Raw genomic sequence first — 114,482 nt, 5'->3', positions numbered from 1 at the left:
TTGTATTAGGTTATTAATTACAGTGAGTAAAATACAGTTAACTTTGCCTGATAGAAGTTAATTTATGAACAGGCATAATTCAAGATAAGTAAAGAATCACAGTTAACAAATGGACATTCTCTTGAACATCCTCTTTAATTGGCTCTTCTCTATGACCTTTATTTAATTATGTTTTTGAATTATTTATTCAGTCTCTCCCTGTAGATGTTTTGTGTAATATATGAAGTATTCATATATCCTTGAAATGTAGATACATCTGTGCAGGAACATATATGCATTTAACTCAGGTGTCCTAGGTTTTTACTGTATTTAATGAAAATAGCCTTAATTTGCTTTAGATGTCATTGACAGCCATATTGTGTTTTTTTGTTATGTGCAAAAGAGGCCAGTGAGTATACTATGGTTTACTTCCAAATTTCATCTCAAAAGTATGGTTTGTTAATTTACCAATTATGACTTGGTTTAGTATTATATTGGAAGTGGCACGCATGTTTCCCAAGTCTTTATGAATTGTAATAAGCTTTGTAATAAGTTCTAGCCAAATTGCAAGGTATAAGAAAATAGTAACTGAAAACTTGACACAAGATTAGTCAAACAATACATTTACTTTACTTGTTTAAATGGGTCTTGTTTCTGGCTTGTTCAACCAATTGTGATTAAAGCAGTTTATTTGGTGCTGCAAATTAAGTCTGCTTTAAGGAGTTAACGAATTATTCTTTATCTTACAAGATAAAAGGAGTGACCAACTTTGTGTGATCCTATTTAATTAATTTTCTGAAAAAGATGATTTCAATACTGTATGGATTAGTTAGCTTGATTTTAAGATAAATTTAGTTAGATATATTGCCAATAACATTGCAATTTAATTAAATTGTCCTTACTATATTGCTGGAATTATTTTTTGCTTAGTAGAATTTAACTCTCTATAAAAATGAAATTTACTCAGATTTCTTTTCTTTAACAGAATTGTTGTTATGGCAATGCGAGTGTTGGGGCAATCTGGTGGCAGCAGCCTATTTTCTAGCAATACTAATCTTAGCATGGCACTGTCAAACGACATGTATGACTTTTCTGAACTTTCCAAAGCTGAACTGGCAGCACCCCAACTTATTATGCTGGCAAATGTGGCTCTGACAGGAGAAGTTAATGGTAACTGTTGTGATTATATGGTTGGTGAAGAGAGGCAAATGGCTGAACTGACAACGGTGGGTAACACCAATTTTTCAGACAGTGATGGAGAAGGAATAGACGATTCACAAAGAACAGAGAATGACTCTGAAGGAATAGAAGATATGGATATAGACCTTATTACTCCTGAGGTTCATAATGCAGAAACAACTGGACTATCAGACTCTACTGTTCCTCACTTTTGTAATCAAGAAAAAGTCTTTTCATTGGAAGCACCAGATGCTCAGGAGAGCATAGATGACAAATGTAAGGGTTTGAAGAACAAACCATTTCGTTGCAAGCCATGCCAGTATGAGGCGGAGTCTGAGAAAGAGTTTGTCCATCATATTCGGGTACACAGTGCCAAGAGATTCATTGTAGAAGAAAAAGCTGAGAAGCATGGCCAAGTTAAAGAAACTGACTCTAGCACTACAGAGGAGGTTGATTTTTCTAAGGGGCCTATAAGATGTGATCGCTGTGGCTATAACACTAACAGATATGATCATTATCTGGCTCACTTGAAGCACCACAACAAAGCAGGAGAAAATGAAAGAGTCTACAAATGCACTATCTGTACATATACAACAGTCAGTGAATATCATTGGAAAAAGCACCTGAGAAACCATTTTCCACGAAAAGTATATACATGCTCACAGTGCTCCTACTTTTCAGATCGGAAGAATAACTATGTGCAGCATATTAGAACTCATACAGGTATGTGTTGCACCTTACTTTTTGAAGTCTATTAATGAATTGTAATGAGCTTGTGACAAATTTGCTTATTTGTGCTTGTGCATTATAAGATAAATTTTAATGTAAAGGTTCAACATTTCATTATTTGAAATATGTGGTCAGTTATGAATATCATATGCTGATTCTTGCTGATATGCTGTGGTTAATGAATAAAAAATAAGCAATTGAATAGATTATATTTGCAATATTCATTCCATCAAACTAACAGCACTCCAGATCTGCTTTATAGATAGAACCCTCTGGAGCAGATTTGAAGGTGATGTATGGAAAAAGGGATATCTTCCATTGTGAGTGGAAGCAATTTCAATACCTAATGTAGGGAAAATAAAATTGTGCACCTACCAGGCATATTGTGTTCCTGCTGAAATCTCTATAATACATTTCAGGACTGGAACAGCTTTTCAATTTAATGCAGCATAACTATTCCAGAGCAGTCAATTTATATAATATTTATTGTTCGTACTCTGCAGTACATTCTTAATATAAAATGTTGTTATGGTTTCTAAATTAGAAGATATTTAGGATTCGACCAACTTAAGTAAAACATTTGCAATAGCTGTCAACTAAATGGGATGTTCTGAAAAATCAAAGTGATAGTCATGGCAGTGTGATTGAAACCTTGCTCCCTTTTGTATATGTGTTTTCACATTCTTGTACAAATAGGTGAAGCTTTGGTTGGATTGCTGCTATTGTCATCTTGACATTTTGGCCTACCCTAATGGATGCCAATGTTATAAATTTCCAGAAGTATTAAGATGGAAAAAGAATGATGGACATATTGAATTAAGCTTTAAGTTGATCCAGCAAATTATAATTGGTTTAGTTTTAGTTTTGTTAAGGTAAATTGCTTTGAAATAGGTCATTCTTTATTCCACTAATACTAGTAGCTTAGATACTAACATTTAAAATATTTCAAAAGGGAAAAACGTTTGGCATGTAGTTAAAAATCAGTATTTGTTGACCTTGCATATTTTCAGGTACTTTTATTTATACATATTAGGATGATTTTTAAAAATTAAAATTTATCTTTAAAAACTTAAAATTTAGTCAGTTTCCTTGCTCTCAATTGAGAACTCAAGATCACCAATGAACTTGAGTAATGGAGAATTCAGAACAAACGAAAGGAAACATTTCTACATGGCACATAGTGAAATAGTGCAATTTGCTGCTACAAGATATGATGATAAGTATTACTTTGGGCAGTTTTCATACTAGTTAATCCATGTAGGTGTGTTAATAACCCTATCACAAGATATAGAGAGCTTATGAGGATAGTACAAAGTGAAGAGCCCAATATTACATAACAGACAACATTCAAAGAGCTGTTGACACCATCTAGATATCTCATTGTCTTTTTTCGTTCTGCCTCTTTTTTCCTATTGCAACAAATAAATAGATCATTGTGGTTTTACAACTGTGATACAATACAAGTAGTCCTTGACTTACAACAGTTCATTTAGTGACTGTTCGAAGTTACAACGGCCCTGAAAAAAGTGACTTAATGATACTTTTTCACATTTATGACCGTTGCAGCATCCCCAGGGTCATGTGATCAAAATTCAGACACTTGACAACTGACTCGTATTTATGACGATAGTGTCCTCAGGTCATGTGATCACCTTTTGCGACCTTCTGACAAGCAAAGTCAATGGAGAAGCCAGATTCACTTAACAGTCATGTGACTAATTTAACAGCTGGAGTGATTCAATTAACAACTGTGGCAAGAAAATTCATAAAATGGGCAAAATTTACTTAGCAACGGTGTCAGGAACAGAAATTTTGGGCTCAATTGTGGTTGTAAATCGAGGACTACCTGTAATTATTACCCAGCAACTTAATTAAATATATAATCAGGCATGAAAAATTTGTAAATATAATCAACAACTGCCATTAGTCATGTTCAGAATCTTAAAAGGTAGCAAGCAAATTTATAAATTGGAGAAATCCTATAGTTAGTAGTAGTGATTTTAAAAATACATTCAGAAATCATTTCACCTTGGTATTGGTACCAGAAAAGTAAAAAATAGGGTTTTTTTCTCTATAAATTTTGAATTTTGTTTACTAGGTTAACTTAGTAAACAATAGCTTTTATTTGCTAATTTTGAAGCTCATTTAAAGGAAATATTGAATAATAGTGTTATTATGAAAACTCTTGTTGATTATAAGTATAAACTCAGATGAGATTATAAGGCAAAGTATGCTTGAAATAGACAAGGATAGTGCTTCATATTTATATATTGGAAATTCCAAGAAAAAATGTTGGTATTCAAGAGCAAGCTATATAATTAGTGTTATGATGCAGTTTCAGAATGAATTTTTAAGTACAGGTAGTCCTTGACTTACAACAGTTCATTTAGTGACTATTTGAAGTTACAACAGCAATGAAAAAAGTGATTTATGACCATTTTTCACACTTATGACAGTTGCAGCATCCCCATGGTCAGGTGATTAAAATTCAGGTGCTTGGTAACTGGCTCTTATTTATGAGGGTTGCAGTGTCCTGGAGTCATGTGATCCTTTTGGGACCTTCTGACAAGCAAAGTCAAAGGGGAAGCTAGATTCCCTTAACAACCGTGTTATTAGTAAGTGCAGTGATTCACTTAAGTGTGGCAAGAAAGGTCGTAAAATGGGACAAAACTGACTTAACTAATTTCTCACTCAGCAACAGGGCTTATCTTGGGCTCAGTTGTGGTCATAAATCAAGGACTACCTGTATCTGTTGGGCATTTTGTAGGGCTATTTTATTTAATGCTACAGAGTAAACCAGTAGGTAAAGTACATCTGAAGTATATTAGAAGAAGTATGGGGAAATAATGAAATTATAATCTTCTTCAGAAATGAACTTTGAAGGTAATGTGTGATTTAAATTATTGATAACTTAAATTATTTAAACATTTTAAATAATGCAAGTTTTCGAGAGATCTTCCCTCAATTTGCTTATTCTTTTATTTCATATCAAAACTAGTCACATTTAGTCCCAAGCATATTCTTTACCTCCTTTGATATAATTTCTCTCTGTCTCCCTCTTTCCTCTGTGTGTGTTATGTATACACATATATACACAATGATATATAGATAATAATATAACACATATATACATAATGATATAAATTAGATTTATACATTTAGCTTGATTATACATTTAATTGTAGCTGAAATATAACCTATCATCTTTAACTCAATTACTTTTCATTCTTCACTGGTTTTATGATTGTATTTGTTCATTGAAGAAAAATATGGTTGCTTTATCATTTGAGGTAAATAGGATATGTTCAGTATACAAAGTCATGAAAATATTATTTCTTATGAGTCACTCTATAACTCAAATCTTATGAGCCATCCACTCCCAGTTTCTATCAAGTCCTCTGGTATTCCTCTCACTTGAAATAGAGTTTAGAAGAAATAAGAAACTGGGAAAGTGTCCTGTTCTTTTTTATTGGGAAGTAAGAGTTTTGTTTGATATAGGAACTTATGATCCTAGAACAATCCCTGTTTTCCCCAGTTTTAAAGCAGCAGGATAGGGCAATCTACCAATTGTACAGTGATTCTCACGTCTCTGTCATTCTAAAGTTAGGAAAGGAGGGGTGATGATTGCTAGTTAGTCATGTGATGGCTGTGAAAACTAATGTGTAGGTGGGAGGAAGGGCAGTTGGAAGCTTCTGGAGGAGAGCATTTTCTAACAGCGCTGAAGCACGCATGCTTAGCTGAGTTTTCCTGTTGCAAAAAATATTTATTTTGTATTCCTGGGTAGCAGCTGCATTTCCAAAGCAAGAGAGTTACTTTTTAGGTGAAATATGGCAGCTTGTGATAGGATCATTTATGTTTGCAGTATTTGTCAGCTATGCTGGACTCTGGGAAAATAATTATGACCAAGTACAGTAGTTTAATTTTCTATGACAGCAGATTTTATACTTGATTTAATGCTCTGTTTTCACAGGCGAGCGTCCCTATCGATGTTCTATGTGTCCTTATTCAAGTTCTCAGAAGACTCATTTAACGAGACATATGCGTACTCATTCAGGTTGGTAAAAAGGCAGTTCAAAAGAATTAAGATGGTATTTTAGTTACATGCAAGGTTGCAGGCAGCATTTCAGAGTTTTCCATATTAAACTGTTAAGTGCTGAAAGCTAGCAATGCAGGGCTCCATGAGCCAAGAAAAAAGCAAAAACAAAAAGTAGTCTGTTATTTTGCGGTGCTAATTTCTGTTAAGTATTACATATGTTTGTTGATGTTCAGACTTTAAGCCTTCTTAGGAAGATAAATGTTAATTCTTGGTTAGATGTAAAATTCAGTCTGCTTTATTCTTATTTTCTGAACTCCTATAGAAAGTTATATTCACTATTTTGGGATCTATTCATTTTTTTATATTTTATGCATCAGAACACATAAAGTGTTTTCTAAAATGGGGGAGTGATAGACATATTTTGTGCCTGCATCTGTTTCTGAGTCTTCCTCTTCTTGAAGATGCTTTCCTATATTTTCAAACTCTTTTTGGGGGGAATTTTTATGCTGTTTTATTTTTAAAAATGTGCTTGTTAAAAATGCTTATTTTGTTTTACTTTAATCGGTTAAAGTAAGGGCTAGCAACTTGTCAGGTCTGGTCCTTCCAAAACTTAAAGTCTTAAAGGCTTGCCAAAGCTTGTGAATTTTTAGTGATTTTTGAAAATAATTCTGTTTTAATTCAGTTCGGGTTTTGGGAAGCTGTGGTTATCATGTGGATTGTGGGAAGGTCTGACATTTGAAGGTATACCATGTTGCTGACCTGATCTAAAATTACACATTGCAGTATTATATAACATATTATATATGAATTGATTACACTGTAAAAATAATGCCTTATTGAAAAGGTCTTCTGAAAAAAAAAACTATTATAGACACAGTATAAAAGTAACAGTTGCTGATGCAGCAGCAGCAGCTTCTGTAGCCTGGCCCTTAGATTCTTTGCTGATCCACATAGCCTTTGTTTTTGGTGTTACTGGCTCTTTAGCAGCTGCAATTTGCTTTTTAGAGTAGGAGCACAATCCATTATGGGGAAATAGAGATGTTGTAATCATCATCTCTTAGCTGTGCTGTTCCAGAACTGAGTGAATGGTATATATATCATGCTATCAGTGATATGTGTAGTAGTAGTGCAGTAAGGCTTTAAGCCCCTTTTTCCGATTTGGCACTGTAGAAGAGAGTTGGTGATTTCTGCTACCTCTCACTATCAGGTTCCCTAAATTCAGTGTAATCTACAACTCACTAGGTAATATTGCAACCCTGTTTTATCATTGCTTTCGTGCATATCTTCTGAAGCTCAAGATTAAATGCAAAGAATGCTCATGAGTCTGTATCAGTGAAGCCCTGAGTAGAGCTTGCTTAGTCAAGCACTAGTTTTAGGGATCAGGAAGGAAACCAATTTGAAGACTGTGAGAAATATTTTTAAACTCTTATTGCCTAATCTACCAGATTTGAACTTTGATGTTGTGTTTGTACTTGTATGTGTTTTCCTTTGGGCTGTGTCACTGAGCTAAACATACAGCAGTATTGATAGTTGAAATCTATGCCCAAAGTTAGGGCCATTGTAACACTTCTACAGCCATGTGATGAAAATTCAGGCACTTGGCAGCCTGTCCATACTTATGACTGCAGAAGTGCTTCAACTCCCCCCCCCCCAATACTCTTTTAGCCCCCTACATTCTGTGGCTCCCACTGCCCAGCTAACTTTTGCCATTTTCTTGCTTCTGCTGCTGAGCAAACACGGCCAGGCTGGCTGAACATGGCCAGGCTGGCCTTTGTGAGGCAGCTGCTGACTGCACCAGGCCTTCTAGAGGCCATGTGTGGCCTTCTCCAAATCATGTGTAGCCTTGTGAGGTTTTGAACCCTTCCAAAGCCTTGCGGGAAGGCCATACGTGAGCTGGGAAGGCTGCATGCTATTTGGAGAATAGTGCAAGTGGCCTTGGAAGAAGGCCTACCACGGCCAGCAGCAAACAACCAGGCTGGACATGCCTTGTCAGCAACAGGACAAAGAAGACAGTGAAGATCAGTTGACATGGTGGAATACAGGGCAGCAAAGGTCTTCTTGGGGGTGGGGGGACGACAGCTGCTTTGCTCTGCCCTGTTGGAGTTTCCTGGGCATTGGATGTTTCCTGGGTGTTTAGTGAGTCCTGAATACTGGCTGTTTTGCACTCCACTGTGGACACGTCCTGGGCATTTGGCACTTCCCAGGATGTAGTGCCTTTACACACTACTGGGCCAGGCTGGGGTGACTGAGGCTTCCAGGGGTGGCTGTGGCTTCTTTCCCTGGCTTCCTTGTACTCGCACTAAACACCCTCCCAGAGTTGCATATGGTCTGTCTTGGGCCTCCCAGGGCTTCCTCTAATCCCTGGAGCCTCCCCCCCATCTACCTGGGGCTCCCACTAAACAACCAGTGATTCTCATTTAATGATGGCATGTGACATCTCATTTTATGACCTCTTCACTTCCAGTCCAGTTGTGGTCGTAGGTTGAAGACTATCTGTATGGACTTCTACTTGTAGCAGTTTATTGTAAACATTCCTTATTGTTCCTCCAATTTGCTTTGTTCAAATGTGTTATTGTTTATTTGGGAGAATAGCACCAGAAGAGTGATATAAGCATGCTTGAAGGAAACTGCATTTGCATAAATACAAAACAAAAACAAACCCACAAACCATTTACCCTATTCAGTTTGCTCAGCTACATAATTTTGCAAACATTTTGAAACAATATGAAAGTTAAATTGCAGTTTATTCATCATTTTTGCTCAGAATATTAAAGTAATATACACTGATTTCCTAATGGTTGGATTTATAGTCTAAATATTACAATATTATGCTGCCAGGGGTGGGTTGGGGGAACTGTTATTCCTTCATGAGAGTATATTTTCTTTTGGGGTATGTACAATAATTGTGTAAGATAATTATTCATCTATAATTTCCATTTTTCTACATTGCTTTCAATGGACCAGTTTGGTTTGGATTCCAAATGCTAATAATACTGTAGAGTGATCTTCTGGTATGTATATAACATAGATGGAATGTCTAATGATTTCTTGCATGGTTGTTTTCTTTCTTGTATTTTGTTGCTTTTTGTGAACACGTTAAGTGGAAAATCAAATTATTCTTAAATGCAAGAAGTTCAATAGCATGATGAACTGTATAAATCTGTAGCTGTACATAATTTGTGTTTTGTAATGTAATGGTTAGTAATTGCTTCTTCCTTGCTTTAGGTGAGAAGCCATTCAAATGTGAACAGTGCAGCTATGTGGCATCAAACCAGCATGAAGTGACTCGACATGCAAGGCAGGTTCATGATGGGCCGAAACCATTGGCTTGTCCTCACTGTGATTACAAAACAGCTGACAGAAGCAATTTCAAGAAGCATGTTGAACTCCATGTCAGCCCTCGTCAGTTCCTTTGCCCAGTTTGTGAATATGCTGCATCCAAGAAATGTAACTTGCAGTATCACATCAAATCCAGGCACCCGGACTGCTGTGATATCACAATGGATGTCTCAAAAGTAAGATTAAGAACTAAAAAGAATGAGGTTAACACTTCAGAGAATATTAACACTGAGAATAAACTAGAACAGGAACAAACAAAGAAAGAGTTGACTGAAAAGAAAAATGAGAGAGCTGTAAAGGAAGAGAAGAAAGAGAGTTTGTCAAAAGATAAGAAACCAAGTAGTAATGTGAGTGTTGGCCAGATTACAACAAGAAGCCGCAAAATAGTTGGTGAAAGAAAGGAAGAAAATGTGAAATTTGAAAAAACTAATAAAACTAAGAAGGCAAAAAGAAAAGCAGAGAATAGCTCTATTTCATTGACAAAAGATTTATCAACAGATATTGATGTAATAGTCAGAAAGAAAAAGAAAACTGAAAAACTATCACCTAAGAGTCAGGATGAAAGCAAATTGGAGGTGACCAAGAAGTCAAATTCTTGTCTTAAGAAAAACAAAAAAAAGAAATATTTGAAGAATAAAACTGCTAAGAACAATAACAATTCTGATAGCAAAAAGATTGCAGATGAAGCTTCTGTTCATAAAGAATGTTTTCTTATTCATGAAAGACAAAGGAAGACATCTGATATTTCCTCCAGTGAACAGGAACCTGTGCTTCCCATTGATGGAGGGAATCAACGTGCATCTGAAAATAACATACATCAAGAGCTACATGAACAGCAGGTAGACACAAATATTCCAGCAGAGATGAAAAACCAAGAAATATTTACAGGGCAAGAGGAGATTGCAAAAGATGTTTCAGAGAATAACACTGAAACAGGACTGGCAGTTATGCCTGGGACCAGCTCTCTGGATTCAAATCCCACCATGGCAAAAGAAGCAAAGGACATTTTACCAGACTTATGCCAAGATACTCAGATGACAGAAACCTGTGAGATGGAAAGTGTGACTGATCCAGATTTAGTACAAGAAATACGGTCAGTGCAAACATGTGACAAAGAGATAATGAATAAAGAACGTCAAGAAGATGTTTGTTCTACAAAACAATTACAAGCTGAAGACCCAGCAGGAGCTCAACCTTGCCAAAATCCAGAAAAACCTGAACACAATACGGGAGCAAATTTGGCTTCATCATCACCAAGTGGCACAATGGTGAATGAAAATCAGGATGTCGAAGAGGATGAAGGTATCCATAGTCATGATGGCAGCGATATAAGTGACAACATATCAGAAGGCAGTGATGATTCTGGATTAAATGGTGCTCGGACGGCCCAAGAAAAAACAGGTCAGAAATCATCCCAAGAAGTAGCAGAGGCTAAGCCTACAAAGGAGAACTATGTGTGTATATTTTGTGACCGGTCATTTAAAAAAAAGGGTGAATACAGTAAGCATCTGAATCGACATTTGGTAAATGTATACTATCTTGAGAAGGCAACAAAAGAGCAAGATTAACCAAACACAGTTTAATGACAATTTATTCTTTTTTTGTAAAATCTTCTAGAGCTTAGGTACGGTTCTTGTAGAATCTTTGCTTAAGCTCAGTTTGCTTTTACTTTTAAGTTGTTGTTATTTCCCTCAACCTTTGAAAAAAAGTTGAACTAATTAACTATTTGTTTCTCTTTGATTAGAGAAGCCAAATGGGATATGAAATGTTGTGGCTTACAAAGCTGACAAAAGTCCTTGAGATACAGTCTTTGAATCACTTGCATGTTTCTGTTGACTTGTAACAGATATATATGTACAACTTCATAGGTTTAGGAATGGACAGCCCAGGGCAACATTCATGAGAATTGCTCCTGTACAAGCTCTTTAGGAATGAGCTGAGAATGCTTAGAAGTATGCAAAACCACTGTCATGTTCTTGCAGAGGTCTGTTTATTTCCATAGAACTTGAATTGTAGGTGGTACCAGTTGATTAAGTCCCAAGTCTGTGCCTGTCCATTTAACAAATTGCAAGGAGAAAGTTTAACCTGAAAAAGTCTCGGATATATTCTGTTCCTCTCTTTCTCTTAATAATTAGAGAAAGTAAAATATCATTCAGAGTTTACTCTGTGTTATATTTCTGATCACCTAGTCTAGAACTCCTTTTTGAGTCCCCATTTATGCACGCTTGCCAGAGTATGGAATTATTTTACTACATGGATAAGAACAATTGTTTGAATACATCAGATATGTTCAAGTGTGCTCATGTTTCTGATTATCAGAGTACTTGCTAGTCCCCAAGTGGGGATGTTCTAGATATAGATTGTGTGGTCAGGGAAGCACCAATTTTAATATATTAACAGCTTATTCCATGCAGAACCTCTTCCTTGAAAAGGTAAGCATGAATTTTGGATATAAAATCCTGAGGCTGCTTATCCATGGTTAATAACTCCTTGAAAATTTGCCAAGTACACAGGCCATCTTTGCTAACAAAGTTGTTATATAAATGGAATCTTAGAAATAAAAAAATATATAACTTTGATGCTCCTAGTAGAATCTGTTTTGGTTCTTGTTTATCTTAATGTGTTAGTGGGTGAGTGCTTAAAAAACTCAGCTGTACAAAAAACACAATAGCTTATTTTGTAAAAAGAGCACTTTTGGGAAAAAAATGAGGTTCACTAGCGGTAAAAAAAATTCATGAACGTATTTTTAATTTGCATATACATTTCAGGTCCCCCAATCATGATCAGCAAGCCAAAATCTTGAAGTTCTTTCCATCTATTGATTGGTGAATCCATAATTTGGTAAATACTTCTTTAAAACAAGGTCATTTCCTTTTGTGCTTTAAGATGAGAAAAATGTTGCACATAATTGTTTTATCTTTACCTATGCAGTTTAAGTCTTTAGGAGTTTAGTATTTTTGTTGTATATGTACATTTTATATATGCATGTTTAGTTTTGTTAAATCAGTTTCTTCCCTTAATGTTGACACTTTCAGATTTGTTGCTTATCATGGCCAGTATTGTCTGCTTCTTTTGGCTATAACTTTCTGATTCTATGTTAGTTGATAATCTATAAAATTGCTTTAATACTTTTAATTATGTCATTTTGGACAAATATTTCTGTACATTTCTGAATTAACTGTTAAGAGTTGCACAAATAAGTCACATGTTCCTACCATATTAGCTTCAATAGAATTGTGCATGATGTCTTTAATAGGGGATGCTCTCTAATAAAATTTCGGAACTTATCCTTCTCTTAAGAAAGCTATTTAAACTTAAATCCATATATAAGTTTCCATTTAGAAGAGCTTTCTTCATTAGAAAAATTATGGATCCAGCCCATTGTTATTTGTATATATTCTGTTTTAATAATATTTATGCTTTTTGCATTATAAATATTTTTGCCATGCCCCTGCTGGGGAAAAATTAAAATAAATATAAAATACATTGGGATTTGTCTGTCACCCATTTCTTTTAGAGGGGCTTATGTGAGAACTTTCTTGATGAACTTAAAAGTATTAATAGAGGTACTTATTTGGTTTTAAGACATTGCTAGCATTATAAGTAAAATATCCACTGCATTACATAATTAATTAAAACAAAAATGAATAGCTTGGACCATAGCTCATATTACATTATGTTTTTTCCCAATGTGCATTTATTTCAGTGAGTGTTAATTACATTTTGTTAGGTGAAATTGCCTTGATAGAATGAAATTGCTCATTTCAAAGTTCATAAAATCCTGATAAGCAACAAACCTTGAAAATGTCAGTTGTAAAAATTTCCATTTTCATTAAATCAAGTTCTAAGCATCCTGATCCTTTTTATAATTCACATAAAGAGAAATTGAAATGATCAGACATCTGAAGAATAAATGCTCAGGCACAGGGAGAGAAGCACAACTTTATTTTTAAAGACTTTATTAATTGGTAACATTTGCTTGAACTTTCTGAAAACACAATGAAAAGCTACAGATAACAAAACAGCATGTAATCTTTCATTTTTTGTTCATTTTCAAATAATTTTTGTCTTTGTAAATTTATAGGTGTAAGTGTATTTTCCAATGCAGCAAATTAGCAGATATGAAAACTGCTGAAAAGCCCCATTGTTGTACTTTTGAATTGTGTTGACTCATGTCTTATTGTGTGTGCATGAGAATCTCTTGATTATATCTCCAGATGGCTCTCAAGAGACTTTTATTTGCTGCTTCAGAAATATTGAAACAAACTGTAATATTTAATTTTTCCCCTTGAAGAAAGCTGATCTTGCATTATAGTTTGGATTATATTTAATTTTTCTGTATTGCCTTCTCTTTTCTCTTGGAAATGTTTATAGCTGTTTCAACATAATTAGACTGAATTGAGAAACCTAACACTTTTGTGGAGGTGTGGATGGCAGATTTGCAATAGAGGCCAAAGATCTGAGGGAGAAAAACCCTTTAGGACAAAACAAATTGTGTAGTATTAGTTATTTGTGTATGGAAAACTATGTCAAAACTTACTTCGCTGTGACAATCATTGTCAACTGAGAATCAAGTTGCAATTATATTTATGTTGATCCATTAAACATTGCGGAAATGTCTTCCTAACCAGTTAGCTAAAGTAGCATTATTCACAATTCTGTTGACGGATGTAAAATATTGTTTTATATGAGGGTTGGACAGAGACTGGAAACTCCATTACTCTGTGGGCTTATTTTTAATGTCTTCCTATTTTAAGAGAGATGCTTCCATTTTGTAAGAGCCTTTGCGGCCTTGGTCTACATTTCTTGCAATTTTTTAAAAACCAAGTTGGTTGGAGAAAAAAAAGGCAGATATGTAGTAATAGTGTTAATCACATCAGATAACTTGATGTATTAAAATGATATATGACTTGAAATAGGTACTATAAAATTATTAGAGTTAAAGGTTTCACAGTAGAAGGGATTAGAAAATAGTGCCTGTATTCCTGAACTTGAGAATGCAAAGGAATGAAGTGTTAAAAGAACAAATATGCCAGTGATATTATGATGTGTCCTGAGATTTATTGGCTTTATAACTATCATAAATCCCAATATTACCAGTTGTCTGTTTAGAAGAAGACAGAACTACATGTTTTAAAGTATGCTAGTAAACCATGGAATGTCACTCCTATCTTCATGTTAGATGTAGCTAATGGATGAATAAATTAGGGTTAAAAGTATACATAACATAATCTATGTTTGATTAAGGTAGTTGTTTCTTAAATTGAACGTTAAAATTATAAGAATTTGGATATTTTTCCAGCTTCTTACTAAAAAGCTTCTTTTAGCAGCAGTACTTATTTCAACATCTCAACTTGACAAATACTTTACTAGTATGTCATGTTGAGCACTATAGTTAGTAGCACTGTTAATATTTGTGGAAACAAATACTTGAACTAAATTCTACAAATAAATTAAAGGACAATTAGGAGCTTGCAATACAACTGAAGATTGCTGCTATCTGGAGCTTGATTTATACATAAGGCAGGAGTGTCAACCCTGTTTAGTCTGAGGACTGCAGTTCATATCCACAGCCAGCTGGAGGAAGAAGGATGCTTTCCAATGATTCATAGGTGTCACTGGAATCAACATTATTTTTCAACCCATTTAAAGCCTTTTGGAGGAGATCTAAGAGAGAATGGGAGCAGGAGGCATCACAGTGGTAAATTGCTCCAGTTTTCACTCTTATTTCCCCTAGTGGTTTAAAAACTTTCTGCCATATTATGGCTGTGTGATTTGAGGCTGTTTTGGCCTGTTTTATTTTTTAAAAAATGAATAATTTGCTTTGCTGAGGCCTATTGTTATTCTAACTTTGGGGGGGATACAAATTTTAAAAATTGCACAACTGAAAATTTGGCCATTCTCAACTGAATTTCAGTGGTGTAATCTCAGGGTGCTGAAGGGCCCCGTGACCTAGAACTTTCAAATCTTGTTATAGACAAACTGACAGGTCAGTTTATGCACAGCATTAATAATTTCAGTATATAATACGTTTTGCTGATGAGTTGTAAACAGAAGTTCATTTAAATTTATTGAATCTTCACTATGTAGCTAACATGCTGAGGTACAGTATTGATATCCAAATAGGTTCAGGAATTGTTTCAATCAATATATAATTTTCCACCTCTAAATTTCAAATCACACTAGCTAAATAATTCTTTTGTAACTGGCACTGAAATGTTTTATGTTTGGTTGCACCGTGTTTGATGCTTTTAACAGTGCAATACTTGTATTATTCTCTCAATTTAAACCAAAGGTAATTTGTTTGTGCTTGCTATCTACTGTAGTGCATGAAGTGCTTTTATACATTTGTAATAGATGTAAAATCAGAACAGATCACATGTCCTGGGTTTTTTATTTACCTAAACTATGTACGAGTCTTTGTTCAAATTATAAAGTGTTAAACTAAATTGCATATTAACCCTTGAGTGTATTTTCCCAAGCATAGTTATAAGGCAATAAACTTTATTAAGGAATATGCATAGTGATCATTTGTCATTTATTCATTCATGTGTTACAAATGCCTATTATGTATGAATTCATGGTATGAAGACCTTCATTGGCTAGTGAATGATAAGGATATATTATACCAAAGATCGTATATACAAAGAGGTACCATATATACCAAAATGGAAGAAAATCAGAGTAGTTGCAGATTGGCCAAGTCAATCACAATTGTTCATTAAGAATACACATTTAAATGGGTAATGGATCCTTGACCTGCAATACACCAGATTGCAATACACTTGATGTAGAACAGGATGGCTGTTAAATAACCTTTTGGCACTTAGGGTTACACTTAATTTATTGGGGAGGAACAGAGGTTGTATGGCAAAACCTATGCTGGGTGGATGATAATTAACAAGAGGCCACTGCAGTATTTTGCACTTAGGTGAGTCAGAATTTCTTCGTTATTTTTCTGGTTTGGAGGGAGCAAAGTTTTACTTTTATTAAAATAATGGAGACAGGTAAGCCTTATCTTTACATTGTCATGTTTATCCTTTTTCAAAGATTTTACGATTTTATATGACCTATTCTGTTATAAATTATATAATTAACACACATGCTTAGATTGGTAGCTTGTTGAGTTTTTCGTAATCATAATAGCCATTCAATATTATGAAGGTAACAAACAAAGGAACTTAGAACCTGTACCCCAGGTTATGGCTATTGCACTTCCTTTCAATCATAGGATTGTGATTTGGGTGCTTATGAGGCATATGTGTTTGTCTCTGTGCAGGGGCTGAAACTCCTGCTTGGATTTCAGCAAGGAGGATTTTCAGCTCCTGAGTGGAGAGACACTCATGCATAGCCTGTGCTGGGCCTCCCAGAGTCTTTCCCACCCCACACTTCTTATCTGGGACTCCATCTGCTTAACCACCTGAGTGAACTGGGAGTTCAGAAATTGTGGTTGTTGAACAAAGCGGTCACTTTGCTCAGTGACAGATTCCAGTCCCAATTGTGGTAGTTAAGCAAGGTCTACTTGTTCTAATAAATGCTATTGCTTGTTTACATCTTAGTTCTCTAAAATAATATCAGAAGAGAAAACATTAATAGTATCAGAGGCGTTTCAGAAACAAAATTATAGAATGAAATCCAGTAATCTTTGTTCCATAGAACCTAAGAGAGAGAGAATTTTCCTCTCCATAGCTCTTGCTATTCACTTAGTATATTCTCCAAAAGGCTAAAGAACTCCCAAGAATAGCCTGATGGGAGAGGAGCTCAGGAAAAGAATGGCAGCAAGATAGATTTCTCTGTGTGAAAAATAATAAATAAATAAAAATTGTAGCTTTTAAAAGGGGAAATTAAAAATTAAGGGATATTGAAGTAACAAAATACCAATAGATGAAAATAACATTTTAAAGTAACCTATGTACAATACTAAGTTTATTCTGGAGACATATTCAGTTGGATCTTCCTTATTCATGTCCAATATATATCTATAGGATTGCAGCCTTACTGATCAGATTCTTAGGCAAAGGTAGCATGTAATAAACTTCTAGTGCTTTGAACTCAACTCCTGTTGCTGCTTGCACCTGACGAGAGATGACTGGCCCAAAGTCACCTAACTGGCTTTCATGCCTACGGCAGAATTTGAACTCATGGCCTCCTATCTAGTCTGGTACCTTAATCATTAGACCAAACTGCTCTCTACTATTCAAATTTAAGTGGAAGGATGCAACAATTTTGAAGCAGGAGATAATTCTGCAACTGAAATGCTGTATCATGAAGGCAATAAATAGCACTGCTGGGGAAATGCCTAGTTTGCAGCAAGCAGAATAGAATATATTCTTAAGAGTCCGCTCAAGATTGCAACATTAGGGAGAATACAATTAGTGATTGCTAAACAGTAATAATTGCTAATACAAGTAGTCCTGGGTGGGTTGCCCCAGGTTCACACTGGTTCTATAGAACCGGTAAAACCCGTCGGGAGGTTCCGCCTGCCGAACCAGACGTCATCGCGAGCACGCGTGTGCAGCCCCATTGCGAACCGGTAGTAAAGGTAAGTAGAACCCACCCCTGAAATAGTCTTCAATTTACAGTAGTTCATTTAGTGACCAAAGTTACAATGGCTCTGAAAAGTGACATGACTTTTTCATAGTTATGGTTGTTGTGAAATCTTGGAACTGCTGCAAAGGCTGTTATAGGCTGGAGATAAGTGGTTTTTTATATCTCCATTGAGGGAGGACTAAATTAAATTGGCAGATTACCAGAACAACCAGTTTAATGCTTCTTGTTATATATCTTTGAAATCTTGTGTGTTGTAATCCTTCTCTTTCACACTAGCTCTTCAGCAGCCATTGTATGGGTACATTCTCTTTACTCCTGCTCTAAGAATTTCTTGCTAGTAATGGAATCCGGTATATTTTCATATCCAGTGCTATCGTTCAAAGCGACTTTCTCCTGAGACACCTTGATTTCTATGAATTGATACATTATGTAAATGTATTGCATTTGCTCATCTTGTATAATTTCATTTTAAATTTTTAAATTTTTAGTCTTATCCTTCTATTCAAAATTATGTATAGTGAAAAAATCATTATTTGGTTCTGAAGGACTGTTTCTTTGTAGTGTTCTTCAGCAATTGTTATGTTTTCTAAGATTGCCTTTGGGATTTGATTATGTGCCATTAAGTTTTTGTCAGCACTTAGCAATTACATTCTTTCGATCTGGTCTTCTAAGCATATACTCATCACTGCGTACATTCATCTTGCTGCTAGTTGTCCTCTTCTGTATCCTTCCAGCTTTCCCAGCATATATATATGATGTATATGTATATATTTATTGGTTCGATTTATATGCCACCCTTCTCCGGAGACTCAGGGTGGCTTACAATGCGTTAAGCAATGGCCTTCATACTTTTGTATATACCTGCTTAGTAGGGCTTTCGCCCCCCCCAGCAGTGTTCTTTTTTATACAAAGTCAGCTTATTGCCCCCATAATCCGGGTCCTCATTTTACCTACCTCAAAAGGATGGAAGGCTGAGTCAACCTTGTGCCTGGTGAGATTTGAACTTGCAGTAATTGCAGGCAGCTGGTGCTATTTAACAGCACTTTAGTCTGCTGTGCCACCAAGGCTCTTGTATATTCTCAGGAATCTTCTCCACACCAAAGTTCAAAAGTGTCAAGGGTCTTCCTATCCTGTTTCACCAAAATTAATCTTTTGCCTCCGTAGAGTGTCACAAAGAATACCACTGCTTGCATTATTCTGATCTTTGTGGGCATCCCAGTACCTGAATAAGGATTTCTTATAGATTTTCAAACATGTTTTCCAAGCCTTAAGGAATCGATGATCCCGTTAGAAATAGGTCTTGTCATTAAGCAAATCTGAACTAGGTTCTTGTGCAGTCACATTATGAATGTTAAAGTTCAGCTGGTGGTTTTAGAACTCTCCTTAAATTAAAGGTATGCAGCACAATTTCTGTCTTATCAGGCAGCACACATCTCTGTAATCGGCAGTAAAGCTGTTGTGTTTAGTTTGATTAAATTCACATATTGTATGAACAATAACAGTGTAGCCTGTTTTCTGATGATCCTACGTACTTAAATGTTATAGTTTGATCATAGGCACAGGCTAGAAAGCGGGAGACTCTGTGTTCAAGTCCTGCCTCAGCCATAAAAACCAGCTGGGTGACTTTGGGCCAGTAACCCTGTCTCAGCCCAACCCACCTTACAGGATTATTTATTGTGTAGGCCTGTAGGGAGAATAGAAGGAGGAAAGTGTTGGATATGTTCTCTGCCTTTAGTTATTTATTTATTTGTATAAATAATACAGGCGGAATTAAAAAATTAAAAATGGTTACAATTATGAATAGTTGAACACTGCTCATATTTCCATTTCATAAACATCCCTTATCTTCTCCCTGCATAATTTTCATTGGCATGTTAAAGACTGTCTCAGCAATAAGATCAATGTCTGGGCTCAGGTTTGCCACATCGTTCCCAACAGCCCAAGATAATTTTTTTTATCATTATTATAGGAGAAATTATTATATTCTCCACATTTTCTAGCAGTAATTTATTAGCACAGGAAAAGAGGAACTATAATTTGAGCCTACCTTGTCATTTTGTCACAGTCACAATCACTAGTGAAAGTAAAACTTTGCTTCTTATCCTCCCCATTCATATATTCCCGATCGATGAAGTATTGATATTTAAATAGCTCCTACGTGTTCCTGTACTGGTGAATCCAATAGCAGTAGTCTTGTTCTCTTTTCATAGATTGTGTTACACCTCAGTTATTTGGCCAGTCTGAACCAAAACTGTTTATTTACACAGCCTGTTTTCTGAATCACTGCCCTGACATAGAAGAGAACTTTGGGTCTGACTTAAATATACATTCAGGATTCACTGGTCTCATAAAACAGGCTGTAAGAGATCTGTATTAATCTAGTCTATGTACTCCCTGGTGTAAGGCATGTTTCCCTTTTCTACTATAATATCTAACAGTGTGTGAAGAGAATCACATTTGGGAAAAATAAGGTTTGGGATTATGTTTAGAATTATTTAGTTGTCCTACTAGTTAACATGTTTTACTAACTCCTAGCCAACTTCAGGTGGTGGTGGTGGTGGTGGTGGTGGTGGTGGGTGGCTAAGACATCAAGCCAGAAACTAGAAAACTCACTTCTTTAGTACTCTCACCTTAGGCACAACTGCAACTAAGGGATTTTGGGCCAACCTCTCTCTCGGTTCTGGGAAGGACACAAATGGCCAACCACTTCTGAAAATTTTGTCAGAACTGCAGGGACTTGTTCAGGCAGTCCCCAGGATTCAACACTGACTTAAGGAACAAATGAAAAACAGTATAGCATGTTAAGAATGGGTTGCAATTTATTCATTTAAGATAAATGTAAATTTAGTATAATTTTGTCACTATCAGAAGCTGGTTGGATAGACTAGTGTGGTTACATCACATCTCCAAATACTATGGATGGGCATTTGGAAACCATAAATGGTTAAAAGAATTGAAAGTGTTAGGTAAGTATCTTGCTTATACCAAATGTTTAGTGAGAAAGCTGTATAACAGCTATGTGTAATAATTTCCCTATCTTTCAAGTATCATATTGAAGACTTCAATGACAAAATGTTTTTAACATCTAGGCAATAGTGAAAAAAAAGATGGAAAAGAAATTGGGTTTGGTTTTTCTCCCAATTCTCTTTTGTATTGGGGATTGGATTTTTTTTTTTTTTTTGGTTAACCTATCAGAGACTTCTTTTTTTCCTGCTATAAGTAAGAGTATTATTACCTTCTTTTTTTCTCTTTGGTGGCATATTAATTTTGAGAGCTCTAGTAGGATGAAGAGACCACTGATTATCATATTGGGTATGAATGTCATATTCTTGTTTTTCCATGAGTAATAAAGACAGTTAAAATTGGACAAAATTGCATTAATTGTAGAAAATCCTTCCTGTGGTATTGACAGTAACATTCTACACAGTATTTGCTACCATGGTGAAGAATTAATGTAAGTATCTCTAAGAAAGTCCCATACCTGTAAAATAACTTAAATAATTCAAATATGAAATAACAAATTTTGGCATATTCTTTTGGATCTCACCTCCAATAAATTTTCCCCTGCTTCATTCCTTAACCAATTTATCAGATTTCATGCCAACGTTGCCTGAATATATATATATATACACTTACCTTGGCAGCCACATTCATTTATTTTGCAGTTGGTAGCAAGGCAAGATGTCTTGCATATTAGGAAACTTGAGTTTCTCAATTGTTCTGTGAAATAACGGATAGTTACTAGTCTCTGTAAAGTTTCACAGATCAGTCCCATGGTCTCTGTTTTCAAGGAAACTCAGATATAAGAGGGAGGAAAGCAAGTGACAATCATCACATAAGCCTGCACAGACAAGTAATGGGAGCTCACCCCGTTATGAGGCACTCGGGATTCGAACTGCTGAACTGCCGACATTGATCAACAAGCTCAGTCTTAGCCACTGAGCCACCGGTCTTTAAAGAAAAGGAAGTATAAAAAGAAATACTATATTTTTTGGACTATAAGACACACCAGTGTATAAGACGCACCATGATTTCAAAAAGATAAGCAAGAAAAAAAAAAGTTTTTGCCCTCTCCAGCCCCCAGGAGCACTCTGCAGCTTCCCAAATCCTCTGTGCACCCCATTTTTGTGAAAAACGGGCCTGTTTTTCGCAAAAACAGGACACATGTGGCGGTCCTTCAGGAGGCCCAGAATAGCTGTATTTGGTGTAAAAGACGCACCAACATTTCCACCCTCTTTTAGGGGGAAAAAAGTATGTTTTATCCTCTAAAAGGTACGGTACTATAGACTGCAGTGTAAAACAGTACAATACCACAAAGTTGCAAGTAAATCTGACCTTTAATGTGCAGTGACAATTTACCAAAACAAAATAACAATAAGAAAACTAATGTCTTTATTTTTAAACAAATAACCATTTGCTGTTTTGGGATTTAAAAAATTACACTAGGGATTCCATTGTTTATAAAACCTTATATTTTATATTTTTCTCATTTATATTAGATTTTAAATTTTGCACAAAGGAAGGTGGTCTTTTAGTTCTATAAGTTGAACTTCCTTTCACACGTTCCCCTTTCAAATGAACAATGTATGGCAGCAGAGGTGGTTTACGTATAGTTACCAGTGTTCCTTCAGGAGTATAGCATCTTAATTGCATTTTGTTATTTGAAGGAGCCGTAACTGCAACCCAACCTAAAGAGAGGAAATACATCACTTTATTACTAAACAAATAAAAACTCTTAATTTGATTTACTGTGAATTTCAGTTTGAGAGATGCAACAGAGTCATACTAATTTCCACATTAGGACCAAAGCAAGAGCTATTTTCAAAAATCTTCAGTGTTTATCCCAAAAGCCTTCATAACAATACTTGACAATGTCAACAGAATCAAAAGACCAAACATTAGTCTTAAGTACTAAAGTTCTTTTTCTGTAGTAAATGGAAACAGTATTCTGAGAACTGGTTGCTCCCTTCATGTGGTGCACTAGGCAGATCTAAGATTGCAGTATTTCCTTGTCTGACAAGAGAACACTCTCTTTTTCAGACGTAGGATTGAAAACCAATGGGAACCACAAAGGCAATTTATAGGAAAATGTTTCTAAGAAAATAATCCTAAATTTCCTGTTGATGTGAATATGCCAAATTCATAGAGAAGTGTTAGCACCTGCTACATAAAATAAAATCTACCGATAGAGAGAAAAAAAAACCCTGCTCAGTGACATAAAATTCTTTCCCACTGAACAACTAGCAACTTTGGCATTCTGCTTGGACTTCTTTCAGAATTATTTGCTGAAGAGAAGATACTTCTCATGTAAGAGAATAAAAGATTGGATCGCTTTTGACTGCAATCCTATCTGGATTCCACATTGTGAATATAGTGACTAGGAAAGATATCCTTTCATTCAAAAATCTGGAATACAGGTATCCTTGCTAAATGATGGTAATTGGGACTAGCCACTATGTCACTAAGTGACATGGTCATAAAGCATGATGTCACTGTGGCTTATTGTGATGTCATAATTGCAAGCCAGGCAGCTAAGCACCCAGATTGTGATCACATGACCTTGGAACACTGCTAGGACCACAATTTCACAGACTGTAAAACCCCCTCATTCAGCACCATTTTGAATGATGGCTGAATGAGTGGTTGTAACTCAATCACTACTTGTAATAGGTCTTCTATTCAAAAGAAAATTTGAAGATCTTTACCAGCAGATGAGAGCTTTATGTCAGCTATTGCTTCATCTGTCCCAATGCCTTCCAGGATCACTTCCTGAGGAACAAGTGGTGGAAATTCATTCATTCGTTCTTCACCTCCCATTGGAACCTTGTGTTACAAATTAGAAAGTCTTTTCAATAATAAAAATTAAGATTCAACTGACAAAGCTAATCAACAAGTTATACACTAAGTAATAACACTTTAGTAATGTTTATAAGTATATATATCAGGTAGATAGTATTTATAATCAATTTTTGCCTTCAGTTTTGTAATTTAGTAAAAGCAAAACAATAAAAGTAGGAAGCAACGTAGAAACAGAAAGCAAAAGTAGAAACAGAAAAAGTTGGAAGCCCAGTGATTTAAAAAAGCATCAAAATTGTAAGGGTGTCTCTAAAAAAAGGTTTAGGTGAAGCAGTAGGTAATGAGTGGTGGGTTTTCATGTGAGAAAAACTACAGCTAAATACGCATGGATAAAAGCAGAAGACAAGATTAAAGAATTTCAGAAGCAGTTAAAATGAGAGAGAAAAGGATAATGAAAAAGAAGATGGACAGACATCAGAGATATGGCTGATCAGAGAAAAATGAAGATCAGTTAACAGATTGAAAAGAATGAGACAAATAGATAAAGCGAATGAAATAAACATTGCAATATGCCAGACACAAAATAAAGCAGATATCTCAAACAGCAAATGTGATGAATACTGAAAGATAAAGAGGACTGATAAATTAAATTCTCTACTTAAAGTATAGCAAAATAATATATCATGTTGATACAGATGTTGATTCTTACAAGAGTATATCTCAAGACTGTCCTTTTATCACTGGTAGTCCCAAGTTTGGGAAATTGGGCCAACTGTAGGAGATGATCATAGGGTTGGATCAAATGCATCATCAGTTTGGAGTCTCTACATTCCTGTAAGAAACCCAAATCCAATCTCCCTGGAAATTCATTGACTTATCTGGCACCAATTTGCCTTCACTGTTAGTAGTTCAGATTCCTGTGTATAGGTAGCATGAAATAAAACTTATAGTGCTTTTGAATTCTATCCTAGTTTCTTATTTCTACTATCTGACACCTATCCTGCTATCTTGTGAAGTCAAATGCAGAACCCCAAAAGAAGAATCAAGGCTAAACTGCAGTGTTTGTTACACAGCATGTGCTGGTGGGACTCACTGATGAGAATCTTGAGAGAAACCCTATCTAACAAAGGGATGCATTCATGTTTATACCTCCCAGAAAGATGGGATGACACTAAAACATAAACAACAGATGATGTCAGCATACATATTCATAAGTAAAGGATCTCAAGTTACTATAGGTAATGGACCTCAGGTTACTATCTGAAAGAAGGGGGCAGTTTGAGAATGCCAAGTGCCAAAAATAGATAAATAAATAAAATTCTCATTGCAAATGTATGGGATTGTCCTAAAAAGATAACAAGCTGGCCTATTTCTATGTATCAACTTGCTTTAATCAATTTCACTAATCTAAGAATCCCACCCCCAGTCCAACATACAATTAAGTAGAAGAAATGAACTAAAATTGTTTAAACTTGAAACTTGTCTTTGAATTAAGTTGTTTAGTGGGTAAAAGCTGCCAATTTCAACAGAACATGCAATCCCATTAAGTGTTTCATAAGCAGAGAACAATATGGGGAACATTTCAATATTTACCAAAGGACTGCATCTTGGCAGTGGTGAGAGTTAAGTTTCTACATAAAAGATGAGTGTCAATGAACCTATTTAGTGACTGTTTCTTTGTATTATATTTTACCTGGAACTTACATAAAAGCTGCTTTTTTACTATCTTTCTTTCCAGAGATTGGAAAGACACAATGTCTAAAATTATTATCATTTTGCATAAAGCGGAAGACCACCAAGATAGGGAAAACTTGTTTGAGACAACACAGTCATGGTATTGTCTAACAGCAGAACAAAGCTTCTCTTGTCCAAGTCCCAAGAGGCATAATAATGAATGCCTGTGAACGGAGAGAATCACAAAGCTCAACAGATTCTCCAGTCAGTGTACATAAGTGCAGGCTTACCTTTAGTAGTGTTTGACCTGCATGCTTTTGATAGACAGCATCTGCTTTTTCTGTGGAGGTAATATGCACCGGCAACAAATTAGAGGCCACAACAGAAAACCAGGAGGACTGATTCCCCTAAGGAATAAAAAGTTTGAAAATTAAACTGCCTGAAAAATTCTACAGTATTTATTACTGTATTTTCCGGCATATAAGACGACTGGGTGTATAAGACGACCCCCGACTTTTCCTGTTAAAATATAGGGTTTGGGCTATACTTGCCATATAAGACTACCCCTCTTCCAACGCACACCAAATAAAAATTAAAAAACATCAACTGGCTCACCCACAATGTAAAAGCAGCTGTGCTAGACCCAAAATGGCCCCTGCAACAAGCAGGAACCTCACACAGCCACAAAAAGCCCAAAAAAACAACTTTCACACTTTACACACACACAACACAACACAACTGGCTCACTCACAATGTAAAAGCAGCTGTGCTAGACCCAAAATGGCCCCTGCAACAAGCAGGAACCTCACACAGCCACAAAAAGCCCAAAAACCCAACTTTCACACTTTACACATACAAAATTCCACATGCAGCTTTGTGAGATTTTGTGTGTTTGTGTAGTTAGAGTGAAACACTACAAAAATACACTAAATCTCAGAAAGCTGCACAAATATTATTTTATTTTTATTTTTATATGAAAGCTAAATTTAAAACTTCCTAAACTTTAAATGGCTAGGTCTAAAAAAGAACTAAAAAAAACCCCAATTAACTATTTTTTTTAAAGATCCCAAAGGGAAAAAAACTTACCCAATAGAACAGGGGTCTCCAACCTTGGCAACTTTAAGACTTGTAGACTTCAACTCCCAGAATTCCTCAGCCAGCTTTGTTTTGCTGGCTGAGGAATTCTGGGAGTTGAAGTCCACAACTCCCTGCCTGCTTGTTTGCAGGCAGGGAGTTGTTTGCTGATGGAATGGATTCAGGCAAGTGAAGAAAGGCAAGCGTTGCGACTAGCAGCTAAGGTAAGCAAGCTGGAGGGGGAAAACTTTTTTCCTTCTCCATGGCTCTGGCGATCCCTGCTGAGTTGCCTGATTAGCAGATCATCAGAGCTTGGATCGCCAGAGCCATTTAAGGCTCGTCAGAGCCTTTCGGGCTGGTCTGCCTGGTTACAGGAGAACGACACCCGGCGTATAAGAGGACCCCCGACTTTTGAGAAGATTTTAATGTGTTAAAAAGTCATCTTATACGCCGGAAAATACGGTAATTCAATTAAGTTTTAAAAACCACTAGTTAATAACTAGTGTAATTGATAACTTAGCTTCTGAAGACTGCTAATCTACTGTAATAGTGAATAAACTTCATGGTAAAACAATGGCATTTTAGTCCCCACAGTTGAATTATTCAACTTTTATTGGAATAATGTATCTTAGTTTATTATTCCATTTTACCCTATTTAAAAATGAAGTAATTAGCTTAGTTTTTTTTTAAGGAAAAACATTCCATCTAATTCATATGGATGAAGACCAAACAATTTTAAAGCAATGTAAGATATTGCAGTACTGAATAAAATGATAGTTCCTGAGTCATAACAAGTCATAGTCTGGTATTCCATCCTTGTTCTTTCCTTTACATTTAATTCATTTTCTCATTCACAGTAAAAAACTGTTGATCTTACCAAGGTAATAATTTGATAGAACAAAAGGGAAGGCTTAATTCCTTTTCTAGTGAGAAAGCAAGGCCCCCAAAAATATTTTTCATGTCATTTGGGACAAATCTTTCAGTTATGGGAACTCACTTCAGCCATATGGCAGTGCCAACTGTATTGCTTAGAAGCACATAAAACCAAAAAAAGTACAACGGAATACTGAGGATCGTTTTCCATCCCTATTCTCTTAATGTTCTCTGTGTGGAATGCCTCTTTATAGTCTTTTAATTCTATATTAGTTTGGGAGGGGTGTGTGTGGTTATCAGTGACCAGAGCTGCTACATAGTACATTCATTATAGGTTTTTGGTCCCCAGGTAAGAATGTATTAAACATTCTTAGAGAGATCTTGCATATCTATCACAATAATAATAATCTGTGCAGGTTTATGCTACATCTGGAAAATACTTTGTCTATTTTGTAATGTCTAATGAATGTTGAAGGAGAAACCCAGGTTACTATCTTGCAGAGGTAGGTTAGGGACACTCTCTAGAACTGCCACAGTACTTTTCTCCTCACAAAAGGGTGTATCTGACTGTTTCTATGACTTCCTTCTTCTGGATGATATGGTTGGTATGTTTGCGATTGCTTCTATTGTCTGTATTCTGCACTTCCCCCACCCTCTTCTGGCAGGTGCATACTTTTCTTGTCTTCACTTGAAATTATTTCTGCTTGTGGAATTCCTGATGTTGCTACTCTGTGGTAGCTGAGGAGATGTACACAAAAGTATTGTCTAGCTGCTGCTTCAAAACAACTTTTTCCCACTTTTCTACTTGCCACTCACTGCATGTTCCCTTTTGACTTGACACTCTCTGGAGAAGCTTCCCAGAGAATTCAATAGTCAGTGTCTTCATATGCCACAGGTCCTTCCATATACACAGAGATGAGACAAGGCTGGTCATGAAGTCAGGAGTGAGGTGGCTAATTTTGGTTTCCCTGTCTATGTGATTTTTAAAAAAATATTAGTTCTGTTCTGTGGCTTGATTCTCTCCTTTCTCCCACTATTTTTTAATTGACTCCAGTGGTTGGAGTGAATGGGATGCACTCCAAGTAGAACCCATTGAGAGCCCCCCCCCCATCAATTCTGGTAAAGTGGAAATTATTCAGCAGCAAGAGAACAAAAGAGTTGATTACTGGTACCCTCAAACAGTCCAAATATCTTGTTCTATACATCATCTACACTAAGTTCAGAATTCCCATTGGAACTCTTACCTGTAAATAATCTATACGTCCCAATGCACCCAAAAATAGAGTCATTCCAGGTTTAAGTATAAATGTCCTCGGAACAATGGCAAAGGTTGGCAAAACACATTTTATTTCTTTTTCTGTTAGGAGATTTAAAACCTAAAAGAAAATCAGAAAACATAAAATTAGAGGCTGAAATGTTAAAATATTATGAGAGTTCACAAATAGATGGCATGTTGGATGGGGCTAAAATATAGGAGCATTGATGAACAGCACTCATACAGATTCATGCAATAGCTAGGATCCACTTCCCTGTTGCAAAAGGACAATTCAAGACAAATATACTCAGTTGCAATTATTCTACTTTTTATAACAAAGGAAGCAGCCTGACATGTGGCATTTAAAAGGGATTTCATGTAGAGCTGAAAGAAAAAGCAATGAAGCATGTAAACCCTCTTAATACTACTGATGGCAAGATAATACTTGTATAGTTGCTTTTCAGGTGCTGTTATGCCTACTTTACTTAGTTACGATTGAATTAATGAGAATTGTAATCCAAGTGGCCATAATCCAAAAATGAATATGCACACTAGAGATGCACTGTAATTTTCTGCAGCCTTAAGTGCCAAAAAAAATAATAATACAGTATTCTGTTTCCAAATAATACACAACCAAATTCGGCATGCTAAAAGACAATAGTTAATCAGCAGTTTTACAATAATGCAGGGCAAACAATTTTAAAATCATGGGCAGTTTCTGAAAGCCTAGTGTTTACCTTTCAATGCAATGAGATGAGGAGAATTAAACATTTCACTGAACAGCTGCCACCCAATAAAGGTGAGCAAAGTAATTGTTTGGAAATCTTCTTGGCTCAGAATAGTGTTATATCTGTCCACCTACCAACCATTCATTGACATTGTTTGGCACTAAGAACTGCTATGGAGAGAAGGGAAAGAAAAATACACTGGTATGTCTGGTTGGCTTCCATGTGAATACATCTTTGTATTGTGCCCAGTTTCTTCTAAACTCTATTGCATTTTATATTAAGCTAAGAATCAAGTTAAATGTTGGACGGTTAAACATTTTTCAAAAAGCTATGATTTAAAGTTTGAAAAATAGTAACAGGAGTCTAGAAATAACAGTCAGGATTAAAGACAAGAAAAGCTATAACATGGATATTATTTCTAACACCACCTTCTGTTAAAGGTGGCAAACATATCTGAGGCAGTATCTTCCTCCTCTTTTCCCCATAACAGATCTGTAAAATAGGTTGGGCTGAAAGTGATTGACTAGCTGAAATTCAGTCAGTCAGTCAGTCAGTCAGTCAGTCAGTCAGTCCTGTATATAAATATGTGTGTGTTCGTGTACTACTGTTGTGGCATTTTAGAAGTTCTTTTCTCAAAAACTAGATTATTTTTAAGCAAATAAAAAAGTACCTTTCAACAATTAAGTCCCCTTTTTTATAATTTATGCTCCTGTTCTGTCTACATGTGGCAATACTATAAAAAAAGTTTATTTCTTCACTTTAAAGAATCTCTCCTGTGATCCAGAAGAACTGACTATATAACAATCTCAAATAATTTATTCTTGGCGAAGGTGACTGAAAGGTGGTAGGTTCATAATAAAGGCTGGGTGAAAAGGCTATATAGAGATGAGGTATGCCAACAAATCGATAAGGAATGTGGCCCCTTGAACTATAAAACAGCTTTTGAGGCCAATTATTCTGGTATTCTTTTGGACCACCTGGCAGCAATGGGATTTGAATGCATTGTATTCTTTTGGATCACCTGGCAGGAATGGGATTTGGATGCATTGTATTGCATTGGTCCTAGTCTTTCTTCCATTAATTTTTCTTGAGCATTATCTTATGGTTCTATACAATTTTTAACTACAGTTCTTTTTTATCCTTTGCTTTATTTAACATTTACATAAAGCCAGCTGGACAAATAATGCCATCAATATGTCTGCTACTTAGCGTCAATGAATGGGTTGAATAAAAGTGAAATACACCTAAAATTATATCCAGATAAAACAGAAATACTATTTGTCAGAAGAAAGTCAGGTTCAAGATTTTAATTCAATATGTTTTAGTTGGCTGCAGTATACTCGAAAACTCAGGTTTATAACTTTGAGGTACTTTGATCTTTGGTTATCTCTGCTTTGAGAGGTGGAGCTAATGGTAAAAAACCCATGAACAGTACAAAGCTTTATTTTCCATCTTTAGTCATTCTTGAGTATTTTGAACTTGGCAATATTTAGCAAATTATTAAATGATGACTAGCTTACAGCAAGGATGTTGATAAAGGATAATTGGTGAAAATCTGAATTCTTGAAAAGTATTTTACTGTATTGAAATGCCTTATGGCAGGGGACCTCAACCCATTCGGAACCAGGCCACACAAGTGGCTTATGCGAGAAGGTCCATTTGTGTGACCTTCGGTGTGCGGGTGCACCTGCTATTTGCGCAAATGAAGCTATGTGTGCTTGCATGGAATCATCCCTTCTCCCCTCGCTGCCAGTCTATCAAGCCGAAAATGTTGGAGTCTGCTGCCTTATGGGATTGGAAATTGCAGACATTGTTTGCAAGGGTTCTGTTTCTTCCTCAATGGGCAGGTACAGTTAGTTTATGTAGGGAAAAAAAGATCAGCACACAGATCTCTAGTAGAAAACTAGATACTCCATACTAAATAGCATAAAATCCATGCTTCCATCATTATCTTTGGAATAATGTACAGAGAAAAGGGGAAAAATCTTTCTCATAAACTTTTACAAAGCACAGCAACTGTACAACCATAACTTTGTAAGGCTTTGATAAGAGCATGTACGTAACAGAAATTTCACGTTTAATACTCAGGGTAAGATATTTAAACCTAAATGCTAAATTAATTCAGATGTTTCCTTTAAAATAATTGGCAAGATTTAAAAATAAATTGAAAAATAAAAGTAGTTGCTGTCACTATTTTGAAAATGTTTTGTGAAGGATTTACAAAATGCTAAAAAGGTTTTTACAATGATTGTATTTCTATACGTAGTTGTATTATCTATAGTTGGATTATTTTTCACAAATGCTCCAAGTAGCCCAGACAGTCCATATATGAAATACATTTTCAGATCCTCAATACTTCAAACAGAGAAGAATTAAGATCATAGGAAGCCGCTGAAATAGTTGTTTCATTTCTGTTTTAGATATCAAACAAATTTAATAGTATACTCACACATTCATCTTTTATAATCCCTGGTGTATCGTAAAACCAACGACAATCTTTCACTTCATTGTATGTCAATTCAATTTTTGTGGTCTCAGCTTTGAGTGGACAGGAAGGTTCTTCCTCCATGCTAGTAGACAATGCCTCAACATTAAAATCAATTTCAATATTTTTCTCATTTTTTCCTGGTTGTTTAAAGGTTCTTCCAATTCTTCCTATATCAAAAATAGAAAGATACACAGAGAGATGTAGATTATTTCTTTTGTGTTATGTTGTTCTGAGGCTAGCAAATGCAACAATTCAACCATAAATTAACACCTACCGTTGTTTCCCCGAAAATAAGACCCAGTCTTATATTTTTTGAACCCTGAAATAAGCGCTTGGTCTTATTGCTATGCACTCAAAAGCTGGATTGGTTTTATTATCAGGGGATGTCTTATTTTGAGGAAAACAGGGTAGACTTTGTACATCCATTGCATTAGGCTATAATACGTTTTTTTATTTTAGTGTAGTGTATTATGAAAAATCAACCAATTGTTCGTTCAATAGATTAAGGTTAAACAATCCACTGCTTTAAAGAAATGTGGATGCTAATTACAACAGTCTTTCACTCTGTAAATTCTGACTCCTCTCCACATTCTAAACATTATTTTTTAACCTTCTGATGAGTGAATTAAAAAATACAGGCAGGTGTCTTTATTGTATTTTTTCTTTAAATTCATATCTACCTGACTCAAAAGACTGTGGAAATAGTAATAATAGAAATTATATATTAATGGAATCTACTCCAATAAATCTTATCTTATATTCTTGTAAATATTTTCTTGGTATAAATGTGGTATCTTCTAGATTCAAGTTTCTTTTCATATGTACTTATGAAAATATTTGCTTTGGAGAATTATTTTGGATAACTTATTCAGATAAGTTTCCAAGTTGGTAATTTTTAATTTCTGAATCAATTTAGAAAAATCTGGTTCTCCAAGTGCACAGTAGTATCTAAACTATCATAAACAATTTGGAGCAATCTAATTTCATTATTTAAGTGGATTTTCTAGTCAGATAATTAAAAAGATCCATTTTAGATATGCAACAGTATCTGTGTTTAATTGATCTCTGCATTAAATATCTGGACCTACCTATTAAGTATCCTTGTTTTTTGAGAATATTCAGCTGCTTTTGTTCATTTATACTGAGGTCTTCTTCACTTTTCTCTGAATCTTCCTTTAGCCTTTCTTGCCTCCTGAGTACTCTGTAAGGTGTAGGATTAATAATTGGAAATTTCAGGAGGTTCAATGTAGTGCCTAGGAGGAAAAAAATAAAACCCCCCATAAATTTCCATGGTTGGTCTATACAGAATTGGCAAAGAATTAAGATACTAGAATAGGTTTAAACAATATAGGCCACAAAATTGTTATGTGAGGTATACAGCTTTTGCCACATTTCAGAAAACGAATTTGTGAAAGAAACTGTAGCTATAGAAGGGCCCTATTAAGAAAATGAGATAATGGGATAGCAATTGTTAAAAGGAGAAATATTGAGTCAATAAATTCCCACTTCAGATCCTGCTCAACCATGACTAACTTTAAGCAAATATGAAATATCAATATAATATTGGCTTATCTTACACCGGTCAAATGTATTACAAAGCATACATTATCATTATATCCACAAATTGAAGCAACAGTTGATAAACCTTATTTGGTCTAGGGCTGCACTATAATTTCCTGCCCCGTTTGATGATTCCAGGGTCTGTGGCTAGTGATATCAATAGAATAGACATGGGAATATTTTTGCTTCCTATTTTGTCCATTAATCCCCCACCCCTCTAAACAACTTGATTCAGTAAAGCCTATTTTGATTTTTGATCACGTGACTGTGGGGATGCTGCAACTTATGTGAAAAGTGGTCATAAGTCACTTTTTTCAGATGTAACTTTGAATGATCACTAAATGAATGGTTGCAAATTGAGGATTACCTGTAATGTTTTTGAGATCAATACAGTAGGCTAGGTGGTGCCACCTAATGAGGCAAAACCATGAACAGTTGAGACAGATTCACCTTACTGTATTGTTATTTTACTTGAAAGGCAGAAACAGTTTTGAGGAAAAAAGCAATTGTTAAGATTTTTAGAAAAAAAATTATAGGGCTTCTATTACATTATTACATAAATGTTTAGGGATCCTGTATAAAAACTAACACAGGTCTCAGAATAATGTTTATTTAAGAAATGTTATATCCAAATTATGGCACTTACCAGTTATGCTTAAAAGTTACATTCTTCCTTAAAGAAAGATTGAATTCTTCACAGCCATAAAATGAATACAACAGTAACATCTTTTACTGGTTAACTCACTGTGAAACTTATGACTGTTACCAAAGTGTTCTCAACATACTTGTTTTAAAATGATTAGCATTAGGTTTCAAACATCATTAGTTGTCTAGGAAGAATTATTTAGTCTTTCTATAACTTTATTGTCTGCTTTATATTAAACTATCATTTTCAGTAATTATGCTGCTTCTGCTTGCTGGGAAATCTTTGTGAGGTCCAGCAGCAGGAATGTATAGACTATTTAGCCACGACATTGCCCAGGGTGCACCACGAGGAGGCTAGTTGCACTTTCGAAGACAATTAGATTTTAAAAAGGAGTGACAAAAACATGAGGCACATGTATATATTATCTATACACGTGGATTGTCATGATCAAATATTCAGATTCAAATCTTGAAACTGCCATGGAAATTTGGACAGCAATTGGTCAAAAAACACTTTGACATTGAGATAACATGGCACCAGGACTGCGCAACCTCTAACCCTGATCTGTTTAATTTAGTATCTGACACAGTACAGCACCCCTTCAGCTTTGATCTCCAAGGAAAATCTGGACAGACCCAACTGAATTCGAACCAATCATGGCAGGTGTCAATATTGGAAATATAAATAGGGCTGGTTGATAATCCTAATTGTGATTGTGGAAACTTTACATCATATTGTAATAGTACGCTTCCTCAGAAGGTTCCCTGGATCCCTGCATGAAATACATCACCTCAAGGGTATTGCTGTCCAATGGCTAAATGATTTAGATATCCAGTCATAAGTTTTGTCACTCCAGTAAATACTCATGCATAATTTAAATCTATTCATAATTGCATTTATCACTTGTACTGCATGTTTTTAAAATAATTCACTGATCTGGTGTTTTACATTTTGATACATATTTTATATGTTTTGTGAATTTTTATGCACTAATGCTGTATTCTGTTACACCATATGAAATATAGATAGATAGATAGATAGAAAGATAGATAGATAGATATATAGATAAATAGCGTGCATGTGCATGTCATATTGCAGTTCAATTATTTAACTATATAAACTTCTATACAGTGAAATTGTCAGGGGTGACTTAATGTTCAAGACTAGCAACACCATATAGTATGGTATTTCAATACCAAACATTTTAGATATGGCTGTTGCATAAATCACTCCAACTTTATATTCATACATTACAGTTTTAAAAAATAAAATAAAACAAAGCAGCTCTATAATCATCTTCAAAAATGACATAGCTATGTTACTTAAAATTCTTATGAATTATAAATACAAACTGGGTATATGACCTCCCACTTTTCTGATCTATAGCTCTTTGTAACATCTGTTGCTGACACACAATTCTAATGCGCATAGAACAGGAACATAGGTACTGGTATATTTAAATTAGACTTTTGACATACCCACATGGCATTTAAGAACTATTATAGAAGAGATTAACTCATATAAAGATGACATTAATTTATATAATCTAAAGAAGAGATTAACTCATATAACCTAAAAAGTTTATAGTTTGGAATAAATTCACAAAAGCTGTGCTAGCACAATATATGCTACTGTCTTTAATTTAGGCAGTTTACTGACCCATAAACTGGACTGGGTTTGTAGAATATAATAGCTAAACTGTAGTTGGCTAGTTTGTGATTCTGAGCCAGCAGTTTCTTTTAAATTGGAAACAATATAAAGAAATCTGTAAATCTTACAGATCATTCCAAGAATACTGTGAAGAATAAGAGTGCTTAAAAGGTTAACACATTCTGATACATTGGGTATATGTGAAAAATCAAATTTCATCTCAGGAAAAGGATTTCTATACAAAAACAACTCTGATAAAGTAGTTAAAAGTGCTGGCCTAGAAACCAGTAGACTGTGAGGTCTAGTCCTGCCTTAGGCATGAAAGCTGGCTGTGTGACTTTGGGCTAGTTACTTACTCTCAGCCCAACCTACCTTACATGATGTTGTGGGGGGAAAAAGAGTACTATGCATGTTTTCCACCTATAAAAATAAAGGCAGGACAAAAATCAAATCAATAAATAAGAGCCATGGAACAACCTTTAAGTAATGTGTTTTAAACAAAGTGCTCAGAAGTTCCATGTGGGTTTTCCTGAATGGTCTAAAGGATAAGTTGTCAAAGCATGCCTTAATTCCCTCTTACCAGGGAAAGGGGAGATGGTTGCTCTGTGGATCACCTCAGAAGCTTTGGATTTGCAATAGTCAGAATGCAAGAGAGTATTAAAGAGAGTAGACTTTCCACTGTTGGCTGCTCCTACAAGGTAAACATCCCCATTTAGTTTCCAAGACTTCTGCAACTTGGAGATCAGGGTTTCTATTCCATAGCCTGTCTTGGCACTGATGAGGTGCACATCAATGATACGCTGGTTTGGGGTTCCCAAAGGCTGGCTCAAATCCACAAGGCCAGCATCCGCACAATTCTTCAACAGCAGTTCCTGGAGGTGCTTCAGGTATTTTGGCGAGTCAGCAGGCAGAAGATCCACCTTGTTGCCTAGGACAAATACGTGAGCATCGGTCCCCACCAACTCGGACAGGTCAGGAAGAATCGAGTCAGGCAGATCTAGCATATCCACCATGCAGAGCACAAGGTGTGAGCGTCCATGACGAGGAGGCCGTTTTAAGGCTGCGCTCACCAGTTTGTAATATGCCTCCCGGGACATTTCCACCTTGAGGGCTTGGTGGTGGTGCACCAGAAGCCAGCAGCGCTGACACACCGTTCTCTCCAGCGCCTTCCTGACGGGATCCTTCCAGGCCTTCGGCCCGTCCTTCGTTTCTCTCGGTCCTCCTTCACCTTCCTTCTGCTTCTGGAGCGCTCCAGGCCCCAGCAGGCTCAGGTATTTCTCGCTGGGCAGATATCCCGGCACGGCCGGATCCCGGCAGTGTAACTCCGCGCCGCATCCCGAGCAGTTCACTCCGCTCGACCTCACCGAAGCGTCCGGCCGCCCCGCCGCTTCGTGAGTCCGTGCTGCCTTCTGGGGTTCTTCTCGGCGCTGCTCCGGCTGCTTGTCCCTCTCAGCCCGCCGCCGCTGTTGCTGTTGCTGCTCCAGCTCCAGCTCCTGCATCACCGCTGCCTCCACCAACCGCTTCTCCTCAGAGGAGGGCAGCTCCTCAGGGACGTATTTGGGGAAGACGAACTCCTCCTCCTCCATCAACTCGGGCGACACCGCTACCGCCGCCCGTCCCCAGCGTCCACGGGGTTCCTTCCCGAGTGGGAAGTGAAGGGGGCCGCCCGCCGAGGTGCGGCAAAGCAGCGCGCCGATTCTTTTACCGCAAGCAGGCGCGGAAAGTGGGGGCAGCTGCCAAAACCGAGGAAGGCCCCCAGCAAAAACCCGCCGGAAGACGTTCATCGCCACCCACGAACGAACGGACGGACTGGGAGCCCCGGAGTCCCACCAACCATGCGGCCCTACAGCCGCTTTCGACCTCCGCGGGAAGAGCGCAGGCGCAGGCGAAAGGCTGGTGCTCCTCCCCTTCCTGATGAACTTCAGGACTTCGAGCGCCCTGGAGGGAGGGAGGGAGGGCTCGAGGCCAAACATTCAAGCCCAGATTCATCTCTAAATATTTCAGAGTTCAGGATTCAGTTTGAAGGGTTAGAAATGAGCAGAATTCACGAGAGCTCCGGATTTGTCTTGAAAGGTTTGAATAATTTCAGCAGTGCCACGCTGGGGATCTCAGAGGAAGCGAAAGTGGGACTTTAGAGCGGCAGTATTGGAAGAGTATCGAACCTGTGAAGTTTGGTGTTGGAGAAAACTCCTGGCAATACCACCGACAGCTATGAAAACAAACATATAATCAAAGAAATCGATCCAGAGTTGTCACTCAAAGCACAAGTAACCAAGCACAAATTATCCCTAACTCCATAGAAGAAGGCTGTGATCAGAGGTGGGTTTCAGCAGGTTCTGACTAGTTCTGGAGAACCGGTAGTGTAGTTCAGAGAACCGGTAAATATCACCTCTGACTGGCCCCACCCCCATCTATTCTCTGCCTCCTGAGTCCCAGCTGATCGGGAGGAAATGGGGATTTTGCAGTAACCTTCCCCTGGATAGGGGAGGGAATGGAGATTTTACAGTATCCTTCCCTTGCCACGCCCACCAAGCCATGCCACGCCCACAGAACCGATAGTAAAAATAATTGAAATCCACCACTAGTTGTGATGCTGGGAAAGGTGGAAGACAAGAGGAGAGTGACCAGCAGCAAGATGGATGGATTCAGTTACAGTGGCAATGAGTGTATTGTTAGGAGACTTGGAAGAACAGGTTAGGGGCAGGTGTCATGGGGAAAATCTATCTTTGTGTTTTCTAGGATTGAAAATGACTTAATGGCACATAATCAACCAATACTGGAACATGTAGAAAACCCTTTTTTGCAGCTACTGACCCACAACTGAATCAGAAATCTATGACCAGCAGATTCAGATTTAAACATTTCTTGAAAACAAATTTATTTTGAATATTCAAACTAAATTTGTTCACTTATTTAAGAATAACATTAACTTTCCTACTCTACTGCATTCCACAGGAATTGCTTCTCTTAAGCAAATAAGCACATTGGATGTCTTAAAGAGCATTAAAATGGTAACTCTTCTTGAAGGAATATATAATTCCATCTATATTCAAATTATTCCTAAATCAGTAGCAGACTGTGAATCAATAAGAGTGTGCCCCGTTAGGTATTTTTGGCTGTACTTTAATTTTTTTCCAAAAAAATTAATGAATGACTATTATCTTTTTAGAATTCTATAAATGCAGTGAATTACTGTTAAAGAGTTTATTTATTTATTTATTTATTTATTTATTTAATTTATATACCGCCCTATTCCTGAAGGACTCAGGGCGATGAACAGTGAACGATAAAAATACATGTAATACAAACGTTAAAAAAAAACACAATTGTGGAAGGCAGGGAGAAAAATAAACACCCCAAATAGTTGCCGTCTTTTTGAAAATCTATCTGATCTGTCACCCTCCAAACCAGGGCAGCATTCATTTACATATGAAATACTTTGCTTTTTACCGCCGCTTAACAGAGAAATCCTAAATAGCAGTAGTAGTTAGTCTTATATACCGTTCATAGTGCTTTACACCCCTCTCTAAGCGGTTTACAAAGTCAGCATATTGCCCCCAACCATTTCGGTCCTCATCAAACCATAACCCAGAAAATCTGTCTACCGCGATTCTTGCTATCTCTGCACACAACAGTGCTTATTAGAAAAGGGGGGGGAAGGGGGATGTTCGGACGTCTATGCAGCCCATCCTCAAATAACAATTCACGGGAAGACCTTCCGCGCAGTAAAACTAGCAGGAGAGGGGATAATGCATAAAGTCCCGCTATACGGCTGGGCATGCGCAATGTTTTGCCAAAGGACCATAAGCCTTTGCACGGCCCTAATGGGAAAGGAAATGAGGTTTTGAAGCGATAGGAAGTAGCTGAGAAACGCGAGCTCTGCGCAAGCGCGATAATAATCCTGTGGCTCTGTTTCAGAAGTGAGCCGCCTCGGTGGCGATTAGTATCTTGCGTGTATTCGTGACCGGCCGAGAGGCACCTTTGCCAAGATGTACGATGCGGACGAAGGTGAGTCTCTTATTAAGGCAGTTGCTTGGGGAAGGGAGCCTTCACCTCCGGGGAGCTTTGTTCCATATCATTTCTGGCTCCTAAAACTGTTCTGTTGGTTTTCCTGGTGGCATCCGAAGTTACCTACTAATTAGTAACCTGGCTGCTTTTTAATCATTCCATACTGTTAAAGATGGTGGGGAATCCAAAGGGTTTCGATTATATTATTGCAACTATTATGGTAAGTTCTAATCAAATCAGGGCGATATTGATTGCTTCTCCGTGCTTTAAGGTTGGAGGAGGACAGTGTAGAATTGGTCCAAGGGGTGTGCAATGGATCCCATTGCTAGAATTGTAATGTAATATAAGTGAGGACGTTTGAATAAGAGCCACTGTTCAGCATAAGTTTAAACTGGATATTTTAATTGTATTTCAGGAAAGCAAGTCAACTTTAAACTCCAGTATACGAAGTGTCTTTGTTTCAATGCATAGTAATACCAAATATATCTAATTTTTTTCAGTTCAGACATTCTGCAGTTAAATGACAGTGTGGTATTTTCTGTGCAGCTGTGCCTTCTGGGTTGTAGGGTTTCATTTTTAAAACTTTTTAAATTCTCTCACCAATATGTAATACATACAGTTTACAAAATATAAGAAAAATATCTAGAAAAAAGATATTTGATACAGATGTCAAAGATTGTTGGCATGGGATTTATCAGTTAATATATGCATTATTTTTTTTCCAGTCACTACAGATCTGACCAGAAACACAATCCAGCATTTATTTTCAGTATTTGGTCTTTCTGGGATTTTAAATCTGTGTTAGACATGATTGATTTTGCAAATAAATGCAGAGACAATGGTCTGAACGTGTCCCATTGTTACATGAAATTTATTCCCAGATAATTGTAGCAGACATTTTTTACTCCTGTAAAAAAGATTTTTTAAATTAGAAATTAAATTATGTAATACAAAAGCAAATTTATAACTCAGTGGTCAAATATAAGGTAAATAATTTATAAGGAGATCTCAGATTCAGTTTCCGTACCTCTGCTCAAGATATTGAAAAGCTGTTACTACTTTATTATTTGGAGATTTTAGAAGTAAACATAAAAAATAATAAACTACTAACATTAAAAATAATACTTTCTATGCAAAGGATTAGAAAGATGCTGTAGTTCTTTACCTCCCCACCTCCTTTTTTAAATAGATATGCAATATGATGAGGATGATGATGAAATCACTCCAGATCTGTGGCAAGAAGCATGCTGGATTGTCATCAGGTAATATTTCATATAAAAAGATACAATATGCCATATTCCCAGAATAAAACATTCTTTATAATCCATGTACATTTTGGGAGAAGAGAAAATCACATGGACATGTTTTTTTCAACCAAAATCCGTAGAACAATGCATTTTTACTCAAAGTTATTGCACTAAATTTAGGAGAAACTACTTTTAAATTTAAAAGAGTTATTGATTGTAAGTTATAACTTAAAACAGCTACTAATGAAAATTGTAGATTGCAAGATGCATTTTTCTTTTATTTCATATAGGTGGGAACACTTCTTTTTTTATTGTCTATGCTATGATAAAGGTTGAATCTAAATACTGACTGGCTCTAAAATATTTTCCAAAGCTCCTATTTTGATGAAAAAGGTCTGGTTCGACAGCAGCTGGATTCTTTTGATGAGTTCATTCAGATGTCTGTGCAAAGAATTGTAGAAGATGCCCCACCAATCGATCTACAAGCAGAAGCTCAACATGCTACCGGTGAAGTAGAAGAACCAGTAAGAGACTGTTCTGTTTTTAAAGATAGTGTAAAGCACAAGTTGTGATTGTCAACAGCCAATTGTTGTGTTTCCTAAAAGAGCTAGTTGAGAGTTTTATCATAGAAGAATGGATCTGTGGTCTGAATAAGGAAGTATATGTCTGCATTTTGTTTTTGTTTTTTAATCTCAGTGCGCAGTATGCTACGCAGGGTATTAACATTTATTTAAAATATTCTGCCTTGTTATTTGACTTCAGAAAAAAAACCTCTGAAGGGGATTGTAGCATATTAGTTGCAAACTAGCAAAGAAATCTTGCACCACAAATCCACGCATATCCACACACACACATACATACTGCCTCTCATACAAAAAAATCTGGGTGGTAAATTATAAGTAAACAAGAATAGCTTCTATACATAGTCCTCTACTTATGGCCATTCATTCAGCAGTCATTTGAAATTATGACTGCTAAACACAGGGATTTATGACCTGTACCCAAAGTTATGGGCGCTGCAGCGTCCACACAATCATGACAAAAATTCAGGTGCTTGGCAATCCGCTTGCCCTTACAACCAACTGCAGGGACACTATAGCTGCCCCTACCTACCTATCCCTCCCTCATCCTGCCTTCCTGGGTCCCTTCGGCCTGGTTCTCACCCAGCTGGGTCTCCCACAGGCCTTGGGCCTGCTTTTTGCACCACTGGGTCCCACACCCTTGGGTTTCTCCCACTCCATCATGCCTCATTCCACTTCTTCTGAAGATCACCTTTCCCAAGGAGTAGCAGCTGATGTGTAGTGCAGACTTCCTATATAGAAGCTGTGTGGTGCCATCCCAGAAGCAGGCACCATTTTGGAAACAACTACAGTTCTCACAATCCAAGAATTGTGATTGTTCCCAAAATGGCCCCTGCTTCTAGAATGGCATGAGGCAGCCCCTGTATAGGAAGATAGCATGGTGGATCAGCTGCTTCTTTTTCTAAAAGGCAATTTCTGATTTCACTTTTAGTTTTCTCTTTGGTTTCTTTTGTTTATGTTAATTATTTTCCTTTTAAACTTTAATGAAATGTGTATATTAGAAAACCAGATGTAATATGTTATTGTTAGACTGTCCAACTTGACAATATAGCTGTAACATATTATACTATATAATGCAAGGCCAACTTCATAGGTAACCCATGAGCAGGAGCATTATGGTGGTCCAGTTTAAGATTGTCAGTGCATGTATTATTGCAACCAGATTATTGCTACAGAAAACAGACCAACCGAGGCTATGAAAAGGTACTTCTTGCTACAGAGGTTGCTTGTTACTCTATCAGTAGTAAGGGTTTAAGGAGTAACTTCCAGTTATATATCCATTCCTACATCCAAAGCATATGATATAATCTTCCAAATTCGCAGACAATGTAATTGGCTCTCTGTCATGTTCCTTTTTGGTCAAGATTCACCTTCAGTTTCTTGATCCTCATCAAAATGTTTGCATAGCTGCTTCTCACTTCATATATTTGATAAAGGTGCCACTGGATGCCTAATTGATGCCATGCTTATATTATTTTCAGCCACGTTATCTTTTGAAATTTGAACAAATTTATCTGTCCAAGCCTACTCATTGGGAAAGAGATGGTGCCCCTTCACCTATGATGCCAAATGAAGCCAGACTCAGAAATCTTACGTAAGAGCTATCTACTTTTATTATTTATTGTACAAACAAGGGTTGTATAATTATTTGAAGTGGTTCAAAATAATCTTGATTATATTGGTATTTAAATGATTTGAGAAGATAAAACATACTGTAAACTTTCTTCCAAAGGTATTCTGCACCACTGTATGTGGACATAACCAAGACAGTTATTAAGGAAGGAGAAGACCAATTACAGACACAACATCAAAAAACATTCATAGGAAAAATTCCAATCATGCTGCGATCCACGTACTGCCTATTAAACGGTTTGACTGATCGTGATCTTTGTGAACTGAATGAATGCCCTCTTGATCCTGGGGGCTATTTTATTATTAATGGATCAGAAAAGGTAAGGTTTAGGTATATTGAGGAAAGAACCATGAATAAGAATCTTTTATCTGCTTGCTGCATCATAGCTTCAGTCCCTTTTGAACATTCATCTTTACATTTAAATTTAGAGGGTTTTTTCCTTCAAAGAGATTGTTTAAAAAGAGTCCTATAGTGTTTTTTGATTAACCATCTGGTTTTCTGTATTAAATTATATCCTGGGTATTTAAAGATTACAAAATATGTGAAGAAGGTGTGAGTTTTTTAGTTATTTAACAAATACAATCAACACAAGGGTTTGGTTGAAACAAAATAGATTGCTTGTTGTTGTTTTTTTAGTGGAGGTTGGAACATAGAATTCTTTGTACCATGCCTGTTCTGTTTTTTTTAAAGAAGTGAAAATAATATAAATATTATAAATAATTATAATTATGTATATCATGACTTCCAGCAACTCTGTATGATTATAGTTTGTAGCATTTCAAAAGACTGTTTTAACAGTAAAATGTTTAGCTATTAAACAGGGTTTTTAAATGCTTGTTTATATTCTGCAAACAGGTTCTGATTGCTCAAGAGAAAATGGCTACAAACACAGTATATGTGTTTGCAAAGAAAGATTCTAAATATGCATACACAGGAGAGTGCCGTTCTTGCCTGGAGAACTCCTCTCGACCAACAAGTACTATATGGGTTAGCATGTTGGCCAGAGGTGGGCAGGTGAGAATTTGCAATTCATAATTTTCAATTCATAACTTTAAAAAACTAGGGATTGATAAATGAATAGAGTGATCTTCCTTCTGACCCCTTCCCCCCCCCCCGGTCTATATTGTGCTTGCCTTGATTTGACAGGACATAAGATTCATTTCATTCTTTTATCTTGCCAGTCTAAATTGCAGGAATGAAAAATGCAGGCCATGGTTGAAATCCAGTCAGTTAGAAATCCTGTTGGATTTCCCAGTCTGTCCCCACCTTCCAGGGACTATTTTGTCTGGGTTTTTTGGGGAGGAGCGGGGAGTTAAGAAAATTGGGTGCCTTAAGCCCATTTGATTCTTAGAGCTCTCAAATGGGGAAAGTTACAACAATTTCTGAATTGTGTATGAGAGTCATCTACAGTATATCTTTGACTTGGGAATGGACAAAAACTGCACTGGTCACTCTTGTGGATACTTGTGGTGACCTGGATGGCAGGAACCTGACTATTCTTGTCTTGCTGGACCTGATAATGATCTCTGAAACTGTCAGCTATGGAGATGCTTTTTTTCTGCTCAACTTGAGTTCATAGGTCCAAGGGATTTGGCTGTGTGTGTAAGGGAGAAAGTCGAGAAGAGATCCAAATGATTTTTTAAAAATTGCAGTGTATCTGAAAATCATCAAAAAGTGCCTAAATACAGTTTGATGGCATAGATGTTGCATTTGTTCTAACTTTAGGGTGCAAAGAAGAGTGCGATAGGTCAACGTATTGTGGCAACTTTGCCATATATCAAGCAGGAAGTGCCCATCATTATTGTGTTCCGTGCATTAGGGTTTGTATCTGACAGAGACATCTTGGAGCATATAATTTATGACTTTGAAGATCCTGAGATGATGGAAATGGTAAAGTACATTTATATATATTAATTGCTAAATTAGATTAATGTATATTGTTAGATATGCTTTTCTCACATTATTAAACTCCAAAGCAAGAGTTGTACTAGCAAGAGCCTTGGTAGTACAAGGGTTTGAGGCACCCTGTTATTAAGCTGCTTAAGACCAGCTGCCTGCAATTACTGCAGGGTTCGAATCTCGCCAAGGCTCAAGGTTGACTCAGCCTTCCATCCTTTCTAAGGTAGGTGAAATGAGGACCCAGTTTGTGGGGGCAATAAGCTGACTTTGTATAAATATACAAAAGGATGAAGGCTATTGCTGAGCACATTGTAAGCCGCCCTGAGTCTTCGGAGAAGGGCGGCATATAAATCAAATTAAAAAAAAAAAAAATTGAACTGCATGTAATTTCTAGAGGAAGGAATCAACTGTGACTTGGAGAATAAAAGGATGGTAGTAAAGAAGAGAGAAGCAGACCATCAGTGCTTTCACTGCCATGTTGTCAAGGCATGTATAGAATCATGCACCAAGAGGATGCCATGGCCAAATAACAGAGTGGCTTAAGAGTTGGAAGTTGGGCAGTTAGTGGAAGTGTCTTGTCAGACCTCCAGAGGTGTGGGAACTTAAAGGAGGCAAGCAGTGTTGTAATTATTCAGAGATGCTCCCCCTGCACCTTTGGCAGACAAGATACAGGGCATCAGCAGTCCAGAAGTCTGAAATAACATCATATTGGTGAGAAGGAGGACTAATAAAGCATGATTGGCCAGTTTGTAGAATAAGGTCCATTGATGCCAGAATGTGCATGCAGGATGGCAGAAAATCAGATAGAACTATGATTTAACTTAACACAGCCTATTCCATCATAGGGATTGTATGGCTGAAGCTTGGTGTGCAAAATGTTAGGAGTTCATTCATTAGACAATCTTGACTTCCTCATAGAAACAGGAAATCAGAGGAGATGAGTTTCATGTTCTAATATAAAAAATAGAGCGAAAGAACGCATTGCCTGGCATTCACAGCCAGCATGATATTGCCTCTTTCTTGCTTGAGTAGCGTCATGTGACTGGCCTCAATAGATACTTGCATGGCAGCTCTGGGATAAAGCCACCTATGTTTATAAAGATGATAAACTACAGTATATACTGTAGATCCTCTTCAGACACCAACTTTGTTCACACATGGTCACAAAGAGGCTATATAGCTCTTACCTGTTAGCTTCACCTCCAAGAATAGTAGTTGAACTTACTCCAAAGTATCTTTTTGGTAATAGGAAGATGGACCCTACACTCTTACTCTAGGACAGAAAGAGAGTTTCTTCACTGTCCTATACATCCTTTACCAGTTACAGTGTTTTAGGATGAAATTTAAGGGATGAGCCAAATCACATTGAGCTGAAGTCAGCACAAGCTATTAAAGAAAGGAGGTTTGCTTTATGGAACAGGAAGAAATCAAAATCCCTACTTTCTAGTAGAAGAGGTAGAATTAGCTCTTACTTGTTCAGTTCTTGTGATCAGAAAGGTACTTCAGTTTACTATAAAGTACCTTGAATTCTAATTTCCTAATTTTGCTTTAAAAACCTAGAGATTACATAATACTATCCTTATTTGTGACCATCAATAAACTTTTGTTTCACAAGAATGAACACTAAATAAATTCTGCAGGAAACATGCTAGAAGTTGTTGACTCTTGATTATTTTTGTGCATTTTCATTTAATGTATTTCTAAGTGCCAAGAAGTTCCTTATAGAAGGTAAATCTCATTCTCCATTGAGAGTGGAGACAGCAGCCAGCCTGGGTAATGGTCATCCAATCAGCATGAAGGACTGAGTCAGCCAATCATTCTTAGTCCCGCCCTTGTTGCCGGGCAGGCCAGCTTTTGGCTCAGTCCTTCAGCTCTGGCTGGCGTGTGGGACCTTGCCTCCGGCTTATTCCTGCTTTTTCTGCCTTATTACTGTTTTTTCTGGTTTTGGACTTGGACTGTTTTTGTGACTTCGGATTGCTTATTCCCTCATCTTGTTGATTTCTCGATTGGACTGACTCTGGACTGTTTTCTGGCTTCGGATTTGTGAGTGTTTTGGGCGCCATTGCTCAGCTATTCCCTCGTTGCAAGGGGAGTTCCCCTCCCTTCTCCTGCCTTCCCCTCCTACTAGTCCTCTAGGTTTGCTGTAAAACTCTGGTTTTCGTTGAAATTAGATTCCCTGTGCCCTTCCCTCGTGCCCTTTTTTCACTTTCTCGGCTGTTTGGGAGGCTTCGGAAAGCGCGGGGAGTGGCGTCGGCCATTTTAAACGGACCTTTTCCCACCGCTGAAAACCACGCCGTTTCCTTCTACCTTTTTACTGGCAAGCGGCCTGAGGAGGACTCAAATTACGGCGGATCGCCTCCTATGCTCCCTTCTCGTTGGTGCTGTGCTGCGGAGTGAGCGCTTGGCCTGGATCGTCGTCGCCGTGATATTGTGGAGCTTTGCGCCCCCCCCCCTCTCTCAGCGCTAACACCGGGCCTGTGACTAATCAAATTCGGCTTGTGGAGCTTCGCGCCCCCTCCATTTTAACACGAAATCCAGGCCTGTGACTGAGCTTTTCAGCTAGTGGAGCTTCGCGCCCCCTCTTCTTGGCCCTAGCGCCCCGGATCTGCTCCATCAGTTCCGCTGCTGGAGGGGCTTCGCGCCCCCTTTTGTTGCGCTTCAGTGACTCGAACTTATGACCGGTCTCATTTAACGACCACCCTGCCATCAGTCTCCTCACACTCCGGGAGTCTTGTTCTCACAGTTTCCAATTGCTGAGTCTTCACCTGCAACTCGTTTTAGGACTGGTGGTCACTGTGCAGGTTTCTAGTCATTTGGCGGCCCTTTCTTTCTGTGGAGTTTGCCACACTCCCTCCTGCCCATTCAGGCCCATTGCCCTGGACCTACTTCCTTTGTGGAGCCAAGCGCCCCCCCCTCTCCTGTGTCACTTAATTGCCTTGAAATTTCCACGATGCCTAAGGCTCTATCCAAGTCTAAACATGGCCGGAAAGCTGGTTCCTCTGCGGCTGGCCAATCAGAATCCTTGTCTGCTTCCCAAGACTCGGCCCAGGAGGTCCCTGGGGCCCCTGCCCCGGCTTCTCGCTCCTCCCGCTCTCACCATCACTCCAAGCGTAGCCTGTCGGCTTCCTCCAAGGTGGAGAAACGGAGGGACAAGGTCTTGTCTCAACTCTGTGAAAGGGCAAGTGCCAAATTGACTCCTATTCCTTCGCAAGCACCTCCGGCTTCGACGACATCGGATCCTTCACCGGTGTCCAGACCTCCTACACCGGATCAGATGTCTCTTCAGGACTGTCCGGTTTCCGTCTCTGAGGACAACTTGTGGGGCTCTGATTCAATGACTCATCCACCGGTTCCGGTTCCTGCTACCACTCAGGATCCTCCTCTTCCGGATCCGGGCGCGGCTTCCTCTTCAGACACGGTATCGTACCAACTCAACCCGTCTCAACTTCAGCAGATGATTGAAGCGGCTGTTCAAAAGTCTTTGGCTGCCCGGTCTTCTTCGTCGAGTCGACAAGGATCAGTAAGGTCTGCTTCTCCTGTCTCTCTGGAGCACTCTTCACGTGATCCCGCTAGTTCCATGCGGCCCGAATCTCCGTCTTGTTCCTATTCAAGCCATCATTCGGCCCTGGCTGATGGGGACTACGCTGACTCTGACCTATCGGAGGATGAGAACCTCCCGCCGGACCAACCGGCATTCACTGGCCTTTTTCCGCAGGCTCTGTTCAAATCCTTACTGTTCAAGGCCATCAACACGGCCCGTTTATCTTCTCCTGCGGCTGATTCTGCTCCGGCTCAACCCTCCTCGGGACCTTTGGATCCCATGTTTGCGGAGCCTGCTCGAACTATTACTTCAATTCCTACGCCTCCTCTCTTCTTGGACGTAGTTAAACGCCAGTGGGAGTCTCCTGCCTCAGCTACTCCTCCCTCATCTAACGACAAGAAGAATTTTCCTGTCTCCCCGGACCTCGATGCTCTTCTCCAGCTGCCCTCCATAGACGCTCCTGTTGCAGCTCTGCTCCCTAATGTCAATGGTCCTGGCGAGCCTGTCGAGGGTCTTCGTCCTGAAGAACGGCGTTCCGAATTTGTTCTTCAAAGAACTTTCCAGAGTTCTGCCTGGGCGATTAGGGCGGCCACCACGGCTTCCTTCTTCAACCGGACCACGCTGCTCTGGTTGCGTCAATTACAGGAAAAGTTACCTTCCGTTGATTCTCGAATTCGACAGGATTTAAACAAGATAGTCGCGGCTGTTCAATTTTCTGCCGACTCTACACTGAACGCCGCCAGATTTGCTTCAAAAGCATTGGCTTCCTCTGTCATGGCTCGTCGCTTGGTCTGGCTTCGACACTGGCAGGCGGATGCCAGGCACAAATGGCGGTTGGCGTCTGTCCCATTTCATGGAGCTAAGCTTTTCGGGGATGCCTTAGATCCCTTCCTTACGGAGACTAGAGACAAAAAGAAAGTTTTAGCCGCAGCCTACCGTAGAGGGGAGTCCCGTTTTTCTCCCTATCCGTCTCGTCCTTCGGCTCGAGGTACTGATGGGGGGGGTTCCTCCTCCGCTTCCTTCTCTGTCTTTCGACGTGAGGGTCCCTTCGCTAGATCCAGGAGCCCACAGGATAGGTCAGTTAGGGGACGGCAGTTTGCCTCTAAACGGCCCTTTCGTGGGGGAGGAGGTCGTTTCGCCCGTCGCCGTCGCTGATTGCATTCCGGATCCTCCCATTGGCGGCAGATTAGGCCTTTTCGCTACCATCTGGGAGAATTCCACCTCGGACAAATGGGTCCTCGCCACCTTGAGATCTGGGTTGGCTATCGAATTTGTTGCTCCACCCCCCAACGCCTTCGTCTGCTGTCCGATTTCTCGTAACCTCGAGAAGCGGTCCCTTATGGACTCATCGGTTCAGCACCTCCTGGCTATCAGGGCAATCCAACCTGTGTCCTCGGGTCAGGAAGGCTCTGGGTTCTATTCCAGGGTATTTTTAGTCCCTAAAGCATCGGGGGGGTGGCGTCCCATTCTGGACCTAAAACGCCTAAACAGGTACGTCGCGTACCGGAAATTTAAAATGCAATCCTTAAAGACCATCCTTGACGGTGTGCGGAGGGGCGATCTCCTTTCCTCCATTGACCTCACCGAGGCCTACCTCCACATTCCTATCCTCCCTTCCCATAGAAGGTTTTTGAGGTTTTGTTATGGCGGGGTGCATTTTCAGTATAGGGCTCTACCATTTGGCCTCTCGTCAGCTCCGCGCACTTTTACAAAGGTGCTCGCTGCCTTGGCGGCTAGTCTCCGCCTTCGTTCAGTTCGCCTTTTATGTTATCTAGATGATATTCTGCTTATGTCCCCCTCACCTCAGCAGGCTGCCTTAGATGTACGTCTGACGGTAGAAACGTTAGCGGCCCATGGTTTTTCCATTAATCTGGAGAAGAGCCATCTCACTCCCTCCACTCGCCTGGTTCATTTGGGTGCCCTGATTGACACTCTTGAGGGTAAGGTTTTCCTCTCCCCCGATAGGCAGGATAGCCTGAGGCGATTAGTCGCTCAGGTCGAAGGGCGTCGGGCTGTTTCCCCCTATGTACTGTCCCAGCTGTTAGGTAAGATGATATCGGCGATAGCTATAGTTCCCTGGGCTCAACTTCATGCTAGGGAACTCCAATGGTTTCTCTTGCCTTTGCAGAAGGCGGGAAAGGGTACTTCATCGAAACCGATCACGCTTCCTCCTGCGGTGCGCCGATCTCTCCGGTGGTGGCGTTCTCCTGCTCTCGCTGCGGGTTGCTACTTCCTCGAACCTCCACGGGTGGTGGTGACGACAGACGCCAGCCTCCTGGGCTGGGGAGCTCATTGCCAAGGCCAGCTGGCTCAAGGGACTTGGTCTCCATCAGAGGCTCGTCGCCCCATCAATTGGCTGGAGCTGCAGGCTGTCTTCCTCGCCCTGAAGTCGTTCCGTCATCTCATCTCCGGGACCCACGTCCTCGTCCTCACGGACAACGTCGCCGCCAAGGCGCATCTGAACAGGCTGGGGGGCACCAGGTCGAGGTCCCTTCTGAGGTTGACAATGGCGTTGGGTCTCTGGTCGGAACGCCACCTGTGTTCGCTGCGTGCGGAGCACATCTCGGGGGTTCAGAACATCCAGGCGGATTGGCTGAGTCGCCGGCTGATCGACAATGCGGAGTGGCACCTCCACCCGAGCGTCTTCCGGGACCTGTGTCTTCGCTTCGGCCTTCCAGTAATCGACCTCTTCGCGACTCACGAGAACACCCAGCTTCCACTGTTCTTCTCTCGATACCCGCACCCTCAGGCAGCCGGCGTCGACGCTCTTCGGTCTGCATGGCCCTCGGGCCTTCTGTACGCTTTTCCTCCGACATCCCTCATTCCCAGGGTCATTCGCAAGATTCTATCCGAGCAGGCGGAAGTGATCCTTGTGGCACCTCATTGGCCTCGGAGGCCCTGGTTTGCGGATCTCGTGTCCCTGTCGGTGATCCCATCGTGGCGCTTACCTCTCGTGGACAATCTTCTCTCACAGGGTGCTCTCTCTCACCCGGACCCTGCCTGGCTCACTCTGACCGCTTGGAGGTTGAGCGGTGCTCCTTGAGGGAGATACACATTCCAGCGGACGTTATTCACACTTTACAATCTTCCCGGCGTCCATCTACGGATCGAGTTTATTCAGCCACCTGGCGGGCCTTCTGCTCCTGGTGCTCCCAAATCGGCGTATCTCCGCTTCAACCTTCAATTGTCCATGTTCTAATGTTTTTGCACAGAGGCCTTGCCCAGAGCCTTTCTCCTAACACTCTCCGTCGGCAAGTTGCAGCGTTATCTTCTGTTCTTACCTGCGGTTCCTTGTCATCCCTGGCCCATCACCCCTTGATCCGACGCTTTCTCCGGGGTGCCAAGAACTTACGCCCTCCTGTGCTACATCGATATCCGACCTGGGACCTTCCATTGGTCTTGCAGTCTCTCACGGGTCCCCCATACGAACCTATCAGGACTACCAGCCTCAGACTTGTTACTTGCAAGGTGGCCTTCTTGGTGGCCATAACTTCGGCCCGACGCATTTCGGAAATCGCCGCCTTATCTTCTCGCTCGGACCTTTGTGTGTTCCACGCAGACCGTGTGGTCCTCCGTTTGGACCCTACCTTTGTGCCGAAGGTCAATTCTGTCTTCCACCGTTCGCAGGAAATTATTCTACCGGATTTTTGTCCTCGGCCTTCTCACGCCCGTGAACGGTGTTGGCATGCCTTTGATGTCAGGCGGGCGCTGCGAATCTACTTGAAAAGGACGTCTTCCTTCCGCCGATCGGAGTCCCTTTTTGTCTCCTTCTTGCCTACCTCCCAGGGTTCTAAGGTCTCGTCTGCTACCATCGGTCGTTGGATTCGACAGACTATTGCTTCGGCGTATGACTTTCGTTCTCTTCCACGACCTCCTAGGCTGACGGCTCATTCTACCCGCAGCACGGCCACGACGGCTGCATGGGCGACGCAGGCCCCCTTGCTGGAAATTTGTAGGGCAGCTACATGGTCCTCCCCTGGACCTTTCATTCGACACTACAAGATCGACCAGTTTGCGTCGGCTGAGGCCGCATTTGGACGCCGGGTCCTTCAAAGGGTCGTTGCCGGGGAGGTTGCGGTGGTCCAGCATGATCCCCCCCTGTTTACGGGACAGTGAACTTGGGTACGTCCCAGGCTGGCTGCTGTCTCCACTCTCAATGGAGAAGGATCGTTGGTCTTACCTGATACGTTCCTTCTCGTTGAGTGGAGACAGCAGCCAGACCCTCCCTTCTCGAGCTGGACCTTGCTTGTTTCTATCTTGTCTCTATCTTCTGATGTTTCTCCTTTCCCACACGCCGAGTCTGCCTTCAAGTCTTCGCCAAAAGCTGGCCTGCCCGGCAACAAGGGCGGGACTAAGAATGATTGGCTGACTCAGTCCTTCATGCTGATTGGATGACCATTACCCAGGCTGGCTGCTGTCTCCACTCAACGAGAAGGAACGTATCAGGTAAGACCAACGATCCTTTTCTTTTTATGTGTGCAATAGGTTAAGCCCTCTTTGGATGAAGCATTTGTCATTCAGGAACAGAACGTTGCATTGAATTTCATTGGTTCAAGAGGTGCAAAGCCCGGTGTCACTAAAGAGAAGAGAATCAAATACGCCAAAGAAGTCTTACAGAAAGAGATGCTTCCACATGTTGGTGTCAGTGACTTCTGTGAAACTAAAAAGGCTTATTTTCTTGGGTATGTAGTGTTAAAGAATACTATTCATGTAAATGTTTATGTGCTCATATTGGATGGGGATTATGGCAGTTGAAATCAACATGGATAAAATACTCCAGGTAGGGGAGATTTATATTTGCAATATGAAGTCAGAGGTCTGTTGGGGGGGAAAGTGGTGCTGCTTTGGGAGTGAGTATTTTAAAATATATTTATTTATGATCCAGTACATTTGTAAAGTTCATTTACTGGCTCAGTGTGATGCAATGAAATGCTGTTTTAAACTCAACTAGTGTTTTTTACGAATGAAGGCAAATGTACATGCCCCAGGATAATGATGCGAAATCGAATTTGGATCGGTCACTGGGACCAGTGTTTAATTAGTTTATTATTTATAATTTATTTAAGTGCAGGTGATCGAAGGTACAGTGGAAAGTTTCTGAATGCCTGTGGTATTGGAAGGACCTGAGTACCAGCATTCCTGTTTATTCCATTTATTTATTATAGTTTATTATTTAATAGCTTATTGGTGCTTCATTAATATTTTGGAAAGGAAAACTGATCTATTTACAATATTTTATAAGATAAATTAAAGGTTCCTCAAATACTGTACAGATAATCTTGGTTTTTTTATCTACAAAATTCCTGGTCCTTCATGATTTTAAGCAGCATATCGAAGGGCTTGCCTAGAAAGCAGTGAGGCTCAGTATAATTAATTGATATGTAATATAAAATAGTAAGCAATTTCCAAATGTGAGAACAACAAGAGATATCTTAGCAGGAACGTTGTGTGGAAAGAGCTTTAAAAAAATGGAGAGTGACTTGGTTCTGTTGAATTGTTAATTATTTGGATTAAATTATGATTTTATAACCAGGATTATGTTTAATATATGTTAAATCTGACTGAAACCTACATACCGTAGAAAGTGTAAATATCATGTAAAGTTCCTGTCGCGATCACTTGTTTGACTATTTCTTTTTTTTTTGATGTATTGTTTTAAATAAATAAAAAAAATTAAAAAAAAGAAAAAAAATTATGATTTTATTGAACTTGTTTCTTAACTTGTGTTCGCCGCCGTGAGTCCTTCGGGAGAATGGCGGCATATAAATACATGTAATAAATAAAATAAATAAATAAATAAATTGTTCATCCTGCATAATTTCAAGGGAGTTGAACTAGCTGTGGACTTGTATAAGAAGTAATATCAAAGGCTGCAGTTATCCTCCAGAAATGAATCATATTTAGATAAGAGTTGTAATAAAAAAAACAAAATTGAAATTCTCTCATTACAGCTTGAAAACCGTTGGCAGCAAATTTAAATAACATGGAGTGAGATATTTGGGATAACAATTTGATTTTCTGAATAGATGATAGATTGGGCAGATTCCTTTCTTAGGAGTAAATTGCTGACTTGTATTATGTACACAATCCAGAAACCTGAACTTCTACCTTCCTGTAATCTATGTCAATCACTGTTTCTCAGGTACATGGTTCATAGATTGTTGCTAGCAGCTTTAGGGAGACGGGAACTAGACGATAGGGATCACTATGGCAACAAGCGGCTTGACCTGGCAGGACCATTGCTTGCTTTCCTCTTCAGAGGGTGAGTACTTCAGAGGGTCATTATTACTTTATATTGAGTAAGTACACTGCACCTTTTTGAAAAGTTATGTGTAAAAATACACATATTTACTTCTCTATAGAATATGATGGCCTGCAGGGTAATCTGTGGATAAGAGATGGGTGATGGTTAAATGTGGATTGAATTTTTTTAAAAGTGACTTATGAAAGCAGTGCAAAAGAAATACATTTGAGTTGGTTTGATCCTAGAAAATCAAATTGTGAGATAAATATATGAAGGAAGAATGAATGGATCAAGAGGACAGAAAAGACTGGGAATATAATATTATGGTTAATTAATGAGGCCCACAAAGAGAGAAAAATGTCAGGTTTTGAGGATAAAAGGCAATATATATATATATATATATATTGCAAAAGTTTTACAATTACATTTTCACCCCTTTTTTCCCTCCCCCTCAACCCACCCCAAACTTCCCAACCTCATCCTCCCTAACCCTCCCCTCCCCCCGGACTTCCCCACAATATACTCACATCAGAAAAAAACCCCTTTATATAAAACTTGAACCCCTCCATCCCCCTTATAATTTTTCATCTTCACTAAATTAAAATATTTCTATCTTAATATAACATTTTCAAATAAAAGCTATTTGATACTTCCTAGTTTGATATTTGTTCTGCACATATTCTATCCACTTTTTCCATTCCCATTCATAAGTCTCTTGTGAACAATCTTTTAAGTATGCTGAAATCTTCGCCATCTCTGCAAAAGTGGCCATCTTCAAAGTCCATTCCTCGATAGTGGGCAAAGCTTCATTTTTCCAGTATTTACCTATCAATAATCTCGCTGCTGTTATCATGTACAATATCAACTTTGTTTCACCCAATGTAAAACCCTTAACTATACCCAATAAGAACAATTGTGGAGAAAATTGAATTTTTTTCTTCAAAACATTCTGCATAACCCACCAAATTTTTATCCAAAAAGCTTTAACTTCCTTGCAGGTCCACCAGACATGATAATATGTAGCATCTAAACAATCACATCTCCAACATTTTGGCTGAACATTAGGGTACATGCATGACAATTTCTTAGGATCTAAATGCCATCTATAAAACATTTTATAAAAATTTTCCCTCAAATTCTGTGACTGTGTAAATTTAACATTCTGAACCCAAATTTTTTCCCATGTTTCCAACATCACTGGTTCTTCAAAATTCTGTGCCCACTTAATCATACAATCTTTAACCATTTCAGTTTCTGAATCTCTTTCTAACAAGACATTGTAAAGCCTTTTAATATGCATTGGACCTTTCTCTTTTATATGTCTAACCAATTCTTCCTCATGCAACATAATACCAGTTTTTTGGTCCTCTTTCCATCTCAGTTGAAGTTGATTATATTGTAACCAAGTTAAGTTAATCCCTTCATCCAACAGTGTCTCTAATGTCTTCAACTGCCATCTGCCCGCATCTGTAAAAAGAACCTCTTTGTATAAACCCCCCCCGAGTGACATTATATTTGTATTCCAAATAATATGACCAAGATCCAGCCATAGCGGTATTTTATAATCCCATTTGAGTCGGTGCTTCTTCCAAACTTTCATCAGGGAGTCTCTAAGTATATGACTTTTAAATACTTTATCCACTTTATTTTCATAGAATAAGTAAGCATGCCATCCAAATTCAAGATCAAAACTTTCTATATTCAATATTCCAGTCTTTTTCCTTCCAAACCAATCACTTGCTTGAGATAAAGCTGCTGCTTCATAATATAACTGTAGGTTTGGAAGTTTAAGACCTCCCCGTTCTGGAACATCTTGCATAATTTTTAATTTCACTCTCGGTTTTTTCTCGTTCCAAACAAACTTATTCACTCCACTTTGCTACTCTTTCAATTGTTTATCGCTTTTAAGCACCGGAATCATTTGAAACAAAAAAAGAAATCTTGGCAAAATATTCATCTTAACTGCTGCTATTCTTCCAAGTAGAGACAGCTGCAGTTTTTTCCAAGTCTCCATATCTTTCTGCACATCTCGCCACAACACCTCATAATTATTTTGAAACAGTTTCATATTTGATTCTGCAGGTTGCAGGATAAAAGGCAATATATTGATGGTGCATGGAAGCAAAGCTGGTTTGCAAGGATAAAATGGTATAGAAAGCTATAATTAATAGTGTATTTGTAAACTAACATTAATTTCCCTTTCCTTTATCTCTTGCCTTTAGTGTTTTTGCTTTCTAATCTTTTTTCCCTTCTTTGCAAAATATTGCTTATCCTGGAAGAATAGAATAATGTACGTTTCTAGGATTGTTGACTTTATATCCAATAAAATCTTCATGTTGAGACCCTTTAATTTTGCATTAACTATCAGAAGAATTGACATTATCATGATTACTGAAACACATTGCTCTTCTAGACTATTTGAAACAGTTCTCAACTCTTCTTTCTAAATAGCGCTTAGGTAATCAAGGAGACAGAAAATAGTGGAAGGCATGAAAGATTTTGCTCCTCAGTCTGGTGTTTTAATATTTTTCTCTGAAACACAACTGTTGTACAGATTTTTTTTTTTCAAATGCTTCATTGTACAATGTCAAGATAATCAGATTCATAGTATCTGAGTGATTTAAATGCTCTGGCATTGTTGAAAAGATTATTCATCTGATATTCATTCTGAGAGTGCTAGTCCCACTGCAATCTGGTTTCAACTGTGGCTAATCTTTTGCAAATAGAGACCTTTTGGTTTAGTATTGCATGTGGAAGATTATGGGGAAATATGCAAAATTGTACTTATTGTTATTCAATGTTTCTGTTTCCCTAAACAGAATGTTTAAGAATTTGCTGAAAGAAGTTAGAATATATGCCCAGAAATTTATTGACAGAGGCAAAGATTTTAACTTGGAGTTGGCAATTAAAACAAGGATTATATCAGATGGTTTGAAATATTCATTAGCAACTGGCAACTGGGGAGATCAGAAGAAAGCTCACCAGGCTAGAGCTGGAGTGTCACAAGTAAGTGTATTGTCTGTTGTGCAAAAGTGTAAGAGTGTTTTGTTTTAGATATCCCTGCCATTCAAATGTAGGTTCTTTAAAGTTATCAGCTCAGCAGAGACATGGCTATATCACCTTAATTCTTTTTAGAGAATGACAGCAATTCTACCTCAGTGGGTTGGCTGAAATATAAGAATGCTCATTTTATTTTCCTTATTGTTCTTTCCTAAATAAATAGTTCTTTACTAGCCTTGTTTGCCCCATTTTCTGCCCATCCTTCATTTTGTTCCTTCTACCTTAGCTTCTCTTCTCAGTATCTTAACCCGGAGCCACCCTCTTCATCAACCAGCAGCAGTCCTTATTCTTTGGCATTAGATTATTTGTTTCCAAATGGATCTTTTATCCAAAATTTTCTTAGTACAGTTACACTGCATATCTTCCTTGTGCCTCTTCCTTCCCGCTTAGTACATAAAATAATTTCCTTTGTTATTGCAGATATTTAGTGCATGGGTGGGAGGAATAAATGATATTTTAATCCACAGGGAAGAAACTTTTTTAAAATTCAAACTTTTAGATTTCCTCATCTTTCACATTGCAGATAATGGCTGAGGCTCTCTGATTTGTTGTGATTCTTTTAGGGGTGCCCAAGAAATTTGCTACAGCTATAAAAGAATTGTAGAATGAATCTTGTCTGGGTGAGGAAAATTAAATTTAGCTGAGAAATTAGAGTGTTCAGAGAATAAATCCTTTAAAAAGAAAATAAAATTGCACTGTTAAAGGATTTCAGTAAACGTCCACCTGAAAGAATCATTAGATTTTGTTCTTCGTTAAAAGTGCCCATTGTATTCTTTGGTCCTTTAATAATTCAGAAGTAAACTATGCTTAATAGTAAATGTAAAATGTGGTGCTCAAATTATATGTGATAAATATTGCAAATAAAACATTTGTAATTGTTTATTTATTAAGAAAATTTGTATGGCTGCCCAGCTCACTCTCAGTGATTAACTGTCAGTGACATATTCCTCATAGTTGATAACATAACCTTTAGACCTTATAACAACAAGATTTAGGTTCCGTATGTTATGAAAAGCCTAAAAATGTCCTTGATTGCATTTCTTCAGGTATTGAATCGTCTCACCTTTGCTTCTACACTTTCCCATTTGCGACGCTTAAACTCGCCTATTGGAAGAGATGGTAAACTAGCAAAGCCCAGACAGTTGCACAACACTTTGTGGGGAATGGTTTGTCCTGCTGAAACTCCAGAGGTAATGCAAAGATTGTATTTAAGTGTCTCTATACCATCAGTAAATGGGATTTTCTAAAAAATTGGAGCTGTAAGGTTTTTCCCATGTGAATTAGGCTACTTTGCATAGGATAATTTAGCTTGCACAGGACAAGCTAATCTTTTTCTGCAGTATTTAGTAGAGTGTCTTTTCAGATTTTTAAACCTCTTCTCAAGTTAAAATTGGTTGGTAATGAAACCCAGTAAGTTAACATGAAGGATTTGTGAACAGAGTTATCTGTGAACAGCGGCAAGCACATTTCTGTTGGCCACAAGGAACATTTATGGAAGAGCTGCAATGAGCGTGGTAGTAATATATTTTCTTAGGCTAGGATATTCCTTTTCTCCCATTTCTGGGAGAATCCTGCAGGATTTTTTTTTTAAAGTATTGGGTTTGTTCTAGGGCTTTTGCCACACATTTCCTTATTGTTTCTACAGTATCTTGGAATAGCAGGAATGTTTTAACAAACCAACTGCCAAAATTCAGGGCAATTATTACAAGGTGCTCCACAAAATCTTAAAAAAGGGTTTCACAGGTTTTGCCTTCCACCAAATGTGCCTCAGGATCCATTCTCATATAACAGTCTTGATTCTTAAATGTTATTATAATTTCAAAAACTGCCAGAACGTCTGTGCATAATAGAGCTTGTTAAGATTGAAAATTTAGCCTGTATTTGTTCTTAGGGTCATGCTGTGGGACTTGTGAAGAACCTTGCTCTGATGGCCTATATTTCTGTGGGGTCTCAGCCATCCCCAATTCTGGAATTTTTAGAAGAATGGAGTATGGAAAACCTGGAAGAAATCTCCCCAGCAGCAATTGCAGAGTAAGAACCAAGTACAATGTAATTCCATTAGCTTCTATAAGGTTCACTCTAAATCAGTAGCTTAACTCTTTCCCTTTTTTCCATAAGCGCCACAAAAATATTTGTGAATGGTTGCTGGGTTGGAATTCACAAAGATCCAGAGCAACTTATGAATACGCTGAGAAAACTGCGGCGGCAAATGGACATCATTGTATCAGAGGTAAGTTTTGTTGTAATTCCAACTGACCTATAAAGGTGCTAACCTAGACCAAAAAATAAAATAAATAAAATAAGTTGATCTAGAAAAAAGATTTGTGATTTAATTTAAATTCTATATAATTTTGATGAATTAAAACAGAGTGATAATCTCTCTGAAGGCCATGTGTAGTTCAGAATGTTCATCTTGACTCTTCAGATACTCAGTTGCTTTTATCTGACATCAGGATTGGTTAATCGCCATTAAGCTACAAAAGCTTGCCTGAAGAGCACCATTTTCACAACTTGCAAAATCTCGGGGGTGGGGAGGCATCTGAAAACATGGTGTTTCAATATTTTGATCTGTCTGTCAGTGTTTATGAGAACTGTGTCTTCTCATGCAGGTGTCCATGATCAGAGATATCAGGGAACGAGAAATTCGCATTTATACTGATGCTGGTAGGATCTGCCGTCCACTTCTAATTGTGGAAAAACAAAAATTGTTACTGAAGAAGAGGCATATTGACCAATTGAAAGAACGTGAATATAACAACTACAGGTAGGGTTATCCTCAAATATTCTCCACTTGTGGGATTTAGTACTTGTCTTTCCTCAAAGATGCTTTAAATGGGAAGAGAAGAGAAAATTCCAGGCATTAATTGGAAGGATCATTAGCTAAAGAAAGTTCATAACCAAGCAAGTTCAGCTCTGGAGATAATTGTGTCTGCTAAAATGTTATGTGGAAATGAGCAGAAATTGAAAAGAGTGTTTATGTTATTGATGATTTAAACTAAGGTCCAACTCATACGAGAAGTGAATAAAGTCTTTCCTCCTGAGTACAGATTTAGGAATGAGAACAGTTTTGTCTGAAACACTTGCTGGGCATTTTCAAGAGTGATTTGACTTTGCTAGTACAAGTCTACTAGTGCTACTAGGAACAAGTCCTGCCACCATTTTGGAGAGTGGATGTGGTAGAGAGTAGCTATTTGCTGATCTTGCGAAAAGTAGTTCTTTTTATATCTGCTTACATTCCTCTTTATAATTCCCGTTCATTCATCAAAGCAACAAAGGCGTTTTTGAAATCGCTAGAGTTACTGTATACTAAATATGGAAGCTGCAAAATACAGGGAATATATGGTATGTGAACTTATTAATGTTACAGCACTTCTCTTTCCTATCTCTTTCCCAGGTTGCATTAGAGCAGGGGTGTGAAACTCAAGATCCGTGGGCCAAATTCGGCCCGCTGGGTGCTTAGATGTGGCCCGTGTGGCCGTCCTGGAAACAGCGGCCCGGCCTGTGGTACCTCTTCCAGTGAAAATGGAAGAAATATTTCCCCTGAGCATCCAAGAAGGGACAGGAAAGGGGAAAGAGGAAAGACAAAGAAAAAGAAGAAAAGATGGGAAGAGAGCAAGGAAGGAAAAAGAAGGAAAGAGGGGAAGGAAGAAGAAAAGAGAATGAAGAGGGAAGGAAAAAGAAGAAAAAGGGAAAGGAAGGAAGGAAGAAAGGAGAAAAGGAGATTATAATGAGAGGGAGGGAAGGTCTGAGGGAAGTCCTGCTTTAGCACTTGGCCACCATAGGTGCCCCCGACATGAGTGATATCAAGCTGGCCACGCCCCCCACCCCCAAAGTCAAACCCAATCCTGATGCGGCCCTCAATGAAATCGAGTTTGACATCCCTGCATTAGAGATTTCCTGTCAGGTTTCGGTGCTATCTTAAATAAGTTTCATTTTCAAGCGCAGAGTCTCTAATGAATCATTTTTATTTAAGAACATAAAAAGCCGACATTCCTGATTCTAATTGCAGCCAAACTGGCCCCTCCTTCCAACCCCCTCCTCTTCCGCTCTCCAACCCCAGTCCCATTGGCCATCATGCAGATCCATCTCTACCTCCCGGCACGTTCTTTTCACAGGAATGTAGCCCCCACCCTCGTCTCCCAGGAAACACTATCTGTAACATACAAAACTAGGTAAAAGTTCATCTTGTTATGTCAGCGCTGGAAGAGAGCCTAATTTGGAACACTGACATCCGGCCCCTCTCCCTTCACTTCTGCGACATCACCTATCCCATAGGGAAAAACACAACAAGATTAGTCTCATCAGCCTCTCCCCGGCTGTGCACCCCCCCCTCCTGGCTTTCCCGGGTGGTCTGCATGGAATTTTGCTATAAGGCGATCAGCTTGGATGTTTGCGCTCTTCACCCAGGAAGCCTCTGACAATGGGTAACCCTTCCATTTAATTAAGTACTGAAGGCGCCCCTTGTGCCATCTTGAATCAAGAATCCGCTGCACCTCGTAGTGCGTTTGGCCCCCAACAACCAGGGGCCCAGGGGGTTCACGTGGAGTTGGCCTTAAAGTAGACCCCACTACAGGTTTTAGAAGGCTACTGTGAAAAACGGGGTGAATTTTCCCCAAAAGCCGTGGCAACTGCAAATTGCACTGTAACGGGGTTGATTATTTTTATTATAGGAAATGGTCCTATAAATTTTGGGCCCAATTTCCTGCTCGGGAGTCTTAAGTCTCAAGTACTTGGTGGAGAGGTAAACTTTCTCTCCCAGCTGAAATGGTCTTTGGGGAGTTCGGTGCTTGTCTGCTTGGTCCTTATAAGATTGAGCCGCCTTTGCCAGCGCCCTCTTAACATTTTCCCAAGTTTGTCTCAACATTGCCATCCAGTCGGTCAAACTGACTGAGGAAGGGGGCTCCCTCGGGTATTCTGGCATGGGAACAAAATCCATGCCACTCACCATCGGGTCATCCTCGCCTTCGTCTTCCGTGTCATAGGGTTCGGGGGACTGATCTCCCTCCTCTGGGATTCCTCTGGTTTCGGTCAGATGAGCGAAAAACTCAGGGATTTGGGGAGCTTCCCGCGGTACGTGGGTGACGCGCTTGGGCCCTCGTTCCGGTCGTGCTTTGGGCGGTGGAGCTGGTCCCGGTCTAGGCGTTCCACATCTTGCTGCTATGTGGCCGCTTCCTCCACATCTGTAGCATTTCAGTGGGCTCCGTGGGGCAGTTGGTCTGTAGGAGGGCTGTGATGTTGGGGTTTCTCGTCTGTTGAGTGGCCCCTGGTCTGGTCGGCCTCTCTCCTTTCCCTCTGGTGGTTTTGACATGTCACTCGCCCGCAGCCCTCTGTCGACTTTTATCGCTACCCGGAACCATTCAGCGAGTCGGTTTGGGATGTCACGATAGGCAGTCACTTGGGAAATTCTTTTATCTAGGCTTGTTCTAAAAAAATACACCAGCAATTGCTCTGGTAGGGGAGGCAGTGTCCCAATGACTCTCCTGAATTCACGGATATGCTCTCTGATAGGCTTCCCCCTCTGCATTAGGTTTCTGAGCTCGTCTTCCACATAGGGGTCCTCCTCCTCCTCCTCATAACGGGCTCTCAATAGTTGCAAGAACCCATCCGCATCTTGTAGCTGGGGGGCCCTGTATTTGTAGAGTGATGCTGACCACCTCTTTGCTTCTCCCTCCAGCCCTTCCAAGATAGCATTCACTAGGGCTCTGGGGAAAGGGTAGAGGTGTCCGAACCGCTCTATGTATATCTCAGCTGAATCGAGGAATTGGGCGAGGTTGTCTGGGTCACCATCGAACTTCCCTCTGAACTGGGGTGGTTCCTCCCTCTCTGCCCTCTCCTCTCTGTGCTGAGCTCTGGAGGGCCAGCCTTGGTGTTGGTAGTCCTCTGCCTCGTCTCTCATCCTGGAGTGGGGAGGTGCTGCCTTGTCTGGGCTTCACTGCCATTCCCATCCCCAGCTCGCCCTTCCCAATTCACTTAGGGGTTTTTCTTTATCTTTTACCTTTGTATTTTCCAAGTTGGCTGGAATCACGACCGCTTCTGCTCCTCCCGTTTCTTGAAGCAGGCTTTCCTCCTAGAGCTTGGCTTCAGCCATAGTCCGTCCGACCAGATGTCTGGGAGGGAACGGGATGATTTAAACTCAGCCAGCCTGGATTTGGAGGAGAGTTTGGCTGTCTGTCAGGTTTCGGTGCTATCTTAAATAAGTTTCATTTTCAAGCGCAGAGTCTCTAATGAATCATTTTTATTTAAGAACATAAAAAGCCGACATTCCTGATTCTAATTGCAGCCAAACTGGCCCCTCCTTCCAACCCCCTCCTCTTCCGCTCTCCAACCCCAATGTCCCATTGGCCATCATGCAGATCCATCTCTACCTCCCGGCACGTTCTTTTCACAGGAATGTAGCCCCCACCCTCGTCTCCCAGGAAACACTATCTGTAACATACAAAACTAGGTAAAAGTTCATCTTGTTATGTCAGCACTGGAAGAAAGCCTAATTTGGAACACTGACATTTCCTTTTGCCACCATCTTTTGACAGCCAGCTAGATCAATGGGTTCATCACAAATTCTTATGTTCAGAGTTGAGTGTGGACAATATTCAGTACACTTTAATTTTAGTCGGTTAGACGGCTAAGACGGCAAGTTTAGAAATTCTAAGGAATCAAGACGTTGGTTTCTGCAGTATATGCATTAAGCAAAAACAAAACAAAACCATAAACTAATGAAGGAATGGAGCAAATGCCTATTGTACCTGAAGGGGCAAAATTATGGGTAATATGTGCATGCTTATACTTTTAGTTTTTCATTACACTGAATGATACGTATTTTCAGATATAAATTTTCAAGTTTGTTCTTAGAACTCTATGTAGTTGCATTAATTAAAATTCATTTTGTTTAGCTGGCAGGATTTGGTGGCCAGTGGTGTAGTAGAATACATTGACACTCTAGAAGAGGAGACTGTTATGCTGGCAATGACTCCAGATGATTTGCAGGAGAAAGGTGTGGCATATTGTTCCACATATACACACTGTGAGATTCACCCCTCCATGATTCTAGGAGTTTGTGCATCTATTATTCCATTTCCAGATCACAATCAGGTTTGTTGGACTTTATTTTATAATATTTTAAATTAAGAGTTTATGACTTGATTGAATAATATTATGCATTAATTTTGAAGGTTTTTTCCCATTCCTAACACATTTTCTCCTTTCTTAATAGTCTCCTAGGAATACATACCAATCTGCTATGGGAAAACAAGCCATGGGAGTTTATATCACTAATTTCCATGTCCGTATGGATACACTGGCCCATGTGTTATATTATCCTCAGAAGCCCCTTGTGACCACACGGTCTATGGAATATTTGAGGTTCAGAGAGTTGCCAGCAGGTATGATTGCAAGTTGCTGATTAGTGCAAGGATAAAACCTCAACCTTTAGAGAAGCAATCCACTTCTTAAAGAGATATGCCAAAGTGCCTTTTTTTAAAGTTACTGTAACTATTCATTTCCGGAATACCAATAATGAATTTTCACTGAGATGTGGGGCTTTTTTTATTTTTTTGTATTTGATGATTTAATATTTATTAATTGATGATTTAGCAATGGCAGCTGTGGGATCTCAATACTGGTATTGAGAAGTTTACCTCATTTAAGAATATAACTTTTCCCTATATTTTTAATCAATTAGGTTTCATTAATACACTGAAAAGCATTAGCACCAGTGTGTCTGGATCACAAAGGAAAAGCATTACAACTTTGAAATATTTCTTAGCTTGCTTCTTAAATTAGCCCTGCTTGTTTAATATATTTGTCAGAGCATAGTACTTTTTGGCATAAACTGTAGTAAGGCAGTGGTCAAAATTGTAATTTGTATTCCTTAGGTGCATTCTTTCTGTTTCTGTATCTTGTTCATATCTATCTCAGTTATTGCTTATATTTGGGTGTGCACATTCTTATTACATTTTGCACTGTTTGTTTTTCAATTTTAACAAGCATAAAGTATTTATAAAAGTTTCAACTATGATCTAATTAGCCAGTTTTAAATTCTTGAAATGTTTATGCTCAAGATGGTCCAGTCTTTGAATATGGATAGCAAATTAACAGGATTTGGAGACAATTCTCAAGGACATGGTTGAAGGAACATGTGAAATTGTAAGCAAATTCCACACCTGTTCCTCAGAAATTCTATCTTCTGTTGATAACACCAGGCATAACAACATAGGAGGTCACTGGGTGTGTTTATAAGCTCATCCCATCATGCTGTAGAAAACCCATATAATTACTGAGAAATTAGAGTTCATTTGGCATTAATACTCAATCTGTAAAGTGAAAATAATATGTGTATAATTGAAGTGTGTTCTTGAATCTTTTACAGGCATCAACTCTATAGTCGCCATAGCTTCATATACAGGATATAATCAAGAAGATTCTGTTATCATGAACCGCTCTGCTGTTGACAGAGGGTTTTTCAGGTTTGGCTTGTTAAATATTTCACATCTTGCCACATTTCTCTTTCCCTATTAAAGAACTATTTCACATGCTTATAAGAAATAGGCCACTAGCTTTGAAGCATTCTTGGTATGCTTTTTGCAGTATTCTGTTGTATCAAAGATTTCAATGGTTCTCTATAGGTGTTAGTCATCAAGTATTTTTCTTTTCTTTTGTTGTTGGAAACTTAACTTTTTGCTACACTTTTAGATTAAAGGTTAGTTGTGGTGATTTTAGTCCATAGGCTTCGAAACTCGAGTGGATATTTTGCTAATGTATGTCAGCACGTCGTCATGTTTTGCCCTGCTGCTGAAGAATGTTAGATCATGTCTCAACCTGAACTAAGAGAGTGCTGTCTGACTTGGAGCTGATAGTGTCACTTCTCTCATCCATTAGATCTGTGTTCTATCGCTCTTATAAAGAACAGGAGTCCAAAAAAGGATACGACCAAGAAGAAGTGTTTGAGAAACCTAGTCGTGAAACATGCCAGGGTAAGACATAGACAGTGATCAGGAATACATCATGAAGACAGAAACAGTAGATACAGTAATAGAATTTCCTAGGTTTCATATGTTTATGCTATTTGCAAAGAAGAATATGATTTCACAGGGGTTACAAGTGAGTGATCCTGCCTTACCTGTCATTGTCACTGATGACCACAGTGCATATGTAACATTAGTCTAAAAAGAGGATCTAGCAGAAATGGATTTTTCTTTCTAAATTCAGAATGGCACTGGAGTAAACACAAAACAGTATTAGCTTTGAAATGTGATCCTATTGGAAAAGGGGAACAAGCAGAAGCCCTGATTTGGAAGCACATAACGTTTTCTTCTTTTTTCAGGGATGAGGCATGCCATCTATGACAAGCTGGATGATGATGGTTTGATTGCACCTGGCGTACGTGTCTCAGGAGATGATGTCATCATTGGCAAGACAGTAACTTTGCCTGAGAACGAAGACGAACTGGAGAGCACCAATCGTCGCTACACTAAAAGGGATTGCAGCACTTTTCTACGAACTAGTGAAACTGGTATTGTTGATCAGGTCATGATTACCTTGAATCAGGAAGGATACAAGTTTTGTAAAATAAGAGTAAGTATAGGAGTTATGCAAATGTGTCGGCAAGAATAAATCCAACATTTGTGAATAGTTGGTGTAATAGATTATTATTATTTTATCTCTCCAGGTACGGTCTGTCCGAATACCACAGATTGGAGATAAATTTGCTAGTAGACATGGTCAGAAAGGTACCTGTGGTATCCAATACAGGCAAGAGGTAAATGTCTCCAATTTTGTTTTTGATGTAGAGGATATCATGCTTAGCTAATTGGATTTGAAATATTGCCTTGGTTTTTACTCTACTTAGAATATATCAGTTGCTTTATCTGTGTTGTCAGGGTCACCTGACTAGTGCAAATGGATGTGGAGTCTTTTTGGAACTATTGAAAGGACTGTGTTATAAACTGAAGATAGATGATGCCATATCCCTCCCCCTCTGTTGAGAGAGGGCTGTTCAATTTTGACATAGTTGACATAGATTGAACAGCCCTCTCTCAACAGAGGGGGAGGGATATGACATCATCTATCTCCAGGCTACAACACAGTCCTTTCAACAGTTCCAAAAAGGCTCCACACCCATTTGCACTACTCAGGTGACCCTGACAACACAGGTAAACCTCCAGGTGGCCTTAACAGCTCGCAAAAAGAATGCAAATGACCAGCTGTCTGCAAGAAGTATAAATCCTTCCATTCCCCACCATCCAGTCAGAGCTGAAGAAGCTTCTTGGATGAGAAGCGAAATGTCTTCAAAGAAAAAACAGAAAGTCCAGTTGCTTCTTGAAAAAGCACCTTTGGGACAACCATGACTTGGATGACAGAATCTCCATAGACATGTAACTTTGCAACTAATGCCTGCAGTATCTCAGTCATGTGTTTACCATTAAGTCAGTATGTGTTGTCCTGTGCCTGACCCATTTTTTTCCCTCCCATCACCACTTGCAGAGCAGAGAGATTGCCTAAGTAAGCTCTCTCTTCCTGACTTTCTTTTCTCCCCAGTGCAGCATGTCCCTGAAAAGTGCTAAGGCAGATTTTCCAGCTGCTCCCTGAAGTTGACGAAACATGAATCAGTTTCACACTAAGGGCTTTTCTTTGCTTCCTGGGAAATTGCATTCATCTGTCTGCTTATTCCCATGTAATCCCTCTCCAATGAAAGTAAATTCGAACATCAATTTTCTTGCTAATTATCCCAGTGCTGGGATGAGCAATCCAAAGGATGGGGAGTGAGGGAAAGCGGATTTAACATTTGCCCTTTTTAATAGCTTCCTTGAGAGTCAAATTCTGGAAACCTTTCCTTCTTTTTGGGCTCTTTGGCTGTTTAGGATTATATCCTTCTGATGTTATAAAGCAAGTGTAAACTGAAGTAAAATCTTAACCACAGTTGTGGTCATGAGTTTTGATTTGAAGACTGATTTGCTTAAGGACTGATTTGCCAGTCTCAATTATGGTTATTAAACAAGACTTACCTTTGCTCAGTGATGAGCCCATCTGCAGATAAGTCGAATTCCTTTTTTTAAAAAAGTGTATGATGGCACTTAAACTCTTATCCATGAGTATATACAGTATAGTGGGAAATTCATAATTGATCAAATACCTGACAGAATAAAGAGGTTGTACAGTTTATTTTGTGACTTATATCATACAAAAAAAAATCCAGCAAGACTTATAGCTTAAGCAAACTATAATCAAGAAAAAATGGTGCTATAGAAAACGGTATGATTTTGATCTGTTTTCATTTTTAGGATATGCCATTTACCTGTGAAGGTATCACTCCTGATATAATTATCAATCCCCACGCTATCCCTTCGCGAATGACCATTGGTCACTTGATTGAATGCCTTCAAGGAAAGGTAAGTCTCGCTGCTTGGAACTGAGATATTCTCCATCATGCTCTCTTTGAGAGCTTCCAGGGTCATCTCTGACTCTAGCATACCCAGCCAAGGTTGAATCAGTTTTTATCTCTTGCAATCTGGAGCCATTTTATTTTCAGATTAAAAAGCTAACTCTCTGGCCCGTGGCATTAATCTAGATCCTGGGGAAACACAATCTCTAAATTTGCATAATATGATTTAAAATTCTTTTAATGTTTAGTTTATGTTTACTCTTTTCTTTCTCCAAAGAAGTCAGAGTAAGTACTACATAGTCCCCATTCTTCGGATTTTTGACTTGCAGAAGCCCTTCAGTTTAAGTAAAGTGACTCCGTGAGCTCTACACTTCAATGGGAGTTAGAATATAATCTTCCCAGTTTCATTTTAGACAGTTATTATGGGGAATAGTGTAATGATTGCTAGTCTTTGCTTTCCCTTTTCCAGGTATCAGCAAATAAAGGAGAGATAGGTGATGCTACACCTTTTAATGATGCAGTCAACGTGCAGAAGATTTCAAACTTGCTCTCTGATTACGGGTATCATCTGAGAGGAAATGAGGTAATCTGATACAATGAATGAGTGACAGGTCTCATTCTGTCTGTTCCCTGCATTGATATGCTATTATAACAGGAGCAATTACTTTTTGCAGGTTCTGTACAATGGCTTTACTGGTCGCAAAATCACATCACAGATCTTTATTGGCCCCACTTACTATCAGCGACTAAAACACATGGTAGATGATAAAATTCATTCCAGGGCAAGAGGACCTATTCAGATCCTTAACAGGCAACCTATGGAGGGTCGATCTCGGTAAGAAATAGATGCCTGCTTATTATGCTTTCCAATTTGTCTTTACTTCAGCAAAGTATTGAAGCCACAGTCCTTAGAAATCTTACTAGAAAATGCCACTAGTTTCTGAGATTTCCCTAAGCCTTTTCATAGCTTTTAGTGATGTTATTTGCAACTATGAGGGCTAGAAAAATAATAAGACCAGAAATGCCAGGAGCCCAGATGGGAGTGTTAAAATATATTGTCGAGAAATATATTGTCTTTTTTAAAAAAATATTTTCCTTAGCCGGTCTTCTATTGACAATGTGTATATGTAGCACTTCTTTGGAACTTCTGGTATGTTTTGTTTTTTAAGACTTCATTTCATTAGGAGCATTTTTGGTACATGAGCTGGCTTCTCCTCTAATAGCTTCTTACATTAACTGGGTAGTTTTTCTAACTTGGAAAAATAAGAAAGTGAACTTGATTTTTTTCTCCCCACAGCGATGGAGGTCTTCGATTTGGAGAGATGGAACGAGACTGTCAGATTGCTCATGGAGCAGCGCAGTTCCTAAGGGAAAGATTGTTTGAAGCCTCAGATCCATATCAGGTTCATGTATGCAACTTGTGCGGGCTAATGGCAATAGCAAACACCCGGACCCACACCTATGAATGCAGGGGTTGTCGTAATAAGACACAGGTATGTAAAAGAGGGTAGGAAAATGCTGCCCATTCCATTTCATTCTTCTCTCATTCTTTTTAACTTTTATCTTCATCTCACCTTGAGGCACTTTTTCCAATACTTGTCTACGCTGTTATCTACCATGAATACAATATAATCAGAGTCACTAGCTGCAAGAAGGGGAGCATAAAACTCTCCCATCCATTCAGAAGAGTTATGAAAATTTCTGAAATAATGCCACTGAATTTTAAAATGCTGAAAATGCTGTTCTCTTACAAAATGTCATTTTATTTTTCTGGCCATAATAATCTTTGCTTTTAAAGTATGTTTTTAATACTTAAATTATGATGATGACAAGTTCTACTTCATTTCATATTGACATACTGTAAATAGGGTTGTGTGTCTCTTTGTGTGTATGTGGGAGAAAGAGGACTCAGATTCCAAACAACGGTTGGCTGGAGGTCAAGGGCCCCTTTAATGTACACTTCAATATCCTGGAACTCCTAATACTCAATGGTTACATCATCTTTAAATCCTTCCTCGTCCAGGTTAGGAGGGAGTTGACATTGAAGAAATTGGCTTTCTTGTCTGCAGCATGCTGTACATAGTTTTTTTATCAGGCCCAGGCCCAGAGAGGACACAATGAAATGCAATCAAGTTCAGTCTCCTATTTGCTTACAGTTAATAGACAGAACCTTGCCAAACAATCTACAACCTACTAACATACTAGTTATATCCTGAGAGATTCTGCAGTGTGGCTACCCTGAACTCCTCCCCCTCCCTTTCTACTTGTGCAGTGTCTTAATCTGTGCCTCTCTCTGGGAAAGTTCTGTGTTGCCAAACTCTTCCTTCATTGCTCCTCCAGGTACATATTCCATCACACCTCTCCAGTGAAGCTTGGCCAGTACTGAGAGTGCCTTTCTAAATTTTCTCACATTTCCCAACTTGTTCCCAAGATGTTTTTATCTCTGTTACTTTCACAGTCTTTGAAGCCTTTTAAAAATAATTTCATGGTGTGCTTTTCTGAGCTCCCTAACCCCATATGTGGGGTTTTTTAAAAGTAAAGATATAGAATGTTTTCTGAAATGTTTTTGCTAACATGGTTAATCTCATTTTTTTCAGATTTCTCTGGTGAGGATGCCATATGCCTGCAAACTACTTTTCCAAGAACTGATGTCAATGAGTATTGCACCTCGAATGATGAGTGTGTAGTCGTCAAACAATTCACCTTTTCCTGAAATTCCTATTGCTTTAAACTTACTTTTTAAATGTGTTTTAAATCCCAACAGCTGTTGTGTTTTATTGGAAGTTTTTTTTTCAGATTCTGAATGTGTGAATTTCATGCTTTATGTAAATAGAAATAAAAGCTGTCCAGACATTCGCTTAATATCTTTATTGTAATTACAGTGAAAATAGTAGGAATTAAGGGACTACAGAGCCATGGCTTGTTGTCAGTTTTTCAAAAAATAAACTTGTTATAGATGAAAGGCACTGTCTCTCAATATGCAGTATATATGGTTCATCTTTTACAGCTAAGTACTTTCACCTACAAAGAAAATGAGAGTGTGCTTTAAGAACACGTGTTATTCTTGAGATGCATTCCAGAGAAATGAGTTGCTATAGAAATAATCAAAGGTATTTCCTTGAAGCAAGAAAAATAGCAGAAATAGATAACAATTCCTTCTTCCTCCACAATTATTTCAGATTCATTTGAAATCATAGATAACAAGCAAACTTTCTTTGGTATTTGAGTTTTTTTCAGAGGCTGCTGGTAGTAGGGAACATAAAAGGGATTCAGTGATACCACCAGATGGTGCAAAAATTTCATGGGGGAGATGGTTTACAGTAATAAATACATTAAGCCAGTTGAAGCTTACAAAGATGTGAAACACTTATTTTGGTCACAAATCATGACAAAACGTACTACCAATTAATAACCCAAGCTATTTGATTTTTCTTAACCAGATCCAATAGAAAAGGGAGTGCTTACGCAGACCTACATACCTTTTGCAGGTATTTCGTTTAAGGAATTTACCACAGTAATTTTTCCAGAAGCTGTGGCTTCTCCTTTAGAGTTAGATGCGTGACATTCATATTCTCCAGCATCATCTTTGCTCAGTGGAGATATCTGTCGGAGTAGAGTCATAGTTAATTGCATTCCTCAAGGTTGTTAATAATATCCTTGTATCATACATGCTATGGCCCTGAATGTTCTTTAAATAAACTTGATAGCAATAGCACTTAGACTTATATACTGCTTCATAGTGCCTTAGAGCCCTCTCTAAGTGGTTTACAGAGTCAGCATATTGCCCCCAACAATCTGGGTCCTCATTTTACTGATCTCGGAAGGATGGAAGGCTGAATCAACCTTGAGCTGATCAGGATCGAACTCCTGGCAGTGAGCAGTGAGTTAGGCTGCAATACTACATTCTGACCACTGCACCACCATGGCTCTGTTATGTCTCCATTAGGTACTAATTCCGAAAGGATTAACAGCTTCAGCAATTGCTGCCAATAGTGGAAAGCATTTGAGACTAAAGACAACAGTATCATCAGATGCTAAGAGCTTGGCCTTATATTTACTGATCTTTGTCTGCCGGCGGTCTTATATGGAGTGGGGAGGAAACAGACATGGTGAACCTTCTAAAAACAAATAAGGAGCTCCGAAAACCATTTTCATAGAGAAGTTCTCATAATTGGAACTGAGTGTGGCAGGGATTTCTTGTCTTGATGGATGTTTCTAATATTGCATCTCCCTCTAATGCTATTAGCTGGAAGGCACATAGAGATAGGGAAGTATGTATATGAATGTATGTTTACTTTGCTTGGATTGTAACAATCTATATCCACAGTTTGACTTTGACTATGACAGTCCACGGTAATATGCAAAAACAAGTCCCTTTGCACAGCTTGAGTTAGTAAGCCCCAAAATAGAATACTGGTAGGAAACAAAACTGGTGAATATCAGAAAACAAACACTCTCTGCCTTACCAAAAAGATCTTAGCATATATTTTGGGGAAGGTGGAGGAGTGGGATTAAGCGTCCCTGTGAAAAAAGAAGTTTCTTATGATAAGTGCAGATTAGCAGGTACAATGATTTGAATTTTATGTGAATCTTATGTGGTAAGTACTTCTCAACCTCTGCATTTTGTGGAGGATATGGTATAGAGCAGTGGTGGGTTGCTACCGGTTCGGAACCGGTAGCGGCGGCGGTGAGAGGCTCCATCCACCCGCCCGGACACTTCTGCGCATGCGCAGAAGTGTTGCACATGTCTGCAATTGTACATGCCCACGAGCGAACTGGTAGCAACAGATTTTGAAACCTGCCCCTGGTATAAGGGACAAATGGTACGGGACAAAGCTACCTCATTTTACAAAACACTCAACATACTTGGATTTTGCTTTGGAAGAGATATTCCTTCCCTGATCAATTAAGAATAATAAAAAATGAATCTCTCTCTCTCTCTCGTTTGGAAGACTGAGAAATTAAAAAATGTAGCATGTTGTGTCCTTGGAGCTGTTAAGAGTTCTACATCTGGGTGCAATATTGGTAATATATTTTATAGATGCAGGCCTGCACTACAATTTGCATACAAATGGGACAGTTGACAGCATAACCATAATATATTACGGTATATACTAATTCTTAGGTGAAAGCTAATCATTCAACCTAGAAAGCCAATATGTCATTTTCCCCTTGATGTGCCAACATTCCGCTTAACCAGCCTCCAAGAAGAGGGTACTTACCAATACCCATCCTGTCACCTCATGCTTTTCAGGACCACCACGAGTCTGAATGGCTAAATTGTCTCGGTCTCCTGGAAGAAGTTCCACTCTTTGGACACTATATTGTCCTCTTGTTATCTGTATATGAGAAGAAAGGATGGGCGTCAGGAGTGTACAACCTTGGTAACTTTATGACTTGTGGACTTTCAACTCCTAGAATTCCTCAGACAGCCATGCCGAGGAATTAAGCCATAAGTCTTAATTTGCCAAGGTTGGATACCCCTGATGGAAGTAAAGACTTGGAAAGGTGTGTGGGTAGAGTTTTGGACTAGTCAGGGGGACTGAACCTGGATATTTAATGTACCATATAGTTAAAACATTTCAGACTTTCTATACTGAATAAGTTGGTTAAGAGCACAAATTATTTTTAGGACACCCAATGGATTTTAGAATAGACTATTTCCTTAAAAAGCAAATTTTCCTGAGTTATACAATGAACTGCATTTTAAAAAAAGATGAATTGCTTATATAATATTGTAGGAAGAGTTGCCAGTTGCTCAAAGAGAAAGTAACCAATGTGACTAATGAAAAGCAGCCATGGGAATATAAACAACTATCTGCTGGTTTTGTGTTTTCACTACGGAGGAGGAGATGTACATTCTATTGCCTAGTTAATACTTTATCACCCAGGCATTAGAAACTCATTCCTTCACTGGGTAAGTAAGAGAATGAGTAAGTTCAAGAGTTCAAATCAAAGCAGTCTTTTATTTCCTAATGTTTTATCACTGTTGTTAGCTGTCCAGAATTGTAGAAATATTTTAAATAATAAAAAAATATTTAAAACATATAAATTCCCCTCGAGCATTGACAAATAGCCCTTTAGGTGCTTTTCCCTTCTGACAAAGAGCTTATTGAACAGAAAGTTGGAATACTAAAATGAGAACAATATTTGTGATAGGTATTATTCTATCTTCTTGAGTTGGAAAGGTCAAGCAAGGCAATAATTTAGAAGTAGTAAGAGTCAGAAGAGAGCTCTGATGTGCCAGCAGCTGGTTGGTCAAGCAGAGGGCAACTAGGCAAGGTCTGACCTGGGTTTGTGCTTGGATGGGAGATCAGGAGGGAATATTAAACTGGGAGGAAAGGTCAAAACCTATTTCCATATTTTTGCCAAAAATAGGCCAGAATGTTCCCCTGTAATCAATCAGCTGGAGGCCAACTTTACTAAGCATGGTAGTCACCCTACTGGAGAGAATTGTGGGAGCTGCTGTAAAGGATCACAAATCAAACACAACCACTTCTTTGTGGACATCGGAGTAACTTAACATTTTCTTTTAACCTTCTCTTTGCTCAAAGAGAGTGATTTATAAATAGCAGTTTTAATATGGTTCCTGACATGACTAGTAAAAGAAAAGTTTGCAGGGGGAGAGGGGTGGAAAAATGGAAAGAGGCCAACAGAGGTACTTGTTCCCAAAGTTACAGTAGAAATAGTTTAAGTTGCTCCTTCTGACAATTGTGGAAGAGCCAAATATAATTGGCTTCTCAGCAGAAGGGATGAAATAGTCCTGCTTCTCTTCCCGCTGTAGTTCTCTTGCTTCTCTCTGTTACATGTCTTGGAAAATAGCCCCATTGTAAGAGTTACCATCTGAAATCCTATTTTTGTAACCACACTATTATGTCTTCTAATTATCAGTTCAGTTTCCATTCAATCCTCCTATTATTGCCTTGTGTTTCAATCTGCATCTGAACATTGTACACCCATGATGTCATATCCCAAACCATCTATCCATCTTCCTCTCTCATTTTTTCCTCCCTCTCAACCCTACGGCTGCCTGACCCTGCAACGATTCTGAGAACTTATGAAATGAAAAAAGGAAGAAACCTAGAAACATAATAGTTCCTAGAAAGATGGCAATTGCCCAGAGGGAAAACAATGAATACTTTATTTCTCATGCCACATCCAACTGAAAGGACCCAACCCTCATCCCTGGGGCAAAAGGCAGGTTTTCAAAGCCTGTTTAAAGGCAAGTATGGCAAGGGTATAGTTGGAAAGGAAAAACACATTTCCTGGGTTCTGCTCACTTTAAATTCATGTCAAATACTGAGAAATCAGATGGTAACTTTGGCCTCTCCATATTAAAGTTTTGGTTATCTGGAACCCTCCAGGACCCGAGACCTCTTTGCTTTCTCCTTATTCCGAAAATAGTCATTTTTCTGCTTTATAACCTGCCTTTTGTGCAGTACTTCAAGGCAATTATCTCTAAGCTATATTAATTTTATTCATCTCAGAATATAGAGATGAATTAATTTCTATATTAAGAGATCTTGCTCCATCACAACACTCATTAAGAGGGAAGTAAGGTGAGAAAGAATGACTGGCCCCAAAGCCCAGCCTGTGAGCTTTCATGGCTAAGACTGGACCTAAACCTAGATAAAGACTTAAGCAGGGGGCTGCTGGATTTTAACTCAGGCTCTTCTACTTCAGCAGTTTGTTCTTACAGTGGACAGCCACCTGCATAAGGAAGCTCGCTAGTTTCTCAACAGATGCAGTCACATTGCTATCAACACTAAAACTACTGATTTCCATGACTTCCATTAACTGGTCCAACCTTTTTTTTTTTTTTAATTCATCAGCCCTGCTGGTAACCAGCATCACCTCTCACAATAGCATCTTCTAAAGTTGAACTATGCGCTGTGGAAAAAAAATCCTAGGTTTTATTGGTTATATTACTCTAAAGCCTTAAATACTACATCACACTACTCACTGTTTTACCAGCAGCACTTGAGATGAATACTTCTGTATTACCTTTGCTATTCCCAACATAATTTCTCCCATTGTTTCCCATTGTCTTCTAAGGCTACTACAAGTACGTGTACACACACACACACACACACACACACTCCGTATCCATTATTTCCCATTTGTGGAACTATCATGTAAAGTGATCAACTGGATTTTTGCAGCCCAGATCTAATAGCCTTCCTGACTACCTAAGTTTCTGGACATCCAGGAGCACATTCTGAAATTCTGGCTTCTCATGAATAAAGTCAAGCTAAATTAATGTCTAAGGAGAGTCTGGAAACTAAGAAAATGGGTAAATCAAGGTCTTTCTAACACATGGCTCAAATTCTCAGCCACTACAAACCAAGTCAAGGTCATCTTATCTGATAGGCCATATTATCTGATCTCATTCTGCTGAAGCAGCAACTCCTTTCCAACTCCTCTGTTTCTCTCATTCACAGCCAACCAAGAAATCTGCATCAAAAATAGGCCTTGTATTTGTTGCTTCAAATATTTCAAGGTCTGTTGAAATTCACTGGCATTCTGTTCAAGTGATTCCTTAGCACTGGCTCCTTTTGAAGACCTAATATGGTGACAGAGCTCATATAAAAGAGTAAACAGAACTGAATCCAGAACTAGATTTCTTTCATGGCATTATTTTTTGAAAAGAACATTCTATAATTTAAATAACACTTCTAAGGCTCTGCAGAAAGTTTGGCTTGACAAAGCACTTTCTACCACATACTACCACATTCATCTATCATCATGCTATATTCTAATCCTTTTGCATTTGTACTTGGGATGGTTTTAAATGAGCCATTAATATGATGAACTGTTCTCTTTTCGTCTCACAGTTACATATAACATTCTATTTCTGTACCCTTTCTGTACTCTTAAGCATTACAAATAGCACAGATTTCAGGGATTTCTGTGTAGGACTCACTGCTGTAAAAAGAACCTGGGAGACCCCTTCATTTATAATGACATGAACTTGGCAGGGTCCTGGCATGGCACTCATTTATTCTGATGAAGCTGTCCAGGAAAATCTTCTGGTGGATCACCTTCAAAACTTGCCTAGTTTCCACTAACCTTGTTCCAGGTGAGAATTGGAGTGGGAACTCCAATGACTTCGCAGCTCAGGTAAACCTGGGTTCCACTGACATTCCAGATGTCTTTTGGAGGGGTCACAATGGATGGGCCTAGAAATAAAAAAAAAAAGAGAATCCTTTTAAAAGAGTAAACAGTGTATTCATGAATTTATGAAATTAAAGCGATTTTATCATTAACCAAAAACTGTTAACAGAAACCAACCCCCCTCTGTTATTCGGTGATTATACTCAGAAGCCTGGTTCTTTCAACCTGTTTTATGTGTCCTGAGAGGATTTAAACCTCTGTTTCTCTAGCTAGTTCCTTTCTTGGGACAAGGAGAAGACTTTGGGAGGCAATTTGTGATAAGGGTTTGAATGATGGCTTCAAATGGGAGGGAGGGATCTCATCCAGGGCAGGCCTGGGACCTTGTGGGTACCTGAAGTTCTTTGGTTTTTGGACAATGACTTGTAACTGTCCTCAAAAGAATGTAAATCTTTCTTGATGCTACTGAATATATAATTAAGACTACCTGCACTTCAAAATAGAACTACTATTTGAGTTCTAGCTGTTGTGTTCCCTCAGGATAATCAGGCAGACCGCTGCTGTGGGAAAGCCAGAAACAGAGTGAGGGGATACTGTTCCCATTTTGCAATTGGGAGAATTATGACAAGGGCTGCTTGACATGTTGAGATATGATCACCTCCTCCTGCCAACCCTTCCTCTTTTGTGTCATTATTAATATGTGACAATTATTCTTAGATATCAAAGTATTCATCTTGACCAATGAAAAGGAGGCTGTACAAATCACACTGGATCTAAACATTAAAAGGGGGGCAATGAGCGAGGAAGTATGTAGCTTCAAAAAGCAAGCAAGAGAGAAAGATGTGAGTGAAGGATAAAACATAGTATTAATAAGGACCAAAGAGTTGTATCTTGTATTCTATTTATATACAGGTGCTTTTCAACTCAGCTGTACAACCCTGGAAGCTGATGCAAGCCTATCTTATGATCATACACGTTCATAAGTATGCAATATTTTCAAACATCAGCATCAATACCAGACACTGATAGAGAACAATTCATACATAATGGTCTTTCAAGTCCATAGTTGGCTTCCCAACAGGAAGTTAAATATTAGCAAAGTTTGTTTTCAGAAACTTCTGTTATGACATTTCAAAACTTAAAGGTCCATCTCAATCCTTAAATGAAAACACAGTTTCTCTTAAAACAACAAGCAATTTCTCAGGACATTTCCCTTGCCACCACTTTTTTGTTCTGCCAAGTTTCAAAAACTAAAGCTGAGCCCAACTGTTGTTCTGGAATGGTATGTGGGAATGACCTTGAGAGACAGGAAGAAGAGCCGCAGTCTAGAATACCATCATGCGAAAGGTAACTCAGCTCACAGAAGGAAATAGGACTGGGAAGGATCTCAGAAGGGACCCTCTCTAGTTTTCTAGAGAGTAAAAATAAATAAATAAATAAAGACTTGCGAGATCCTGCTACTATAGCCTTACAATAAAGGTAGTGTTGATGTTCATGGATTGGGCTTCTTGTCAGGATTATCTCAAAGGGCTGACATATTCTCTCCATAAAACTTCAGCTTAAAGATTTAAAAATTTGTTTCAGCTTGGTCTCTAGTACTGGAGCAGATAGTCATAGACATTTATTTGTTTAACAAATTTATGTAGCTACCCAAGTACCAAAAAAGAACTCTAGATGACAAAATAAAAACATAATGAAATTTTGAAAAAAAACCACTTAAAACAAACTATGTTAAGGCCCTGCTAAAATCTCCCATCCATCCATCAGCTATCACATGACAACTCTATCATTATCCTAACCCCAATGCCTAGGGGGAAAAGCCAGATCTTCAACTGCTTTCTTGAAGGTCAATAGGGATTAGGGCCATTGGTACTCTCCGGAGGAGGCTGTTCCATAATGCAGGCACTATGACAGAGAAAGGATGCTTTTGAGGCAACACCAGGTGACACTGCTTCACCAAGGGAATCCAGACTGAGCCCACCCAGTGGTGGGATTCAGCCAGTTCACACCACTTTGGGAGAACTGGTTGTTAACTTTCTGAGCAGCTTGGCAAAGTGGTTGTTGGAAGAAATCATTAGGGCAGAGAACCGGTTGTTAAATTACTTGAAGCCCACCACTGAGCCCACCCTATCATATCCAGCAGGATGGGCAGGAACTATAGGGAACGGGCAGTCCTATAAGTAATCTGGAAGTAATATTCAGTCTTACTGACTGAGCAATGCCCAATGTGCTTCTAAACCATGAAAAGACATGTGGCTCATTTCTTGCTTAAAAATCACCTAAGCAACAGAACCAAGATAGCAGAAAGGAATGGCTGTTTCCTATTTGTAAGCACTACTGTATTGTCCCTTTGACAGAATCTGCAATATATTCTCCTTTTCCAAATTTCTAGTGTGCTTCAGGGAGATTGATATTCCGAGACATCTACCATAATTCCTGTGTGGACATTATATTTTTTCTCAGAAAGGAATATTTGTCTTACTTTTAGTTCTAGAAATTAGTTCTAAGTTCTAAAGAAAAGACTTCTTATCCTAAGATTGAGGTTTATGCAGTATGAGACAACCTGCTGTTCTTGAGATTGTTGGCTAGAATTACTAGATTTTTCTTTGGCTTAGCTGAAGTTGCATAGCTGTGACCTTTTGTTCTATTCTGCTCTGATCTCCTTCAGCACTAGCGAGGAAATATCCCTGGGGTGTATTATTACCATGGGAAGAGACAGACCTTCCAACTCAAAGCGGCCACAGTTTTTAGCAGAGGATAAAGTGCTGCAAACCAAAAGCATCCAAATATCATGAGTCAGATGGTCCTATCTAAGAGAGAGAAGAGCTTTTCACCAAAGCAATGTGACCTAGTTCTAAGATTTTTGTCTAATTTGATCATTTGGTAAACATCTTAGAAGAAATTGCTAATATCGACATGTACTCAGTCAGTTGTCCTCAAAAAGAAAGTGTGACTGATATAGGCAGGGCTGGATCTCATGCCCCAAAAAATAAAATAAAATAATAATAAAATAAAATGGCATCTCTCCCCCTATTTAAAAAGTCTAATGAAAAACTGAATCTTCTATAGCATCCATTTATATTTTACTCTCTGCTAAAATTTAGTCCCAAGGGCTTCTGGTGCATACAATACATTGTGTATACAATTATTTAGGGAAGACTGTGTTGTAAAAATGGCTTATGTTTCTATGTTTCCCAAGAACTCAAAATGATTTACAAATAATAGCACAAAACACCATGAATCCACAAAAGCCCCATTTTAGCTCCCAGCAACTCTGGTAAGAAGAACTTCAATGAGCAGAAGGTCCATTAGAAATTCTTGGCCTGAAGGAATACTTAGACTAAGAAATCCTGTCAGTTAAAGTCTTTTTGGACACAAGAGAAATCTAAAAGCATCAGCATTCCGTATTTCCCATTAGTGTATTGATAATATATAAATATAGTATTGATTCTCTCTCTTTCTGTCCTCTGTCCAGATCTCATTTCTAGAAATCAGTGATTCTCCAGGGTGCTGAGGGCAGTTTACTCTCTGTGTTATTATTACAGCATAGAACACAACACGAAAGGATATACTGTAATGAACATTTGTTTCCTGATACCTGTCCACACAATTCCATCTGGTACAACTCTCCTTCTCCTTCCCTTCATTTTCCTTGAGGGAATAACCAAGGAAAGGAAATGTACTTGGTAAAGTGGAGATTTTCTACTTTTGTACTTTTCTACTGAGCAACTCCCCAGCCCAGTGAGTGGTCATCTATCAGGCTTGTCCAAATGATGAGTTTGGGTTATTGCTAATCCTGCCATCTAGCCCTTCATGAAGACTATCTGCCAATGATAGCATTTAAGAAATGGCTTTGTTTAACTTGCTCTGCAACCTCACCATCAGAGCAAGCCAAGGCAGAGGCCACGGGTTCAGGAAAGTAATCTTCGGTGATGACAACAAATGTTAGGTTGGTATAGTTTGCTGACAAGGATTGATGGATGGCCCATCAAGTCAGCTGTGGGGAAAGGGTTGTGGCATAAGTTGTTCTTCTTTTGCAATATCTCTAAAAGTCTTGATTTTGGGGACGCTAGATGAAATATTAGTGAATGTTGAAAACTATACTTATAGTTCTATTTAATTTAAATTCAATGCAACCCCCAAGACAATTGAAATACTTTTAGTAGCTGGGTCAGCTTCTTATTCCTTCTATAATCATAAGGAAGCCTAGGATCTACTGTGCAGTCTTCCCAACGCGAAAAGGAATTCAGACCTGCTGGGATCTCTCTGGGAAATTAAAATATGCATAGTTGAAGTCTGGGAAACCAAGAAATTCTCAGGACTCTGAAATTAGTGACTTTTGTATGATGAACATTACAGTATACCCATTTCCCCCTGAGGGCTGTTATATTCCTATAATAAGCATTTCGGACACTGTTAATTAGGCAGTGTATATTTAATAGTGAAATTAGTATATTGTTAAGCCGGGTTTACTGTAACTCTGGTTTCCAAATAGATAGTTATTTTTTACTTTTCAACACTAAAGAAGCACCGAGCACATTCTCCTTCTTATGAGAACATTAAACGATAGTTTCTTTTGTAAAAAGGGGAAAAATAAGAAAACGTTTTAAATAAATGGATGCTTCATATTAAACGATGAAAGTATGCATCATTAACACTTTAATATGAACTATGCATGATTCATTTGTTAATGGAAGCCCTGCAAGTCATTGCAACTTTCTACCTGGTTGGTTACCTGGTCTTAATTGTAGTGAGTGTTGAAAATCCACTTTTCATGGGGAAAGTAATTAAAAGTCTTTATGGAACAATGTCAAGTTGTTTGGGGGGCTCTAGTGCTGAGTGGAGCATAGTTTCAGAAACATGCTGATAGACAAAGTCCTCATTCCTATGAAGGTGGCCCAAATATATCTCAATAATTATTTTAAAGAACAATATTGTTGCTTTCATCTCATCTGTAGCCAGAAGCAAGGCAACTTAAATTCATATTGAATTTTCTTTATTGATGCAGAATATGAGACAAAATCTTGAAAGCTTGACAGATTCTACCGCCCCCCCCCCCCCCGCCCCCCTTTGGATTCTCTTCCAAAGAGAATCAAGGTAAACGGATCTTGACTTTTTTTCTTACTCCCTCCTCCCTTCCAGGACTAAGTTGGTGTCAGCCTTAGATAAGAAGCACATCCAGAAGTACTAGCTTTGTATTTTTTGTACATTTACATTAACAGAGTCTTGCAAGTCTGAAGGTTTATCTCTCCCTTCTAATCTTTACAATCAAAGAAGCTAAGAAAAGTTCCTTCTGAGATTTTTGCCACACTCCATTCCTCCTCCAGGTTCAGCTGCCTCTTATCTGAATGTTGTCTACTTGTAGACAACACTGTCTACAATGTTGAGTCTCCCAAGGTCATTCCCACATAGAGCTGGTTTTTATTTAATAGTGGCTGAATTCCTTCTTCAAGGCCATCTGCAGAGTTGCCTACAGTTTGTGATGATGGAATCAGGGCTTGGTTAGCCCCTTAAGACTATGGTTATACACCCTCCCTCCCACCTTCTCACTGGGCACTCTCCTCTGTGATTATGCTGGTTTGGGCTGTGGGAAGGATGGGTCTCTGGGCTTCTTTGGAGGCATCTGCTTACCTAATGCCTGATCAGTGTTTTCCAAGTTCTCATTGGGTATTTATACAGCTACTTCTAAACATAAAAAATAACGGTTAGAAGCTATTCCCTTGTTTCCTTGAAGATTTGGAATATTGGTGGCTTCTGCTGTGAGGAAAGGTACCCTGCATTTTGTCAGTGATACTGTTTTCATGGCTTGGGCTGTGCCTCATGAATAAAAAGAAGGGTATTGGGGTTGGCAAAACTCAGCCCTGGGATCACTGCCAAAGAGGAGTAGCGGGCTTCAAAACTCCAGCAACATTTTCAAGAAAATGTGGTTCTCGGTCCCACCCTGAGAAGTTCATTAAAATGAGGCAGAGGTGCAGAGTGGTGGCCGCCAAGGACAGAGGACTCTGGAGGTGCATCCACACCAGGGAGGGAGGGAGGGAGGGAGGAAGGGTTCACTCTTACTTAAAGTACCCTAGCAGAAAGCAGGAAAGTGCTGGCTGTGCTCTACTCTCATGTCTCCATCAATCAGCAATAGTGTCTTGTCCAGCTTAGAAGAACATAAATCTGCCAGAACATTATTTGATATCAGATTGGCTCAGGCTCTCCTGGCTTTTTGCAAAGCTGTTAAGACCCCCTTTTTCAGCAGGCCTTTGGAGTCTATGTACTATATGCACCATAGTCCTTGGTATTGGGGGTTTTGTTGTTGAATCTTATTTTTACCTAATTACTGAGTGGTAGTTTTGTAAGCTGCAACAAATCAGAAATGGGGGAGGCAGCACATAAGCCTAGGAAAGGAATGAAATAAAATAATCTGTCCCATGCTGAAGCTGTAAAAACAACATTCCTGGCTGGCTTCATTATTGAAGCAGAATGGGCTGAGGAGTCAAGAGTTAGCACTTTAGGCAGCTCGCTTTTCTGCTGACTCAAGGTCTGTTAACACAACCATGAAAAAGACCTTTGATCTACTGTTGTGAGCATCCAGGCAAAAAGATATATACAATAGCAATAGCAATAGCAAAAGCTGTAGCACTTAAGACTTATATACCGCTCCATAGTGCTTTAAAGCACTTTCTGGGCAGTTTATGATGTCAGCATATTGACCCCAACAATCTGGGTCCTCATTTTGCCGACTCAGATGGATGGAATGCTGAATCAACCTTGAACCCTGTCAGGATCAAACTCCAGGCTGAGGACAGAGTTGGCCTGCAATACTTCCTTTTTATTGTTAATATGTGATTTGTTCTTTGGTGTGCCTCCTCCTGATTAAAAACCTTCTCTCTCTTCTCCTTTGGTCTTACAATCTCTTCTTAGAATGAAGTAGATTTTCATTGCATAAGTTACTGATTCATGCTGGAAAAGACGGTGTTGATTTTTCACACTCTCATTTTAACTCTGGTTTAACTGACTGGCTGGAAGTCACCCAGCTGGCTTTCATGCCTAACCAACCACTACCCCAAACTGGTTCTCAATAATTAAGAAAATTAATATATATATATATAATTAACAATTATCCCATGCCTTATTCAGGTAAAATTAGCTTTTCAATTAGGAGTCTAGAAAGAATGTAACTGAATACATTCATCTGAGTTCTCCATACCATAACTTAGACCTAAGAGAACATGAAGAATCAACCAAGCATGAACCTTCATAACTCTGCTAGATGATAAATGCAAAGTGGGGGGGGGGAGAGATGCTTTTCTGCAATGCATAGGTGAACAGAGTCACAGAAGGGTCATTATTAGTGCCAGAGAATAGATTCACCTATCATGTGTCCTATATAGTAGAAGAACAACTAATGACACAGTACAGTGTAGCCTTTTACAGTTATGGCTCTGAGCAGAACACAACAGGATGCAAGCGCTCCACTAACATCCTGCTGCTTGTGGAATTGTTCCATAAGTCTCATTTCCCGTCCCAAGAGGATGACAATCATACTTTTAATACTTGGAAAAATAGCCCCAAATAACCATATTTTTCCCCTTTGGAATGCTTTCATAATAATGCAGGAAGATATTTAAGCTGCTTCCAATCAGAAGCATATTACAGTGTGCTGGATCCAAATTTTGTATACTTGTATGAAGGAGTTTTGCTGGAAGAATTTTAAGTGTGATTCTCAGGAAACAAGGTCTGAATTTCTGATTAAGATCTTACTACACCCTAATGGCTTTACAGTTCAATACACATGGGGAATGTGCAATACCTTTATTTTACTGAGTCAAGCTGTTTGGATTCAACTGAAGGGGGTATAGAATGTAGGTTTAGGCAGTATTTTTAGACTTAGAAAACTTAGAATAACTTTATTGTCACTCTGAATGTACACTAATCGGCATACATTAAAATGAAATTTTGTTGCATACAACTCATTGCATTTGAGGATAAAATGTTTACAACTCAACCTCTCAATCTTCTGAAAGGCCACCGGAATCCATATGTTGACACTGTAATGTTGCTGGAAGGGAGTTTTGTACATTTTCAGCTACAGTATGTAGTAACTTCTAAAGAAGAGACTGGGAGATACAAGAAGTCTCTCAGAGATAGGATTCTCACATTTCCATCCTTAAAACACTGCAAAATCCTAAGAATGTACCCAAAATTCTGCTTTTCTGCCAAATTTCAGTAATATGTTTTGGGTTGCCACCTGAGGTCCATCCATAACTTTCTATCCATGGCTAATGGACCACAGTCAGAGTTTCAACTTCTTAGAACCAAGTTCTGGCTTCAGCTACTAGAAGTCTTTTCCTCTCTACAATTTATCTGTCCACATCTTCTATTCAAAGTACATCTAGAATTCTTTTGCTCAGTGAATCTTACAGCAACGGTGTCAGTTTGATGTCAACTGCTACACTGACTTCAGTAATATCCCCACTGCCTATCATTATAAAATAAAACGTTGTGCTGCTGATACGATTGTTAACTGAAGCCTAAGGTTAGCACTAATATACAGTGGATTTGGAACTTTTATGACTAGACTTAAAAAAAAATCTTAATGGATATACACTTATCAGTCCTGTGAGATGATTACTGAAAAGTAGCTGGGGGGTATTGTCCTCGCTAATGCAGATGAAAACAAAAGTGTTTTCCCCAATCCATATTTATCCAGACATCCTGGATTGCAGTTCCCATGATTGCTCTATTGGCCATGTCAGCTAAGGATGAGAGTTTCTTTCAGTTAACCCAGTGGTTCCCAACCTTTTTTTGGCCATGCCCCACCTAAGCATCTCTAAAATCCTGATGTCCCCCCCCCCCCCCGCATATAATTCTTACTTTACTCAAAAAGTGAACTCTACTCACATGGAGGAAGCCTAAAAGGCCATTAACTTGGTTTAAACAAGGTTCAAATTGCCCCCATTAAAAATCAAATTGCCCCCCTGTGGGGCGTGGGCTGAGTTAACCAATCCAGAAATGAAATTTTTTGAATGCTTCTTGCAGCTTGACTGAAAAGCATGTAAACAATAACTTGTTATAATTCAAAGGACAAACATCTTGAACAAACTTCTGCAGCTGGCACTGACTCCATTCATGAAGTTTAACTGTTGTGACTGAAAATTATCAGCAGGTTCTAGTAAACTTTCAGGAACTTCTGTCTTAAGGAGTGATATGAAACCTTCGACAACACACCTCTGGCCTTGTCAGAAAAACTGTCCCCAACACACAAGTTATTTTGCTTTCTTCGTTCTATTCATGAGAACTCTTTACTGTTTTTATTCCAAAACCACAACCCCTTCCATGGCTTACAGAACTATTAGGCTTTCTGGAAAGAAAGCAACAGGATTAAAGAAATTGGTTACTGTGAGAATTTGTTACAGCATCTGGGAAACTAATCAGTTTGAACGCCTACTCAAATCAGGCCAGCAAACAGATCTCTCTCTGGACTTGCTTTTGATAATATTGTAGTTTGCAAGAAAACAACGTCAGTTAGATTTAGAGAAAGTGGGTTGTTTTCTTAGAAACATTTTTACAGAGTATAAATATTTGGTCGCTATGCAAATGCACCATGGATTTAAAGAATGAAAAGAAGCAACCATGTAAACCAAGAAGCATGTGGACTCAGCATAATCCAAACCCTGATTCAGCAAAGGTCACTGAACCCATCTAAAGAATGGAGAAGCTTAGAGGATTAATAAACATAACAATACACAATAATATATTAGAGAATAGGCGGGAATCTTTAAAAGTGACACATTTTCCCCTCTTCTTCCATTAAAGCTAGTATTATTGAGAACGGAATGGAGTTTTTATGGAAAAACTGTCCAAGATATTTTAGCTTAATAACATGTTAGTAATTAGCAATATAGAGGGTCACTTACTCCATAGCCTAGTCCTATTGCTTCTTACATTTACCTGCTCCACATTGCATTGGGAACTGGTTGGCAGCTGGGAGCAGGTAGGAAAACAAACAACATGATAGCATGATTTGGTATGAGGAAAAATATGACAAAAAAAAAATCAGTGCCTTCAGAGGCAACCTTCTACATTCCTTATTTCTACTTCCAATCTTTTTTTTACAACACAGATGGGCAAATTTTCACCATAATGGATCTACTTTAGTTTTTTAATAGCATTCTTCAGGTGTGCTAGTTGCCCAAGCAGAAGGTAACTCAGACCAAGGTTAACAAGTAAGATTCTTCTCAGTATTTATGCAACCCAACAATTTGTATACAGAGCCAGAATCACTCCCTCAAAAATCCCCAAAACATTCTTTTCTTAGCAATGTTAAAAACTAAATGATTGTTACACTTAGGCAATGGGCTAATCCAGAAACTGTTGTTGATACACTGTAGATCAAAGAAAGATCTACTGTTCAGCCTTTTGTATTGCAGTAAAGAATTAAGCTGGGAAGGAGTAAAGGCATGGGGAATCAGCTGCCAAGGCTGAAAAAGGCTAGGAATGTTTTTAGAAATAGCAATAGCACTTAGACATATACCGCTTCATAGTGCTTTTACAGCCCTCTCTAAGCGGTTTACAGAGTCAGCCTATGGCCCCCAACAATCTGGGTCCTCATTTTACCCACCTCGGAAGGATGGAAGGCTGAATCAACCTTGAGCTGGTGAGATTTGAACGGCCGAACTACGGCTAGCAGTCAGCTGAAGTACTGCACTCTAACCACTTTGCTACCACAAGTCACATCATGTGGCAGTTATGGGTTCCTGATGCTTTGTTCTCTCTTTTCTTCTACAGTGCATGCACAGACCTGGTGCTCTGCAATGTGACATTGGACTACTACCATTCTCATTGTTTGGTGCCCCCCCCCATGTCATGGCACCTTTGTGCAACACATGTGTGCAGTGGCCCTTGATGACCTATCAAAACTGGCTAGATTGCTGTTCCATGATAACAGCATTAGGAGACCCCAATCTGCAGTTTCTAGTCATATGCTATAGAATCCATATATTATATATGTGTCTTTAGGACTTTCAGCTGCCCATTTGTTATTCCATAAATATCTAGCTGTTACTTAACTGCTGCAGCACATCTTTCCCCTTTGCAGTTTTCCCAGAATTCAAACCATATCATTCATCTCACTTGTCCAAGCAATGTGAATTCTGGAGCTGTACTTTGCTCTAACTTCATTTTCTAGGGCTGAGAGAAAGTGCCCAGCTCAAAGTCACCCAGCTGGCTTTATGCCTATGGCAAGAACAGAGATCACTCTCTCCCAGTTTCTAGCCTGGTGTCTTAACCACTACACCAACTGGCTCATCAAGACAGTCCTTTCTCAAGTCTAATGGGTTGAAGTTAAGGCTACCATCTCTTGCAAAAGTCTGGATCAAAACTTTTGCTGTCACGTAGTGGACCTCCAGAGTTTTGCAGCTCATATCTGATAGCTCAGGCTGATGTTGAAGAATAGTAATTCCTTAATATCCCATAAAGCTACCATTTAGCTGGAGTCCTGCCATGGAAGCATCTGAAAGCAAATCCCCACTCTAATGCTAGAAGGAAGGAACTGTTCCTTTCCTTTTGAAATAAAACAGAAAAAAGCCAACAAATTCCCAACTAGCTTTTGATTCTAGGAAAGAAACCAAGTATTGTTTGAATGGAAGTTGACTCATGTTATTTGCTTGGCAAGAAATGCAGAAATTGTTTGCCACTACTTTCCTCTGGGATTTTTTCCCCCCAACTTCCCAGTCTATCTATAGCTCTGGTAATCAATGAAAATCTCCGATCCAAGTACTCATCAAGAGAAAAACTAAAAAGATCAAGTTTTAGTTCTTTTGAACTGCAAAAGAAAGAAAGGAAAGGAAAGGAAAGGAAAGGAAAGGAAAGGAAAGGAAAGGAAAGGAAAGGAAAGGAAAGGAAAGGAAAGGAAAGGAAAGGAAAGAAGGAAAGGAAAGGAAAGGAGAATGAAAAATAAAAATAAACCTAGACAAAAACAAAGGGAAAAAATTAGCAGGAACTTTAGAATGTGGGGATAGGAGGGAAAGAGAGAGCTATTTACTTGCACAGACTGACACTAATTCTGCCTTATAAGTCTATCTGCATTCCACTTTAAAAACTCAAAACAATCTCTGGGACTTAGAGAACAACTTGTCCTGGAATTTTTAGTGCCAAAGACAGCTAGAAGACATTTCGAAAAGCCCTGTGAAATAAGCCTAAAAACATCTGAAGGCTCTAATTTTTTCTGCACTTTTCATGCCTCTTTCACAGGATGGCTATGGATGCCAAGGAATTGTTTTTAGCCCTATCTTACTGTTAAAAGCTTCATGAACCTTACTGTACCCTTGCCAAGAATAGTGCCAAGAATAGAGTACTTATAATAAAAGCATTTAGACGTAGAATTTTAACAAGTTTATAACACATGCAGTTACAAATTGTATAACATGATTCCAGCCTTACAAACATTGCAGTAAATGTTAATTAACATTTTATAATTTAATTAAGCATGTGTCCTAGTTGGCCAGAGACCAAAATTCTACTCTCCATAGAAATGCTATGCAAATAGTCCTTACTTAATGATTTAAGCAACTATTTGAAGTTACAATGTGCTGAAAAAGTAATTTTATGACCCCTGCAGTGTCCCAACAGTCAGTTGAGATTTGGGCATTTTGCAACTGGTGGGGCATCCTCTAGTCATATGTCTGTCATTTGCACATTTCACAGCCAGTTTTCAAACACAGAATCCATGAAGAAGCTGGCAGTAAAATCACAATTTGTGGTCGCATGATATCTTGCTTTACAACTGTGGGTTGTTAACTTAATAACCAAGAAACTCACGTTGTAAGTCTGGAACGACCAATCCTGGTTAAGTGAGGACTACCTGTGGAATGATTATAATCAAATATATTCGCCAATTTCCTCCTTTGCCTGGAATATTCTATATCTTCTCAGTATTACTGAGTTGATATTACTAACAACTATTATATGAAAGCCATTGATAAGGGTAGAGATCAGTATCTGCGGCTCATTGTTTTAATGTACTTTGCTGTAGGAATTTGTAGGTGGTGAGAGTTTATGTTATGTTTCAGTAAATGATGATGATGAAAACAGGGTTGAGTTTTTGGAGAAATTATGTTCTAAATGAATACTTTTATGGGGGGGCAATTTCATCTATTGTATAGATGAAAGAATAAATAGATGAAAATGAAGTATGAGATTAAAGAAAAAAATAACTGGACAGATAGAGATATATATGGTGAGCAGCTGCTTAGAAAACAGTCTGTTTCTATTACATGGTTTGTGCAGAAATCTATTTTAAGTGCACATGGAAGTGGAATGAAAAAAATGCATGATTGACTTGACAGCTTATGGGGGGAGAGAGAATCAGTAACATACACAAGATTGATGTGAAAAGTAGTTATTATTTGGTAATGTCAAGTCTCTCTGCAAGAAAACATAATCTTATTTTCTTAAAAATGCTTTTTTAAAAAATTAAGATATATGCTAAATGCAGCATTGAGTTTAGAAGCAGAACTGCCCAGCAAGGAAAAAGGGCAAGAATAAGACTGAAAATGCTGCAAGAATCTAAAAATAACGGGGGTTTGGGGTTCCCAGATTGGGAGCTTTACTACCAGGCCTCTACACTCTCTTGGGTGAAAGAATGGATTAGACATAGAAGATTACTACTGTTGGAGGTACATTATCTTCAACTAGGTTGGCATGCTTTTCTGTGGTATGAAAAGAACAAAATACATAGATATTTCCAAAGACATTATGTAAGAAATGCTCTATTTTTAGTTTGGGAAAAAGTTAGGGCAAAAAACTACATGAAAATACCAGTTTGGCTTTCCACAATGGAAGCACTGATACACCCAAATGTTGTAAATTTGGAAAAAATTGTGACATATAAAGATATTTTAAATGAGAAAGGGGAATTAAAAACTAAACAGGAATTACAAAACCAAGGGGTGAACCTTGCATGGTGGCCACATTTGCAAATACAACCGAGAAACGAGAAAGATGTAAAAAGATATAGCTTTTATAAAGAGCCATCAACACTTGATCAGATACTATTAGGAACGGATGAAAAGTTAATAAAGAAAATATATAGCTATTTATTAAGCTTTATAATGGAAGATGAACAAGTGAAAGAAACAATGATAGTATGGGCAAAAAGTTTTGGATATACTATAGAACTAGATAAATGGCAGAAACTTTGGGATAGAAATTATAAATTGACAATGGCAACTACTTACAAGGAAAACCTGTATAAAGTGTTTTACAGGTGGCATTTGCCACCAGCAAGGCTAGCAAAGATGTTTAAAGATATGTCTGCCAAATGTTGGAAATGCAATCAGATACCAGGTTTGTACTATCATATGTGGTGGACATGTCCAAAAGCAAAAGTTTTTTGGACAAAAATACATACATGGTTAGAGATATAGATCTAAAACCAGAAATATTTTTGTTAGGTATATTGCCAGAAAATTACGACAAAGGGAATGTATATTTAATACTGCACGTTTTGACAGCAGCGAGAATTGTATTTGCACAATACTGGAAAAATGAGAAAACTCCTACAGATGAAAATATAATCAAAAAAATACTAGACTGCGGAAATGGATAGGTTAACATTAAAGATAAAGGATAAAGAAGATACAGAATACTTTTAAACTTGGGATTTGTCTTATCAATGTTTAGACAATAAAGGTAGAAATTAGAAACTAGAAGAATATTAGTATATACGACTAAAGAATATTATGGTTACTAGAATTATGTATATGCAAAATGACCCAGACAATACGCTGTTTACTAAATATTTATATATGTTAAGAAAAATGTATAAATAAAAATATTTTTTAAAAAAGGAGCAGAACTGCCCAGGAAAAGAGCCAGAATCTGGCAATCAGTTCTCTTCATTTGACTTTAGAGAACCTCCCTCAAGTTTCTCTTCAGGACAGATTTACTGAAACTCCATTATCATCAGCTGATGCATCAGGTGAAACTACATCTACCGAGCATGTTTTTCTAGACAAAGATATTTTAATTTCTTTTTTTAAAAAAATATTCTCTGGTCAAAGAGAGGGATTTAAATTACTCTATTTCAGACTGGTTGCCGAATTTTGTTACGTAGCAAAAAGCATGTGCTGTCAAAAGGTCATCCTTATAGGACAGGGAACTTAAATTGTATTTTGGAAGCTTGTTGAGTAGGCATTAAGAGAAAAAAAAAGTCCTTTTTGTCTCCAATGCTACTGTAAATATTTCTTTGTATCAATGTTAACGAAGTTATATAGCCACCTTAGCCAGAGACAGTAATGATTATTTATGAAGGTGCTAATATTGACTATTTTAAACTTCCTGAAAAAATTCAGTGAACTCAAGAAGTGAACTTTATCACAAAACTTTTAAACTACTTAGAAGATGACCACAAACTTGATTTATGGGGGTTCTTAGTATTCATGATCAGATAGATTATTATATTTCTTCTATTCAACTTTGATATATGGAAATGATAAGTTTGGAAACTTGATTCTGCTATCTTCTCAAGTCGTAAAGCCCTATTCCCCAATGACGTGATGTTCCTCAAATTATTCATCACAAATACAAGATTTCCTGTTTAGAGTACTCTTGACTTAAATCACTAAAAAACATTTGCAAATATTCTGTTTTACTGTAGGGTCTGGAGGTCATCTGAGGCTTAGCTAAGTATTTTGCTTCTTTGGAATTTTTTCTTTGGCAAGTTTAAAGCGTATCTCAAGCCTGTGTGGTCCTGTCCTCCCATTTCCTTTTATTGGTATGTGAGACTCAACATTATAGAACAACTAATAAATCCTTTCATTTAATGTTGGTATCTTTTGAAAAGCTGTCAAGCATTGGTATAATGCCACATGGTGTATAAAAAATGCAAATGGTGAATATATACTAAATTTTGGAATAATTGGTTTGCTATAAAAGTTTTTAAAGGCCTTTTACTGCAAGTCATGAGAAGTTAGCAATAATCATTATTTTAATCAACAAAATTGTGAATTTCCATGTTCTTAAAAACAAAAAGGTTTTCTTTACAGAAGTGGCCAAAATTGTGGAAACCTTTTGGGAAAAATGTATTTTCTAAAACTAGCTAATATCACCACTTTTTTTGGGAGTAGTATCATAAAATTATATATCAATGGAAAGATAATTTAATCAACAATGTAATGCAATAACTTTTATGAAGGATTTGCTATTAAAATAGCAGTTACAGTATAAAGAAGAAAAGTGAAACATGTAGAAAACACAAGATGTACAAAAATTATCACGTCAGTTAATGCTTAGTTGGGTAACCTTTAGCATGAATTACGGCCTTACAATGTCTTCCCATGGAGTGAACCAAGTCTTTTAGTTCTGTAGCTATTATAATGTGAAACCAAGATTGAATGATTGCTTCTATTAACTAGGTTTTATTGCTGGGTCACTTCTGACTAACAAGTTTCTTTAGTTGGCTCCACAGATTTTCAGTTGGGTTAAGGTCTGGGCTATTCCCAGGCCATTCCAGCAGTGGAATATGATTATCTTGAAACTCCAGAAAAAAGTGGTGTTATTTTTATTACTTTTATACTTTTATTAGCCACTATAAACCTCAAAAATACACTTTTCCCAAAATCCAAATAGGCACTAAAAGATTGAGAATGATCTTTCCTGAGAATTTTTCTTGAAATTTTGATGTGAAGATACTAATACGTTTGGTAGTGAAATATTACAGTACTCTAAATATTACAGTTTACCTTGAAATAAATTATTTAAAATTCAGCTGAACCTGTTTGCCAGCAGGCAGGGTTGTAACAGACAAAATTATCCCTAGGATTCCCTTACAAAAAAGGATATTTAGGACTATAGGGATTGAAATCCCAATTTTGGTTAAACTTGGTGCAGATTAGCAGAAATGCAAGGAACCATTGGAGACAAATAATAAAAGACCTGAACATTCACAGCCCTAAATTAATCAATAAAAACTCATCTATGAAGTGCCAGCCCATCTTATGGTGCTCCCACCACAGAAAGCCCTAACCAGGGTTTTACTGAATATATGAATCAACTCTGAAAGAATTAAGCTTTCAGCCAAAGCTTAAATTTATTTAATTAAGTCTCCTTACCCTAACCACACATTTTTTTTAAGAACACCAGAACTTGTTTTAAAAAACAAAATTAGGTTGTTCTGCCTCCCCCGGAATGTAACATAGATATATTGTTATTATATTAATATTAAGTTATTAAGGTACTACTTATAGGCATGTATGTTATTTGTTTTGTTGTTTTGCTTGTCATTTATCTGGTGTGTTGTCTTCTTTTTTAATGATAAATGTAAATAAAGATTATTTTTTAAAAAAATTAAAAAAAAAAAAACAAGACTGGAGGACCAAACTTAGACATAACAACATGGAAAAGACCAGATAAATCAACTTTTGATTTATGGGACTCAACTTTTGTCAAGTTGAGCTCCATCCAAAGGTGCCCAATTCTACTGTAATCTCGTATCCAGAAATTTTTTTTACATCCTTTGTGAGGTTAAACAATCATCAATAGTTAGTTGGATGTTGCTTTTTTTAAAAAAAATTGGGTTGCTATGCTTGATACCCTTGAACAGGTTTCTTCAGAAATTATGCAAAGGGCGCTAGATCCTGTTTGGGCGCTTACACCGAAGTCAGCCCTAGAGAATTCAACGGGTTTACATCCAAGCGAAAGCGAGCGGGGGTCAACCTCTAGGAATACAGCCCCACTCCGCGGACTCACTGCCCGAGACCCCCATCCCCACCCTTCCCACCTTTAATCCCTAGTGCGCAAGCGCCACCCTCTCCCGGCTCTGCCTACCTTGCTCGCAAGGTCCCTTGTTCCGCTGCTCGACGGGGCGCTCCCCTCGGCTCTTGGCGCGCAGGCTGGCCGCTCGCAGCTGGCAAGTGCTGGGATAGGTGAGGCCGTCGGAGCCGCACACCGGGTAGCGGCTCTTGCAGACGCACACGGCGGTGGCCCCCCGGCTTTTGGTTCGGCGGCGGCACTCCAAGCCGGTCGCGCAGCGTCCCCAGACGACGGTGACTCCGCCCGAGACTCCGCTCCCGCACGCTTCTCCCTCGCCGCGAGCGCATCGCCAGCAGCAGCCGCAGTTGTCGCGCACCTTGCCCAGCGGGCAACCCCAGGTTGGCAACGGCGGGCACTCGTCGGGGACGCAGGGCGAGCAACCGCCGGCTGGAGCGCCTGGCTCCTCCAGAGACGCGGCAAAGCCGAGAAGCAAGAGTAGGCAAGACGGAGCGCACCAAATAGCCCGCATCGTTGCGAGAGGCTGGGTCGGAGGCGGCAGGGGTTGCGGAGACTCTCTTCCCGGCAAGGGCTGGCGACGGGCTGGCGCAAGATCTGCGTTAAAAGAAGCAGGAAAATAAGCCTGGAGTTAAGTCTCCGCCCCGTTCTCCGCCTGCCCAGCCTCGCCGTTATAAACAGAAATGATGGCAAGAGGCTTTGTGTGTCCGCGGGTGAGGGGGGTGTTTAAGGGATGTGAGAAGATAATAAATCGGGGGCTTCAAAGTTTAAATGGCCCAGAAAGAGGGACCTCACGAGATGTGTTATTAGCATAGTTTCTGTTTTCTGTTTCCCAGAAAGAGTAAATCATAATTAAATTTAGACAATGTCCTATCTCTAATTAAAGCAGTCAATTTGGGCCTCTCAACAAATACTATTGTCTTCGCTATCCACTCCTCCATTGTAGCTAAAGTCAAACCTTTTCACCTTTGTGCATTTAGTAGTTTTGTTGTAGTTATATATCATATAACAAAGTGCCATAATTTTTTTCCCAGCTGCTTATCCATCTCCAAGAAAAGCCTCTGGTTTCAATCAAATATGAGCCTTTAAAGTCTTCTGTATTATTGTATGTAACGGTGTCCAAAATGTTTGGCTTTTTTACATTTCTAGCATGATTGAAGAGCCTTTATACTTCTCGATAGTTTTTCTGATGACATTTTATAAAAAATTATCTGTAAGGCTATAACAGTGTAAATTTCAATCCTTCCTGCCACATATTCCCCCATTGATCCATATTTATAACAAAACTTTTAGCCCGTTGTATTATTTATTTTACTTATTTGTATCCTGCCTTTATTATTTTTACAAATAAGGCAGTGAACATATCCAACACTTTCCTCCTTCTGTTTTCTCCACACCAACAACCCTGTGAGGTGGGTTGGGCTGAGAGAGAGAGTGACTGGCCCAAAGTCACCCAGCTGGCTTTCATGACTAAGGTGGGACTTGAATTTACAATCTCCTATTTTCTAGCCTGGTGCCTTAACCACTAGGCCAGGGATGTCAAACACGTGGCAAATATTGTGATTTCCCCACCCCTTCACTAAAACGGGGTGGGCATGGCCAGAACGTGACACATATGGCTTGAGGGCCACGAGTTTGACACTCCTACATTAGGCTAGACTGGCTCATATCATGCATTCTTTCACTTGTTATTTTTTTTTCATTTTTCAATATATTTTTATATTAAAAAAAAAGAAAAGTCCTAACTGCTCTGGACCCATTGCAGCTTTCAAGTGGCCTTCAAGGACTGCCTCATGTAGAGTGTATTGCAGTAGTCCAAATTCTAAGGCATGAGTGATTCTGAGAATTAATATTCAATGTTTTTGCCAAGAACTTTGAACAAGATTCATTCCATATGTTTCTTCAGCCTGTGATCATTGTTGGAAAATAAAATATTAAATGACCATTAAAACTCTGCATGTATATGTATAAAGAATTGTAAGTAGGGGTAGATTGGCCATTAGATTCAGTCTCCTGGCTTGCTATAGGAATTGAAACAATACATTTTAAATAGTCCTTAGCTACTAACGAGTATAATTTTAAAAGTTAAATGATCAGGTAGACTTGAGAATCAGGGGGAAGTGCTATTAATAAAATACTTTTTAATGTGTAATTATATTTTCCAGAACGCTGCTACTACACTCCAGCATTGGGAAAATCCTCTTATCTGACAGCAACTGAGAGAACTTTTTTTTTACTTATCTACCCACTCTGTGCTCTCTCCACGCCCCCTTTTGCACCCGAATCCCCAGTCTTTCTCTCAGTTGCTGACAGACTGAGAGGGTTTTCTCTGTGCTCTGAGTATTGCGTTAGGTTTTTAGGTTATTTTTGATTAGCCCCCTTTTTTCTTTTTTTGCTTTTGGTTAAATTTCGGTCAGGTTTAGGTTTAATTTCACCTGGGAGTCAGCTGTTCGTCGGTTTCGTGCCCGGGATCTGGGTCGTACCGGCTTCGCGCCTCTGCGCTTGCTGCCGCCGGCTTCTGTCCCTGCGGGGCGGATCCGGCCGGAATTTCCTTGCCGGTGAGGTCGGGGCTGAGCGGATTGCTCCCCGACTACCGCGTTTTGATCATCAAGCCAGAGCGGAGGCGTTTCTAAGGAGCGGCCACAGCGCCCTTTACATCGCTCCGTGCGCTATCCAGCGGCCGTCCCGTCAGGCTTCTGCGGGCGGCGCTGCGGCTTTCGGCTGGCTCGGCTTCGACTCGACTGCTGTGAGTGCTTGTTGGGGGGGGTGCGGCGTGGCTTTCGGTTGCTCGCCACCCTCCCGCTGTTTAACAGCTGGCCTGGACATTTTCCCTGAGTGGCGACCGAGTGAGCGGCGCCAGGGGAAACCGCTCAGTCACTTGTTAGAGCGTGGGCGGACCGCCATTTTTCACCTACGCCACCAACGCGGGGCCGCCATTTTGATACATTAGGGCGGCCGCCATTTTGGAATTTCTCGGGCTGTGCGGACCCTATTTAAAGGGCCGCAGCCCTTTGTCTGAGGGCTTCACTTGCTGAGTTCCAGTCCAGGTCTGGACAGAAAGGGGGAGGGGCGTTATAGATGTATATTGCTCACCCCTTCTATCATCTCTTTGTGTAGGCCCTACTCACACTCCGGAGCAGAGAGCGGGGTTCCCTCTCACTGGGCCTGGCAAGAGGCCCATCACTGCTTGTTGGGTATATAAAACATTGCCCTGAGCTACTTTCAGGCAATCAATCAATTAATTAAGTCAGCAATTGATCAAGCAATCTACTAATCAGTCAATCTATTAGTTAATCAAGCAAGCACTCAATCATTCAACCAATCAATTATTCAATTAAGCAAGCAGTCAATCAAGTCACCCAATCAATTAACAATTAATCAATCATTAAATTATTTTTTATACATCAATCAATCAATTTATAAATAAATAGCAAATAACCCGCCTATTTGGTCCCGCTTGGGGCGTTCTCGCCATGGCGGACTGTTCGTTCTCCTCTGATAGTGACCAGGAGATCAGCCCTGCCAGATCTACTAAGTCCCGCAAGAAACATTCGGGCAAACGCTCTGCGTCTGGCGGCCACAGGTCCCGCCACTCTAAGACCTCCTCTGCCGCTGAGAAGGATGCTCTCAGACGTCATAAGGCGTTGGAAAAACAATGTGAGAAGGCCAAGCAGGCGTCAGCCTCTTTATTTCGTGGTGATGCGGGATCCGCCCAACAGTCTGTTCCTGTTCCTGACGTTTCGGAGCGGAGAGGGGTCCAATCCGGTTCCTTGGCTTGGCAGAAGGGCGTGTCCCAGTCGATGCCTGATGTTTCCTCAGTGGGTTTGGAAGCCTGTCCGCCTCCGCGGCGCCAACCTTCGGCCACTTTCACGCCTACAGCAGCGGGACTCCGAGCGGTGGACAATCCTCCGCCTCCGTCTCAGTTCGACTTCCAGACGATGTTGTCTACGGCATTGGCTTCTATTATGGCGGCTGGAGCGCAGTCAGCGGCCCAGACATCGGCGGCGGGGACTTCTTCAAGCACATTGGCCTCTTCATGCTCCCGCAGGGCTCGCTCCCCCTCGCCTCGTGAGTCTGTTTCGTCTGAGGGATCGTGCCGTGACGAGGAGGGCCCCGACGACCTCGAATTCTCTGAGGATGAAGGTCTGGTACCTGACACTCCAGCCTTCACGGGCTTGTTTCGTCCCACACTATTTAAGTCCCTCCTTCACAAGGCTCGCTTGACTACTAATTTGGGTTCGGTGGGAGCACAACCCCCGACAACCCCGTCTGAGACAGGTCCGCATGATGCCCTATTTAAGCAAGTCAAGCAGGAGAAGGACTTTATTCCGTGCCCTCAGCTGTTCGCGGATGTTCTGCAAGCGCCTTGGGCCCAGCCAGGGTCGTCCACTGCACCAAGCAATTTAGATAAGAAACTGTTCTGTGCGGCTCCCGAGCTTGAAGCCATGTTGGACTTGCCCACAGTGGATGCACCGGTAGCGTCTCTCACTTCTCATTCGATGGTTTCATCTGATCCGCTGGAGGGGCTCAAATCGGAGGACAGACGCACTGAATTGGCCTTTCGTAGGTCTCATCAAGCCGTGGCCTGGACTGTTAGAACTGCCACGGCTACTTCATTCTTCAATAGGGCCTCTTTGATCTGGTTGCGCCAGCTTCAGGAGCGGCTTCCTCCAGAGGATACCCGCTTGCGCCACGATATTAACAAGATTATTGCAGCCACAGAATATTCGGCGGATGCTTCGTTGAACTCTGTCAAGTTTGCGTCGCGGGCGTTGGCGACTTCTGTCACATCGCGACGTCTTTTCTGGCTACGGCCGTGGAAGGCCGATGTGAAAACCAAATGGAAGTTGGCGGCGGCCCCGTATAAAGCCCCGAACCTGTTTGGCACGGCATTGGAGCCGGTTCTTGTAGAGGACAAAGACAAACGCAAAATTATGCCCTCGTCCTTTCGCAGACAAGACAGGCGTTACACCCCTTACGCACAACGTCAGCCATTTCGTTCCTACTCGGGGCAGGGAGGCCCCTCAACTTACCGGCAGTCGTTCCAAGCTCCAGACCGCTTTTCCGACAGACAGCGTTTCAGAGAGCGAGGCAGGTCACAGTCCTCCTCCAAGCGCCCCTATCGTGGGTCCACTTCTAGGCCCTTCAGAAGGGGCAAATGACTCACCGACTCCGGGGCCAGTGGGGGGACGTCTCCGGGCCTTTCGTCATCAGTGGGCCCGGTCCACTCCGGACGAGTGGGTGCGTCGCACAATTTCGGAGGGCCTCGCAATCGAATTCACGGATCGGCCCCCTCGACGGTTCATCCGGTGCCCAGTCCCCCTGTCCACAGATGCTTGCAGCCTGATGGTGGAAGAGATAGCGCACCTGCTGGAGATCAACGCGATAGAACCGGTTCCGTTGGACCAACTGGGGACCGGATTCTATTCGAGACTGTTTTTGGTTCCCAAAAGTTCGGGCGGGGTCAGAGGCATTCTCAACCTCAAAGAGTTGAACCGGGCGGTACGTTACCGTCGTTTCAAGATGCATTCTCTTCGGTCCATTCTGGCTTCTATTCGCCAAGGGGACCTGATGCAGTCGGTGGATTTGCGAGAGGCTTACCTGCATGTTCCAGTGCTTCCTTCGCATCGACAGTTTCTGCGATTCGAGTATGCGGGCAGGCATTACCAGTATTGTGCGATGCCGTTCGGTCTTTCCTCGGCTCCCAGGACTTTCACCAAACTGGTGGCGGTAGTGGCCGCGTATCTCAGTACCGTTCCGGTGAGGGTGTTATGTTACCTGGACGACATTCTGATCCTGTCCTCGTCCAGGGCACAAGCGGCGCAAGACAGAGACAGGGTGCTTTCAGCGTTCCGAGAGCACGGATTCTCCATCAACTTGGACAAGAGCCAGCTCGTTCCCACGACCGCGATTCTACACCTCGGGACCCTGATAGACTCCGAGAAGGGTCAGGTTTTCCTGTCTTCAGAGAGGGCGAAAAACATCAAATCGCTTGTGGGCCAAGTGCTGACCCGGAGGAAGGCTCCTCTATTGACGCTGTCACGTTTGTTGGGGAAGATGGTCTCGTGTTTCCGCGTTGTTCCGTGGGCACGCAGACATTCTCGTCCACTGCAATGGCTTCTTCTTCCATTCCAGAGAACAGGCAGTTCCAACTCCACAAGGACAGTGTTCGTGCCACCGCGAGTCAGACTGTCACTGAGTTGGTGGAAGTCGTCGGCCATCCTGCAAGGTTGCAGTTTCCTGGAACTAGACCGGGTCGTGATCACCACCGATGCCAGTCTCCATGGCTGGGGGGCTCACCTGGGGGCCCAGGTGGGCCAAGGACAATGGTCTCCGGAGGAACGTGCACAGAGCATCAACCTATTGGAACTTCGAGCCATTCGCCTCGCCCTTCTGCATTTCCGGACGCTGGTTTGGGGTCGTCATGTCCTGATTCTCACGGACAATACATCGGCCAAAGCTCACATAAACCGGGAAGGGGGGACGAAGTCACAGACGTTGATGCTCGAGTCGACACGTCTGTTCAACTGGGCGGAGAGGAATCTGGAGTCCATCCTCGCAGACCACATTTCCGGGAGCGACAACACACGAGCGGATTGGCTCAGCAGGGAAGTGATAGACCAGGCCGAATGGCAGCTGCTTCCCAGTCTATTTCAAGAGATTTGTCTTCGCTTCGGACGGCCTCTGGTGGACTTGTTCGCCAGTCCGACCAACGCCCAGCTCTCCCGGTTCATCACTCGGTATCCGACTCCTGCGGCAGAAGACACAAACGCTCTACGGTGTCGTTGGCCAGCGGGTCTACTGTATGCCTTCCCGCCCGTCACACTGATTCAGCAGGTGGTTCGCAAGATGATAGCGGAGAAGGCGGAGATGTTACTGGTGGCTCCACATTGGCCCCGCAGGCCGTGGTTCGCGGATCTGGTGGAGTTTTCGGTGACGGACCCGTGGGTGATTCCTCCACATCGGATCGTGCTGCGTCAGGGGGCCATTCGTCATCCCGAGCCCCAGTGGCTGCAGTTGGCCGTCTGGCATTTGAGCGCGTCATCTTGAAGAAAGGCCGTTTGCCGGATACGGTGATTGGTACGATTCAGTCGGCCCGTCGACCATCCACGACGAGGATCTACGAAGCCTCGTGGAGAGCCTTTTGCCGTTGGTGTGCGACTGCTCATGTGGATCCTACGTCTGCAACGGTTCAGGATGTCCTCATTTTTCTACAGGCGGGTTTGGAACGGGGTTTGTCTCCCGCAACTCTCAGGCGCCAGGTCGCGGCCCTGGCCACTGTGTTATCATGTCCACCGTACACTTCCTTGGCTCATCATCCGTGGGTGAAGGGGTTCCTTCATGGAGCTACGAACCTGAGACCGCCTACGGTTCATCGTTATCCCACTTGGGATTTATCTTTAGTTTTGCAGGCTCTCACTTTGTCTCCGTTTGAGCCGCTGGGTTCCACTTCACTTAAGTTTCTGTCGTTCAAAGTTGCATTTCTCCTGGCGATCACGTCGGCTAGACGCATTTCTGAGCTCGCTGCCTTATCCGTCAGGAAAGATTTGTGCATTTTTCATGCTAACACTGTGGTCCTGAGGATGGATCCTGCCTTTTTGCCCAAGGTTAACTCGTGGTTTCACCGGGCGCAGGAATTAGTGCTTCCGGATTTCTGCCCGTCGCCGAGACATCACCGGGAGGTTCTCTGGCACACTCTGGATGTGCGCAGGGCGTTGAGACGTTACATGCGTAGGACGGCCGAGTTTCGGAAGACGGAAGCCCTATTTGTTTCGTTCCATCCTGCATCCATGGGTCAGAAAGTGTCGTCGACCACGATTGGTCGTTGGATTAAGGCCTGTATTGCTGCTGCTTATGAGAATCAGCGTCGTCCTGTTCCTGGGAACATTCTGCCTCATTCTACGCGGAGTGCGGCTACTTCAGCAGCCTGGGCTACCCAGGCTTCTGTGTTGGACATCTGTAGGGCGGCTACTTGGACTTCCTTGTCGCCTTTCATAAGACATTACCGGATTGATGCCTACGCTTCGGCTGAGGCGTCTTTTGGGCGGCGAGTTTTGCAAGCAGTGGTGTCTGGGTCCTCTGAGTTGGATAGTGTTTTGCCCGACCCTGGAAGTTAGGCTTGGGTATGTCCCAATGCTGGAGTGTAGTAGCAGCGTTCTGGAAAATGGACATTGACTTACCTGAATGTCCTTTTTCGGAACGCTGCGTATACACTCCATTTCCCTCCCTTTCTTTGTATGTTGGCTTGTGGTGGTTTTGTGTTAATAAATTTTGTTGTAGTTCACCTGTGGTGTCTTCGTTCAAGACTGGGGATTCGGGTGCAAAAGGGGGCGTGGAGAGAGCACAGAGTGGGTAGATAAGTAAAAAAAAAGTTCTCTCAGTTGCTGTCAGATAAGAGGATTTTCCCAATGCTGGAGTGTATACGCAGCGTTCCGAAAAAGGACATTCAGGTAAGTCAATGTCCATTTTATTTCTTGTTTTACTTTAGATTAGTCAAGAAGTGTAATAAGGAATGAGATAATTGAAATTACAGGACCCTTGATGTCCGTCCAGTCCTATGGTTTGAGAAAATGGTTGAATGTGTAATACAATAAAAATAATAATATAAGCCACCTGGAACCCCTTATGTGTGAGTTGAGCAGTCCTACAAATTTGTTTAATAAATACATTGACCTTTCTGCCAAACACTGCAGTGCATAACCTGTCAGTAGAAGCTGCTGATCAAGCAAATTCTCAGTTTTCCATGAAACGGCTTTTTTTTTTTTTACAGCCACTCAAGCTAATATTACTTTGCTTGGGCAAGGAATTCAGAATACAAGACAGAATTCTCTTGATTTAAAATAAAGAAACATACTTATCCTTTTCTTGCACACAGCCAGCCAGCATGTCTTTTAAACTTAGTTATTTTTGGGGTGGTCCCTAGGTTGTGTGAACCCAGCCCATTTGGTTAGTACTGTATATGTACTATGTTAACCCTGAAAGCAAGTTATCTCCATCACCAAATACGATATCTATAAACCCAGTATTAAAAGTCTTTCTGCTGGATATTTAGCAAGAAAGACCACCTCCTATGTACAACCCACCCAGTAAACCCAGAGGGCCCAACCTCCAACCCAACCCAATCTCCAAAATCTCTCCAGAGCAAATAAAAACTGTCTAGCTCCAATAATTATCTATCTATCTATCTATCTATCTATCTATCTATCTATCTATCTATCTATCTTACCATCTATATCTATTGTCTTTCATCTTTCAATCTTTCTTTCAGTCTTTCAATCAAACAACTGCAGGTTAGACTCCTCAAAAGAGGCATTGATGGAGGATTTTTCAATCTGACTTCCTGAGAACCCTTGGATTCTGTGTGAATATGCCAAGGTTCTGAGAGAGACTCAAGTTGTTCTGAATGCAGCCAATCTTTGATCACTAGAGCTTTGCCTCTTAATTGGGGATTCTACAATTTAATTATTTAAAGTAAGCTGTTCCAACCCCTGGTGTAGAAGATGACGGTCAGCTGCTGCTAAACATGTCTTCCAATACTTGAACTTTCCCACAGTTTAATTTCTGTTCATCCGGCATTAGAGAGATGAATCAGATGCAATGCAGCAGGCTGCTCTTTCAGAAGCTCTTTACTTTCTGAATCTTGCCTGAATCTATGGAAGGTCTACATTTCTTTACAGAAGTCAGAGGAAGCTGCACTTGTGATTCACTAGCCATTAAACAGCACCAGCTCAACCAGCAATGGAGGGAAGCATCCATCCAGACCTACCTTCAAATATAAGTATTATGCTAGAATTTCTTTTAATGAAATTCTTCAGCTTTCTTTGGAAACTCTCCTTGCTTACAGTTGGAGCAAATTCTATCTGATGTAGGTGCTAAAGAAGTGGAGTTTAGTGTGACTCATAAGCTCCATCTACTGGCCAGCAGTCAGATTGCAACTTCACTGAAATGCTACAGTGCCCACTTCTGAAAGCATTGCCACATGAATGGGCAGATGAAAGGGTTGGCAGCTGTTAGCTTTTACTAGCACCTTTGGACATGAGATGCAAGTTAATGGTGGGATGAAGAAAAGGATTGATCAGGTTGAGAGAAGTAGAGGAATACTGTTCAAACTGGTATCCATAAAACCATCAAAAGATAACCCAACTGTTATTTTCAGGCTTATAATCTTATAATCATTTTAAATTCCCACTAGTGTTCATACCCAGCATTCAAGTTGCACTGTGATCTCCATTTATCCTCACCACCAGAAAAGGGAATAAACAAGAAATATTTGATGCAGGTGAAATTTTTATTAGTTTACAATCAGGCTAATTTGTGACTTTCCATTTAGTTAACAAGACAAATATTTGAAATTCTCATAGAACTGAAGCAAACACTATTCCAAGTGAATGTTGTCCAGTCCTGGATAAATTACATAGAAGTAGTCAATTAAAGGAGCTTGCGGTTATACCTAAGCATGCATAAGAGACGTTCGCCTTCCTGTGTAAAGCCATCCTCAGCCACTGGTAGGTTGTAGAAACCTCCTGGGAGGAAGGGAGACTTGGGAGAACAGACAGGCAGCCAGAGATATCGCCGGGCCAGAGGGCTCAGCATAGGGAGCTGCTCAGCATGTGCCTCCCACCATTGAGGCAGGGAGACATCAGCAGGAGCTGCTTCAGCTAAATGTTGATACCGAAACCATTCCATTTCTGGCACCTCCAATAGGCCAGGGATCCCCTGGTCTTGCTCTATCTGGCTCCAGCCTACAGCCCCCAGTTGCTTGGGATCAAGTGCCCGCACTGCTTTCAAAGTGGGCATTGCAGGATGAGAGTCAAACAAATGCTCCAGGTGACTCAGGCTCTGAGCTAAGATTTTACGAAACTGTTTTGCCAGCTGAGGTGGGCACAGAGCCAGATGCTGTTCTGTGTTGGGTCCCAGTCTTGCATCTAAGTGATAGGAGAAAGAAATGCGCAAGGAATCCAGTTCTCCATAGATTCGGTGGGCCAGTGGCTCACCTGTCTGGTGGAGAAAGCGCGCCATGGCCAACAGACCTTGGGCATGCTCAGCTATAAAAATGGCTTCTGCCACAAGTTCCTTGTCATTCTCCATTAGGATACTCTGCAATTTTGCCATAATGGGTCCCTCGACTTCATCAGTTGCTACAAATTCCCTCAGAACAGGGAGATGTTCTGCAATGCCTACTGCTTTCTCCAACCAAACCTCAGGGCCAGCCGGCCTATTGCACACAGGGAGAGACAGCTTCAGTTCATGCTCTTTCAGGAATAGTGCATAACGGTGACGGAGAGTTGGACGCCGTCCAAACGTCTCCTCCAGAAGATGCTGCAGTGAAACCAGCCGTTCTAACTTATCTTGCCATAGCTCCATCACCAACTCCAACTGATGGTAGAAGCAAGAAACATGAAGGGCAGCTGGCAACACCGCACCTAAAATCCCATTTGCAGCAAAGGCCTGGATCATAGGCGCACCCCCTGAAGTGACCACAGCCAGTACCCGGTGGAACAAAACATGCCCTTCACTCAGCATACGGGCCACAGCACGGGCCACTAAGGGATGGCTCATCTGTTCCAGGATCTCAATCCCAAGAAGCAGTGGAGACTGCCCAAGTCTATTAAGAGGCAAAAGGGAGAGGCCAAGGGCTGCCCGTCCATCATCTGTGGTAGCCTCATGAAGGAAGACAAAGGCATCCCGATGCCGAAGGCTGTGACAAAGAGCCAATTCATGCTGTCGTCTCAGGGCAGGAAGGAAACTACCATAGAGCTGTGCAAGGGAGGGAAATGGTCGTCTAGCCCCTGCCTGCCGCACAAGAGCCTCAAAGAACTCTGCCTCCGAAAGTGGGACTCCTGTCTGGGCCAAGGCCTGGAGCAGAGTCACCACGATTGAATCTGGTACAGCAAAGGGTTCTGAGCGACGGCATCGGGACACATTCAATGGCATTGCACGAGTTTGTCTCTCAGGGCGGAGAGAGGAAGCAGAAACTTGCTTGCGAAGCTGGGAGCCCTTTGAAGAACAGACATCCAGACGGCAGTTGTTGGAAAGCAGGGAATGTGCCTCATCCTGTAAGGTCAGGGAAGAACAGCGTGGAGAGAGCTTTGTAGATCTCCTTGATTGATTTGCCATGGGTTCACTCTGAAAAGTAACAGACATAGCACTAAATGAAGGCAAAGTCTTTCCTGGAGCAAACCATATATTAAACACAGCCTGTGTTTGAACTCATTTTCTGCTGCTGCTACCAATTTACCAAGCATTTTACACTTCATCTAACAATACAGCCATGTCCAAGCCAACTGCTTTATCGGTGTGATCCTTCTGCTGCTGCTGCTGCTACAATTTGAGAATTTAATATTTTAACATAGAATTTAAAGTCAGAGACTTCTTTTTCTTATTATTGCAGTCCCGCTCAATGATAAGCCTCATTACATGTGGTATCTCTCTATAACAAACATTTCTTTCCCATGAAGGGCTATCATTTTGGGTTAAGCGGTACCTGTGCTGTTTTTTTTAATAAGCAAAGTTTTTCTATGGTTACTGTGATAAGAACAAATAGAGCCTTGATAGTACAGTGGTCAACGCACCCTGTTATTAACACAGCTGCCTGCAATTTACTGCTGGTTCGAATCTCTCCAAGGCTCAAGGTTGACTCAGCCTTCCATCCTTTCTAAGGTAAGTGAAATGAGGACCCAGTTTGTGGGGGCAATAAGCTGACTTTGTATAAATATACAAAAGTATGAAGGCTATTGCTTAACGCATTGTAAGCCGCCCTGAGTCTCCGGAGAAGGGTGGCGCATATATATATATATATATATATATATATATATATATATATATATATATAAATAAATAAATAAAAAAGCAGTTTCCCAACTTGCTTCTAGCTGCTCATGCAGCCATTACATTCACAGAATTTCTATTTGTAAGAAAGAAAATTTTACCTGCTCTTTAGTTATGCTGGGCCTACAAAGTATATCAATTCTGCAAATGCTAAAGAGCCAAGGAATTCAATACAACCCAACATTTGGTAAATTATAGTTCACCTACCATACAACCCAAAGTTGAGCCTATTATTATCATTTTCTCAGCTATTAAAGGCTGAAAATTACTTTGGAAAGGTCACAACCAACAAGAGGCTGTTAAGCCCATGGAGACATCCCTTCCCAATAGCACGGCATAGTCCCCAAATCCTCATACTCACTTTCTTTGAAATTCTAGATTGAAGACTTCTTCAGAGCAAAAAAAGCCTTCCCTACACCCAATGTCACCACTTGATTAGAGAGAGAGAAAACTAGACACGACAGCATCCAAGCAAACTTCAAGAGTCCACCCTTGTTGCCTTCCTCTTTTTTAACCTCAGTAAGTTGTCTCCAGGTGTGCTGACTCCTCCCAAATAATTGTGATCCACTGTTTTCCCATGAGCACTAAGGGCTTTCAATCACAAAATGGGATAGGTAAGTATTGAACTTTTTAATCCTGTGATAAATGTGGCCTTTTAGAAACATGTCAAACAACTCTTCAGTGGTGGAGACTAGGGATCAGCAGGAGTATAATAATCACAGTAGGGAAACCTAGAAAGAGCAATCAATGAATAGACATATAATATCTATGCTTGCAAAGTCCCTGCCAGCATTTTCTTTAGGATTGAAATAAAATAAGTGCTTCAAGTTCTTTAGGATACCGAGAGTAGAAAGGCAAGTTTTAGCTTGGAGGAAGGTCTCCTCTATAGTCACTGCTGAAGCTTGTAGCTTGAGTGCTGGAATTCCCTTTTGCCCAATCATTTCTGGTTTTGCTTTACAAAACATTTTATGGTAGTAGTAGCATAAAGGTCAATATTGGCAGCTCCTGCTTTGCAAAGTGTTTTTGTTTAGTCTACAGCAACACAAGTGGTATCAGTGACCACCAGTTACCATTTGGGTTTTTCCTTAAGCTTCTACAGGTGAAAGCTCTTGCTAACATTACATTTCTCAGCATCTTCTTGAAGATTTCATGTTGTCCTCCCCTGCTTGACATAATCAAGCAGAAACAATTTTTCCTTGGTAGAACTTCTGTGTCTTTACACAGAACAGTTGTTCAATAAGTAAAAAAGTTGTTTTAACAGCTTGTTGTTTCCCCAGTGCTTTCAAGATTAAGGCTACAAGATCAGGGCTGCAGAAAATTGGATCAGCACTAGATGGCAATAAAGAAATACAAATACCAACCTTCTCCCCCTCCAAACAAACCACAAACTCTAATCCTTTGCTATCATCAGCCAAATGCTTGCAACCAAGATTTGATAGGTCTACTCTAGAGCTATTAGGGGGTATAGACATCCCGACCACACAGAATGCTGACTCAGAATGATGGGACTAGAGAAGCCAAGGAAAACTGACAGACATAATGGCAATATTTTTACCATGGGAAATATCCCTGTATTTAAGAGGGGCACTTAGATATACTAGGCATATATTTTAGATTGAATTAATGAAGCTGTGAGTATGAAGAGCTGAATGAATGAAAGGAACATGTGACACTACTACCAACTGTGTGAATATTATCTAAAGTGAAAACCAATATTTGTATTTTTATGACACACACATTCTCTACCTATTAATAAAATGTATTCAGTTCAGTTAGTTGTGCCATTGTGTCATTTGTCTTAGTGCCATTTGTCTTAGTGAATCTTGTAACACTTAGCAAAACTACATGTAAAAGGTGAAGGGATGTATTTCCAAGGTCCATGGAATGGATTTGAGGCAGGATTAGTTAAATATATTGGATTTTAATGTGCTAGTTTTGAAAACTCAAAAGTTATTTGATGGGCTGGGTAGCCTAATTGCTTGCAAGATTTGAGGGAATAGCAATAAGGTTGTAATTTAAGGGCCTCACAGCTGATCCAAAGGGAACATTTCTCTAATCTTTGTGTGCAAGATTGCTAGCTACAGTGCAGTCTAACTACTCACAGCTTGCTATTGATTATCCCACCCAAACTCTTAAGAATGTCTTTCCTCTACACAGGCTTGGATATCTAGCAAAATTTGCTTTTTGGATTAAATCAGTTGCTATTCTTTTCAGGTATATTTGTTACTCTTGAATATATTCATTTGGGATACCATCAGTGTACGATATATTATCTGTTTCTGATGGGTGTTCTGCATATGCTCTACTTGCAGCATGTTCTTGTTGACCTATTGAATTTCTGCTTGCAACATTACTATAGCAGCTGGAAGGTGGGGAGGACTTTCTCCTCTAACCTGCATCAAACATAGATTCCTCAGGGGCCTCTTTATCAGATGACTAAAGACGTTTGCACTTGTTGAATGTCTGTCTGGACATATTCTTTTCCAACTGATTATGGATGAAAGAAACCACAATAATTTTTTGTACATATTCTTTGCAGATATATTCTTTGCCTGGTTGCCATTAAAACAGATGAGAAAAATACTGTATTAACTAGAATATTTACCATTTATGAGGTACAATACAGTATGTAAGATGGGCTTTTCATATTACAATATTCATATAACATAGTTCTAAAAGCCTGAGGAGAAATTTCATCATTTAGTATATGATAGGACATTCTGCAAAATCTCTTCACATTTCTGACAAGGAACTTGGAAATTGTAGTTGATTGCTAAACCTCCTTGTTCTTTACAAAGGCTCTACAGAAGGGCCACATCAGCATTATGGTTGCCCTCAAAGAACCAGTTGCATGTAAGACTATGACGACTTACAGTGCCAGGTGAGCGTGGCTGACTCCACACCGCTCACTGAGGCTGGGTTGGGATGGAACAAGTCGCACTGGCTAAATCAGACATGTCAAACTCAAGGCCTGCATGCCACATCGCAGATGCGGTTAGATCAAGCTCACCCTTGAAACGGCATGGGCAGGCTTCAGCCTAATTTTCCAAACCCCCCACACTCGCACACTTGCGCACACCGCCAGAATCATTTTGCAGCGGTGCAGGGGGTGGAAATATAAATGAAGCCTCTGAATTGTTTCTGGGTAGAAAATTAGGCTGAAGCCTGCCCTGCCTGCGTGCCTGCCTGAGGCTGTGCTCTCCCTCAGCAACACGGATCCCCAAATGCAGCAGCAATGGCTTGCCCCATTTTAATGGTAGGAGAGCTCTCCTAACACAGTTTTATTTCCAGAAGACAAGGGCAAAGCTGAATCTAAAGCTTCCAACCTGTAGTTATTGCCCAAAAGCCTCTGCTGCTTGCCCAGCGTTACCCCCCCCCCCTGCTCTGATTGCTTCTGCAAGCTGCTGCTGCTGCAAGTTGCTTAGCGCGATCACTTCTGCAAGACCAGGTGAGGTGAGGCCAACAAGTTGCAACTGCTGCCAGGCACTGCCTGTTGTGGTTCACCAGCTGCCAGCGGAGTTGGCGGCAGACTCGGATGATGAAGAGCTTGGGGAAGAACGTGGGCCAGTTCTAGAGCCTGGAGAAGGCTCTGATGGATGCTCAGTGTTGGACACAGAGAAAGAGCCAGGGCCGTCAGGCATTTCCCAGCCACCAGAGAGGCAGCTGCCTTTGGAGTCAGAGATGAGTAAGGAGGAAGAACAGCTGGGGCCTATTCCAGATGCATGAATGCTCAGAGCAGATAGGAGAGGTGAACAACGGCGGATAAGGAGTCAACTTGGGAAACAAAACAAATGTGGACTCTGAATGGCTCCTCCCTGGCTGGGGAACAAATAGGACGAAAGGGGAGTGGTGGTTGTAGCAGACAACCATTTGCATTTCTGGAGATTTTGCTCATTGAGAACTGAGGTTTGTTTATTTGAACTGATTTAATTTGCAGCCTTTTGGCTGGGAGCTCATGGCCTTGCAATTATCGTAACAAGCTGATAAGGCCTATTACTTCAGTTAACTCCTTGCAGGACTCTTGCCTGGACTTTGTGGGTGAATGCAGTTAATTCACAAGGTGTAAATAAAGAGGGGTTTTTCTTTGTGAGGAGTCTGTTTCTTGCTTCTGTGAAGGCTGGGTCAGAACACTGCTGCATCTGGCCCGTGGGCCTTGAGCTTGACATGTCTGAATTAGAATGATGAATTTTGCCACATTTGCTGACTGCAAAAGAAATCTGGATTTCCCATAGTGAGTTTTTCAATAAAATCTTTCCCAAACCATGAACTGTTGCAGCCATTTGGGGGGTGAGGGTGGTGGGGTGGTGGTGGTTCAAGTATTTGACCCTACAGCTACCAGATCTGGACCATAAAAATAAGGTTGACCCAGAGAAGTTAGTTAAAAGTGGATTTTTGGCATCTCTTTACTGCCATCTAGTGGTTAGAGTTATATAGTTGTATAAATCGGCCTACATTTATTGTTGCTGATTAAACTTTTCTCTTTACTTGTTGCTACTTCTATTTAGTGACTGTAGAATTGTTATTTTACAATATAGACAAATTTTTGGGTCAATGGACATCTTTGGAGTTTTGAGAATGCCATGTTCCCGTCACCAGAAGGCAAACTGGTCTCTCTGACTTTCCAGCATCTACTATCTACCCTCCTTTTGTTTTTCCATACTCAGGTTAACATGTTTCAAACCAATATCAACCTTGCCTTGGTTTGGTATCACTTGTGTTGCAGCACAATATTAACCTCTCTCTCTCTCTCTCTCTCTCTCTCTCTCTCTCTCTCTCTCTCTCTCTCTCTGTGTGTGTGTGTGTGTGTGTGTGTGTGTGTGTGTGTGTGTATAATTTAAGAAATGAACAAGTTTTTTTTTTAAATTTGATTTATATGCTGCCCTTCTCCGAAGACTCAGGGCGGCTTACAATGCGTTAAGCAATAATAAATAATAATAAAGCAATAATAAAAGTTAATAATAAAACCCCAGTTAATAGACATCATAGCATCAATATAGCATTTCTGATCAGATGCATTGTCATCATAGGATCTACTTTCCTTCCCAAATCTCATGCTCCAGTATAGTACAGATAGTCCTCGAGTTACGAATGTAATGAAGCCTGCCCATTCCATTCATAACCTGAGGATTCTTGGGAGTGAATCCCTTACCTTAAACACATTCGCTAATTGCATGTGAGTTTCATTAAGTGCATATGAGATATTTCAAGGTGGGGAAGGCCATGGGGAGGCCTAGTGATGGAAGAGGCCATCTGCCCAAAACCTGCCTAAAACCACCCAAGGCCTCTCCTGACCCACTGAAATGCCTCATACTCCCCACAAATACTTCTGTCCCCAACCTGCCACACCGGGTCACTTATCTAGCAAGCAATCTCCTCTCCAGCCTTTCAGCCACGTGTGCTCCTCTGCAGTTCCGTTTAGGCCTGCGCAGGCCTCGCCTGGCATGTTGTAGGCCGAAATGGAGCTTCTGAAGGGCATATCCATCCCCCAGAAACTCTGTTCAGGCATCCAGAGGCCTCGTCTGGCACATTTTCGGCTGTGATGGCCTCCTTCAGCAAAAATGGAGTGCGGGAGGGGGTGCATGGCCCTCCTGGGCTCCGTTTTTGGCTGTGACTGCCTCCTGCAGCCCTCTGCCAGTGAAAACA

General features: G+C 39.9%; 4 protein-coding genes across 5 annotated transcripts in view; 2 read left to right on the top strand and 2 right to left on the bottom strand.

Moving 5' to 3' along the window:
• REST (RE1 silencing transcription factor) overlaps positions 1-12,049 on the top strand; it is a 13,993-nt gene extending 1,944 nt beyond the window's left edge. Inside the window, exons 2-5 of one of the 2 annotated variants that reach the window (XR_011600072.1) lie at positions 965-1,881; positions 5,858-5,941; positions 9,149-10,886; positions 12,031-12,049. Coding sequence is in view for 1 of the 2 variants with exons in the window: in XM_070938465.1 (XP_070794566.1) it covers positions 975-1,881; positions 5,858-5,941; positions 9,149-10,830 (2,673 nt within the window). In the remaining variant the exon portion in view is untranslated. Of the gene's footprint in view, positions 1-964; positions 1,882-5,857; positions 5,942-9,148 lie in introns of both variants that reach the window. The other variant, XM_070938465.1, reaches the window with a different exon arrangement.
• A 10,081-nt stretch (positions 12,050-22,130) lies between these two features.
• Positions 22,131-37,408, bottom strand: NOA1 (nitric oxide associated 1). Its single transcript, XM_070935395.1, has 7 exons — positions 36,137-37,408; positions 32,789-32,953; positions 31,662-31,867; positions 28,474-28,605; positions 25,573-25,689; positions 23,518-23,635; positions 22,131-22,500 (listed from the first exon to the last, which is right to left on the bottom strand). Exons 1-7 carry the CDS (start codon positions 37,338-37,340, stop codon positions 22,271-22,273), a joined length of 2,172 nt encoding a protein of 723 aa, XP_070791496.1. The 5' UTR covers positions 37,341-37,408; the 3' UTR covers positions 22,131-22,270.
• Positions 37,409-39,485: 2,077 nt separating this feature from the next.
• On the top strand, positions 39,486-72,002 carry POLR2B (RNA polymerase II subunit B). Its single transcript, XM_070938463.1, has 25 exons — positions 39,486-39,564; positions 40,754-40,826; positions 41,185-41,335; positions 42,874-42,986; positions 43,125-43,344; positions 43,881-44,039; positions 44,751-44,915; positions 52,951-53,147; positions 54,608-54,727; positions 57,529-57,715; positions 58,816-58,959; positions 59,661-59,800; positions 59,888-59,999; positions 60,379-60,533; positions 64,660-64,858; positions 64,980-65,148; positions 66,135-66,231; positions 66,644-66,738; positions 67,089-67,339; positions 67,434-67,523; positions 69,046-69,153; positions 69,616-69,729; positions 69,821-69,981; positions 70,444-70,639; positions 71,744-72,002. The coding sequence occupies exons 1-25, from the start codon at positions 39,546-39,548 to the stop codon at positions 71,831-71,833; spliced, it is 3,525 nt and encodes a 1,174-aa protein (XP_070794564.1). The 5' UTR covers positions 39,486-39,545; the 3' UTR covers positions 71,834-72,002.
• A 5-nt stretch (positions 72,003-72,007) lies between these two features.
• Positions 72,008-96,613, bottom strand: IGFBP7 (insulin like growth factor binding protein 7). Its single transcript, XM_070938464.1, has 5 exons — positions 96,072-96,613; positions 78,216-78,325; positions 74,369-74,485; positions 72,626-72,749; positions 72,008-72,167 (listed from the first exon to the last, which is right to left on the bottom strand). Exons 1-5 carry the CDS (start codon positions 96,523-96,525, stop codon positions 72,154-72,156), a joined length of 819 nt encoding a protein of 272 aa, XP_070794565.1. The 5' UTR covers positions 96,526-96,613; the 3' UTR covers positions 72,008-72,153.
• Between the last annotated feature and the right edge of the window lie 17,869 nt (positions 96,614-114,482).

This window comes from Pituophis catenifer, unplaced genomic scaffold (assembly GCF_029215685.1).
Source record: "Pituophis catenifer annectens isolate HBS135680 unplaced genomic scaffold, rPitCat1.0.hap2 SCAF_2, whole genome shotgun sequence".
NCBI lineage: Eukaryota > Metazoa > Chordata > Lepidosauria > Squamata > Colubridae > Pituophis > Pituophis catenifer.
The sequence above is the reverse complement of the archived record's forward strand: the minus strand, read 5'-3'. Positions and strand labels throughout refer to the sequence as shown.

Coding starts and splice junctions, on each gene's coding strand:
- NOA1 (XM_070935395.1), bottom strand. CDS start 37,340: ATGAACGTCTTCCGGCGGGTTTTTGCTGGGGGCCTTCCTCGGTTTTGG. Junction 25,690..28,473: donor GACGTATAGATTATTTACAG/GTAAGAGTTCCA, acceptor TTTATTCCTTAG/GGGAATCAGTCCTCCTGGTT. Junction 23,636..25,572: donor CAGGTCAAACACTACTAAAG/GTAAGCCTGCAC, acceptor TTGTAACACAAG/GTTCCAATGGGAGGTGAAGA.
- POLR2B (XM_070938463.1), top strand. Junction 69,982..70,443: donor CCTATGGAGGGTCGATCTCG/GTAAGAAATAGA, acceptor TTCTCCCCACAG/CGATGGAGGTCTTCGATTTG. Junction 70,640..71,743: donor GTTGTCGTAATAAGACACAG/GTATGTAAAAGA, acceptor CATTTTTTTCAG/ATTTCTCTGGTGAGGATGCC.
- IGFBP7 (XM_070938464.1), bottom strand. CDS start 96,525: ATGCGGGCTATTTGGTGCGCTCCGTCTTGCCTACTCTTGCTTCTCGGC. Junction 74,486..78,215: donor CAATTCTCACCTGGAACAAG/GTTAGTGGAAAC, acceptor TCTCATATACAG/ATAACAAGAGGACAATATAG. Junction 72,750..74,368: donor AGGTGACAGGATGGGTATTG/GTAAGTACCCTC, acceptor CTACTCCGACAG/ATATCTCCACTGAGCAAAGA.